The sequence below is a fragment of the Bacillus rossius genome (assembly GCF_032445375.1).
Source record: "Bacillus rossius redtenbacheri isolate Brsri chromosome 9 unlocalized genomic scaffold, Brsri_v3 Brsri_v3_scf9_2, whole genome shotgun sequence".
In the NCBI taxonomy this organism is placed as follows: Eukaryota; Metazoa; Arthropoda; class Insecta; order Phasmatodea; family Bacillidae; genus Bacillus; species Bacillus rossius.
The window spans coordinates 34033007-34177185 of NW_026962013.1; the positions used below are offsets into that span (position 1 = coordinate 34033007).

Genomic DNA, 144179 nt, shown 5'->3' on the forward strand with positions numbered 1-144179 from the left:
AACCCAAGTAAAAACTACTATAAGAAATTACAGTTGATGATAAATACTAATTCTAATCTGTCAGTATTTTAACACAATAAAATGTTACAAAAGAAGGTCCTATACAACTACTATGGGCAAAACAAAAACCTTAAACTAGTGAGCAAAAAATATTTACAAATATTCGTGAAGCTCTATTTTGCAAAATGCTTCATGTCAAAAAATAATTGAGGCACTGACATTGTAAATGAAAATAGGCAAGTGCCATATTTCACCACATTACCATTTCCCCAGGAAAAGAAGTGTTTTTATACTCAATTGGTTTTTCTTATCCTGGAAAATAAATTAAATTAATGGCACTTTGATACTTACCTCCTTTTCATTGTCAACGCCTCAATTGATCGAAAAAGAATTATACACATGTATTAAAATTGCTAATCAACTTTCAAGATACATGACACATGAACAAAAAAGAAAATTACATGTATAAAGAAATATAGCATTTGAATAAAATTTATGCTAGTTGAGAGTAATGAATAGGATCCACTTGATGAAATCATGCTAACAACACTAATATAAATACTCTAACGTTTACTTTGCACACAAAACAAATGATAGTACATGTACTATACCCATCTCGCTTATGGTATAAAAATATAAAAATATGTTTTTCCCACTATGAAAATGTTTGTTTATCTGGGTTCAACAACACTTTTATGTAATACAAAGAAAGTAAAAGCACTGGTAAAATAGTCGACACTTCATGACTTGACACTCATCAAAAACATCGGTTGGTAACGTATCTCCTAAACTCACACATTTTTGGAAGTTTATAAAAAATATAAACGATCAGTCAAGACCTCGGATGTCTCACGTTTGGTATGCTGACCCACCAGCTGGGCCAACTTGTGGGCATACTGTAAAAAATAAAATACATACAACTAAGATGACTGCACACCAAAAATTTAACCATCAATTTTTTTGTCATACATTCAAGTTTCATGCATAAAAAAAATTGTAAATTATTTTAATTTAGACACCAGTAGGTCGATTACGGATCTCATTTTGCCCCGTCAACCAATAAAGTATTATAGTTAGACGTAAACAGCAAAATGTGATTACCCATCTCTTATGATGCCCTAATATTATGACATTTCATCATAACTTAAGATGCTAAATTTCATAAGTTAACACGTTGAGTCATAAGCTAATATGTTGCATCATAATACAGAAACCAAGTTTTTGTGTGAGATTTTTTTTATAAATATTTGAACTTATTTCCTATAAAAAAGTTTTATAAATATGATAAGATATTCCAATCCCATCACACAATCACGAGATGTCTGTGCTCTAAGATTAAAGTGATTTTCACAAGGTAGGTAGTTTCACAGATTATTGTATGAATGTTTAAACACATTAAATTATGATAGCATTTAAATATGAATTTTATCAAAATGTATAACAGGAATAAACAATGTTTGTTTATCAATGAAGTATAAATTAACAGTGAATAATCAGGGATTGATATGTTTACTTAGCGTGAAAACCTCGTATTGTCCTTTGCATCCTAGTACTTTTGTCACTGTAATTCACAAAGTGGGTTAGTACATCATACAAGAGTAACTAAATGATTAAAAATTGTTTATGGATTTTAATCTTTTAACAAAAAAGTTTTAATTCCCTGAGACTGACAAAAATGGCTATTGCTTTTGTGGTTATTTGCAGCAACAAAGTTGTAACATTGCAGACTCCTGCTTTTCCCAGCTTTTATGAGTATTTTTAAGTAACGCAGTACATCAGCTGATTATATGATTCAGTGTCATAGTGCCCTAGTTTTTCATATTCGTATTTAATCATTTTTAATATTTTTGTAAATAAAGTTTATATTTTTAATTATTTTATTTAGAAAAGCTTTTAAATATGTTTGACCAATTATCACAATGTTGGCTAGGTTACTGATAAAATTAAGTCAAGTAAGTTAAATAAAACTTCTTTCAAAGAGCTATGGAAAAGGAGGAAGGGGGGAGGCAGAAGGAAAGAAGTAGGTAAGTGATTATTCTCAGTCAGATAATAGTGAAAACCCTCCCAGTTAGTAAGAGTACAGGTTAGGGAAGTTCCACTGTACAATTTGGAGTGACATAGGTTCAATTATCTACAGTATTTCACGTTCAGTATATTTTTTAATGTTTGCTGCAATATTACTATTTCAATACAAATCAAATATCTAATTTTCTTGTAAACAATAACACATATAATTTATACATGGCCTGCAATACTATGTCTAGGCCCAGTCATGTTTTATTTTATTTTTTATTTTTATGATGTATGGCTTCGTTTAAAATTTATTTTAGCTTGTCTTGGTTTCATTTTCATCAGAATTGTCTGCCCATTTAAATATTGCATTAACATTTCATTACCAATCAGCAACAACAATTATTGTAAACCGTTAATGAATGGTCGGTTTGCATCTCATTGACATGGAAGTTATTAGATGATGAAAGGCGAGAAGATGCTAAAGGAGTATTAGTGGAATGCTTGGAAGTTGTTTTTTTTTTTTTTTTGCTAATTTTTACTTTAAGATCATATCTGCATGGTTGGATATCATTCTATTCTGAACATTTCAACTTACTGAAATATTAATTACATTTTTTTATGTAGGAGACAATTAGATATGATCTTTAAGCAACCTAGTAATTACTAACATAGTCTAATCATAAACCTAATTCCTCTTAAAGCTTAAATATTTGTACTGATAATAAACACTATGTATCAAAGAATGAAAAATTTTATTTCCAAAACAAAATTTCTAATACCTTTCTAAAGTTTCACTGAACATCATAACCACTTCTGTGAAGCATCTAATTCTGATCATTATTATTTTCTTTTCCCCAGTAAGGACACACCCATGAGTAATATATATATATATATATATATATATATATATATATATATATATATATATATATATATATATATATGTTTTATAAACTGACTTTGTCTTATTTTGTTCACCATTTCTCTTCCACAACAATTTACCAATCTTTTCATACTTGTGTATTACCCACAACAGCCATGAACTTATATAGTAGTGTTGCATTCATCCTATATTCTGTATTTTCTGATGCAAAAATATTTTTTTTTGCATCAATCTGCAACAAGAACTTCAAATATATAAACACACACACACACACACACACACACACACACACACACATATATATATATATATATATATATATTCTAACCATCAAGCTAAAATTAGTTCAATACATATATTGTTGTTTTTGACAATTAAACTTATAATTTTTATAGACCACATAAAAGTAATTTAAATTATTATACGAACAATATAACTTGAATTTTGAAAGAGCAGATGCCTTCATTTAGTTACCTACATATATTATTATAATTTTTGGCTATTCATCATGTATAATATTGTTCGACCTTAATATACAGGTACAATTCTTAAAACAAACATGAACATGCGGGAATTATCAGCACACCCGCCAGATTTTACTCTTACCTGACAAGGTGCTGGGACTCGAATTGTACCGGGCCAGTTGTAATACATGTGACACATCTTGTATGTGAAGCGCTGAATGTGATCTGTTTTCAGGCCACATGTGTCGTGCACTATCACATAGTGTGTCGGTGTAACGGTGCCCTGCGAACACAAATCCAAGTTTGTCGTGGGTTTGGTCTGCTATCTTTGTACGTACATTGTAAATCTATAAACAAGATAAACATCTGCAATCATACGTCTATAAATGAAATAAATTTTTCAGATATTGAAAATTACATGTGTATGGACTTAATTAATTTACGAATATGTACATCTTGTAACTTCTGACTGCAAAATTCTGTGTTTACTATTTTTGCCTTTTACTATGGTATTCAGATGCTAATAAATTACAACTTTCAATTTTCAGTTTCATTCACTGTTATACCAATCTTGTAACATATAAACTGTGTAGCAATTCAAGATGGTCTGAGGGGTGTGAAGCAAATTTAAAATCCAATATTTACATTTAAAAGTAAGTACATTGTAAGCTCTAAATTTTATTTTGAAGTACCATGAAAACAAATAAATGCAGAAAATTTTTTTTGGAAGAAGAGTGAATTTTCCTTAATCTGCTAACTATAATCTATGAATGAGATCCTCTAAAGCAGATGAGTTGCTGACAGGAGATATTCTAGGTGCTCATAAGCTTCTCAAACTAGTTGCAGCAAAATAAGTTGAAGTTTGTAAAAATATTTGTTCATGGTCACCAATAATGTAACTGAAACTTCTCCGATTGAGAAATAGGAAATATGCACCTATATAATTACAAATTTAAAAAAAAAAACACTATTATAAAGTCTGTACCAATTTTTGAATTATAATTGAATTTTTAAAGAGAAATCTATTCGTAATTAAAGAGCATAACAAAAAGTGCAACATGAGTGGGATGCTTTATGGTGGTAAGGGGAGAGGAATATTGAGTGCCTCACTCCTCTCACTCAAGCAAGTGTTAGTGAGGTGACGCTGCAGTACTGCATTATTTAACTGGAAGAGTCACAGCTGATATCAATACTGTAACTTGGATAAGTGCATTGTCTGCTTAGTTTTATCATCTACCCACCTGACAAATTCAACTGATCATTTGGCAAACAGTTGCAGTTGTCAGGATGTACAAAATAACTTATCTGTTAAAGTTTCATGATATCCATAACTATTCTGTAACGGTCCAAGACTTTAAAGACAGTTAGGCCCTATCAGAATGAGGCCGTGTCCACATGTTATGAAGGACAAATATTCACACTATGAAAACAGCAGCATTACACACAATGGTGCAGAAAGCATGTGAGCACATTATGAACATAAGGATTTACATAATTGTTTTTTTCGTTCAGCTATCGGCCCTCATTGCCTACCATAATTTAAATTATAAATAAATAAAGTTATATACATTTTTGACAGCATCTAAACTAATCTCCACAGATAATAATGGATAACTTGTGTAGGTTCTTCAAATAGCTACGCATATTTGATTATCTATCACTATCAGTATTTTGAAACAAAATTAAAACATTAATATTTTAAGGTTAGATTATTGTTCTTTCATTTAATGTACAGCATTGTTTTTCAAATTATCAAACAACTTATTTATTAACGTGTAAGGTTAGATTACAATATCGTTGTGGCCACAGTTTTTTAATTTTAATGATCAAATAAGTTATCCAATAGTTGGCCTAAACAAATATTTATCAACCCATTGTTTTAACTTTCACAAGGGTTGTGCAAGTTTTGCTATCCTAATATTTATTCACATTTTGCATTTTTGGATTTTTGACATTTGAAAGTCGCAAGTTTGCTATAAAGTTGTTTTGATTATGCGTAAAAAAAATCTGACCTCAAAACAGTCAATAAATTTTTTTTCCAAGTTTTCTTTAAAAGTAAACTTGAATTTTGTTAATGAAATGCCAAAAAAGAATACTTAAAAATTAGTACACGTGCAACCAGCATGAGTACATGAAAAAAAACAGAATTTCAAGCCTTGATTCTAGTTGATTCTTTTAAGTGTAGGCCTATAGCTGTTTAAGGAATGGAAAGATTTTATGCATGAAAACAATTTGACTTAAAAGCTAGATATACAAATACCATTATATCCTTTGTACATCAAGCCAATGCAAGCAATTTTGCAAATACAATTGGACATTCTGTACGTTCATCAGCTGCCAAATTCAAAACATCTCTATTCTTCAGGACTGGGTCAAAATAAAATAACAATAAAAAAATCTTCAGTCGTAATTTGCAAAATTACTCATTTTGGGAGCAGTTATGTCTAAGTATTGGCTAGAAAGAACTGCATTACTCTACACTATATGTAGAGTCATGGGCGCAAATCTGTAGGATTTCCAGGGGGGGCCCGTGAATTCTGTGGTTTAAAAATTTTGCGCTAGAGGTCAACCGAAACAAGTCTTCTCTGGATGATAAGCTCGTATGTTATACACTTTATTTTTACGTAAGTGATATTAACAATAAAGCAGAGCAACATATGTTTTAGTAATTATTAATTAATGACTATAAGAAATCATCTCTCAAACATGTTTGAATAATTTTCTAACCTAAATACATAAAATATCCATGAAAACATCTATTAAAATAATATACGTGAATATAGCGCTGTCCGTCCGTCTGCCACCAGGCTGTATCTCATGAACCGTGATAGTTAGACACAAATACTAAAAACATAGTAAAATAAATATTTAAGGAGGCTCCCATGCAACCAACGTGATTTTTTTGTTCATTTTTGCTCGATATTGAAAACGGCAACAGGTAGACACTTGAAATATTCACAGAATATTTAGTTATATATTCACTTTAAAATAAATGATTAAATTAAAACAAAACAAATATTTAAGGGGGCTCCCATACAACAAACGTAAAAACAGAATAAAATTTCACAAATGATGTATTTCTGTTGCCGCTATAACAAGAAATTCTAAAACAGAATAAAATAAATATTTAAGTGGGGCTCCCAATCCCATTCAACAGACATGATTTTTTTTTTTGCCGTTTTTATAGATAATGGTACGGAACCCTTCGTGCGCGAGTTCGACTCGCACTTTGTTGGGTTTTTTATGCCACATCACATAATTACTGCGATTCAAATGCTGTTCGTGAAATTCTTTGTTCACAAATTTTTTATGCACCCTAAAAACCCAAAGCTCCAAAGCTAATAAACGGATCAACATCAAATGAACGATCGAATCATATTAAAACCCTTAAAGACTATTTTATTTAGTAAAGGCATCAACCAGGCAAAAAAGAAAAAAACTTAATGACACAAATGAAAAATCTCGGAGATAGAACTATGAAATTTATCCTACAGCTAATTGAACCACATACCTACATTTCTCGGCTTATTTTTAATATAATCAGTATTTTGGCAGTGAATATTATTTATTTAAAATATACCGCTTGATTAGTTATTAAAGAGACGCGTTTGCTTCCTTATTAACTTAAATACGGATGTGTAACGTTTAAATACTTCTTTCTCAATCTTAATTCTGTATACTCGTGCAGTGTTTCAGTTATCAAATAACAAATGTTATAAAGTGATTATCGGCCATGAATTGTGAAAATTATCTTTTGATAATAAAAGGGGAGTGATTTTAAATTCCATATTGACGAGGAAAAAAATTATTCCCTGTATATTCACATGTAACGTACAGAGCAGCTAGCCTTACAGAATGGAGATGAGCTAAAAAAATTCCAGAAAATGGTATATAAGTTTCAGTTCGTAAATAAACTAAATTCTGCTATAATTACTGTTAAAGTATTAAGTTGTTTATTTACTGGAAAAAATAACGTTACATAATCACTCAAATAAAATATATTACCTAAATAATAGTCACTACTTATAAAACAATCAAGCTTACCAGGTGAGAATCAGATTCTGTTTTCCGTTTCTTCCGCGTCACGAAATCATCCATGTTGATGTTTGCCAAGAAAGCAGAAGACTGGCGCCCACGAGAGCATAACCACTTTAAAAACAGACTACCTGAAACCTATAATACTGTCGTTTCAGAGGACAAGGTAGTGTGGGTAACAATGGGGAGGAAATGCTAACGGAACCCTACCCTAGCTTCGTCCTTTGGAATGAACGGTTTCTAGGAATTAAGGGTTTCAAAGTTCACACTGGAAAACTCCATACCATGGCTTTCGCAGAAGGGGTAGGGGAAAATAACTACGGAACTAGAAGGTAGGAATGTAAAGCATGTCAAAGTGTCTGTCGTCGTTGTAAATAATAATCTGATATATATGTTGTGTACATCATTAACTTTAAAATCACGAAGTGGGCCCCCCCAAGGAGGGGCCCATTAATTCCAGGGGGGGCCCGGGCCCCCCTGGCCCCCCCGGGATCTACGCCCATGTGTAGAGTTATTGAAAAAAAAATTGTGGTTACGAATAGCATTTAAGAGCTTGCCTATACAAGTTTAGTTTCATGGTTTTGGTTTTAACATGTATTTGTTTAGACAGTGAAAAAGGCTAAAACAGTTGTTTTCCTGTACTTTTTTAGGTATGAAAATTCTAAACCTAATATTGTAAAATGTACAGGGAAGTACAGGCAGACCTGCCAACATTCAAATTAAAAAAATCATGAGGTCCTCGATAAAAATTTTCAGGCCCACAAATACATGTTAGATATAAAAAACAACAAATGAGAATCTTTAAATTTAAGTGACATACCTGTACATATGTTACATGGTTTCTGCTTCAAAATTTATTTCAACAAATTATAGTTTTTTTATTGGAAGCTTTACACTTCACGTGTTCGTTGTGTTTTTTGTAGCGACATGTTTCACAATGTCTCCTCTTCCACTATGCGAGATAGAAAAATCGGCACGGCACACGCTACAAAACGCGAAATTGCTTCCTTTACGTGACTCGAGTATTGATGGAAACTCGTTACCATAAGCTTTCATAAAACTTGTTTTGTAACTTTTACGAACAGTTCTATCAGACATGTTCACGTTGCTCTAGACGAACAAACACAGCCGCCATTTGCCAAACAACAACGGAAGCAGCGCAAGACGAAAATAAACATTCGACTTCGACAACAACTACTCACTATCGACTATCGAACACGGCGAGAGCATGGTATGTGGCTCGGCTATGCCAAACAGCACGGCCCAGCTCAGCCAAAGAGCATGAGCTCGGCATGGCACGGCCGGAGGCAAAACGTAGCCGTGTAAAATATCATCAACAGGTTCAAATATAACAATATTGTTACAGTTAACACAAATAAATCATAGTATTTACATAGCTGAACCTCAAAATAAATGCAACCTTAACATCTTATTCACAGTTGCGTTGCCACTAATATTCCCCCTTGCTGATGCAAAATAATTATGTAGTTAAAAAAATCTCGGTGCCCCGAAAAATCGTGAGGAAACACTATTTTGGCGTGAGGACGTGAGATGGACTTTAAAATCGTGAGCCTCGTGCCAAAATCGTGAGAGTTGGCAGGTCTGTACAGGGTATCTTTGTCTTTAATATTCCTGCATACAATTATATGGTCACCGCTTGAAGTCCCACAGAGGTGACTAGTAGACGGCACACCAGTTTGGTTTCTAGCATGTATAGGAGACGAGGCATGTGACAAATCAGCCAGAAGCACCCTTAAAGTGCCCCAGCACTTTCAGAGCTCAATGACCCAACCAGGTGGCCTCCTTAAATTCATGGGGAAAAACTGCAACGGAATAGGGAATAGGGATTTTTTTCCAAGTATTGGACATTCAACATATTAAAAAAGAAGGTGCTGTATATTAATTATTATACTGAACTAGTTGACAACGACGTCAATTGAGGGAATACCACAAAAAAACACTTTAATCAGGATGGCATAAACTGGGATTTTAAACAGGGTCCCCAGAATGCAAGTCTAGTATCTCACCACTGTGCCACCTCCCTATACGTGCTCTACTGTACAAAAAAATGATGTACAGATGATGTAGTTTGGACTGCTGCATTTAGAGTTTGGAAGAATTAAATCAACGTCAGTCTGAGCCAACCCACATACAAAGTGAGCAATACAGTATAGTAGAGAGGAAAAACATGGGCCCAGACATTAAAATAGTTTATTTTATACGCTATAAAAAAATAAGTAAACACACTGCTTGAAACAGACACATGAAAAATGGGCTAAAAAGTTCCATATATTGCATAAGGGCAAGTAGTTTGTACACAAATACTACTCGGTTTTAAAAGATTTCAAATATTCACTGTACCTCCAGTGATATTGAGTTCTTCATGTCTCTTGCCATGTTAAAACACAAATTCACATTTAACTCTAATACTTTAACGCAGAACAGACCAGAACATCACAAAAATAGTGGACGTGTCACCCTACCTGTCGTACATTCTGCGACACCAGGAAGAAATCATACCAGTTCCGTCTCGTGACAGTGTGATCCACGATAGTACCAGGTGGTGGGTTCTCCATGTCAGACCCCTGAAAGCATGGAAAACTAGAAAATCTAATGCAAAAGACACAAAAATAATAGTTGTTTTAATAATGAATACAAATAATTTGATAGCAATATAATATTATTTTACAACGCAGTTTTATACTTATTTCCATATTATTTATGACACTAAGAGATAAAGCTGCAAGACGCAAAATGCAAAACAAAAAAAAATAAAGAATAGTGATGGGTAGGGACCCTGAAAAATGGTAAATAAAAACTACCAATAGCGGTGCAAAAAAACTAGTGAAAGCGGTGTAAAAACCCCTGGTAAGAGCGGTATAAAAAAACCAGTAGAAGCGGTGTAAAAAGTCAAAATTTTTAAGCGGTAAATAAAATTTGTTTCACTTAACACGTAGAACATTTATGTAAGGGGGGGGGGGGGGGGGAGGAGAGAATACAGGAAAAGTGAAAATAACTTAACTGTTAAATTTTAACTTTCATTATGAGATAATATTGAAAACATCTTGCTATTTTAAACACTTGAACATTTACACATTTAAAATTGTAATATTAATATAAACCCTTGTTGGGAAGTTGCAAAATTTGCACATCAATATTTGATTCTTTGCATCAAATACATAAAATCAGTCAGTTGCAAATTGATACAATTTTCGGCATGATTTAAACGCTTGTAACACGTTTAGATATGGCGAATTGCAATTGTATAACTGTTGTTTAAATTACATGCTTCATTCGAGGGCAAAGTACTAGCTAAATTACTGTTTCAGATAAATGTATGAATATATAAATTCAAGAGTAACACTTAAATCCACTTTTCAATCTAAAAAAATATATAAAAAGTGTGTATTCAACAATAAGCAGCATCAAAACAAACAAGCCCGGAGTTTCTGAGGTCTGAGCCAAAGATAAATGTTTCTCCGAACGTCTCAGAGAAGACGAGATAAAGTGTGTAAGTTTTCTTCACAATACATCAAGGACGTCATTTTGTATGGAAGGACGCCATGTTGTAAAATTATTGTTTTTTTTTTTTTTTTTGTAAATTACCGTAATTCGGTATTGACTTCAGATATATTGTGAATGTTCTAGAAAATTAAGACTTTTTTCCGTATGAATGGGGTTTGAAAGAAAAAAGTAAAGATTCACAGCGAAAAATTAAAAAATTCAACATGGCGTCGCAATGATAAAGTGTTTATGTACTTTCTTTTCTATGGCTTGTTATGGCCGTTAGGAAACCCGTTGGCCAACGAATGAAAACAAAACAGTTGTGTTATTGTTAGGTTAATAAACGTAATAAACCCGTTTCTTGAACCCGAGGCCGTTAAAATATGAAGTTACTTATATTATCAAATTATAAAGTGAAAAAATGATTTGCCTAGGCGTCGTTCTGTAAAATATTTTCATGTAGTGTGGAGTTTTATCTTTGACTTGTTAACATATTCTTGCGCAAATCTTAAAAATAGTGATTTTAAATGGACTATTTCGTGCGAAATTTTGTGAAATAGAGGAATTTAGCCCTATTTCGCGCAAAGCGAGAAAAATGGCAAATTTCGTGAAATTTCGCGGAATTTCGCGACGCATAAACGGTTTGTAAGACAATAAAAATAACATAAATTGTTGGTATGTTGACCCTATATGCTTGTATAAAAATTTCGTGAATAAACCATTCGCGAAATAAAAGGGTCCCTAGTGATGGGTCGATTCTGATTCCGGAATCGGTCGGTTCCACCGATTCCAGTATAATCGCGGGATTCAGAATACAATGGTTTTGGAATTGACCATGACCGATTCCTGCATTGTTTTTAAGTTTGCAAAATACATCTCCTACACAACTTAAGAAAATTTTAAAATGCATGCAAATATAATTTTTAAACTACATAATACAATCTTTTTTTACGGAACTGATTTACGAATTACGGTAATTAACGTATTTATTTACTTGCACCACCATTTTCCCTACAGTACAAATGCAATATCTACTTTCCCGCTTTAAGCGAAAGCATTTTTCGGAAATTACGTTGCAGCAGCACTGCATTTAATAGTAAACCTTCAAAAATAATTAGACGAAACCATAAATGTTTAAAGAAAATTATGTAAATGTAAACGGCAAGTAAAATAATGTAAACGTTAACTATTTGATCATGGCAGCTACATTTGCCATTGTAAACAACCTAATTTTTTTTTGTACTACCTGCCATGGCAAACCATACGGCCATGAACAAAATCTTTAGTGACATGAACGTGAAAATTAAGATGTTTCACATCTCTGCACTTTAAACTTTAAAGAATTAAAATGAAATAATTTTTGAACGAGATTTTACCCAAATTCACAGTGGATTACTGCGACCATATTAAAATAAGTTTAAAGGCAACATAACCAAATTGCTGTAAAACGGCGTTCTTGTGCGTGTTCAGCGATGCTCGTTTTACGTTAGATGTATTTTGGAAAGGCAGTTGGCTAATCTGAATTTCCAAACATTGCTGCTGAAACATTCGTAAATTTTTATTACCAAACATAAACAATCTTTTGAAAGTAGTTGTGTTAGTTTAACAGAATTGTTTCCGATAGATTTCTGAGATGAATTAAATGTTCACACGCGATTATTTCAAGAGTTTAAATATTTTGTGTAAGAAAATCTCACCATAAAATGTGGAAATTTTGAGATGCTAAAACATGCACAGAACTTTCTTACTCAAGAACCGAAAATTTATTTTCTCTTTACGGTTGTGAAGAACTGCAAGACTGGATGGATTTATTCTTTTCACCAAGTGAGATAATTAAAATCTAGGTAATATATTAAAACGTAAGCATCTCTGACATTTTATTTTAGTGTGGTGCATATTTGTTTCGTGTCATTTCCATCATAATGAGATAATAAATTTTTATTTTTAAATTTCCTTCTTTTTATTTTTTGCCCTGGTCCCTTGAAATATGTATAAACGAGGTTATATTGTCATTTTATTTGGATCATTATTTAGTTGTGCTTGAAAATAAAATTCTTAACCTAACCGTACAAACCTTTTTTTTAACAATTAATTGAGTTGATAATGTAAGGTATCTAAAGTTGGTTAAGTTATAACATTATTTACAATTTACGTCATAAGACATCTTTGATTATTGGCAGTGTTTGAACACGTGTTTCGTCTAACTATATGCAAGGTTATAAGGCCAAATATGTAGTGCTAGAAATTCAAGGTAGCGTAACTTGATGGTAATGAACATACTTTTTAACATTATATAAGCTGTATATAATGTTAATTTCTGCACAAAATGAAACACTACGCAATTACATTTTTAAAATCATAAACAACCTTTTTTTTTCCTTAGTATGTTACTCTGTTGAACATTTTTAGATAAAAATTAAGGAATCGGAATCGGAATCCGATTCGAAGAATCGACCCTTTAATTTAAGAATCTAAAATGGAATCGGAATCGGTATATTTTAGGAATCGACCCAATACTAATAAAGAATGATCTGCAACAGCTTTACCAGCAGTGGCCAAATTTTTATATCATCTTAAATACAAACACAACAACATTATCATTTCAAATTCCCATCAATAGCTAAGCACTATATATATATATATACCGTATTTACTCGCATATAGGTCGCGGCAATTTTACCAGATTTGATGGGGAAAAAATGAAGTGCGACCTACATGTGAAAAAAATATATTTTTTTTAATTTTTGAGGAATTTTTTTTGTTGCAATATTTTGCTTTAAAACGCGAAAAAGAAGTTTATATAGGTATAGGCAAGTTTATTTACAATGTACACATACAGCGAAACCCTTTATTTACTTTACAGTTATTTACGATTTCCCGTTATTTGCACTATATTCTTCAGGTCCCGTTTAGTTCTCATTTAGTCCAATACAATACTTTCACGCAAATTACGACTCAAAAATCGAATCCATCCCGCTATTTACGTCACGTAACAACCATAAACAACCAGAAAATACCGTGGGTACTTTAAGAGTAGATAAGATTAGCTAGTAGGCCTAAAAACATCTTGAAAAACGTAACGTTATTAATCAGCAATGAACATTTTAAATCGCAAAATATACATATTTTATAACATGAAAAGTTGATTTTATTTCTAAACATGTAATAATTTCAGCCTAGGCGTGTAAAAGTCCGAGTTATTATAGCAGGAGACAATCTAAAATGCACAAGGAAAAACGTAAACTCACGAATGTATAAATGTGACTGCTTATAAGTTCTGATACTGTATTTATGTCACAACTTAGCCGAAATACTGGTACGAGACATAAACTTCACTAGATAAAATGAGCGGAGTCTTGGTAACTGTTTTATACGTATTTTATAATTTTGGAAGTATTGTACAGTTGACGCATATTTTTTAAAATAATTTATTTCTGGGGATCTTAATTAATTAATTATTGGTATCAAGACATCAAGATGGACGTAAACTTGAACATGTCACGGCAGCGAGAAAACTGGTGCGTATACCAATAAACTGGTATTAGAACTGGACAAAATTGGTACACGGGAGGTGGAGCTTATATTTTTTTCCGCTAAGCTCGCATCTATTGGCTGGCTGCTGATGCAAGGTCATGAGTCTGGGCGGAGCGTTGAGTGAGTTATACTGCGCATGCGCAGCTCAGTGAACAAAGAGAGCCAGCAGGTGCGCCGTAACAGCAGCTGATCGATTACAATGACGTTTCTCCGCGCACGGCACACGGCGCGGTAATGAATTACCGGTGCGACCTATATGGGGGGAATCTTAAATACCAAATTCAAGACCTCAAATTATGGGTGCGACCTATCTGCGATGGCGACATATGCGAGTAAATACGGTATATATTTTTCCCACATAAATGCTAGCACAATTTCCACACACTGTTCACTGACAACATGCTGTTACCACTCACCCGTGCAGCAAATATCCTCGTGTTAATGCGCTTCTGGCACACAATAAAACAAAGCTTTGGGTTGTAACCCGGAAGTATGGAATTGAAGCACTTGAGGAACTGCGGCACCTCGTATTGGGCTGTCGTGGCCAACTGCCCGTCACCCACGCCGTCACGGTAGATCACAATACGATCAGGAAAGCCATTGTTCACCTGCACACAGTGAAAAAAAAAGTACATATAGTCAATGCAGTATTAATAACAAAACTGCCAACTGGTTAATACAATGCTTTTTTCTCAATGTAAATTTTTATGAAATAATAGTGTAAGACATGGTTGGGTTTTACGATCAACCACGCAGAGTCCACGGTTACCTGGCATTCACGCATAAGTGAAGATGCACTCTTTCCTTACCCACTAAACCCTTAACTTCATAATCTAATATGCTAAATATAACATATCCATAAAGTGTTGCGGTTCTTCAAAATTGTGTTTAAAGTTGAACATAAAATCTTCAGTTCTTGGGCAACAGACATACATAATGAAGTACCCCAAAATATCCTCTTACTTGTTTTGAGATTTTTATACACAATTATTTTTTGGATTGTGTAAATAACATGTTAAATTTTAATTGCTTTCATATTTTTATCACAAAAAACCCTATTAAATGACACAAAAATGTCAAACATTTGTTTATGTTTAGGAATAGAAAAATTTTCAAGTGTTTTTGTTGCAATGTTTGGAAATTCAGAGCTGTCAACCTATAACAAGTCACAATCGTGCCTGGCTAAGATGATAGTTTATTGCACATACATAAACACCTAAAAAAAAAAATTTCATATGAAGTTGCAAGTAGTCTGGTGTAAAGTTCGGTCTATGATTATTTAATTATTCAAAAATTGTATTGGGTGAATGTCAATGAAAGAGTTTAAAATTAATTTTGAATTTTATTCTTCTCCTGACAAAAATACATGTCTTTTACACTATATTCCCAAAAGAATACATGGGAACTATGTCCCAGTAGACCAACGGACCAATCTGGCCTGCGCCGCACATCTAGGGTCTACAGTTCTAAAAAAAAAAATTCTAAAAGATACTGAAAAATGAAGATTGAAGTTTACCACGGCATGGACCCCGGCACTCAGAATTCATGGTGGCCACTCACAGTCACCAAAAATATTCCCTGATTTTTCCCTGATTTCCCTCATTAAAAATTCAAAATTTCCCTGATATTTACAATTACAAAAAAAAACATACTTTTGATGAAAAAATATATTATAGAAAGAGATTACTCATATTTTAGCACCCTGCTGTATTTTCTTCATTATATACATACGGAAGTTCGTTAAATAACAAATACATTTTAAATATGTCACTTTACATTATAGCGTCCCGTTCAATGACATGCAGTCTGTGTTTTGTTTTATGTAATGGGGTATTTCAGTGGCGAGTGCTCAAACATTTTTTTCACACAACTTTTGATAACTGTTCTTTAATTCATTTTTGAAGTGTAACATTTCTAGTTGTGAAACAACTAATGGATAAATCTTCACTGCATTACAATCAGTACTCCCATCTGTAGCTAAAGCAAATGGTCAACTTACTAAAGATTCAACAGTTTCAATTTAGTTTCACCAGCCATATACTCCACTAAGGCAGATGTTTTTGCTCTCGCACAGCTGTATTTCTGTGCAATTTTTGAGTCCGGAAACATAGCTCTATACAAATTACCCGAATGATTGGCTACTGCTATCGGTAAATTGTGTTCTACCAAAAAACTTGTAAACAATAACTCTGCGTTTGTTACTTTCGTTTCTTCAGATGTAGCGAAAAACGACGATATAGATTTATTGCTCGTCACGGCTTTAAAATGTTCTGCATGTTTCTTTGATTCAATATGCCGTCCTCAGTCATCCCTTCCACCATGCGCAATCGAAAAGTCACACGTGCATACATTACAAAAAGCGTGGCGTTCCACAACATTTATGATGACAAGCATGGCCATTCTTTTATATAGTTTGGTCGAAAGTTCTGAAGAATAACGTTCTTTTTTTGACTCAGATACACATTGTTCACGTCTGTACACACGACAAAAACACTTTGTAAAAAAAATGGCTTTCAACAAAGTAAATAACACAAGACAGGTTAGCCAAAGTACCGTACAAAAATTATCGTGATGTAAGTAGCTAACAGACGAAAAGTCCGAGAATATGTACTAGTTGTATCGTACAACGGACGTAATACCGTACCATTTCTATTACAAAACACAACAATTAATCTACTTATTTCGACAGTACATGCGCACATTTATCAGTTCCGTTATCTGCGCAACCACGTGATGTATTCGAACTGCGTTCACGAAACACGCACACCAGAAACGGAATTTTTTTTTCCGTTACCCAGCAGCACAAAGCCTCGTTTCCGTAATAAACCAGCGATGTTCCGTAATTCCGTAATATTGTGTTAAATCCGTAATAATTACGGAAAATCCGTAATGGTTGGCAGGGAAATATACATGACACAAAAAATTCCCGGTTATTAAAAAAATTCCCTGACATTTCCCTGATAATTCCCGATCAACGTGATTTCCCTGATAAATCCCGGTTTTCCCGGTGAGTGGCCACCCTGAGAATTGCAATAGTCCGTTTCTAATCACATAAACTGATTTTTGATGAGCAACCAAAGAGTGTGACCTATCTGCACAGCACTCGGAAGACTGAAAACACAGCTATGCAGCGGCACACACAGAAAAAAGGCAGGTGCATGACCTCACTGACCAAGATCTCAGCAGTGTACAAATTTCCTAACCCTCACCATAAGGCTTTTCCTGCAAAAAAAAATCACAAAAGTTCTTTATGATTGGCTGATGCAAAAATGAAATAATTTTAGTCCCCGTGGGCATCAACAGCTGCCAATTTACCCATCATAAGAAATACATACAGAATGCACCAGAATATTGATGTAATAAAAAGAAATGTCTAAAAAATTGGCGCTGTTGTGGCGTGCACTTGTCCCTCATCCTTCCTTATACCAGTAAAATACACAATGTTCTTGTATCATAATTATAGCTTCTAACTAAATCCCAATGTAAAATATAGGCATAACACACACACAATAGAAAAAAGTGAAAATTAGTAAAAACATAATTCAATGGCTTTTCTAAATAAAAATAACCCAAATATTGGACTATTATCAAAATATTCAACATGACAAAATGCAAGTATGGTAAACTAGGTCAATATGACCTTGGACCATATAATCAGCTGATTTACCAACTTAGGGCCGATATTATGACCTCCCGCTAAATCCTCAGGTTAGCTAGCCTACAAGTTAGGCTAGCCTCCGGTTAACGAACAAGGGGTGTATTATGACCCATACTTAGCCTGCGGTTGGCTAACCGGAACCTGACGATGCGTGTGGTGTAATAATGGGTGTTTTGGTAATGAAATAAACCAGAATTTGGTAACATTTGTTGCAAGACAGTTTTTTTTCTGGTAGAATGTCAGTCAGCTGTTTGTTTGTATTGTGATTCGTAATGTTTACAGCTGCAGTAAAGAAATATGCCGCGAACTTTATCTTGCAACAGATATAATTAAATTAACCAAAAACTACTTCGACGTCAAACCTGCTTTGTATTAAACCATAAAATTACAATTTACGATTCAAAACCGTGTGTTTTCAACTTTACTCTTGTATTGAAACTCATGATTTTGTTAGGTTATATATTAAGCCAAAACTAACGAAGTAATTCTATACAAACAAATAAATACGGATGACATTTTTGCTAGAGAACACTTATTTCTTTCATAAATTTAGTTCATAATCAAATAATATAGACCCTGTTTTGGGAAAATACTTGTAGATTTTCATTTCACTGGTGTAGGTTTAATTTTTGTACTAATAGTTTCGTATCACGTATCCAAATTAATCCGATCCTGATGGAATTAGTTTGTGGTATAGGATGCTTGCTGTTTTAATTTAGTAGGTCGAGAGATCCTAGACATATTCACTGGGGAAATAATTATGATTGTAAAATGTAAACGAAATAAATACATTTTTACAAGACCTGACATATTTTGTTTGTATCGTGATATGTTAGGTATTTTGAGTTATGTACAGGATTTTTCAACATTCTAAATTAAAACAGCAAGTCTAATGTAAAACAAGACCAACATATAAAGGGTCGTGCCGATAGGATCAAGGGATAAACTTGGATACGGGAAACAGAATAATTCCAGTGCTGTTTTCGTTTTGCACTTGCGTGCCAGGTAGATAATAAGAACTTAAAGGTTTGTAAGATAGGGAAGGGATAGTTGGGTAACATTTATTTTCACATTCAATTGTATTCATTGAATTATAACCACGTCTGAAGTCGTATGAAGTGCATTTCATTCCCGGCATATGTCCATTGTATTACGAATAAAAATTCACAGATACAACTTCCACGAAAACACACATTTTATAGGTAATAATAACCCTCGTTTTGCAATTTTAAAATTCACTTATTTACACATATTCTTAAGCAGGAACATTTAAGTTTATATACATTGCATACGTTTATGTACTTCGTGATCAATTAAAGTCAAATAATAATACACGACTCGACGAAAATAGAAAAGCGTGACTACACTTTCATGTCATGTAATTTTTAATAAAACTTTGACGAATATGGCGAAACATTTTATATTTAGAAATAAATTATTCCATCGCATCCTGCAAATATTGAATAGAATTCCTCAAATAGTCATCATCACTATCAACAACTAACCTCGCCTGATACATCGCCATTTTATTTTCTGTTGCTTAGCCTCCGGTTAAGCACCTAGCAGCCGGTTCATCTACCCGCTAGGTTAGCCGGAACTTTAACTGGAAGGTAGACGTTAACAGGGAGTCATAAAACCGAAATAAGAGCTAGCCTGCGGTTAAATTTTAGCCGATACTTTAGCCGGGGGTCATAAAACCGGCCCTTAATGGAAAAAACAATATGATATAAAAATCTTGTCAAATTTGGGGAGGGAAGGCATCTTGCAATGTCACAAACTGCCTAACATTTCCATTGCAGTAAAACGAGAATCGCCGAAAATACATGAAGATGCCATATTTACAAGAATTGGTTACGTTGCTTCATAAACTTATTTAAATCCACTATTTATGTAACAACTGTATTTACAACTGTTTTCATGCATAAAACATCTGCCATGACCACAGACAATAATGTATAACAAAACAACCTTCAACTTAATTTATCCCTCCCAACTTTTTCCTGATGGTCTCCTATTAAACGAAACGGTTTGCAATGTAAATTGTGGGAAATGCTTTGAGTAAAAGTAATGCATTGAGATTTAAAACTATAGCGAAAAAACGATGGTGCAAGAATTAAAATATGTTGATCAATGGAATTAGTGAATCCCAAGCACATAAAAATAAGGTTTCACTGAATCTATCGTAAATGTGCCAGAATTTGATAGATATTTCTTTAAAACATACTAATTTTTTTTTTAAACACGGTTATAACTTTTTACAGACTGTGTCTACCTGAATAGAGGCTGACTTTTGACTGCAAGCGAACCCCAATATTTTTAAATTAACTCCTCAGAAAAAAAAAAACATATTTCTATTCTTCCTCCACATCAGTATCTTATCACTCACTTTAACAGTAGTTATTCCACATACCTTCACCATTTACCTAATTAGTGTTCATATGCTTGCCACAGTATACAAATTTTAGTCTTTTTTTCCTCCAAAAATCTCCTTTTTTTTTTCCTTTCGAAAACTGAGATGCAGATGCACTCCCCCCCCCCCCCCCCCCCCCCACCAAAATCATGCACAACATTTTCTAGCAGCCAGCGAGCAGGGACGCAGGGACGTACCGCGTGGAACTTCCTGATGGCCGCGACGAAGCAGGTGACCAGCGAGTCTATGAGCTCCTGCTGCATGCCCTGCAGCGCCACCTGGCTGTACCACCTGGTCAGGTCCTTGTCGTAGGACGCGACGAAGGCAGCCGCGCTCTTCCTGGTCTTGTCGTGGTACGAGTCGATGCCGCACACCATGAACTTGTCTTTCTGCAAGCAGCAACGCAACAAACAACCATGGCTATAATATACCACAAACTACAACTACAGTGAACACAGTAAAAATTATATTCTTCTGTAACCGACAATGTTTGTGTTGTTTGCGTTAACTCCAGTTGAATGTTTATTCTACAACAAGTTTACATTATATAAATGCTGCCCAGTTTGGAACACTAAAATGATCAACAAATAGCAAATAGCATCGTTATGCATTTTTAAAATAATTTAACTGAATGTTTACACTGTTAAAACCATTATTCAAAACAATGCAAACTCAATGATTTAGGTTTTGGTGCTAAGGAAGGTGAATTAGTACTGATGTATCAAGGCTGAATGCAAACTCCAGAAATTCATACCTGTAAAGCTCAGTAAGGACTTATTAAAAAATAATAAAAATAATAATAATCAGAAAAATGTGTTTTTCTGTTTTAATAAATTAATGAAAATTTTAGGGCTGGGCCGATGCCGATGCCAATTCCGATTCCTAAGTATCGGTCGATATTCAGAGTATCGGCATCGGCAGCATCTGTAAAATATTTTCAGACACTTCGCGCCGATACCTCAGTCCAAGTTCTTAAACTGTGTTACATATATTGTTTTTGATAGAAAAAATCACTAAGGAATAATATTTCACGCAACTGGTTTTTTTAAAGTCAAAACTAATTTTTAAAATAATTGTTTAATATTGTAAATTATGCACTATTACCCTAAGTTTCTTTCCCACAGTGCTACTGTTTTAAAGAAAACCGGTCGTGTTGATTGTTTTAAAAATACAATGGAGCCCGGGAACCATAGAGACGTGGATACTATAAATGTCCTAAAATTGAGTTTATACCATTTCTTATGTACCAATGTACTCTATAATGCTTAATAATTGTACTTATGCAGTATGTATGTTTGTATATATGTATTATCTGTAGGGACCCTTTTATTTCGCGAATGGTTTATTCACGAAATTTTTATACAAGTATATAGGGTCAACATACCAACAATTTATGTTATTTTTATTGTCTTACAAACCGTTTATGCGTTGCGAAATTCCGCGAAATTTCACAAAATTTGCCATTTTTCTCGCTTTGCGCGAAATAGGGCTAAATTCCTCTATTTCACGAAATTTCGCACGAAATAGTCCATTTAAAATCACTATTTTTAAGATTTGCGCAAGAATATGTTAACAAGTCAAAGATAAAACTCCACACTACACGAAAATATTTTACAGAACGACGCCTAGGCAAATCATTTTTTCACTTTATAATTTGATAATATAAGTAACTTCATATTTTAACGGCCTCGGGTTCAAGAAACGGGTTTATTACGTTTATTAACCTAACAATAACACAACTGTTTTGTTTTCATTCGTTGGCCAACGGGTTTCCTAACGGCCATAACAAGCCATAGAAAAGAAAGTACATAAACACTTTATCATTGCGACGCCATGTTGAATTTTTTAATTTTTCGCTGTGAATCTTTACTTTTTTCTTTCAAACCCCATTTATACGGAAAAAAGTCTTAATTTTCTAGAACATTCACAATATATCTGAAGTCAATACCGAATTACGGTAATTTACAAAAAAAAAAAAAAAAAAAAAAACAATAATTTTACCAACATGGCGTCCTTCCATACAAAATGACGTCCTTGATGTTTGTGAAGAAAACTTACACACTTTATCTCGTCTTCTCTGAGACGTTCGGAGAAACATTTATCTTTGGCTCAGACCTCAGAAACTCCGGGCTTGTTTGTTTTGATGCTGCTTATTGTTGAATACACACTTTTTATATATTTTTTTTTAGATTGAAAAGTGGATTTAAGTGTTACTCTTGAATTTATATATTCATACATTTATCTGAAACAGTAATTTAGCTAGTACTTTGCCCTCGAATGAAGCATGTAATTTAAACAACAGTTATACAATTGCAATTCGCCATATCTAAACGTGTTACAAGCGTTTAAATCATGCCGAAAATTGTATCAATTTGCAACTGACGGATTTTATGTATTTGATGCAAAGAATCAAATATTGATGTGCAAATTTTGCAACTTCCCAACAAGGGTTTATATTAATATTACAATTTTAAATGTGTAAATGTTCAAGTGTTTAAAATAGCAAGATGTTTTCAATATTATCTCATAATGAAAGTTAAAATTTAACAGTTAAGTTATTTTCACTTTTCCTGTATTCTCTCCTCCCCCCCCCCCTTACATAAATGTTCTACGTGTTAAGTGAAACAAATTTTATTTACCGCTTAAAAATTTTGACTTTTTACACCGCTTCTACTGGTTTTTTTATACCGCTCTTACCAGGGGTTTTTACACCGCTTTCACTAGTTTTTTTGCACCGCTATTGGTAGTTTTTATTTACCATTTTTCAGGGTCCCTAATTATCTGTATAAAATTGACTTGACTTGTTCTATATCCCGGAGCCCTTAACTCCATATGGGATCCACTGAACAAAAACTGAATAAATAAATAAAAAAATATTCATTGCCAACTGTGGAGCAAAGACTGCCTGACGTTATGTTTACTAGTGCTCGCGATAAAGTAAATTGCACTCGTGATCACATTTACAGCATTCGCGATCATAGAAACAGTTGATGAAAAACGTCTTGAGTAGCTTGCCCCATCTCCATGTTATTTATATATCTATGGCTTTGCTGATGTTATGTTATTGTGTTTGTTTACAATTTAGTATTTACGTTAGCTTGAATTGTTAAAATCTAAACCTAAAGCAATATTTTAAGGATTTTTCTGAAGGTGATGATATGGCTGGGAAGAGAAGTGAAGTTTGGAAATACTTAACTCTTCAATCAAATGAAGATTCCAAGGCTACATGCACTTTCTGCCATGTAAAAATATCACGAGGTGGGGCAATGCTTAACGTGTGGGGTGAAACAAAGGAATTGGTGTGCGTTTTATGATTATTGTAAGATGCAAGTTAGTAAGTGTTTCGACCGTTTGATGGTACTGTCATTATAATATGAAATTAAAAAATACTTTATAAGTAAAATATCCTTTCATAACACAAACATTTCTTTGGTTAGTATCGGCATCGAGTATCGGCCCATAAGAATCGCTATCGGTGGAATCGGTGAAAAGTGGTATCGGCCCAGCCCTAGAAAATTTTGTGTTAAGGGCAGCATTGAAATGTTCAAAGTATTTATTACCAGCAACTAATATAAACAGGTGAATATGTCAGGTACCTACATTTAAATTACTGTAAAATGTTTTGAACTTATTAACGGGGGGGGGGGGGGGAATATCTGAAAAACACATCAAAACAGCTATGCATCTTGAAATGCCTGAAAAATTTATAAATGATAGTAAATGCAGTGGAACTTATAACAAATATTATTGAGTATATTTATAAATGCTATTTTTCATTATCTCTAATTATTACACTTGTGAAACAATAAGTAGTTGATTGTATCTTGATAACATTAATTAGGAGTTAGATATAATGGAGAACTTAATGAGAATTATACCTGATTATTATTATAATTACAAACAAAGACTAAAATCCCACACATTAGAATCAACAGAATATTTTAATTGGCGCAAGACTAATTTTGCTGTAGGAAGTTCAATTACTCACCAAACTGAAAAAAAAAATTCTGATTAAAGTAACTTCTGCAGTAATGCAAAATGTGGAAACAATCCACTAAATGTTATTTAAATGATTCATGTATAAAACTAAGAAATAAGATACGCTTTGCACAATGCAATTAACCACTGACAATTCAAAAATTAACTGGTTGTTTGCTTATATACTTACGAATGGTACATGAATTGCCCACAATGTTCCACCAAGCTTACAGTTTATCTGTAAAGCAATCTTCTGAACCACAGACTTAAGCTTTTTCTCATTAGAAAGTGTGCGGTAGTTGATCACCTATGAAACAGACCAAAATAATTACCAAACTAAATACATTAGAATATTATAAATACTGATACACTGGCTTATAAATAATACATTCAAAAGCTACAACTTAAATCAACTACATCTTTTTATTCTACACGTCATTTTATATTATAGTCAGCCAATTATTACAGTCAAAGACACACACACAAAACTATGGACAGACAGAGAGTAGTACCGAATGATACAGACAACCAAAATGGACATCAGCAAAGAGAACAGATGATAATAAAACATGACTAAGAAGTCAAAATGCAAAGTGCTATTCTTTAATAAAAATGGAAAAGTGTAGGTATACAGTGGAGTCCCGCTAATTCAAATCCCATTAATCCGAAAATTCGGCTAGTCTGAACAAGTTTATGGTATATATATATATATTTAAAAAAAAAAAAAAAAAAAAAAAAAAAAAAATTGCACTTGCATTTTAAATATTATTTTTGATGTTTTAATTTAATTACCAACATATACACTAGAAACCTGATTTTATGAACCCTGGGTTAACTAAAGCAGCAATTTTATGAATACATTCTCAGAAACCGTAAAAAAAATTGGAAAAATCACATTGAAAGCTTATGAATATACATTGTTAAATTTTAAGCATACAGCGGTTATTTTGTGTGGGTTTAAGAACTCTAAATTATGGTCTTATAAGAAGAAGAAAAAAAAATTGGACATTACATTTAAAAATGTGACGTAAGTGGGTACGTGCGAAACTCATCTAGCTAATACCCCCCCCCCCCCCTACCAATCTACAATAAAAGGCACACATTGTTGTATAGTCCATTCCCAGTAAAATTAATATTTTTAAGGCCCACACGAAACCCATTTACTGTTAATAAATACTGTATAAGTTATTCTGGCATAAAAATAAATAATAAATAAATAAATAAATGGGACCCTTTGTTTATAAGTCACACAGCTCCGAATCTCTGCCCCTCTGCGGGCTGTTAATGTTTTTAAATGGTGTGGTGAGTGATGCGGCCATGCCACTACCAATTTTTTTAAGATTCATAGTTTTATTTTGAGATTATTAAGCTACTATAACTGTGTGAGTAGAAGCTGGTAGGTACCTCTTTCAACATCCCAAAATTTCTCGCCTTAGCGGGCCCTAGGAAACGAGAGTTTAAGCCATATTGGTTGAGCCCCGGCTTGGACCCTCCCTTTGTTACATTAAAAAACATTACAGGATTAAAAATCACATTTGAAAGAATGACACTTGAAGATTAAAATGTATGGCAAACAAATATTCTTGATTTAAATACACACTTATTATTTAAAACAACCCAGTTTGTTTGGGATCAGCATTCTCGACATTCCAACTTTTAACTGACAATTGCAGCAAAGTTACAAGTTATTGCTATGCATTAAACCCTACAAAGTTCCCAAATAAATTGAAAATCCTAAACTTTACCAGACTTTAAAACAAAACATAGTTTAAAAAATTATACATACTTTTACACGAAACTCCCCTTAAACCCCATGTTAAGACTGGGCTCCACTACTACTAGCGCCGTTAATTCACAGACCGCCGCGAGCTTCACTAAGCTGACAGAGAATGAAGGTAAGTTGCCAGACCTATCTATATGACTGTGGTTGTGATTCAAAAATATATATTTATATTTTAAAAAAGTAAATAAATCCAGATTAAATGAACAGAAATTGTGTTTATAATGTTGCTGAATCAAAAAAACAATTTGACTGTGTTAACAATGAAAACTCTTGAATAACTAGGGTTTAAATATGTAAATATGACATTTTGTTTGGAAATACACAATTTGTATGTGTATTTTTTTTTTGAGTGTGAAATGGATTGCATTGGATTTCCTTGTATTTTACCATGTTCACAAAAGTTTTCTGGATCAACATGTAGAGTAGCAGGTTCTGGAAAATAAGACAAATAGGAAATGAAATGAAATGAAAGGCTGGTCTGTTATGTTAGGTGAGATTAAGAAAGGTTAGCTGCATAATTAAAAATACAATGTTTTATTTCATAATTTAAATATTTTGAGAAACATAACTTTTTGAGAAAACTAGCCAATCTGTCACTTTATAATACTTGTCTTAATTATCCAGAAGTTTTTATAGTTTTTTTTTTTTTAAGTTTTTTTTAGGGGGAACACCTTTTTACCGAGATTTTATCATTCTTACTATTCGGATTCTCATATTTGTAATCGCGAATAATTTGGTAATCGTATTTGCTTCAAACTAAAAAAAACTTGATATTCGCACAGGTCTACTCACTTGCGAAGCGACCGGCTTCTCGGTGCAACAAACTTTCTTGATGGCGGCATAGCGGTCGTCGCGGGCGGTGCTGCAGATGGTGACCACCACCTGCACGCTGGGCTTGATGTTCTCGCGCAGGCTGCGGATGTAGCTCTCCGTCCGGTCGTCGTCCAGCGTGATGACGGTGGGCTGCGACACCTTGATGCCCAGCTGCGGGCCGAGCCTCATCATGTTGCTCACGAAGTCGCGGGCCGCCTGCCTGTTTCGGTCCACGTGCATCACCAGCCAGTTGACGATGTTCACCTGCGAACAGAGCGCACTCGAGGTTTCAAAAGCAAACATGTCTGTTCCGTGACCACGGGAACGAAAACTTCCAACAAAATTAATTGATAAAATTGAAGCAGCGCCTAGCATCGACATGTGCTTAGGCGACCATCTTGAGTAGACTGTCTTTTGTTTTCTTCAGTGTCTGGAGCACAGCTGTGAGAAAGTCTTCCGCAACGCAGCACACAGCCAGAAAAATAGCCTATATACTTAGATATGTCCAAGCCCAAACAACAACAAATGTCAAGATACACACAATATAAAGTTACCGAACAATGTCTGTGTTTGAATCGAGACTAAGCAGCGAATGGATTCCCCATCCATCCCACATGCTCAAACCTCGCACATTGTGTCGTATTCTTACAACCTACGACTTTCTGATTCTTCTAAAACAGAGTACAGCAAAAAACTGAATTAAAGGCGTGCATATTCAAGCATATTTCATTAATTATTATTTTTTAACTATAGGACCAAGTATGAAATACTTTAATCCTAAAGGGACCTGACTAACTGGGAGCACATACAGTGTGCAGAGCTCCGGAAGAAACTACACGCAATTTAAAAACTGCTCAATACATCAGTGAGATCTGTCTGATTATGAAAAGCATTTAAGAATGTGCTGAGGGCAGATGAGTTAAATGTTTCCATATTTTGTTTTTAAAATGTACTTTTAGTTGAGTGAAAAAAAAATACTTATTCCACTTATCACCCCGCCTCACTAACAAATACACCCCTAACTAGGCGGGTCCCTTAAACACAAAAATGCAAGACTGTTCACTTTTAACTTCTAGGTTGCACATAATTCATATACATATTTATTGTTTTTTTTTATTTGATATACTGACATGTTCTGATTAAAATAATAATCAACTATGCAGCTACTGTTATAAAGTAAATAAAATATACTGAAGAAATTCCAGTACCTTACACAATATATGTGCTAAACAAAGCAGTGTTTTCCTTATTTACAAGAGAAAAAAAAGAGACAAAATTAGTGGTTAGTAATGTAAGTTGTTAAAGAGCTGATGCGGATACAATGAAATCCCAAAAGTGCATTAAGGCTAAGATCCTGAGTTTCTCGCGAGCGGGCAAAGACACGCGTAGTTATCTACGTCCTCAACAGAGCGCACTAGCAGTACGGTTGAACGATGTAGTGACGCGTTGGAAAAGGGAGGGCGGTGGGAAAGACGACGCTGTTCTCAGAATTCTTATCGCCCAGCGGGGTCATGTTTACGACCGGTCAGGGAGAGGGGGGTGGGGGAAGGGTGTACTCTGCCTCGGCGAGTATTAGATTTCCAATCCCTTTGCCACTCTGTCCAGCTTGCCTTTGACGAATCCGGATAGGTTCAATGTTTAGCCAGCCGAAAAAGATTTTTAGATTTTATTTTTAAACGCATGTGAAATTAGTCCTTTTTTAACACTTCATCGCTGTCACGTGAATTTACGGCAACTTACATTATTGTTGTACTTTTGTTTTGTAGTAACGATCGGTAGGCTAAATATGTACATGTGTTTGCTGAAACTTTGTTTTAAACATCCATAATTTAATTTTGTCAATTTATTTATTTATACCAGTCAAATACAAAATAAATTATATTTATTTTACGACCTCTTAAATTATTTAAATGATACATAAAAATTACCAAACATTTTTCAAATGACATCGTATTTTCAACTGGAAGTACGCGAGAATTACACAGATTCATTTACTTGCGTATTGCATAGCATACTTCACGTCCATTTTTGACAGCCTTGCGAAGTCACTTCCAAAGTATCTACAAGTATATTCTTCAGGCGAATTCGGACACGGCATTATAATCTTCCATTATATCTAGAAGACGTGTTCTTACATTTGCTTGGAGTTTTAAATTATTTTTTTGAAATAATAAAGGCAATTTTAAAGTTTAATTCCATTGCAGAAACACTTACGCAATATATTTGTTGGTTCTCTGCAAGTGTATTTTGTGTTTTATTCTAGTTCGATAATGAAGTCAATAGGAATTTATTGCCTTTTTTTTCAGATTTGTTTATACATTAGATGTATATAAATATAAAAAATTATGTAACAGGATGAATCTTAAATGGTTTGAACAGTTATCTATATTGACTTTGTTTGTTCATTAAAAGCCTTTCTTTTTTACTGTTCAAGTTGGATTCCTTTATAACTTAAAAAAAATATCACGTAACTAAAAAAAATTAATGAAAGAGCTTAGTTCTGTTCGTATGTAGGTGTTAATTTTATGAAAATAATGTAATACAATTTGTTCTCTAGCTAAGTAGATTTAGAAGTAAGGCTTCATATTTCAGTTGTTACCATAGTACGACTTCCGGAAAAGTTTTACATATACATATTTGTTTTTACAGAAGGTACCGGAGCTTGCAGGTTGCGCAGAAAGGAATTGTATTGTTTGTGAGAGTTCTCTGTTGGTAGTAACACTTATGATATATGTTTGATGTTCTGTTTCCAACTCATCGTTAACTAAATTTTACAGACTGATAATTATCATTTGATTTAAAATCTAAGTTATTTACAGTGTTTAAAATATGCTTTCTTGCATTTAAGAATATTTCGTTTTGTTTGTATGATGTTTGAGTCACCCGCAAAGATAATGAGATAGTTATTTTATACTGCTTCTTTCGCGGTTTTTTTAATTTTAGTCTTGACAATGGGGAATGAATTATTCAGGCTGTGCTAAATACTAGATAGATTATGCTTCATGTCATTGAGATCAAACTCTTCTATTTTTGTGCATTTGATAGTATTCCTAGTTTAGTTAATTTATCCAACAATATATTTAAACAATCAAGGCCTTAGATGCATTATAAAAAAAACTCAATTGATTCATAATCAGTTGCCGTGTATAGATTTATTTTGTAGAAAATAAGCAGTATGTGTTTTAGTACTAACCATGTATTAAATTTGAAAATATGTTTTACTTTTCATACTTAAAATTATCATACAATGATAAAATATTTTTCGATATAAGTAAGGACACCTGTATTTCGCGAATACATCTCGTGTCAGGCTATTTCACACATAACTGTAGCTTTTTCCTTAGAGGTTTGGCGAATTGCGGGCGTGCAGCAGTACGGTAATAAAGTCCTCATTGGCCCCGTCGAGTGCGGGAAAACAGCCTTCACCGACCACAGCCAATAATTACAAGAAAAATCTACAGTGTTTTTTAAAATACCTTGACACGAAATGTATTCGCGAAATACAGGTGTCCCTAGATATAAGACGTAATTGCTCTCGGACGATAATTTTCTTTACTGGTATTATCACCTTTCTTATGCAGGGGAATAGTTTTTGTTGTCTTATGATACCCATTCTAAACGAATTCCAATAATGTAATATGTGTTTATTATAATAAATGGAGAAGTGTATATACTATTAGCAAATGGATCATTAAAAATATGAAAAGAAATTATAAAAAATTACAAATTACTCTACTGCACATAAATCACAGATTTTAAAAAGCCAAAATTACTATAACATTCAAAATATTACAGAGCGTGCCATGTAGAAAACACGGACGCATGTTGTTGTCTAAATGAAATAAATAAAATACAAGTCTGCGGCTTTGAAAACCAAATAAATAAAATTTTCATAAATATTCAACGCTTATAAGGGTACAACCATTCATTACACTGATAGGTAGGGATGGTGATTTTTAGTTTTTGCTAAATAGATGCTAAAATATGCTAAATTATATTTTTTCCGCTATAAAATGCTAAATCTAGACTATACCGAGATAAATGCGAAATCAAGGTAAAAAACGTAGATTCGTCTTCACTCTACATAATTTATTTACCGATTGTATTTTGTTTCAGTTCAGTATCAAAAGAAACCATCATTTTATGGCGTATTCAGCACAAGTATCTTATTGTCACATCATTCACAACTACTATTGTTCGTAAATATTGAATGTAGAATGGCCATCCGTGCCTCGCAATTGTAAACAAAGCAAAGAACAACTAGCTGGAAGATTGTCCGTCATCTTTCAGAGTACACGTTTTTAGGCCACCATATTGCGACATCTCTGCTTCGTTGCGCTAACGATTGTAAGTCCCATTTTCTGGCTGTGTTTCACGTGAAAGCCGCGTTCTTGTGTAGTCTGTGGAATGTTGCGTGTTTAAAAATACTTGCATACTCATGAATGTGTTGTATAATGTTATTTCTCGTGGTAAAAATGGGACGAAACGTCATTTCCATTCGCAACCGCATAAATGAATACAAAAGTGAACAGTTATAGGAAAGTGATACGAATATTTTAATGCACAATTTATGTAATCGCCATCTGGAATGGAAAAAGAAACGATTTACTTGAAAAGCACATTAAATCTGAGGGACATCAGGCTGCAAAAAAAAAAGATTCACCGAGAAGTCGGTTGAAGGAAAAAAGTCGCTAAAATGGCAAGCAACGGTTTCTTTTTTAAAAATATACTTTTCTTCAGTAATTTAAAATGAGAGAATTGGCTAAACTGTGTTTTTTAAATGCTACAAAATGCTAAATTTCAAATTCAAAATGCTAAATGTCATTATTTTAAATGCTATAAATCACCATCTCTACTGATAGGACATAGTTTTTCAGTACATCATACTGATTCCAAACCAGACACACATATATAAATAATTTGTGTTACAGTTCAATTAATTTGGCCATGATTTAAACCTGATAAATAAACAATGCAAACAAGCGGAACTGTACAGAGTATCTTCAAATAAAATCTGGGCCAAAAGTAAATCAATATTTTAGTACTCAATACAATTCGAAGGAAATGGAAGATTTTTTGTAGTATTATAAATTATCATACAAGGATTGCTGATTTGGTTTTGTATTAATTTTGAGCGTAAAACTACCCCGAAAATATTGCCATCATAAACATTACTATGAGTCTGATTGGCCATGTTGGTGATATGCACGATTTTCAAGGCTGTCTCCCGATATTATATGATGTGTTTTATTTTTATACAAAACGAAGCACGAATATGTTTTATATTTCTTGTGTGAGATACCAGTTGCAAAGACTTTGCAGTTTGATTTTATGGGTAGTGAATCAGTGGTATAAAATAACTTCATTTATTTTTCCCGATAACATATTTTTGACATTAGTATAATTTTATCACTCGCCAAGCAGAGAATCTTATGTTTTTTAGTCACGGAAAAAATTGTTTGTATTCAATATCAGCTAATAACTTATTATTGCTTATGTCATCAAATACATTTACAGTAATGTTCAATTTGTACAAGCATGAGAAGTAAACAATAATTTCTGCAACAACATTCTTCCGAAAGAAGGTATACACCGATTTTAAAGGTGCGTGCCTATTTCTTAATTTTATTTTTTTAATAATTATAAAATAAAAATTGGTACTTTTCCGAATTTCCTCATTGAGGCTGCGACCCAAATTTCAAGTTTCCAGCCCTTTTGGCAGTGGGTTGGAATTTGTATTGGCCAGTATGTGAGCGAGGGAACTACTTTTTGCATATTCGAGCAATTCAAAATTTAGGCCCTAAAGTTTAATTATAACAATTTCACGTAAACTAGATAGCTCAAAGGCTGGTAAAACAATAGAAATTTATTTCATATAATTCTGTATCAATTTCATCGAAGTATTACACACCCATTTCAACACATTTTATATACATAATAATTTTACTTCAGCAAGGTCTTCGGTTTCTTGTAACACAAATAAAATTACCTAAAAAAATTACGGGACATACTTAAAAAAGTTTTTAAATTGTAATATTTGCCAAAGAATTTAAATAAATCTAACTGCAAATGTAAGAACACAGTATAAAGGTTTTAAAATTGTATTTTGGAAAATTACCTGAATGTTTATTTGCTAAAACTCCTCATTTCACTTGTTCAAAAGTATTTATACATGTATACATATGCGTGCGTGGAACTTATGTTTCTATGATCATTTATAGTTGCAAATAATGTAGCGGAAGTTAAATTGAAAAATATATAATTCTTATTGACCAATATTTGTTTTAAAACATAATTTTACATGACCCCAGAAGCAAAAAAAAAAAAAAGAATCGCCACTGCCTTGTAATTGCGCTTCTAACGAACTTGTGTAACTAACGAAAATGCTCAAGGTTAGTGATACAATAAATGCTTGGGTAGTGAAAAATCCATTGTTAAAAACCAAAGGTAATTTTAAACGACCTTTAGTTAACCATACTTGAACGACAGCATCGAGAGATTGTCCCTTATTTTTGTATCGTTATATACATAACTAAATCATTATGGGAGGAAGTTGCCATAGGCGGCTGGTCCTTCAGTTACTAATTTTTTTTAAACATCTATTAATATTTTGATCACAACTCATTTATGTAACATTACACCAAGAGGTATAGCCCATACTACCAGAGCTAAAGTCGAGGTACAAATATAATTAAAGAAACATAATTAAATAAATTATAACTAAAGAAATATAATTAAATAAATTTATACAAAATCATTGTCATTTTGCAAATCAATTTTTTTACAATAATTATTGAAATATTCTAATAAAATCTTAAACATTATATATTTGTCTTCTTGAATAGAAGTATAAATAATTTAAATTGATTTTGGAAGTTATATTATTATATGAAACCATTTTGCTATTATTTTAATACACCGTGATTGCAGGATTCATTCATGTGTTATGGTAAAGAGTCATATCAAAATACATAATGAAGTCACTAAGATAATATGTGAAATAATGTTGTAATAAATGTAATTTGCGAAGTTCACGTAGATGCCCGTAAACGAAACAGGTTAGACGTTAGATATTATATTTAGCACTTTAATATTTCCAAAATAAGTTTTTTTAAGGCGCCCAACTATTATAATAAATATCTACCTACTAAAACAATTCAGTAATTGTAGTTAGATGATTTTAAATCAAAAATATTCTATGAATAAATTTGTCACGACAAGTGAAGCATATTAATTATAATTTACATCACTGAGAAGCTGACAAATATATCTATAGAAATTGTCGACAACGTGAGACGGTTTTCAATTCATTGATTACTATTGATGATACTAGTGTTGTGTTTTGACCGTTTCGAAGCGGTAATATTCCCGCCTGAACTCTTGCGATGTTCGAGGCATCTAGTGAGTAAACTCGGAACTAATCGGAGCTCTAGCGGCAAACTGTTGAACTCGTTCCTTTCATGTGCGGCAAGTGACAGTTAAATCACAATATTTTGTACTCAGATTATTTAAATTCTGTACGTTGTATTAAAAAAATTATACGGCAGAATTGTTCATTGTACTTCCTTTAAGTTGTGTGCAAAGTAACAGGCATGTACCGTTTAAATATATACCTAATATTTAGTTTTGAAAATTTCAAAATTAAAATTAAATAAGAAAGCATTTTTTGAGAAAATTTTAATCATCATATTTACAAAATTTAAAGTTTTGTTTACAATTCTGCTGTTTATATATTTTTTTTATCTACTACGATATTCATGGCAGAAATAATTTTCTTGGTGACTGCAAAACTAAGGATCTTAGCCTTAACGAGTATTCAGCTCAAAAATGTGCTTCAGACAATAGATTGATCCGCTGGTATTAGCCTTTCATATATAAAGGTAGATTAATGTTGCTCATAGTACAGTGAAACCTCTATTTAACAAATCTCAAGGGACCAAAATTTGTTGTGTTTGTTGTAAAGGGGTTTGTTAAATGGAGGTTTTGCACGATATATTTCTAGTCATCATAAACCTTCACATAAATGGCTAGAACTGTCTTTCTGACTGTTTAATACAATATGAGGAATTAAACATGAAAAAATAGCCAACCCTTTGATGCTTGGAAATTATCAATTACCATCCCCAGTGCTTCCTGGCGTGCCTTTTCTTGTAAAATCGGCCCAGAGACGTTGATGTTAGATGCCCTAGCCTCCATTAGCCAGTCAAACAGTATCTTGTCCAAATCATATATTTTTTTTTTTACATACTTTCACACGTTTTCGATTTGTTCCTACCAGAGAAGCGCTGTTTTCGATCTGTTCCCGGTTGGATAATATGCTCGAAAGTGTAGACGCCGGGATGTCGAGACGTTTAGCTATATCACTTTTTTTCCCACCTTCTAAACTGCATTAAAAATTTCTAATTTTATTTTAATGCCAATCTGTCGCCGCTTTATAGGATTAAAATTCATTTAACAGTAGTACCGTGTTGATTTCCGTAACTACGTGTGAAAAATAAATAAACAACAGTGAAAACTGAAAAAAACGGATATTGTACTACACCATAGTTATAAATATTTGCGTGTGCGCATCTTTAACCATAGAAACGCAAAATTTACTAGTTGTTCGTCTTGCCAGAGCGATGGTACAGGTGTTTGTTGTAAAGGGGTTTGTTAAATGGAGGTTTTGCACGATATATTTCTAGTCATCATAAACCTTCACATAAATGGCTAGAACTGTCTTTCTGACTGTTTAATACAATATGAGGAATTAAACATGAAAAAATACATAGAATACACTTGTTTAATAGCCAACCCTTTGATGCTTGGAAATTATCAATTACCATCCCCAGTGCTTCCTGGCGTGCCTTTTCTTGTAAAATCGGCCCAGAGACGTTGATGTTAGATGCCCTAGCCTCCATTAGCCAGTCAAACAGTATCTTGTCCAAATCATATATATTTTTTTTTTTTTACATACTTTCACACGTTTTCGATTTGTTCCTACCAGAGAAGCGTTGTTTTCGATCTGTTCCCGGTTGGATAATATGCTCGAAAGTGTAGACGCCGGGATGTCGAGACGTTTAGCTATATCACTTTTTTTCCCACCTTCTAAACTGCATTAAAAATTTCTAATTTTATTTTAATGCCAATCTGTCGCCGCTTTATAGGATTAAAATTCATTTAACAGTAGTACCGTGTTGATTTCCGTAACTACGTGTGAAAAATAAATAAACAACAGTGAAAACTGAAAAAACGGATATTGTACTACACCATAGTTATAAATATTTGCGTGTGCGCATCTTTAACCATAGAAACGCAAAATTTACTAGTTGTTCGTCTTGCCAGAGCGATGGTACAGGTGTTTGTTGTAAAGGGGTTTGTTAAATGGAGGTTTTGCACGATATACTTCTAGTCATCATAAACCTTCACATAAATGGCTAGAACTGTCTTTCTGACTGTTTAATACAATATGAGGAATTAAACATGAAAAAATACATAGAATACACTTGTTTAATAGCCAACCCTTTGATGCTTGGAAATTATCAATTACCATCCCCAGTGCTTCCTGGCGTGCCTTTTCTTGTAAAATCGGCCCAGAGACGTTGATGTTAGATGCCCTAGCCTCCATTAGCCAGTCAAACAGTATCTTGTCCAAATCATATATATATTTTTTTTTACATACTTTCACACGTTTTCGATTTGTTCCTACCAGAGAAGCGTTGTTTTCGATCTGTTCCCGGTTGGATAATATGCTCGAAAGTGTAGACGCCGGGATGTCGAGACGTTTAGCTATATCACTTTTTTTCCCACCTTCTAAACTGCATTAAAAATTTCTAATTTTATTTTAATGCCAATCTGTCGCCGCTTTATAGGATTAAAATTCATTTTACAGTAGTACCGTGTTGATTTCCGTAACTACGTGTGAAAAATAAATAAACAACAGTGAAAACTGAAAAAACGGATATTGTACTACACCATAGTTATAAATATTTGCGTGTGCGCATCTTTAACCATAGAAACACAAAATTTACTAGTTGTTCGTCTTGCCAGAGCGATGGTACAGGTGGTTTCCGCCACTAGCGCTAAATGTACCCGCCATTTTGAACAAAGTGTGGCATGTATACACGACGTGTGTTATCCATGATGCTTCGTTTATTTATTGTCTTCCGCGATGGTGCATATTATTTTAAGGTTATACGCACGTATTTTTAAGCAGTGAATGAAAAAAAAATTAATGGATTTCTTGTAAGAGATGATTATTTTTGCGTGTTTTTCAAAAGCAGCCGTTCGTTGTAAAGGGAATTTCACTATTTCGGAACAACTAAAATTAGGTATTTAGAGGTTAAAACAGCATTGATCTTATGGCGGTTTGGCGGGACCAAAATTTTATTTTGTTGCAGGTTTTTTTTCGTTAAATAGAATATTCGTTAATGGAGGTTTTACTGTATGTAGGTGTAAAAATTTTTCACTCAAGTTGATTCAACGTAAACTGATAATGATACAAACCTTCCATTGGGTGAAGACAACACGCATGCATTAAGAAGCCTGCCTAGTTAGAAGTGTATTTGTGTTAGTAAGGCAGGATGATATGGGCGAAGCAAGATGGTGCTTCTAGCGTGGTATCACCACCTGACGCACAGTCCTCTTGTCATTAATAGGGCAGCTTTGAAATTTGGGTGGTAACTGTAACATTATATGGTGCAGAAATAAACATAAAGGTGTAATGCAAGTCCCTTGAGTGCTTTCAAGAATCTGTACCACATATTTCATATCTACAAACTATCTCAAAAACGTGTTTTAGCAATTCTCATTCTCCTTAAAAATACAGTTTAAAAACAAAATATGGAACAAAACTACTCATCCGCTTTCAGCATATTCTTATAAGCTTTTGTAAACAGAACCCACTCTGTGACAAGATAAGTTTTCAAGTCACGTAGTATCTTCTGAAGCTCTGCACACCGTTATGTGAGAACAGATAGGCAGGGCTCTTAATAAGTTGCAAAGCATGCCTCAATCGGGCACACACAAGAACGTACTGCATCCAGGACGTTGTTCCTCATCGCAGCACCACTCCACTCTGCGTTGTCTGCACCGGGAACCTCAGCACCCTGGCCAAAGATTATCCTTTCTGGAGGCATTACCCTCGCAGTGATGTCCACAGGACCAGGAGCCAGGGTGAGACCCCAGTCTGAGAGCAGCTTCTTGACTTTGGGAGCTTCTGAAACAACAATACCCAATCATCTGTAGTTAAGCTACAAAAACTTCTTACACATGACACATGAGACATAACATGTGAAGTCCTATATTCTGGATTCTATATCATTTCAAGTTATTCCTAAACATAAAATATAAGGGAAGAGCTAGGACATTGTATTTTAGATTCTATATACACTCATATTATTTCAGTACAGAGTAAATGGTGCTCAATGTTGCCAGATTGATACTACTAGGCCTTTTTAACATTAAAAATCTTATCTTTGTTATAATTTTTTTTATTATTATTTATGAAATATATCTATGTATTTGTTGATTTTTCTAAGACCATAAAATAGTGTCTTTTGATGTATTTTAATGTTGCAATCTATTATTTGTTCTGTTACTACCACTTACTATTTATAACAGAAATACAAAGTTGCCGAAAATATAAATTTTATTTTAAAGACATTTTTAAACGCTATAACCTTTAACTGTTCGTCTTCACCGCTGTGTACAGCATATACAAATGTAGCCAACACTAGCATGATTCCTGTTTGGGTATGTTGATGGCCTTATAGAAAATGTATGCGCACGTAGTCGAATATCTATATCAATAGCTCGCCGATTGCATGTAACACGCGCGCTCTGTCTAGTGCCGAGTAAACTACATTTGACAGCAGCGCACTCTTTCGTGGTTATTGTATACTAAGACAATAGTTATGCATTAGTTCTGGCTCTTGTTCAGGTCACGGTTTCCGTTTTTCTATTTAAAGTTGAATTAAATATGGTTTTGTTGCAGAACTTATTAACTTAAATTGTATGGTGTGCTTTTTTTGTATTCTCTACTTTTTGTTAAACATAATTTCCATGCAATAGGTTTTGTTTTTATGAATAACTTTACCTCAACAAAAATGCTTTTCTCGCATAAAAATCAAACCCCCTTTTTTTCCAAACTTGATTTTAATAAATATGTGCAATGATTATGTGATAAAAACAGTATGTATATAGCATGATATAGCGAAATACAAGCTTTATTTAGCATACAAAAATTTATACACAGAGTCAAATTACAAAATAATGGAGGAATGAACTTATCCTAAAATCAAGAAAGACAATAGTTTTATGGAAAACTTCCAGAAAAATATGAAATGTTGAAATATAATATTGAGGGGACTTATACTCTTCCACTGAAGACAACTGGTTGTCTTGAGTAGATAAAATAGATTACAATTGATGGGGTATGATGCAAAAATGGGTCGATGTGATTAAGCAAAAACCCAAAAACTTAGGTAAATGACACTCACTGTTCACATTATTGATGAACTTCATCATAGCCGATTTCCGTTGATTCGGTGATATTCTTGTGTACATAGCTATGGACTTCATTATCTGGAAGTCGTTTCTCATTTGGTCAGTTAGACCTGTTAGATTTGCCAACTCTGGTATCAATGCGAGAAGCTCTTCTGTACCCTGTGGAACAAATAACTTATGAATGGTTTACCATTATAAAAAAATTAATTGGTAATTTATACAAAACAAAAAAAAAATAGAACATTAGAGAGGTCTGCTTAGCAAGCTAGAGGTATATTAGAGCTAGGAAGATGTAAAGTTTTTTATAGCCTATTAGCTGGTGTATTAAATGATCATGTATTATTAGGGCCACCTGAAAGTGGTGAGTAAAAATGAGGTATTTCGTCATTATAAACAGGTAAAAGCGGTATAAAAATCAGTTAAAAAAACTGAAAAGCGGTGTTAAAAATCGGCAAAAAAAAATTACCGGCAAATAATATTGTTTTTTAAAATTATTTTTCCATTGAATTTCCTATTACAAATATGCACATATATACACTTTATTAACTTTAGAATAGCATATTAAAACTAATCAACTTAGCATATAATATATAATGTATTTATATTCAAGCCACTTAATGCATATACCTTGCAATCAATTTTAAAAATATATACATATATAGGTATATTTAATATGATAATTTATTTAAAATGTACAACAATGTCCCTAGTATGCTTGAAATGGTTGGCTTGAAGTATCAGACTGAAGTATCAGACTGCAGTTACAAGAATCAAGTCTTTTCGCAGCCACTCCACACGACTGTCGCAATACTTGCACATCATAATTTTACTTCCTTCATCAAAAATAAAAAAAAGCCATCACTTTTAAATTCCTTTACACGTTCATGCAAAGTTAAAAATTTTGGCATGTTGAACTAACCACCAATTAATTACTTCCAAGAATTTTTTTTTAATTTCAGGACCTAATGTGTTGCATTCATTGTGAATACTGAACATTTCCAGAACGGCGCCATTTTGGAATAGTGGCGATATTGCCTTTTAAAAACATTGTGCTGTATTGGATGGATAACTTACAGTTCAAATAGAAACCACAAGCACAACCTGAAATCTTCCGAAGTTAAACGTTATCTTAGGTTAGGTTGGTGTTATTTAAAATACTTAATGACCGTAAAATAAAAATATTTTAATCCTTTAATTATGGTGCTTTTTTACTTGCGATCGGAAAACTTCGGAACTGTTCGGGTGAGCGGCTTTCTACATCTGGATAGACACATGTATGCATAGAAAGAGTCTGTGACTCTTTGGTCTAATTTTCAGTATCAACAAAGAAGATGGCGCATCACTTCGTTAATAAAATATATTACCACGATCGTTTCTACGGATGGTTCTATTTAATTTTTTTCCGACAGCTCTATATGTACGACAAGTTATCCGAGGTTAGAAAAAATATATTATAAATTGGTAACGTTGCTACGGGGTAAAAAAATACTGTTTGTTTTCCAATCCACATCCCTTACCGCATGAATTTATGAGAATACAAGTTTAATACTCTACTCACGTCAGATTTTAAAGGATTGTTGAAATTTCTTGCCGTGTTTACAGTTATAAAACGTATTGCATATTATTTTCGTAGTAAGGTGGTACAAGTTGGCACTGTCTCTGTTGTGTAGAACAAAGGAGTTAATAATTTTTTTTGCGTATTTCGCGTTTTATCATGAATTGTCAAAACAAGGCAAATTTCGTGGGAAAATCAGATTTCATGAATATTTCGCGTTTTTCCGCAATCGCGAAAATTGCATGGCCCTATGTATTATGCATACATTTGTGACTTTATGCTTTCTTACACAATGTACACACTAACATTTTTTTTTTGCATTATTAAGTTAAGGATCTAACTGGGAATCATTTATTACATAAAAGAATGATAGGTATGACAGTGCTGCAAATGAAAACAAAAATTCAAATATTGTGTTTGTGAAATACCAATTTATGTACACTACTTGCAACTGTTAAAAATAAATACTGGGACGAAATAAATCAATGAAACGTGTAGAGTTTTCATATGTAAAATCCCTTTACGAAGCTCTGATCATTATTTAATGGGCAAACCAAGCAGGAACTTCCAGAAAAGTAATTTTTAAGCAGGAGTTTTAAAGTTTGCTTTTTTCCAACCCCTATTTGGGAATATACAGTTTATTGTATTAAAACCATATCTCCCATTAGGCCCCAAAAATCAAAAGTATTACCATCAACTATCAAAATTAAAATTTTCTTACAAAAATTATTAGAGTGAATTTTTTTTATAAATTATCCAATAATTAAAAGGAAAAATTACAAAACATTTTATGCTTACTTTATAAAATGTTTTACGTTTTATTTTTAATTTCTTTCACTACTGGAACAAGGTTTTAAATGTGTGTGTTTAAAAAGTTATGAACAGAGAATTATGTCAAATCGAGTAAAATTATTGTCATCCAAATAGTTATGATTTAAATCATAATCTCACAAAAAAATTTTCTCATAATTTATTTGCAAGATAAGTTTATCATTGACCCTTCCTCACTGATCTGCTTCATTTGCACAAAATAGTAATTGTTTAAAAGCTATTAATTCAGGGTGTCCACCCAATCAGTAAAAAATTTTCCCTGCCTTTATGACCAAAATTACAAATTTAGCAGAGTTATATATTTTTAAACAATTTACTTATGTATTATGCATTTTTTTTAAATAAAGAATATCCATATTATCTTTGAAAGATTTGTGCAATGGGAGTGCATGACTTGATGTAAGCATTTGGACATACGCCATTGCTTAGCAAATGTATGTCTGTAGAAGAAAACTACAAAAAAACACAAAATTTGTGTTAATGACAAAAAACACAAATTAAGCAAAAAATTGCTGTTGTCAGGATTTAACACCACACAATACTCCACAACAGGAATATGGTCAACAAACAAAGAAAAACAAAGAAAAATGGACTAACAGAACGAAAAAACCCCCACAAATGATGTCAGCAAAAAAATACTGAACCCAAAAAATTCACCACAACAGTTGAAACGAGACTGTGTCAAGTCGCACCTGTGTCAAGTCGCACCTGTGTTTCTGTACCATGTGCGTCTCTGCCTGAGGACGGGAGCAGATAGCAGTTCCCGAAACGTTGCTTTTTACTGTTTTAGAAAACTGTTGTGTTTGTTTCATCTTTTCGTTTGGTCGTGTTTTTGTCTCGTTTTGACTGTTGTGCTGAACTTTTTTGGGTTCAATATTTTTGTGCTGTCATTTGTGAGTTTTTTCTTTTGTTTTTGGAAAACTATTGTGTATGTTTCGTCTTTTCGTTTTGCTGTGTTTTTGTCTCGTTTCAACTGTTGTGCTGAATTTTTTGGGTTCGGTATTTTTGTGATGTCATCATTTGTGGGTTTTTTTTCGTTCTGTTAGTCCATTTTTCTTTGTTTTTCTTTGTTTGTTGACCATATTCCTGTTGTGTGGTGTTAAATCCTGACAACAGCAATTTTTTTGCTTAATTTGTGTTTTTTGTCATTTATGTTTTTTTGTAGTTTTCTTCTACAGACATACATGTGCTAAGCAATGGCATATGTCCAAAAGCTTACATCAAGTCAAAGAATATCCAGTCCCAACCATACCCATGACTCTAGATTAAATAGAACCTTGCAAATAACAGTTTATGGTGTATATGACTATGCAATAAAACACCATCTGGAAAAAAAAATCCCTTTCAGCACAGCCTACAAGCATAAGTAAATTTCAATTTCTTCTGGAAATGTTTTGGAAACTTCTATAAACACCTGGAACATTTTACACCTTCTTACATCCTGTGTTCTGGGAGAAGATTGTGCAGTGGTGAAGGATGAAGAAAAACTAGAGATGGACAAGTCTGCAAATTTTTGGGTTCAGTCGAACCGAGTTCAGTAGTAATATCTTTGTAAAGTCAAGCTGAGTCCTTAAAAATCACACCGAGCTTGAGTAATTGCGAAAATTTTAGAGAACAATTTGTGTTCCAACTGTTTATGTTAATTCACCACAAGCACCAATTTAAGTCAATACATGTCTTCTATGTGATATTTGTAAATGAATAAGTAATAAATCGTTCTAGTTTAGGATTTCTCTGGAATTGAGCATTTTTCAGCCACCATAGATAATTGAACCAGCAGACCTTAAGTAATCATTACAACATCTTTCTCACAAAAACACACATTTTCTAACCCCGAGCACTATGTCCGTCATGCATTAAGTAACAGCAGTTTAACCAACATTATGCTATGCCGCATTGCCAAACATAACTATACGAAAAATTGTATATGGATTATTTGGGCGAATGCAGTAATATGCCTACACAATTCTGAAACCATTACAGTTAAACCAGCTTTTTTTATATAACAAATGACCATAGAAAAAACCATAACGATGCAGAAACAAGCTTATCTCAAAAATTTCCCAAGTTTTCCCTGATTTGTTTTAAATTTCTCCCTGACTTTTCCTGGTCTGTGGCCAACCTGTATATAAGAAAACTTCAGGAATGTAAATACAAGAATTATACTGTTAATTGTTTTAAAAAATGATGGTAAGTGATTTAAATACACGCTGCACAAGTAAATATAAGACAAACATTGTCAATGTATTGTCCCATCAAGTACTACAAACTCGACATTTGGTTCAAGTCGAGCTTTAGCTATTCCTATTCGTTTAACTTGGCTTGAGTTTTCAAGTCTCAGTCCATCTGTAAGAAAAACGAGTGGATATAGAAAATTAAGTGGGTGAAGGTGATTCTAATGTGAAGAGGAAAAATAAATCGTGCTTTAGGGGACTGACGTCAAAATGTAGGAGTTAGCTTGCTATCAAGGTCAACCTCTATTCACAAAAACATAGTAGAAATATATTCATATATTTATATTTTAAATAATGATAAAATCTAGTAACATACAATACACACCCCATCTTTCTTTGATTTACTCTTGGTGATCAGCAAAGGCTGTTGTGTGTCAGTGATCTGCAAATTGTAGTGCCTCTTGTAGTAATCGACAAAAGTGACCTAAAGAAACAAAGAGTGAAACATAACATAAAGAAGCCTAATCCACACCAAATAATAGAAAAATGAACCCCATCCGCAACACACCTCTTGTCCATTGCTAAGCACGAACGTCGACATGGGATTCTTGGTCCAGTCAATATCATCAATCCTGTAGAGCTTGTTGTTGTAAGTTGTCATGACTGACGAGCCAATTAGCCCTTTACTGATTTCTTCTCTGTAGTTTCCAGGAAACTTGCGAGTAACTTCACCCCTAGAATTAAAAAAATTTATTACTGCAGTAGCGAGGCAAGAAATGGCACTTATTTTCAAATGCATTTGTTTCGTGTAGATGTTTCACAAAAAAAGCAATCATTACACAAATTTTGAAAGGAAAAAAAAATATGGGTAGAGTGGATAAAAGTGACAGCTGCCATAGCGGAAAATACAGTAAATAAAGGGGATGGGGGGACATTAAAAACTGCTGGCGTGTTGCGAGCCGTGCTGACATCAACGGGACATGGCGCCGGGCAGCCTTAAAACGCAGCTGCGAACGTGTATGGAGCGACGGAAAATGGGAGTCTGGACGTGACAAAAGACGCGCAGCGCAGAGCCGTGATAGGTGCGTGAATGTGCAGTGCACAGGATGAAAGCACTGGGTCACAGGAGGCACCGGAAGTGAAGCATGGGAGAGCAGGTAGTGGGTTGCTGGTTGACTGCAGTAAGGAAAGAAAATGTCAGGCCTGAGGTCTGGATAAATTAAAATTGAAGGCCTGCAAAATATTTAAATTCCCTAAAAAAAATATAGCTTCAAATGAACTAATATTAAAATATTAACTCTTAAAAAATATATAAAATGTCTTATGCCATGAAATCTAACCAATAAGTAGCACACTTCGAATTTTGGGAGGGGTGCACAGTTCGGGTGGGGGGGGGGGGGGGGGGGGAAGAAGAAGGTGATGGGGTAGAGCAGATAACCTGAGGGTTTTGGGAGGTAGGTATAGAATATCTCCCTAGTGAATAGGGAGTCAGAAATTTTGAAAAGTAATATCCTCTTAGGCTATTTTAATGCATTTCTGCTGTCTAAAAAACCTCCAGTTATTTTTAGTTAAGAGGGATATCAGGGGTGGGAGGGAAATGATTGCCCCTACCATAAATTTGCCACTAAGAAACAGTAACTAAATTACAAAACTTACCAGTTTGCAGCGGAGATAAAAAATCAGTCTCAGTACGTCTAAAATGTGAGGCACTTGTATCAGGAGGTGCCCAATTCCAATTGTTGAACACAAACTCTAGTCCACAATGACTACATAAACCAACAAAACTTAACAGTAGTTCACTGTTACATATAACACCACAGCTTCAATTTTCTCAGAATCATAAACTAGAAATTTATAATGGGTTCCAGAAACAAAAATTCTATTTCAGGTTTTTCATAACACAAATCGATTGATGCAAACTAAGCATTAGTATCATGAGGCTTCCCACACACTTATTACATGAAATTTCCCTGTATTTTCTCTCATTTCCTTGACCAACCTAATATCTTTTCCTTGTCACATAAAATTTGCAAGATAAACAATATATTAAACTACAAATACTTATCTAAAAACATTTCAACCAATTACTATAACTAGTGATGGGTAGATTCCCATTCCGGAATCGGTCGGTTCCACCGATTCCAGTATAATTGTGGGATTCAGAATACAATGGTTTTGGAATCGACCATGACCGATTCCTGCAGTGTTTTTAAGTTTGCAAAATACATCTCCTACACAAAGTAAGAAAATATTAAAATGCATGGAAATATAATTTTTAAACTACATAATACAATCTTTTTTTACGGAACTGATTTACGAATTACGGTGATTAACGTATTTATTTACTTGCACCGCCATTTTCCCTACAGTACAAATGCAGTATCTACTTTCCCGCTTTAAGCGAAAGCATTTTTCGGAAATTACGTTGCAGCAGCACTGCATTTAATAGTAAACCTTCAAAAATAATTAGAAAAAACCATAAATGTTTAAAGAAAATTATGTAGTAAATGTAAACGGCAAGTAAAATAATGTAAACGTTAACTATTTGATCATGGCAGCTACATTTGCATTGTAAACAACCTAATTTTTTTTTGTTTGTGCTACCTGCCATGGTAAACCATACGGCCATGAACCAAATCTTTGGTGACGTGAACGTGAAAATTAAGATGTTTCACATCTCTGCACTTTAAACATTAAAGAATTAAAATGAAATAATTTTTGAACGAGATTTTACCCAAATTCACAGTGGATTACTGCGACCATATTAAAATAAGTTTAAAGGCAACATAACCAAATTGCTGTAAAACGGCGTTCTTGTGCGTGTTCAGCGATGCTCGTTTTACGTTAGATGTATTTTGGAAAGGCAGTTGGCTAATCTGAATTTCCAAACATTGCTGCTGAAACGTTCGTAAATTTTTATTACCAAACATAAACAATCTTTTGAAAGTAGTTGTGTTAGTTTAACAGAATTGTTTCCGATAAATTTCTGAAATGAATTAAATGTTAACACGCGATTATTTCAAGAGTTTAAATATTTTGTGTAAGAAAATCTCACCATAAAATGTGGAAATTTTGAGATGCTAAAACATGCACAGAACTTTCTTACTCAAGAACCGAAAATTTATTTTCTCTTTACTGTTGTGAAGAACTGCAAGACTGGATGGATTTATTCTTTTCACCAAGTGAGATAATTAAGTTCTAGGTAATATATTAAAACGTAAGCATCTCTGACATTTCATTTTAGTGTGGTGCATTTTGTTTCTTGTCATTTCCATCATAATGAGATAATAAAGTTTTATTTTTAAATTTCTCTCTTTTTATTTTTTTTTGCCCTGCCCTGGTCGCTTGAAATATGTATAAACGAGATTATATTGTCATTTTATTTGGATCATTATTTAGTTGTGCTTGAAAATAAAATTCTTAACCTAACCATACAAACCTATTTTTTTACAATTAATTAATTAATTGAGTTGATAATGTAAGGTATCTAAAGTTGGTAAAGTTATAACAATATTTACAATTAACGTCATAAGACATCTTTGATTATTGGCAGTGTTTAAACACGTGTTTCGTCTAACTACAGTCTGTGCCGTGTATTAGGGATTTAGGCACGTTTTATTTAAAATTTTGTAATCTTAAATAATTTTTGGAAATATTTTTTTTTTTTTATTTTTTTTTTTCTCATCTTATTACCTTAACGGCCAGGCCCTCAGCCTCTGTTCTCAGAGGCGAGCTGATTCTCTTTCCCAGCCTAATGCTAGGCTAGCATTCTGGCTAACATTTCTCCCGCCTCCAGGCACGTCGGGGCCGGTAACTTTATTTCTTTGCGTGACTTCTTTTGCCTACAGCAGCTTGTGAAGCAGTGCTGAGCCCTGCTAACTCTGTCACAAATCGGTTTAGGGTTCACTAGCAGCAAGACACGACAGGATCCCGTGGGCCTTGTGTCCCACAGACCATGCATTTTTTGAAGCCATCCTCCTCCTCCTGCTCACCCACCACTTTCTTCTCAGAAGTGTGGCTAGGAGCGACGACCGCACGGGGACGTTAACCGAAGTCAAGGCCATCTCAGGCTTGACAGCCGCAGTAACGATTCTGGACTTTAGCGACACCTAGCGACGGCTGTGGTAACTAATGCCACTTGTGAGGCGTCGGCAGCGCCGACACTACCGCGCTCGCGCGGAGGTAACGACAACCTCTCTCCCCTCCTTATGTCTCAGGCCGCTAGGTGGCACCACTGGTTACTCCATTACCCCCTAGCTTGACACTCTCGTCGGTCACTAGTCGATTTATTAGTACTTCTTCTCGCCACCCAAAGATAGCGCCTCAGTCGCGCAGTCACTCCAGTAAGATCTAATTTTTTTATGCCAGACACCTTCGGGTGGACTCGGTAATTTTCGGCTCAGAGCCTAACCCCCCTCCCATTCTCTAGAGACCCCGCGCTTATGATATTCTGGTGATATCCCGCTCTGAACTTACTTCGGTGCGCGCCTCCTGACTGACTGGTACCGTTTGTATCTGCGATCTTCGGCGAATCATCGACATCGTATATTATGTAGTCTTCTCAGACTAGAGGGATGGAGTCCCTAGCTAAAATTATTAACCAGTCAGTAGTTTATTTGAAAGTAGAGAAACTTAGTATTTTTATATAAATTATTTTCTAATTATTCGTGATGACTTCCGTGGCTACCGCGAATCGTGGTTCGAGTTTGCGGAGACGAGACACCCTCTCCTGAGCGCCAGGACCAACACTCTGTTTCAGACAGGGTTCCAAGTTTGGGGCAACCAAAATCCTCTGCCAGAACCTCTGGAGTCGGTTCCTGCGCAGAATCCAACATCATTAGGCCTACTACCTCGATCACCGTCTACCTACAGCCCCGGGTGATACCCGCATAATTCTATCTTTTTATTCACGAACTCAGAAATAGTGTAACCCAGTTAAGACAGCGGACAGTAAAAAGCAGTTCGAGGAGAAGAAATTTATATTATGTTTTGGAAGGACTATATGTACAACCTTTAAAGTTACCAATTTTAATTTCATTCTTGTTTTTAAATATTTTAATTTTTGTTATACATTCAGGGCCGGCCCTATCGTATATAACGTTAAGGAATATCATATAATAAGTGTAATTGTGAGTTATGTAAATAAGATCACTTATCAATGAAAAACAGACTTTACTAAGGAAAATTTAATCTATAAAAAAGAAAGAACAATGATTAATAAAATAAGGAAGTCTATAGACGTAACAGTTGTTTTTATTTATTTAATATATAATAACGATCCTTTTACTCCCAAGTATTTGTAGGGAGTCCCTAAATTTTCTTTGTTTACTCCTAGTGTCGCCTCTGTTGTTGACTTTTATAGTTATTAATTGAAGGCCCCAGTAATCGAAGCTTCCAAATCTTTTAACCTTATTATTTAATTAGTCTTTAAGACACTTGGGGTATTACAAAATGGTAGCAGAGCATGGTTACGTCTATAGGCATACCTAATTTGAAAGGTCATACCTAAAATTAAAATTTAAAAAAAAAAATTGAATAAATTTTTTTTTTATATTTTTTTGTCACTTAGAATGTTTTTGTAGTAAGTAATTTGTGAACTGTCCCGCTGATACACGTAGTAGCTAAATTGACCCTTGAATTTTAAAATTATCATAAGTTTTGCTGCACTTCAGTCTCTGTGTTTACATCTGAGCGCGAGCCGAGAGGCAGCTGGCTGCCCACCCACGCGACTCAGCCCGCGCGCGTGGCTTATCAACAGAGACGTGTCTGCTGGACAAGATACTCCCCCCCCACACTCCCCTTGTTAAAGGTGCTACGCGCCAAGGTCAGTCCTGCCGGCTGACGTGACGTTCATTGTAGGTACCGTGTTGTGCAAGCTAACCTGACAGCTTGTTACACCCGAGTACACTGTTCATTTCCCGACGCGCGTAGTAATAATAATAATAAATTATGAAGGCACATACTTCCCACGCAATAAAGCAATTGTTTTAATCATAAGCTATATTTAAGTGTATTTATAAGTTTAAAGTAAGAGATAATTTTAAGAGGGTAGTGTTTTGTTTTGTGTAATACTATGAATCCGGACAGGATGATTACTCCGGAGCTATTACTAGTAGATGAATTAAGTTACGAGTTGCAGTTGCGTAATTTACCAACTACTGGAAATGCGCAAGAGCTGCGAAAAAGGCTTCGAGCCGCAGTACGTGATAAGTTACCTACCTCAGTACATAATCTAAATTTAGAAATACTCGAGGAATTCAACATAGCTTGCTCCAAATTTTACGACATAGCTGCTTTCGTAAGTTATTCAGATGTGGAAGAGAATTTGCCCAATGTAAAGCGACACATTATGCGATTAGAGCATGTCACCAGACAACTGGAAAATCTTGTGGTACTTTCCGCAGATGTGCTCAATGGTGTTTATCGAACAGAGCTAGATCGTTGTCTGCAACAGACAAACGCCTTCCAAATTAAATTGAAAGCTAGGGCAGCCCAATTAGAAACTCAACAGAACCTCCGGGCCAACAATGCCCAGGCAGAAAACCTAGGAATGGAAACACTAGGAAATGTAGAGTGAAAATCCGGAATTTCCTCAGGAAATAAGGCAACCCGACACACAAGTATCTTTGTGTCAAACAAGGCAGGTTCCGCCCATTTCATCAACATCAACATCTCAATCACTCATCACGGTTTCAACCCCTCCCATCCCAGCAGCCACCATTCAAATTCCCTCAGGCATACATGCTTCTACAGCTCCCATCACCAGTGTCACATTTTCCGGTAACTTGCCTGCAAATCCGCATCCTTTAACACAGCAAAATTTGTTTTTCCCATTCGCCACAAACCAGTCATATTTTAATCCATATTCCCAGTTTCATTCTTTATTGACATCCGGGCAAGGAACTCCGATCCCTACCATCCCCACCGCGCAAATTACACATCATTCACCCCCACCTCCGCCATCAACGTAGAATCAACCAGAAACAACATTACCAGTTACGCCAAGGGCGGCTGAGTATAGCTGTTATGGGAAAATTGCCCATCCAGTCGAGAGATTACTTGTTGGTTTTCCAGAAACAAGTGGTCTTGACCCAGATAAATTAATCGAATTCATAAGGCACTTACTTAAAATCAGACAGAAAGGGGGCATTCCTGACAAACAGTATTGGATATAGTTTTTCCCTACACCCAACCACCACTGAGTGAAAGAACGAGTCAAGCAATAGAAAATAGTTACTCTTTTGACAAATACCACGAAGAAATTTTGAATTTTTTTATACCTGCCAGACTTTTGACAAATTACCGTTTGGAATGGTACAACAGGCTACAGCGAAGTAATGAAGCATTGCCGCACTATGTAGCATCAATCAGAGAAGCCGCGGCGGTTCTCAGATTGGGCGTATCAGAGAGCGAAATAGTTAGTTGCATAGTAGACGGACTAAATCAGGCAGAGCGCTCACGCGCTGTTTTCCAGGCTAGGCCACGGAGTTTTGTAGAACTAGATCAACTCTGTAAACAGGCCATGAGTTACGAATATGCAGACACTCAGAGAAACAGGTCAGCGAAGTCCGTGGATAAGCATGATTCTCAGGCAGAAACTGCAAATAGTTTTCCATACACGAAACAACAGAATAGCCACCCACAACAGAAAACAAACTACTACAGAAATAATAAGTATGGTTCAAACAAGAACATACAACAACAAACACCTTTCTGTAATTATTGCAAGCAAACAGGACATTACATTGAGCAATGTAACCACAAAAATTTCAAACCAAATTTCAACAAGGCAAAAAACGCGTAAGGCGGTGGCCAGGCAAATTTCTACCTGGTCCACCTAAAACTTCATCCGAGAGGAAATTTTCTGTTCATAATGTGCATACTAACGAATCACAAAAACAAGATGAAAATCAAAAAAGGCATAACACAGGAAAACAAAAACACAAGAAAAATAAACGAAAGAAATACACAGAAAAAGACAGAAAACACAAACAGAAGATTATAACACAGCAAATTAATCATAAAGAAAATTCTGAGAAATTAACAAGAATTTGCAAAACATGTGTTAGCCTGACTAACAAAGGAAAACGTAAGTGTCACAACATTTTCGGTCACGTCCGAACTGTATTACCATACACTAAAGCAATGTTTGGCAAAAATCAAATTATTGGTCTGATAGATACAGGAGCTACTCGTAATTTTATTTCAGGCGATTTGTTTAGGGAATTACAGAAGAACAAGCAGGTTCTGAAAACAGAAGTCACGGATGTGCGCTGTTTTACTGCAGCGGACGAACCAATTAGTATATCCAAAGTGGCTATAGTGAAAATCAGGATAGAATTATTCACTTGGAATTTCCCTTTTCTTGTGGCAGAAAACTTAGCCACGCAGCTTATTCTAGGCTCCGACTTCATCGCTAAAACAGGTATTTTAATTGATCTACAAGCAGGAAGTTTTGTATTTAAATTTAATAAAAATTTTGTCATATCATTCGTAGAACCTGAAAATAAAACGTCAGGACAAGTTACTAATGTTTCTACCAACACTGACGAGAGAAATTCTTTGTCCCTGGATCATCTCGAGCCCAGTAAACAAGTTGCTATTCGAGATTTGTGTAATGAATTTTCAGATGTGCTAACTAAGAAATTAGGTCGAACTAACCTTATTGAATATCAAATTGAATTGACTGATACCACGCCAGTCAAAAGTCACCCTTATCAACTTTTAGGTCCTAAAATGGAAATTATTAGAAAACACGTACAGAAACTGTTAGATAATAAGGTAATAGAACCTTCTAATTCTCCTTTCAGTTCACCTGCATTTCTAGTGCCCAAGGGCACGAAACAACGTTTCGTCACTGATTATCGAAAACTGAACAAACAGATTAAAATACCGCAAACACCCCTCCCAGATTTGAACTCGGCCTTTCATTGGTTTAGTAAGGCCAGGTATTTCAGTGTGTTCGATCTCAATTCGGTGTACCATCAGATCCCACTCACGCAAGACTCGAAACCTATTACCGCATTTTGCGTACCTTGGAATCTTTACCAGTATAATGTGGTACCTTTCGGCTTGGCCACAGGTGCTCAAGTACTCACACGACTTCTTGAACAAGTAGTAGGAGATTTTAAATTTAAATTTGTTTACAATTATTTAGATGATCTTGTAATTTATTCAGATAGTTTTGAGGAACACATCCAGCATCTGACGCTTGTCCTTGAAAGACTGCGCAAGGCAGGCCTCACTGTAAATACAAAAAAGGTAAAATTTGCTGCTTCCGAAATTTCTTTTCTTGGACATTTGGTATCACACAAGGGTGTTACAATTGATCCAGAACGAACACAGGCGATCAGGGAATTCAAACCACCTAAAGACACAAAGGGCATAGCTCGTTTTATTGGCATGGCTAATTTTTATGCCAAATACATACCAAATTTCGCCGAGCATGCGGCACCTTTGAATGCATTACGTAAGAAAAATACACAATATATTTGGGGTCCTGAACAAGACAAGGCATTTAATTTCTTGAAAGAAGCTATAGCGAATCCACCTGTTCTGCGCATGGCAGATTTTAGTAAACCCTTTATTTTACAAACAGACGCCTCAAGTGTTGCTATAGGGGCGGTATTGTCTCAGGAAATAGATGGCGCCAGGCAACCCATTGCCTTCGCCTCACGTACATTAACTTTTCAGGAAAGGAAAGCATCTTCAGTGTATGAGTTGGAATGTTTAGCAGTAGTTTTTGGTATTGATAAATTCCGACAGTTTCTGGAACATAGGGAATTTATATTGGAAACTGATAATCAGGCACTCGCTTGGCTGTTAGCTCACCCTAAACAATTAGGAAAACTTGGAAGGTGGATCACCAAAATTTCTTCTCTCAAATTTAATATTCAACATATTCGCGGTACTCAAAACATTGTGGCTGACACACTTTCTCGAATGTTCGAGAACCCCTCCGAAACAATATCTCAGGAGGAACCTCAGATTTCGTGTCAGGCACTCCTAACCGATTTCCCCTTAGCTTTTCAGGACATACAAACACATCAACAAGCCGACCCATATTTGGCAAAAATAATTGAACAAGTTAAAACTGGTACAGCTCCGAAATTTTATAAGTTAGCTAAAGGTCTTCTACAAAAACGTACACAACAGTCAAGGCACCTTAAAATTGTTCTTCCACAAAATCTGCGTGATATGATTTTCACATACAGTAGAATCTCAGTACTAAGTACTTACAGGGACCTCAAGTTTTTGTACTTAGTACTGAAAGTACTAAGTACTGAAACATACATACATATCATCTTTACAGAGAGAGAAAAAAAATATTAAAAAAAAATAGCTACAGGAGAGCCGCAAGGCCATATGTCTTTGCAACTATGACTTGCTTTTCCCCCTTGTCTAGTTCTCTGAATATTTCCACTTTTTCCTTAAGCGTGAATTGCTTTCGTTTCTTTTTATCTCCAGGATCACTCATATTGTAGTACAAATACAATGCGATATCTAAATAACGTAACCTGAAAATAAACTCAACAATAACAATCCCGGCACAGACATCAACAGTATTTTTAGCGTAGCGTAACACTTTTGTCTAAATAATTAATACTTCTCTCAAACTTCCGTGTTTCGATGTATCGAATGGTGTTGTGTTGCTCACGTTGCATACTACGTACGGTATAATGCATGGTAGTGCGCGCAACTGTTTGTTAACTTTGTTTTGAGAATTTAGAGGTTAGAAAATACGTTGCGGTGGTATTTGTGTATGTTTGTTCTACAACATTAATCATTTAGCTGGAAATTTATTTACCAGTTGAAGTAAATTATGGTGTAGTAATGCCACGCTTCTAGTAGAATTTATACGTTATAGTGAAAACATGATACTTTAAACTGAAACCGTTTTGTATGGTGAAGATACGATTTTTGGCGGGGACTTAAAAAAAATACGTTAAAGTGAAATATACGTTATAATGAGGTACGTTGTACCGGTATTCTACTGTATTACTATAGTTCACCTCTCGGTGCTCATTTAGGTATTTATAAAACCATTCAAGGTATCCGACGCCATTTTATTTGGGAAGGAATGCACCGGGACATTACACAGCGAGTTAAGTTATGTAAGCTATGTGCACTAAGTAAACCTGCACAAAATACACAGTACGGTTTTCTTGCCTCAGAAGTAGCCGAAAGACCTATGCAAAAACTTTTTATTGATTTTGTAGGGCCATTTCCTCGATCCAATTCCGGACACTCTATGCTTCTTGTGGGCATAGATGCCTATTCGAAGTTTGTTTGGCTTATCCCACTCCGTAAGGCTACAGCTGACACCACTGTGCGTGCATTACAAAATCACATTTTTAAAACTTCAGGATTACCGAACATAATTGTATCCGACAACGGAACACAGTTTACATCCAGAACTTTCAAGAACATGTGTTTCTCGCATGGTATACAACATGTGACGACATCGCCATATTACCCTAAACCCTCGCACGCGGAGAGATTTAATAGAAATCTTTGTTCAGCGCTCATAGCGTTCCACGCGAATGCGCAGGAAAAATGGGACAGTAATTTGGTGTGGTTACAGATGGCATTTAATTATGCCCGACATGAAGGACACAAATCCACCCCATTTGAGATTATGTTTACTTATAAGCCCAACACACCCCTTTCCAATCTTTGGTCTCTCGAAGATCTACTGCCGGATGATCCCAAGGACATCACGGAGATTTGGAGAAAGGCGCGCAGGAATTTAAATTTGGCTCACCAAACAAGTCAGAGAATGTACAATAAGTACCGCTCCCCTAACTCCTACAGGGTAGGTGACACGGTAATGTGCAAAGCACACCCGCAGAGTAAGGCCATCGATAAGCGATCGGCCAAGTTATCGTATCGCTGGACTGGACCATTACAGATCCAACGATTTCTAACCCCAGTGACTGTGAGTCTAGCCGACCCCAGTTCCGGAGAGTATGTGACACGAGCGCACATCTCCCACCTTAAGAAAGCGCATCCGAATTTAAAATAGGAGCGATTACTTTCTCTAAGCCTTGGCATGCCATACAGTTATATATATTTAAGACTCAATAAGGAGTTTAACCGAAGAATACAAAACCTAGGTAGTAACATTAAGTAACAATAAAAATCCATGGTACTAGTTTGTAAGAAAACTTAATATAAGGTGTTAGTTTAAGTGGCCACTTAAGTTAATAATTTTATTTAAGATACTGAATTTAATCATGTTAGTCATTAAGAATGTGCACATTAGTTCATAAGAGTGTTTAATCTTTTTTTTGTGTGTTAGCATGTAAGTAGTAGGATACAGGCGAACCTGGTAACTCGTCCTACTGAAGTTTTTTGTTTCTGTTTTTGCTTTCCCCTAAGCTCCGCTTTAACGCGGGGGAGTATGTGCCATGTATTAGGGATTTAGGCACGTTTTATTTAAAATTTTGTAATCTTAAATATTTTTTGGAAATATTATTTTTTTTTCTCATCTTATTACCTTTACGGCCAGGTCTCAGCCTCTGTTCTCAGAGGCGAGCTGATTCTCTTTCCCAGCCTAATGCTAGGCTAGCATTCTGGCTAATATTTCTCCCGCCTCCAGGCACGTCGGGGCCGGTAACTTTATTTCTTCGCGTGACTTCTTTTGCCTACAGCAGCTTGTGAAGCAGTGCTGAGCCCTGCTAACTCTGTCACGAATCGGTTTAGGGTTCACTAGCAGCAAGACACGACAGGATCCCGTGGGCCTTGTGTCCCACAGACCATGCATTTTTTGAAGCCATCCTCCTCCTCCTGCTCACCCACCACTTTCTTCTCAGAAGTGTGGCTAGGAGCGACGACCGCACGGGGACGTTAACCGAAGTCAAGGCCATCTCAGGCTTGACAGCCGCAGTAACGATTCTGGACTTTAGCGACATCTAGCGACGGCTGTGATAACTAATGCCACTTGTGAGGCGTCGGCAGCACCGACACTACCGCGCTCGCGCGGAGGTAACGACAACCTCTCTCCCCTCCTTATGTCTCAGGCCGCTAGGTGGCACCACTGGTTACTCCATTACCCCCTAGCTTGACACTCTCGTCGGTCACTAGTCGATTTATTAGTACTTCTTCTCGCCACCCAAAGATAGCGCCTCAGTCGCGCAGTCACTCCAGTAAGATCTAATTTTTTTATGCCAGACACCTTCGGGTGGACTCGGTAATTTTCGGCTAAGAGCCTAACCCCCCTCCCATTCTCTAGAGACCCCGCGCTTATGATATTCTGGTGATATCCCGCTCTGAACTTACTTCGGTGCGCGCCTCCTGACTGACTGGTACAGTTTGTATCTGCGATCTTCGGCGAATCATCGACATCGTATATTATGTAGTCTTCTCAGACTAGAGGGATGGAGTCCCTAGCTAAAATTATTAACCAGTCAGTAGTTTATTTGAAAGTAGAGAAACTTAGTATTTTTATATAAATTATTTTCTAATTATTCGTGATGACTTCCGTGGCTACCGCGAATCGTGGTTCGAGTTTGCGGAGACGAGACACCCTCTCCTGAGCGCCAGGACCAACACTCTGTTTCAGACAGGGTTCCAAGTTTGGGGCAACCAAAATCCTCTGCCAGAACCTCTGGAGTCGGTTCCTGCGCAGAATCCAACATCATTAGGCCTACTACCTCGATCACCGTCTACCTACAGCCCCGGGTGATACCCGCATAATTCTATCTTTTTATTCACGAACTCAGAAATAGTGTAACCCAGTTAAGACAGCGGACAGTAAAAAGCAGTTCGAGGAGAAGAAATTTATATTATGTTTTGGAAGGACTATATGTACAACCTTTAAAGTTACCAATTTTAATTTCATTCTTGTTTTTAAATATTTTAATTTTTGTTATACATTCAGGGCCGGCCCTATCGTATATAACGTTAAGGAATATCATATAATAAGTGTAATTGTGAGTTATGTAAATAAGATCACTTATCAATGAAAAACAGACTTTACTAAGGAAAATTTAATCTATAAAAAAGAAAGAACAATGATTAATAAAATAAGGAAGTCTATAGACGTAACAGTTGTTTTTATTTATTTAATATATAATAACGATCCTTTTACTCCCAAGTATTTGTAGGGAGTCCCTAAATTTTCTTTGTTTACTCCTAGTGTCGCCTCTGTTGTTGACTTTTATAGTTATTAATTGAGGGCCCCAGTAATCAAAGCTTCCAAATCTTTTAACCTTTTTTAATTAGTCTTTAAGACACTTGGGGTATTACAAGTCTAACCTCTATCTATCGTTTTTCAGGGGACCAACAAAAAAATTTAGTAGATGCGGACATTAAATAGATGTGGACTTCACTCTAAGAATTTTTAAAAAATATTTCAACCTCAAATTTAGTGTCAGAAATATATCAGTTACTTGTCATTAAAGTTAAATCAGTTGAAAAATAAATAAAAATGTAAGTATTTTACTTAATTCAATTTACACTCGCAAAAAAAACAACATACGCACAATAAATCTACATGGAAATTAAAGTCTTTTTCAATATCCTGAAGTCTGAATTATGTTTACTCATGTCATCAAATGTAGAGCTGTACTGAAGAAGCCGATTTTGCCAATATTTAGTTGAATTGGCATTTCTGCCGACTTCCGATACGCTTGTTAATTTCGGCCGATATTACTGAAAAACGAGAGAGACTGCCATAACCTAAAAATCCACGATTACCCTTTTCGCTTTTCGTAGTAGTACTGCATTTTTTTTAGATCACATTATTTCTTCGCAACATGTGCCAAACGTACATATAAAAATTTAACATCCTATTTTTCAATAATGTTCTTTATTTTTAATATGTCATAAAAAAATACATTACAGTCACGGTAAATATACATCTCGGTTGTTACGGTAACTGTAGTGCAAATGTGCTTCTGTAGTAATTATGGTATCGACAAAGAATCTTTAGTTATTTTTATGGTAATTATCTTAGGATAACCATTGGGTTTGTACTGTAGTTATGGTACATCATCCATATTTCTTCGTAAGTTGTTGTTCATTTGTCTTTTCTTCATATTTACGTGCTCCATTACTTGGCTGCAGATTTAAGTTGATTTTTACTACTGTATACTATCGTTACTGTTTTTATGACTGTTTATTTCTAAGAAATGGTTATTTCTGCAAAATCTGTATGGTTAAACGAATATCTATTATAATTTATAGTGACGGGACCACATATTTTGTACGATCAATGCGGACAAAACGATAATTTGAACATCGGTACAAGCTGACTTTTTAAACCTTAGTTGTATGGCAATTTTGCCGGGACCGTAGAAAGTATACGATAAACATGGACAATCGATACATGCGAGTTCGATAGATAGAGGTTTGACTGTATATGCAAGGTTAAAAGGCCAAATTGTGCTAGAAATTCAAGGTAGCGTAACTTGATGGTAATGAACATACTTTTTAACATTATATAAGCTGTATATAATGTTAATTTCTGCACAAAAATGAACCACAATGCAACTACATTTTTAAAATCATAAACAACCTCTTTTTTCTTAGTATATTACTCTGTTGAACATTGTCACATAAAATTTAAGGAATCGGAATCGGATTCGAAGAATCGACCCTTTAATTTAAGAATCGAAAATGGAATCGGAATCAGTATATTTTAGTAATCGGCCCAACACTAACTATAACATGTCAAATTGTGAAAATAAACATAAAATTTTATCAACACAATACACAGTTTACACTGTTATTTCCATAAATGGTATGCAACCAAACCAACACTACCAATCTGTAACATAAAACCACTGTGATTGATCATTCTTTGAAACAATGCATTTTTATTGTGACCGTGTTAACAACTACTGTTTCTACATTTGATGGTATTAAAGTCACTAAATCAAAAGACAGTTGACTTCACCGATTGGTTCTCTTACGTTTAGTTAATGATGATAACTATGAGTTTACAAATATTTAATGAATTATTGATTAAAATACAAACTATTTTTATGACATAAAAGGAACACACAAGTAGTGAAGGATACTAATCCAGGCCTGCCGTTTTTACGGATTTGATCCGTTTTCACGGATATTTGAAGCTTAAAACGGACTAACGGATAAACAGCGACATTCACGGATATTTACGACGCTTCGCCGATATTTTCATTTTTGAATATCATTCGTGTAAATATTTACATTCAACTTCCTATTTGAAGTTGTCAAGCATCCAACAGTAAAGCAAACACTCACATTACGTGTAGCGCCATGGAACTTCCAATCGTTTAACCACAAACCAAAAACATTTACTCCCAAATAGCGTTTCATGAAGTACAATATCTATGGTTTCGGGGTAAATGTTTTTTGTTTGTTGAGTTAAACGCTAGAAGTGTCATGGCGTCAGTAAACATGGGTATTTTTTGCAGTTACAATGTTTTAGGTGCGGCATTTGTTTACAAACTTCTTATGTGATTTAAGTAGTAGTTTTGGTCTTAGCTGATTGTGATGGAGAAAAAACGAAAGGCTATGCCGGACAGGTCACTTTATAAACAGCGTTAAAGTAAAGAATGGGAGCAAGAATTGAAATGGTTGAGGCGTGGCAAAACAGAATTTTCCGCCGTTTGTTTGACTTGCAACTCAGAACTGAACGTGACAAAGGGCGGCTTGAAGACGCAAGTTCATGCGAAAAACCAACGAGCTGCTGATCAGAGTTGTTCTTTGACGAGTTTTGTAACCAAACCAAATAAAATAATTGATGCGGAACTGTTATGGGCGAACTTCGTTTGTGAAGACAATTTATCTGTGAAACTCAGTGATAATTTCACGAAACTTGTCCCTCAAATGTTTCCAGATAGTGAAATTGCAAGAAACTTTCCTTGTCTCGCACTAAAACTAGCCAGATAATTATTCAATCTTTGGGTACATCAGCTGCAGATTATGTTACCTATGCAAAGAAAACACAATTTTTCACACTGATGATTGATGAATCAACTGATGTTACATTCACTAGGCAGGTTGTAGTGTTAGCAAGGTTCTTTCCATCTGAGATTGTTGAAACTCATCTGTACAAAGTAATGGCTTTGAGTGGTGTTGCAACTGGAGAAAATCTGCTGTGGAAAGGGTTTTACCAGCAATCTCAAGATGGTTAAAACTGTTCACAGATCGTCAAGGAATCACCAATGTTAAATGCGCTGTTGCATTGCAGAATGAGAACATCTGCAGGTCTGGCTTTCAAGCCCACTGATGAGATGCGGAAAAGAGCACAGAACATGAAAAAGTAGCTAGTTATGATGTGAAATACATTAGTTTTTTTTACTTGTAAATAACTTCAGTTGTATGGATGTATTAATAGTTTGTAAATGAGAAAAGCACCAAAGCCTATACTGAAGAGAAATTTTCAAATTACTTTTCATTTTATTGTGATACCAACAATTAGTTTTGTAATGTAAGTGGCAAATCTTAAAAATGTTTTACATTCATTTGATTTTTTTAAAATTATGTTTTGAAATGCAATGTATATTTAAAATTACAGCGAAAAATAAATTATGTCAATTACGGCTATACATTTTACAGGATTTTTAAATGCTGTAATGAGGATTTAGGAACCTAATTTGGTAGGCTTGGCATAAAGTGTCACAGTATGAAATTAATGGGAAAACATGTTTTCCACTGCTTTGTAAACTTGCAAAGGCAATGCTTATTCTTCCACACAGCAATGCAGGGGTGGAAAGGATTAGTAAGCTCAACATTATCAAGACAGCGCACAGGTCATGTCTTGAATCGCCAATGCTAAATACTTTGTTGCATATCTCTTCTAGGAAGAATATGGCAGAATTCCAGCCAACAGAAGAAATGAGGAATAGGGCAAAACATCTGAAAAAGTGATATTTAAATACTGCCAGTGGTGAAGTGTAGGCTACGTGTGTGTGGTAAATACAGCGAAACCCCTTATTTACGTTTTCCCGTTATTTGCACTATATTCTTCAGGTCCCGTTTAGTTCCCATTTAGTCCAATACAATACTTTCACGCAAATTACGTCTCAAAAATCGAATCCTTCCCGCTATTTACGTCACGTAACAACCATATTAGGACTAAAAACATTGTGAAAAACGTAACGTTTATAGTTCGGCAATGAACATCTTAAATCGCAAAATATTCATATTTTATAACATGAAAAGTTGCTTTTATTTCTAAACATGTAATAATTTAAGCCTAGGCGTGTAAAAGTACTAGTAATTATAGCAGGAGACAATCTAAAATGCATGAGGGAAAAACGTAAACACAAACATGGCTGCTTGTAAGTTCTGATACTGTATTTATGTCACAACTTAGCCGAAATACTGGTACGAGACATAAACTTCACAAGATAAAATGAGTGGAGTCTTGGTAACTGCTTTATACGTCTTTTATAATTTCGGAAGTATTGTACAGTTGACGCATATTTTTTAAACTAACCATTTATTTATGGGGATAGTAAATAATTAATTATTGGTATCAAGACATCATGATAAACGTACACTTGAACACGTCACGGCAGCGAGAAAACTGGTGCGTATACCAATAAACTGGTATTAGAACTGGCAAAAATTGGTACATGAGAGGTGGAGCTTATATTTTTTTCCGCTAAGCTCGCATCTATTGGCTGGCTGCTGATGGCAGGTCATGAGTCTGGGCGGAGCATAGAGTGCGCATGCGCCGCCGCGCCGTCACAGCAGCTGACCGAGTACAATGACCTTTCTCCGCGTACGGCACGCTATTGACGGTAAATTTTAATCAAATTGCAGCCTTTTTTAAAAAAAAAAATTTTTACTGTGAGCAATGTGTATGTAGCCCGTATTTGTTATAAACCCTGCCGGTTGCAACTGTATTTATAATTTGGAGAGGCAAATAATCTCCTTAAACAGTCAAACAAGCAAGCAGAAGAAAATTTCAGATTTTTTTGTTAGGAAGTAATCAGAAAAACATTTTGGCTTTCATTCTTTTTTTATTTTTGTCAAATATGGTAAATTAATAATTGATTAAATACTAAAGTAAAATTTGTTGTTAGTGTGTTTGTACCTGCATTATAGTATGTGCTATTAAACAAAAGGAAAAAAATTCTAAATAAGGTAAACTGTACTCCTTTTTATACTTTTCCCTTTATTTACACTTTCCTGCTTTTTACACTTTTTTACTTTGTCCCCATGAAAAGTGCAAATAAGGGGTTTTGCTGTACTTGTATAAAGTGTTAAAAATTGAATTGTTTTGATATAAGTATAGTTACGTACACTATGATCAAGTAATTTTCATAAAAATTGCATATTTTTTTTGTATTTTTTAATGTACAGGATTTTACAGGATATTTTATATTCAAAACAAGGATATTACAGGATATTTCACATTTCAAACAAGGATATTGTTTTCAAAGTGGTGGCAGCCCTGTACTAATTCAGTTTGGTAACTAAAAGTTTGTGAATTTTCTGTGTTTTTTTACTAGTTTTGAAGACACCTTTTCAACTCCTTGAGTTTTTTGGATTTCCAGATTTGACCAACATCTGCCGGAAACAATGACTAAACATATTTAATCCCAAGTACAAACAGCACTATTATTAAGGGTTAGACCGCGAAGTTTGAACGTGCAGCCCGGCGGCCAGACGACACTCACATGAACTCCTTGACGGACTGCTTCCTGAGCACGCGGTGGGACGCGTCGAAGCACAGCTGGATGCCGCCCTCGTACTCGTCGACGGCGGTGATGCAGCCCGGCCACACCTCCAGCTTGTACTGCGGGATGACCTGCGCGTCCTCGGGGTTGAAGTGGTGGCGGCCGTGGCGGGACATCTGCAGCTCCTTCATGATCCGCTTGAACAGCACGTTGTACAGGTGGATGCACTCCCCGAGCCGCTTCTGCCGCTTGAACTGCACCGAGATGGTCACCGGCGTCCCGGACGCCGGGTGCAGCGACTCCAAGTACGTCAACTGGAACCCGAGCACAGACGTACAGTAGAACCCCCATCGCTTTTGAGAAGTTCATATCATTTGCAAATTTCATTCGGGTCCCGTTTCAACCCCATTTGACGCAAAGCGGTAAATTCCCATCGATTACAATGCACCTACAATCTGCTTCCTGCAATTTACGTTGCTTGTTTATGCTATAGACATAAATTAATTATTCCTGTGTTCGTCACATACACCATATATATGAAGATAAAACTTTTGTGAGAAATACCAAATCCAAAATGCTTTTGGGAACACTAGAGCTATGGCTTCTGGTTTCTTCGATGTACTCTTTCATTAATAAACCGAATTTTTAAGCTGTCAACACTGGCCTAAAAATGGCAAACTTTGAGAAAATGTTAGCACGCGATGCTAGCGCTACAGTTTATAGAATGTACGGCTGTCTATCAGTAACTTATACATACAGTATTACATAGTTCATATTTATGGTATACATCTTCGTCAACGTCAGTTAAAATAACGTGGTCGGTAAACAATTTAAATGTCAATAAGCGTAAAGTTTTGTCTATTACTGTGAATAATCAACTGAATTTTTATCTGTACGCATTTTATCAAGATGGCAGCTAGTAAAAGATGAAAAACATTTTAAACTGATGAAAAATTAAACATTTTAAAGTGTGTGGATGAGCACAAAGGTACCCGTGTTTCACTCGTTGAGAGGTTAGGCATGCCTATTTAAACTCTGAACACAATTGCGAAAATTCACGAAATCAACTATGGAAATGCAGCTCAGTGTGATGATAAAGTACTGTGTATTGCTTCTGTGTATTGTTTTATTTTTTTTTCATTCAAAACCAATTTTGAATCAAATATAAAAATATTTATGAATGTTGAATATTTTTCAGATCAAATTAGTATAGTGAAAATATTTTTCTTTTCAAAATTTCACAGGAACCAAAGAAAAATAAATGAAAACCATGCAAAATACAGTAAAATATATATATATAATATATTAGAGCTGGGCCGATGCCGATCCCCGATCGTAATAATCGGCCGATTTTGTTAATTTTGCCGATCATAATGATCGGCAAAACGCAGCCGATTATTTGAGCCGATCATTGGTCTCCTACTGCAAACTTATAACATTGAATAATTACCTATATCTAACAAATTTCCTGTTTGTTTACGGTACTTTTCGGGAAGAAAATTCAATTATTCATCGAAAAATAATAGGATTTAATAATTTAAAACTAACCGCACACGGAAAAAATATACCAATAAAGTAAACAAATAGCGTATGTTTTATAAACATTGAACAGTTACATACCTAAGTATCAATTTCCACGTATATTTACGGTACTTTCGGTAAAATAATTTTCCATTATACTATTTGCAAAGTTATTTATCATTTACGAACCGAAAACTATGTATTTGTTTACCATTTACGGTTAATATTACCGGAATGGCGAATGGCGACTGTTGTTTAGGTTGGTTATGTGACGCCAGAGATTAGAGTGACGCGTGTCGCGCGACGGAAATCGTACAGATTAATAGCGCTAGTAGTTTTGTGGTTAGTCTACCTCTTCGGGAATTCATCTATTTAGTTTTTTCTCGCTAAATATAGCTTATTGAAAGTTTTGTTTAGCGAAATTAATATTCTTACCCTGTTTAGCGGGAAATAGAGCTTATTTTTCTTTTGTATAAAAACCTGGTTGATGAAGAGTTTTGTTCCCCATTTAGTGGTACAGTAGAACCTTGTTAATCCGTGACGCGCTAATTCGGGAATCGGATAATCCGGGACGATTTAAAAGTGCAGAAAAAAAGAGAATCTAAAATTGACAGAGCTTAAAATTTACGTCACGCGGGCCGGTGGCCGGCAAACACTGCAAGCCATCGCGTGGGCCGTCAAACTCTGCTACGCTGTTTGTACCGACCCTTTGTGTCGCCCCCCTTTCAGCTGTCACATTTGTTACTCTTTAAACTTGAGGGGATGTCCTGACTTCTGCTTCCCGTCTCCCGTTTGTTTGAATGTTGTTTCACGTGCTGCCGAGTTACTTTCCGCCCGCCAACGCACAGCAGGCGCCTGGCGAGTGACGTGTCTGGCTGGCATTCGGCTGGTCCAATGATGGGAGGGGGGTGGGGGGCTACCCAATATTTGTGTGTGCAAGGTCAGCACGATCTTATCTTTCTCTCTTCGGCTGTTGTAAATGACCGTGAACTAATGGCTAGGCAGTGCCGTATTTTTTTAAGCCGAGACACTAATTCGAAGACGACCCTTACCGTGAACGGATTATCCGGGTTTATTATTGGTATTATTTTTTTTTACAGAATTTCAATTATCCGGGCATCGGCGGGTCCCAATTAACATGAATAATGGGGAGTTTACTATTTTTATCCATCTGCTGCCAAGGCGCAGTAAGCCTCGGGAGATGTTACATCACATGACCTTGGCCTTAACCCAGCTGCACGCTGGTGTCTGAGAAGCTTGACAAGACCTTCCGGGCTTATAATCGCTAGTCCGTGAAATTCGGTAATCTGTGATTATCTTGGTCCCGACCATTACGAATTAACGAGGTTCTACTGTATTTCGTATTCACAAATTAACTTACAATCGGGAATTATTGAAAGTTTGTTGGCAGCACTGGGGGGAATAAAATTATCATCGCTGACGTCTACCGGCACACACGGATCACAGAATGACGGAGTTGTGATTAGGTTGAAGATTTGGTTTGACCTTATTACATTTTAACGCAGTTAATTGTGTGTACGTGTGTGTGGTGATTTATAAGTAATCATGTCAATGAAAAGTAGTTTTGTCTGGGAATATTTCACCGTTTATAGTGATCCGTCAAAAGCAACGTGTAATCAGAGGTACTTGAAAGGCTCTAATCGGCTCAGAAGATCGGCAAGATCGGCAGCAGATGATCGGCATCGGCATGATCGGCAAAATAGGTGATCGGCCCAGATCTATAATATATGGAATCATTATAGTGTTGAGTAATATGCAAGCACATAAAAAAAACATTTACTAAAAGCCTTTTCCTCAATCAGTAAATTTTAAATTATTTTTTATTGTTTTTGAACTGATTTTAGTGATTATATTGTACATAAAAATAGAATAAAAAAAAATAGTGACCAAAATCACATTATATCTATTGCATATGAAAAGTATGTATGTACCATTTAAACGAAAAAAAACACCTCAATAAAATTACCAACTTCATTTCTTTAAAATTAAGAACTGAGTCCCACTTGTCCTATTTATTGGTAACAAATAATAAAAAAAAAATATTTGATTTGAAACATTGGCTTGATATAAATTTTTTTTTAAAATATAGAATATTTTTTGCAAACCCCTACAAAATTTATCATGACAGAATTTTTGCATATAAGTTTTCATCTCAACTGTTCTTAACAGATATGTAGTACATATTATCTCATAGTAATACAAATTCTCATAAGTATTCATAATTATAATCAGTTGCATGATCTTATACAGCTCAAAAATAAGTTAGTACTAGTTATCTTGTGAGAAAATTTATGACCCAACAACAAATGCAAGAGTGCTATTAGGATAAATTTACAGTAAAATCCCTTAGTTAAATTAATAAAAAGAAAATGAATAAACCAACCACCATTATGAATTTTAATGTTTTTTTTTGCCAACTTCTAGTGAGTGACCACTATATAATTAATCAGGCCAAAATTTTATTTTTGAATATTTGCCTGAAATTTTATAGAAAGCAAAAATAGCAAATCCAAATAATTACAACACAAAACATAATGCAAATTTAGTGCAGTAAAACAACCAAAGTAATCATCACAGATTTTTTTTAAAAAAAAAAAAAAAAGGGGGGGGGGGGGGGGGGGGGGGCAGGGAATTCAATATTTGTGCCAACATGACGGGTGAAGCTAGAGAGACTTAACATGTTAAAGAAGTTAAGCCCTAGGAAAGACCACAAATAAGAACAGATGCAATAACATAAAAAAAATAGAAGAGGAAATTGAAATTGCATTAACTTGACACTTATAACTTTGGTTCAAAACTTTGATGGAAGTTAAAAGCTATAAGATGTATTAAAAAAAGAAGTGGTGGGGAGATGTAATAAAGGGATACAAAAATGCATAGCGCACTAACGAAGTCCGAGTTTCCACAAGTAACCTATTCCTCTAATTTGCATACAATCTGTATTTTTTCTTTTCATTTCCACAGCCACAAAAATTAATAATAATAATAACAACAACATTAACAACAATAATAATAATAATAAACGGGTAAAAGGGTACAACCTCGTTTGGCAGTTTCAGCGGCAAATATAAAGTCACACCATCAAACGTTTTCACACCACCAATGGCAAGAATATGCTCATTCAGCATCTTAAAGCGAAAGTCCTTTGCATCACACTCGGGGTTGAACCGCACTTCGTACTCGTACACGCCCTTGCCGGGCTCCAAGTTCAAAGCTATATAGTTAGCCGCAGCAGAGATCCTGCCAAATAAAAACAGACACTTCACATGTGATATCAAAAACAAACAACCTAATGATACAAATAAAAGTATTACATTGCTATTTGTTCCAACATCAACTGAAAATCATTAGAGAAAATGTCACAATATAATATATTTAGTACAATAATTATGGACCTTAGAAAATAAAAAAATAAAGTTGAATAAAGAAGCAATAAAAGGCTGTGCAAATTTATAATTTATATATTTAAACATATACAGCTGTGGAAATAGTTAATGCAAATTTTTTTTTTTAATTTTAAAATCTGGTACCAAATGTTTTATTGCATTTTATACCTTAACCTTTTTGTTCTATAACATAAGCATTAAAACTAGAGTTTATCTATTTTGTAAAGGTAATATCCAAGAATAGGTGCTCGTCTAAACAATGGGGAATAAAATAATTAAATAATAAAACTTAAAAAAAAAAAAAAAGTGTTTTTGAGTACTACTTATGCTGGAATATACTGTTAAGTATTTAAAAAAGATGATTCTAAAAGCAAGATACACCACATACAGCGAGAAAAGAAAAGATTTGATGAGCGTTATTGGTAATATGGATTTCCTAAACAGTTTTTCTAGTATGCATGTGACTTCAAGCCATATTTCCTATGTTCCTGTCAGCAACAAAAACCTTGACACAATTCTATCCCTACTATTTCTAATAGCCGTGTTCTCTGGGGTATTAATGACCTAAAATTGTCAATGTTAACAGGTCCTAATGGCATTCCTAATTTTATTTTAAAAGGTTGCTGTAGCTTACTTATACCGCTCTTGAAACATTTATATAACTCAAGTTTAAAATCCCAAGTTTTTCCGAATAAATATAAAATAGCCAAAGTTATTTCTATACATAAGTTATTCCTATACATGGAGGTATGACCAATTTTCATGAAGAATTCAGAACAGGTAGGCCATTTTTGATCTCTGAAACCTTTCTTCAAAGAACACGGAAGCAATTTGAGCCAATAGGCATCTCAAATGAAAAGAATAGCATGAAATCATACCGGAAGTGTTTATGACAACTCTCTGTGAAGATGTGACGGTGACATTACGGTATTTCAGAAATTGTGTGCACGCTGGATGCTGAAAATGTTATCTGAAGAACACAAAAAAAAAAACAATGGTTACGTGCATACTGCTTAACTACTCATACATAGGAAAAAGATTTTATGGTTTTATTTCAGACCAATTTTGTTTTTAAAACAGGAGACTTCGGTGTTATCAACTGATTACATTGATTCTTCTGGAATCAAAGGATCCAGATTTCAATGATTTTGGAATTGGAAGCAGTTCAATTCTTCCTCTATAGAAAAACCTATAAAATTAAGAGTAAGTAGCCTTTCATTTTAATAAGACCATCAATGTTAATACCTTCAATTCTTTGATTTAGATCTTCAGCAGATTAAATGGGAGTTTTCCAATCAATCTAGTTCGCTAAGCACTGACTTAAAAATGTGTAATTTAATATAGACGGAACTGAAATTAACGAATCAAATCTGAAACATGAGAATCAAAATGGGAATTAAAATTGGAATATTTTATGAATTAACAATATTTGCCGAAACAGTGAATGTTGTCGTTGGAGACGCCACACATCAAAATACTGTTCAAATTTAATCATCAGAGGTCGTACTTCCAGCCACTCACTTGGTGCCACACTCCCCGGTACGGGAAACTGGAGGCTGCTCCTGCAGCGACACTTGCTCCAGTTTCTTTTCCAGCGCTGCCACTCCCGCAGGCTGTGGCTTCAGTGGCTCAGGCGCAACGGGCGGAGGAGCTTGTGCCGGAACTTTCTGAGGCGCCGGAGACCCCGACACCACTGACAAGAGGGCGCTCGATCTCCCTATGCCGGCCCTAAATTACAAATGCACACTTGCACATGATCACATCACACCGACTACTCAAATCCTACCTACATGACCAGGGAGGATGAAATTTTATTTTAAATTAAATTAAACAAGACTATTTAGGCAAGTTTTTTCTTATCTGTGGTTTTATACGAATTGACAAAATAAAGATTGTAAAATATACATAATTAATATGTTATTTGGTTCACAGCAACAAATTTGTTACCTGAACTACAATAAATAAATTAAACCACTTTAACAATATAAACCATTTGACATAAGGCACAAATGTTGCTAACCTATACCAACCAACCCAATTTACAATATCACATATTTATACCTAACTTAACCATCTGATAAAATGATAAACTACTTGAAGTATCACAATGCCATCTTGCAGAATGATTATAAAACATGCCAAGAAATTAGGAAAAAATCTTTTCAAGGTCCCCCCCCCCCCCCCCCCAACTGAAACAAGGCTTTTTCTTCAAAATAACTGATTGTTTTTACAAAGTAAAAAAAAAATTTGGATTTAAGAAACTATCTCACAAAAAATAAAGAATATCCCCATAACTTTCTGTAATTAAACAAAAAAAATTAATATAACTTACTGTTGAATCATTAAAACATGTGGTAGGTACTAAATGAAGCAGTACACAAACTCTATCTTTTGGCATAAACAGGGTAGAACCTACAGAATGTGTACATTTCTAGATGTTGTAGTAACTACAGTAAATGAAAACATGGGGACAGTGCTAAACGTAAGTTAAACACATTGTAACATGTCTTCACATACCATTAATAGTTATTTCTTGGCCTAACCTATAAGATTTTTAAAACTTTTGTGTAAACAAATGATAAGATAGGTTAATACAATATTATTTCTGAATTTTGTTCTGACATTTACTAGGAAACCACAATTTTCTCCATTTGAAAAAAAAATTTTTTTGTGTCACAAAAAAGGTATAAACAAAATATACGATGCAGCTTTACCTGTAAACAAAACCATTCTTTCTTCTTCTCCCCCTTACTAAATAACTTAAGATAATAAGATATAAGACGTTTAAACACAGCACAAAGAGCAACTTATTGTGTTTGTGGTGTTTATAAATAAAATTGATTGGCTCTGTAGTAAAAAATACTACGTTCGAGATATATTGAAATACTTTGCTATTGAAATTAGTTTTCTGTGTTAAAAATCTACGACCTTCCGCGTGAAGTTTTCAGAATGGCGTCATCAACTCACTTAAACAGCCATGCCAAACTTTGGTTTTTAAGAAAATGTAAGGTTTCGAGGAAAAAGATTCTAAGAAAAATATTGGAGTAAAAATATTAAATTTAAAAAAAAATCCACACCAGCAGACTTAAGTTTATTGGGCATCAAAATTTGGGGAAAATATTCTCACACGAAAGTCGCAAATTTTTTTTTTGTTGGTCCTGCTGTTAGATTCCAAGCACTTTTGTGTAGGTAGTAAACAGGACCCTGCCAAAGATCACATGACAGGTTTCAAGTTACAGTCAGGAAGTGTGGTCATTGTAATGAGAAACTACAGTAATTACAGTAAAACTCTTTTAAGATGTTCCCGCACAAATGTTTCCATCCTGCCATTTTCTCCATAAGATATACATAATTTTTTTTCATGCAAGACGTTGCCCAAAATCTTTGTTTCCCACATCAAACAACATTTTTATTTAAGTTGAAATCCACTGTTCGTTAGAATATTACCATTTACTTATTAAGTTATTTCAGATTTCAGATTATTAATAACAGAAGTAAGAAGTTACCAATGTTTAAATTCACTTTTAAACACTATTTAAAATTTTATGTTTTATCTGTTCTATCGCTGCTGTGTAGCACGTATGAAAATGAAAATATAGTCAAGCTATATATCATGATATACATTATGGCATCATACATGTTCGGTTATGTTGATACCCGTATAGAGTGTGTGCACTAAGTCCAATATCAAAAGCTCACAGATTGCATACAACACATGCACTTTGTCTTGTGCCACATAAACTACATTTGACAGTTTGCATTCTTTCGTGGTGAGTGTGTATTATGACTGGGTATGCTACATTAGTTCTGCCTCACGTTTAGGTCATGGTTTTTAATAATCTTTTTAATTAAACCTAATTTCCATGCATAGATTTGTTGTTATGAAAAAATGAATTCCAACAAAAAATGCTTTTCTCACATAAAAATTGCACCTCTACTTTTGAACTAAATTTTAGCAGAAACTGTAGGGAAATTATGTGATAAAACACAGAATGTATATAGATGCTTTTTAAATACCACATGATCTGTGGTTAGGATTAAAAATTATTTAAAATGTTATATTTATGTGTGTACAACACTTGGATGAACAATTAATTATCACACTTTAAAAAATACTGGTTTAAGAAAATGTTGTGCCTAGTTTTATATTGTCATGCATTTTGAACCACTCTATTGTTTCCACATATATAGTTTTTTTCCTTCATGTTTTTGAATTGTGTGAGGGGAAAAATATTTGCCACTATGTGTTTGAATTTCATTAGAAAAATAACAGATATTTGATTCGGATGCAAACAAGAAGCCTGGCACACTGTGTTCACCTGGGCGGGGGAAGTGAGGCTGGGGCGGCCCCCGGCTGCTGCTCCAGCAGCCGTGCGCCACGGCCGGCCGACACAGGCGGCTGCGCTGCTGCCTGCTCCGCAGCGGCCGCCGCGGCCTGCTGCTGCAGTAGCTCCACTATGCGTGCCTGCCCACGACCGCGTCCCAGCACCGGCAAGGGAGCTGGTGTCTCGGCCTGCAGGCAGGACACAGCCCTTTGCCACACCTCTGGATGCTTGCACTATCACGTGAAAGAGTTGACATAAGCCACACAAAAGAATTGACACAAGCCACACTTTCATGTTCATGTTCATACACATTTTCAGAAATTTCACCATAGATTTACCTATATATTTAACATCCAGGATCTTCATATGACGAAAACTGGGGGTGTAACCCTACTGAATTAAGTCCTTCAATTAAAATACATGATTTGAAATTTAAAAAAAAAAAAATGATAAATAATAATAAAAATAAACTTTCAGCCAACAAAATTTAAATAGTTTTACTAATAATGAGTACAAAAAGGCTGAGTTAAAAAAAAAAAAAATGACACATGAATATATGTATTTAGGCTCAAGCCAATGTTAACTATGTAAGGTGTCTACAAATTTCTGGCCAACCAATTTAAGGACTTAGCCAGGATACTGTTATAAAAATTTTTTTCTCAACTTTTTACATCAAAAGATTGTTTTCATGTATAATAGGCAGAATTAAACACAATACTACCTAACTATCCCTGAGAAGCAGGAGATAATTTTTCCACATGATTTTTTGTGGACAGTCACCAAACATTCATATATCAAATATGTTGCTATAAACTAAACTGAGGCATTAAAAAAATGTAAACTACCAAGATGCTGTTGGAAATTAATATTATGTTCCTTCTAGAACCATTAGGTACTGTTTATTAAAATATATATATTTTTTGTGACCCGTCATTCAGTTTCCTCATTTCTTTTGTGACTTTCGTGACACTGCAGACACCCTGTTGCGCATGACACGTGGCAGTTGAAAGGACATCTCAGGTGACGTCCCACTGACCTGTGGCGGTGCCGCGTCTGGAAGCACCGGAGCGTCTCCCTGACCCAGCTGGAGCCCCACCTGTGCTAGGATGCTGGCTCGCCCTCTCCCACGCCCCAGCGGGACGTTGTTATCCGCCATCCTTGTGTCTGCAAAAATAAACAATCATCTCTATTATTTTCTGTGGGTTTGAGTTTCTTTTCACACCAAATTCAGAGTTTCACTCTGAGCTTTATGAAATTATGCACACACTTGACCTTCAAAACAACACAGGAAGTTCACCATAGATTGGAGATTTTGAAAAACCAAACCCCCATCACCCTTTCAAACCCCTTAAAGAAGATATTTTGGTCATGTGATGAAATTTTGCACACTTGACGTTCGAGAAAAGAAGCAAATAGTGCCTGCATCTTCAGATGCTCCAAACAGACATTTTAAAACCATTGTGTAACTTTAAATTTTGGAGTAAAAGGTTCAAAATGTATAAAAAAGAATATTTGGGTTATCTAAAAAAAAATCCAGATTTATTGTACAGCTTGGTAAAGTTATGCAAAATTGATTTTTGACTATTCTTAAAAATATTTCATTAAAACTTTGCTCCGTATAAAGCCTGGCCAACGCCAATTATTTCAGCTAGGGTAACATAATCATGGCCACCACTATATCCCCAGCAAAATGTCATAATGCACCTTGCTGCACATGCACTGACACTCTGTAGTATACAAGACGATCTACACAGTGTGCAATATAGACAATCTAGCAGGACAAAATTCTGACCACTTAGCGAGTGAAAAATTTTACCTCTCTTTAAATGCAACATCATTTTACGGTATAAAATGCACTGAGTACAAGTACTGAATAAAAATCTAAGTTCACTTAAAATATTACTTAATATAAAAGGATTGAACATTAGGTAATTTAAACACAATTTTCATATGAGACAATGATATTTTGATGCACTGTGTTTATAAGAACAAATCCAGGAATGGAAAGAAGAAATACCAAATGCATGTGTGTCAAAGTATCTTTGTGTTGGGTTCTCATTGTTAATTTGTTTTGGTGTGGTTCCACATAGATTGCCATTCAATGTTGACACATTTTCTGCAATTAAAAATATAGTTTTCCATAAACCATTGTCATCAAAAGTTTTGTGCAAACAGATATTTCTAAGGCCCTCAAAAGAAACTCAAGATACTTTTGTATTATCTCATTTATTTTTGTTTCTGCTTCACTGAGCCAGTGGACTCTTTTTCAAAGATTAATTTGATTGGACAGCAGTATCTCGTAGATGGTCTCCAATCTGACTTATAATGTGTTTGATTTCTTCATTTGTGTCAAGCTGGAGTGGAACCATTGAAACAACAAAAATAAATTAATAATTGCAAAGTTTACCTGAATGCTAAGCAAACCTTTGCTTGCAAGTGCTATGGTTTAAACCCCCACCACATCCACACATTAAGTGGGAAATAAAGTTCGAAAAAAGTCTGATTGATTACTTCATTTTATATCCTCACTATATGTTCAACTACGAATGTTAGAAGGATATTCTGAATTAATTTTGCTTATGGAAAATAAACTATTTGGTTTTTAAATTAGATGATAGGGGATTTGGCTTGATCATATATAAGTTTATTGATTTGTCGTTTCCGCAATAAGGAAAAAGGCTAACGCCTCTTAATTTGAAAATGGAACATGCTATTATTTTCATTAGTGTTGCTCTTTGTGGGATGTCTTATTCAGCTCTTTGGCAATATTCAAAGCTTCTCGTTTATCTACAACTCGTAAACATGTCTCTGCTGTGAATGAATTTTTTTCTGGCAACCAAGTTTTTTTTCTTCTCACCACTGCTACCACTACCACTGAATATTTTTGAACGATATAAGTGACTTGGCCTGGCATGTTGATATTTCGTTTACTAGATGAACGTATAAACATTTATATAAAATAGTCTCAGGAAATCTAAAATTTTCCTCAGGCTACTCACCATTGTTTCTCAAAAATCGGTCTAAATGTCTATTATATTTGTTCCACCATGTGTTTAACTTATTTAAGCAGAAATATTTTTGATGCAGCACTTCAGTTCATTGAGAACATAAACAGACTATCATTCAAGCAAGAACAAAACTGAAAAATTCTTCTTTTATAGTGTTTTTGGTACGTTTTAAACTAACTAAAAAAATGAGTTTTCATAAAGTTTCTGGTACACAATCTGAAAAAAATTCATTGCGTTAAGGTGCACAAGTCTGCGCAAATAGGGCTGGAGAATATTTACTATTGCTGCGACAATCATATCACATGTAGCGGTCGTGACTTTAACTCTTAAGGTGCACAGCCAAACAGCAAACCGTGACAGCAGAATGTCACATCCAGTCACATCGCTCTCTACTAGAAAAAGCCAATTGTGAAAAAATGAAATACACAAAATTAGCTCAAAACCCCCATATTCCCATGCTTATCCTAAAAGAAAGTAAGAGTAGAAATGATGTATGCAGCATCATCTTGTGGTAACCTCATTAATAATGTTATGGTTTCACCAACTACAATAGTCCCTAAGAAACTTGGTAGGAAAACAGCCCTGAAGTCTGAAGAAATTGTGTATTAGCATGTTAAAAAAATGTATATTTTGATGTAAAATTATCACTTTCACTGTAATATAAATGTTACAGCAATTATTGTAATAATATTCCAATCACTATATTTCTTATTTTAAATAGCTCTTTTAGCATAATTTCCCTCAACTTCATGATCCTGTCGCCCAACAGTAGTAGAATAATTTTGAAAATGCTGTTTTTGAGGAAAATAATGGAACAGCTGTAATGCTTTAAACCCAAAGTTTGGAAATTGTTTTTATTACAAACAGCCACTTTAGGTCATTAGCAAATTCATATTTTTCCGTTAAAATACAAAAAGGATATAATTTCTTCTCAGGTGATGAAATTGGTTGACATTTTACAAAATAACTAGGGTAGGTGGGGGCAATTTTCCGCAGGGGGCAAGTGTCCGCATCGATGTAATATCGATTTTAACAATTGATTACTCAGTCAGTCTCGCCTCAGTAGGTTGTTAGTGCAACTTCCAGTTGTATCTCGAGAACTCGTGGTTAATGGTCATTCAGGAACAGAAAAAATGAGTTAAGTCAGATATTTATATGTTTATTACAATATTTTCGTGACTTCTCTTTAAAGTTCTAGAAGAATAGAGCTACTTATTAAAACTGTAGAATTTTCTATCAAAAAGTGTTATTGATTATCTTTGAAATTAATGCTTAGTTTTTATTCTTTCTTTTGTTTACAAAAAAAAAAGTAGCTCATCATTTGGACATTACAAAATGGGGCAAGTCTCCTCACTTTATTTGGGGCAATTCTCCGCACTCTTCCGATTACGGACATTTGCCCCTTGTCTGCTCCATTTTTACAAAACCTTTTTACTTTCCTTTTTTTCTAACAGAGTTATAAATAGTGAAAATAAATGTAGTATTTCTACTAACTTAAAGGTTTACTTATACCCATCAAGTCTTTCACTTTAACATTAATATCTACCTGCACATGTAACATTTGTGTACTGACTTTAGTTAGATACATACCTATTCTAAAGATTTGTTTTGTTCCAGGAACTATGTGAGGAAGAAAACTTACAAACCCATGACAGCAGAGCAATTCAAAGTCGCTTGTTCATTAGTTCAAAGAGGGTTCTCGGTTCGTAGAGCTGCTAAAGAAGTTGGATTCGATGAAAAAACACTACGAAATTGACTGAAGGCAAATAAAGCAAGTGGGCAATTTGGGAGGAAGAAGACATTCACCAAGGAGAAGGAGGATGATTTGGTTAAACATTGCATTCAACTTGACAAAAGGTACTTTGGTTTGACCCTTAAATCATTACGTTTTCTCCTTTATCAATATGCTGAGGAAAATGAAATTCTCCACCAATTTTCAATCGAGGCAAAATTAGCTGGTAGACACTTCACTCGGGATTTCATGAAAAGGAACAACCTGTCACTACGAGTGCCACGTAAGAAAAGTGTGGCTAGAACTATGGGCTTTAATCGGGTCCAATTATCAATGTATTTTAATAATTTGGAGGCCACATTGACAAAATTTCAATTTGGTCCAAATCAAATTTACAACATGGACGAAAGTGGGGTACAAACGGTGCCAAATAAACTTCCAAAACATGTAGCACCAACAGGGAAAAGGGATGTTTCCAAAACAGTCGTAGCTGAACAAGGTCAGACAGTTACACAGGGTGTCTACCAAATCTAGTAAATGAAATTCCCTGATTTTTCCAGGTTTTCCAGGTCTAAAACGGAAATTTTTCCATGTTTTCTTTAACACAATTACGACATTCCACGAAACTGAAAAAACTGCATAACAATACATTGACGGGTTTCAAAGTATTTCAACTTACTTAAATTAGTAAAAAAATTACCTTCTTCCAGACGTGGCCAAAGTGACTCAATTGATGGCAAATAAAACATGCTGCTACAAATATTTCAAACAATTACTTTTGCAAAAAACATTAGTAAAAGGAAGCTTCCGACAATTTCGCAGTGACTGAACTTTTGCATCTATTGCACTTGCTTCAGAACGAGCCAAATCCAAAACTCGAGCCTTCTTCAACTGCAATGCCTTGAACTCCTCTTCAACTCTTTTTTCTGCCTTCTTCTTGTCTGCAGCTTCCTTTTCTTTTTGTTTTGTTTGCAGGGCTTCCTTACGCCTACAACTAGCATTTCTTACATACTGTAACATGGACTTGTTGATATCAACATGCTCTACACCTCCAGAACGTTGAACAAAGTCGTACACTTGTCTTTGTGCAATCAGTGTTTCTTCCTGCAAGTTTTCAGTCAGCAGATTAGAATTCACTGAAAATCCTCTTTCCAATGATGCATTTCCATTGAAAGTACCAACATCATCCTCACAAACTTTAGAAGGCCTGTTTTAGCAGCTACTGTATGTGCCTTAAGAATGAGCATCCACAGTGCTTCAGAATCTTGCGAGGAACATACCAACTGATATGATCACTCAATATTATCAGCTTCTTGACCTGATAGCCACCTGTTTCGAAGACGACATAAACTGTACATCACACGCTGTTTCCTCACACCCGAATTTAAAGCCATAGACGGACATAAGCAGGAAATTCCCTTGGTATGTTTGTACTTCAGGGGAATTTTGTCTTTAAGTTTTTTTACCATAACCTTTGGACAAGTCCTAACATCATTTTTCAGTAACAGGACAGACTTTTCTGGTACTTTCTCTTTCTTGATGGCATGGCGTACTGCATAACCCAACTTGATATTGTTAGCAGTCAATAGATTTTCCTGGTTATCTACATCCAATCGAGATACATTGCGTTTGTCCCTAAAGCTCTTCAGTACTTCTGGTTTCACAAACTTTCCTGCCAAAGTTAATAAAATGTCTACCAGTGAATCATAGAGAAAAAGTGCCATGGGTGCTTCACTTTGGAACATTGTAAGAAACAATTCCAGCGCTGATGCTAAAGAGTGGAAGAATGTCAATTTTACTTCTAGAAGACTATCTTCAAGAGCACTTTTCACTACATTGAAAAAGACAGATGAAATAGAAACTTCACAAACAAATTTCTTTGGGTGGGGTAACGTTTTCATGGCACGCTCAGCAACTGCAGTATTTTATAACCATCTGATTGCACAAAATTTCTTGGGAAAAAGCTCTGATCCAGATATTCTAATGTAATCTGCCCTCCATGCAGGTACATGCTTAAACAAAAAGTAACTGTGCCTCAAAAAACTAACAACGTCCCATTGTGTAGCAGAAATTCCAGTTTTGAAAGCACCATGGACCGTATGAAGCCCACAGCTACCAATTTCTAGCAATTATGGCGAATCTTCACCAAAAGTGTCTGTGATACGTATTTTCAAAGCTAACAAAAATACCCAGTTTACGATGGGAGCATCCATAGATACTTAAAATTAAATGCACCTGTCCGTATAATCCGAACATGGGAAGCATATGCCACAGCACGTACGTCAGTAGGATAACAGACCAGCTTGAACCAGTTTGTATCACGTGATTTGACGCCACTTCCGAATCCGAAAATGGACGTGGGAACTGTTCATTATTTGCCATTCAAAAATAAAAAATGGGAGGGGATACACTTGATGCTACGTTAATGCAACCTGATCAATAAACAAAAAAAAATTGCCAACTACAACCTACCAAACAAAAATTCCCTGATTTTTGGAAAAATTCTTTGATTTTTCCCTGATTACAATATTCCCTGATTTTTCCAGGTTTTCCAGGTTTTCCAGGGTCAGTAGACACCCTGGTTACAGCTGTCTGCGCTATGAATGCCACTGGTCATTATGTACCTCCTTTTTTCATATATGCACGTAAAAGAATAAATCATTTGCTAATCAAAGGAGGGCCTACTGGATGTGTCATGGGTACAACTGACAAAGGATATATGACGACAGTCACATTTATCACATGGCTTGAGCACTTCAAAAAACATGCAAACCCAAGTGAGAACAATCCTATATTGCTGATATTGGATAACCATGTGTCTCACACAACTCTTGAGGCTGTGATTTACGCAAAAACAAACAATACTCACCTCCTGACTTTGCCACCACACAGCAGTCACAAGATACAACCACATGATCGTAATTTCTTTGGTCCCTTGAAAAAATATTATGATGCTGCTGTTGACACTTGGGATGTCAACCACCCAGGGGAAGTTTTCAACATATCCTGTGTTGCCGAAGCTTTCAAGATAGATTTCGAGAAGGCAGGCACTATCGAAAATGCCGTACAAGGTTTTAGAGCTACAGGAATTTACCCCTTGGATGTAAATAAATTCACAGATTATGACTTTCTTCCTGCTGAAATAACAAACCAGGAACTACCACATGAAGAAGAAGAAGAAGAAGACTTACAGGACCCAGATAACAATAGATTGATTGCATTCAATCAACCTGATCAAAATCTCGGAAGCTGCTGCTGATCCAACATCCTCTGCTTCCTTAGAACATTCATCAGTTGTTGCAAGCCAAGAATAATTTGTTGCCCAACCTCCTGCTGTTATTGATAACACTTCAGCCAAAGACAATGCTGAACAATGTCAGCATCAAGCCAAGAGCCCAGAAGAAATAATTCCTCTTCCGAAAATACTTATAAGAAGGAAACTGTCAAGAAAAGGGTTAATATCTGTGTTGCTCACGTCAACTCCTCATAAAGAAAACATGGAAAAAGAATTAAATGCAAAGAAAAAAGAATTAAATGCAAAGAAAAAAGAAGCAACTGAAAAGGAGAAACGTTTGATGTCAAGGAAGCAGGGTAGACAGCTCTTTCCTCCTGATAAAAGGTATAAAATAAAACAAAAAATAAAAAGACTGACACTGAGTTCTCAAGCACTTCAGAATCTGAAGGTGAAATGTCTCATCATTACACTGACACTGACCCTGATGCGAGGTCTCTGTTTTCTGGAAGTGAGGTTGATGAAGATGAAACAGAAAACTTTGAAGAGAACAAGAACAACTCTGGTTCGCTATCATCGAATGACTATGCTATAGTTAAAGTTCATGGAAAAACTAAGGACTCTTTCCGACTTTATGTGGCTAAAATCCTTTCTCATAGCCACGGAGGATACAAATGTATGTTTTTCAAGCAGTATCCTAATACCTACAAATTCTCAGAAACTCCAGAAGCGTTCGTTGACAAAAAAGATATCATCCTGAAACTGTCAAAACCAAATGAGAGCCACAATGCTAGATTTCATAAAATGTTAACTTTCCCAGACGATTTGACTGATTTGACTGTCTACTAGCCGATAAATCAAAAGATTCCTAGTCTTTAAGTTGGAAGGTAGTTCCTCTTGCAAACATTGTTTTTATTATTTTTTATGTTAAGTAAACTACACTTTTTGGCGTAGGTGATTTTCAATAAGTTTAAGTTCTTGTAATATTAGCCTATTGTTTTATCACAATGTTATGTTCAGAGATGGTAGTTAGATATTTAAAAAAAATAAGCCTTCCACAATTCCTATTCTTTCTAGTGACTTTTATAACTACTAAAATAAAGTTTTTATGATGAGTTTTAATAGAATTCTTATTTTTACCTCCCGTTTTCCATTATTGGGGCAAATCTCCGCAGTGCGGAACTTTGCCCCACAAAATGGGGCAAATCTCTGCACAATCATTTGTTCGAATAAAAATTAATATTTCACAAAATAATAACTATATTTGGCTGGAATTGTTATACAATGGTTAGTTACATCCTAATCTTTTAATTATATACAAGAAACCTAATAAAATCATATAACTGCTGTCCACAAATATTTAAAACCAAAAATCACGGAAAATTGCCCCCAACCTACCCTATTAGGAAAAAAAGGTAAATATTTACAATCGCGGTAGATGCCAAAAAAAATGCTAAAAATCAGAAAATACTTTTATTCTGTGCTCTTTCACTTCCTCTTTTCAAATCAACCGGCGGAGATAAGAAATTCCAAATACTTTAGTAGATATCAAATTTTTTAATTTCATGATATGTAGAGTCGCGGTAGATGCCAAAAAAATGCTAAAAATCCGAAAATACTTTTATTCTATGCTCTTTCACTTCTTATTTTCAAATCAACCGGCGGAGATAAGAAATTCCAAATACTTTAGGAGATATCAAATTTTTTAATTTAGCAATACAACGCTCGTTTAACCCTTCGAACGTCGCCATTATTTATTTTGACGTGTGTTAGTGAATGCGTAATAAATAAAATGGTCGATTAGGTCAGGTCAGTTACATTATAAATACTTTCAAACTAAGCGAACATTAAAAATAATGTGAATTTAATTTAATGGTTCTTTAGTTTTAAATTATTTATAATGTAACTGACCTGACCTAACAAAACCCGGACAAATAATGAACATCAACAACTCACGTAATTTTTTTTTTACTTATTACTTGCGCAACAATATCCAAAAAAAAAAATAATACTTTAAAATTAGAAACGTTAAAAACTCACCTAAGTTGGAGGCGGGTACATTTCCTTTGTCACTATAAGGAAATGATGTAGTCGTTCACGGCAGAAGTTGACCGATTAATTAAACATCGTATTGAACAATAAATGAATAAATAATCACGTATTGGTTCATTTCAATACTGACCAATCACGGAATAAATAATCACATATTGGTTCATTTGAATACTGGCCAATCACGGAACAGTCACGTGACAAAATTGTCCAATAAGAAACATGATACTCGTAAACAAGAAACCTTATTATCTATGACAAGAAACAATGGTCATCGCCGCATACTACGCAGGTATTGTGATGAAAATTAAAAAATTCGATATCTCCTAAAGTATTTGGAATTTCTTACCTCCGCCGGTTGATTTGAAAAGAGGAAGTGAAAGAGCACAGAATAAAAGTATTTTCAGATTTTTAGCATTTTTTTTGGCATCTACTGTGACTCTACATATAATGAAATTAAAAAATTCGATATCTCCTAAAGTATTTGGAATTTCTTACCTCCGCCGGTTGTTTTGAAAAGAGGAAGTGAAAGGGCACAGAATAAAAGTATTTTCAGATTTTTAGCATTTTTTTTTGGCATCTACCGCGATTGTAAATATTTACCGAAAAAAATATAAGAAATTAAAATTTTTCAAATTTTAATTTTCTTCTTTCAATGAGCTCCTCGCCCTGATAAACAATTTTTAATTTTATGGAAAAGCCTCTCTGCTTAGTTACCTAACCCATTCTGCCCATAAACAAACTTAAGATATTGTCTTATTTATTTATGGTATTTTATTTACTTTCTTAGCACCCAATAGACTCAGTTGATGAGCAGTGGCTCTGTGAATATAGGGCTTGTCAACATGGTTACACAATTTATGAAATACATGTAGGTTATTATTACATACACTATTTCTATTATATGTACAATATATACATTAGCTAGCATTACAGTTGTATTACAAATTTTTAATAATGGATATATTGTTAAACAATTAAAAATAAGTATTAATGAGCAGAGTTTGTTGAACATTAAAATAATTATATCAATCTACCTAAAACCACATGTAGGTATTAAAAAAAAAAATTCTCTAATGTAAATACAATCGTTTGTAATAAACTCCCAATATTTATAACTAAAACATGAAGTGTACGCTGGACTAAATAATTCAAAATCTGTCAAAGTTGAATTGAATTGAACTAACTATTAAGCTTGCAATTGGGCTTTCACCCGGTGTCAAAGAATCCTCTTTTTTTTTTTTTTTTTTATTCCTTCCCCCCAACCCGAACAGAAACCAAAACAATCAAACTGAAAAAACCATGCTGCATTCTCCTCAGAACCTTTGCATCTCAAGTTAATAAATCATACTCCTGGCAATTTTCTCACCTTAATTAATCAGTATAGAAAGCACTCATCTAATGCATTTTGAAAAACAAAAACAAACAATCATCGATTTTCTTTTCTTTACTGAAATTATAAAATAAACTTACACAAAAGTGGAACAGGATATTCCCTTAGACAGCAACAAAGACTATATAAGAGAAGACCGTTAAGTCAATGCTTTATCCATGTACCCAGATTAAAACGTGCGACTTTACTGCCACCTACTGGATGTCCAAACAATCTCTGAAATGCGAGCGCATTCTAGCGGTACTTAACATAAAACTTTAAGCAATATACTAAAGCTGGGTTTACGATTGATTTCCTTAAGAATTATAACTAAACATCGAGCACATGATTAAGTCAAAACTACATTTTCCAGTTTATGATTGACATAGAAGTCGTTAATTCTAACCAATCACAGCACAAAACACATGGTCGGCCATTGTTCGAAATGGAGAAGCAGTTTTGAAATAGGTTATTGACAAATGGGATATCTATTTTTCGAAACGGATGATGATTACAAATGACAAATATACGAATTCTAACCCAAAATACTGCCTCGCTCGGTCCAATAATAAGACATAAACTTCTGGTTGAAAGGTTCCGGTTTGTTGTGATTGGTCGCTTCCCTTAAGTCTTAACGAAAAATTAAAATATAACCATTTCTGTTGCCGTCCGCCGCGGTCTCGTGTTCGAGGTCGGGCGCAGGTCCTAGCGGGGTGGCTGGCTTTCTTAGAGATTTCTGTTCCGGGAGGGCGCCAGGCTAGCTCGGTGTCTAACCGTGTGATGGTCGTGGGTTCGTTGCCCCAGCGTGGCCCCCTAGAACCGTCGGCGGTGATGGAATTTGTTTCCTGATTAGGTTGGGTTGTTTAGGTTAATTTACATACACTGTTCTGGTTGTTCTACGCGTCGCACGTCGCGCACGGAGGTGCGGGGTGGACGTTTTATTGTTCACGATTTACACTGGTTCATTACATTGGGCGCGAGGTCTACTCGGCGGTACATGACTGTCAGTGAGGCGTCGGAACACGTAGAAGTTTTGATTACACTATTATTACAATTACACTTGACAAAACGGCACCCTGTGGTGCTCTTACGTACACGATTACACTCCACACGTCATCTGAAAGTCTGAGAGGGACACCTGCGTGCCTCTACGTGTGTTTACTTATTAAGCCCTCACGCCAGTCGCAGTTGAGGGAGAGTGTTCGATTAGCGTCGGCTAATCTCGTAATCGGTAAATTGCGACGCGCGGGCCCACCTGTGTGGACTGCGGCTCGCTACTAAATTAAAAACACGTTTAAGCTTGGATGAAGCCTGTGCCTGTGTACTGGGCGATTAACTAAAGTTCTGGGGTGGCGGGAGACGGCCCGTACCGTATACTGCACGGCCCCACGTAATGCTTTGTGTGGGGCGTGTTAAATTGACGCGGCTGGGTTAGGCCCTACTCCGGAAAAGGACCGGGCGCACATGGGTAGTATTTAAAAAAAGGTTTTGGTTGTGACTATAATTACCAGATGGACGTGACGCCGTCCCTGCTACCTCTGACTATTTAGACGTGATTTTTGCTCGGGTTCGTGATCTCAGGGAAGGTTCGGCCTTGTGGCTAGAGGTAGGGGTTAACGCAGTAGGGCCCCCCGAGCTGTTATGGCCACTCGGGACGCCTGAAGAATAACACAAAGTTTAGTTGGTGAATTTAATACAGCACAGCCCAATACATGGTGCTGCCCATTCTGGCCGTAACGGTTTGCCCGACGCGACTAGTCACACGCGCAGCTCACTTCCTCAGTGGCGGCTCACGATTTTCATGCGCGTGAGGGGCAGACTTGTACACGTGATGCGATAGTTACAAAAATACACTCTGACATGGTGCACGATATCTTGACGAACAATACACTTCACTATTACATAACACTTAATAAACTGGGCTAGCAGCACGTAGGCCCGTGTCTCCGGCGACTCTACGTGATGTCTAGATGTGTCCCAGGGACTGAATCGCTATTATGTTTGGCGGCTCAATGCCGTACAACGGTGATACATAAACTCTAACATGACAGATAACACTTGGACGAACAACTATTTCACTAATACATTACACTTAATAAACTGGGCTAGCGGCACGTAGGCCCGTGTCTCCGGCGACTCTACGTGATGTCTATATGTGTCCCAGGGACTGAATCGTTATTATGTTCGATGGCACGCGTCGCCTGCTGGCTGCCCCGTGCGGGCCAAAACTATGTAGCCTGTAGGCTAGGTTGGGGCGTGAAGCGCCGACGTAAATTCACATAAACTCCCCACAGTACTTACGTATTACGTAGAACATTCATCTTGGAGCACTGATTTAATTAAGTTAAATACCTCATGGTAAATTTAGGCCGACCGCGGAACTGTACGTAAAAGGTTGAAAAGATATTACACTATTGAAAACTACATGTCGGTGAAAGCAAAGGTTGAAGGTTCCGCGTTGCGCGCAGGCTGCCGGCCTGGTTGAGCTCTCGAAGGACACTGCCGGTAACGCCGCGCGCGACCCCCCTCCCCTGCCAGCCCTCCCTCGGAAATGTGTGAATTTCGCGGGAAACTGAACCGGCCAGGTTCGGGACAAATCGCACAGTGAAACATGATTTTGCAAGGACTGAATTATTAATTAATGAAAAATAATGTTTAATAAAAACCTGTGGAAAACATAATTATAATAATTTGTTGTAGTGCGGCGGAAGGATATGCCACACCCGGCCGGATCCTTCCGCCGGCGCAGCACTCGTTGCATGGCGTTCGCCTCGTCGCAAACACTACCCTTTTCTGCGCGCACGGGCACGTTCGGTGCACACGCTTTTGCGAGACGCTGATGAGGCATAGCGGTCTATGCGACAGAGGAGCATTGGCGGTCGGCGTCAGACGTTCGGTGAAACAAAGAAATGCTGGCTCCCCGTGGGACGTGCGTCCGTCCCGGTCCACGAGTCGCGCTGTACTGGCGTCTGGCCCTGGCGCGAGGGGAGGGGTGAGCTTCCTGTCACGCCAGAGTTTCTAAAGTTCCGTTATTCGTAAAAAATTACATTAATAATAAAAAGCAAGTGGCTCTAAATTCATACAATAAAACTTAATGATTAACTTAATATCTATATATGTTTTAGAATTGACATTTAATAAGTTTGTCTAAAATAAGTTTGAATATTAGAGTCAAGCTGGAGACTGTCTGTTTCTTGATAACTACTCCAGTGGCGAATGATAATGCTAATTTGGGGCGGTTTGCGTTACGTCACACGTTTCACTACTGAATTTAGGCTGAAGGCCGCAAGGGTTGCACTCACAGCTGTTTTAGTAGAAAGTTACACGTGAGTGACCCGGGCACTCCTATGTCGCACTCTATTAATTAGGGGCTTTTGTTTGTTTCTGATTAATTTATTTTTGTGTGGGGAATTTTGTAGGCACGGGGAGTGCGTTGCATGTGTAGGTAATTAAAATGGTTCGCTATTCTCTACCTTGGGCTGCGGTCCGCTCACTTGACTCAGGTGGGCCATGGCTAGGGGTGCTTTCCGTTAGCGGAGCCGAGTACTGGCGGGTGCAGGTCGGGCTTTGGGGTGGCCTTCGGCCGTACGATGTCACTGTTAAGTCTTAAGTCATCATATGGTTCGCACACGACCCGTCAAAATTCACACACGACAATCATAAACCATTCCACTAGTTTACATTGAGTCATATCAGGGCCAGTGCAAGGTAAATTGGCGCCCTAGGCAAAAAACCTTAATACCCCCCCCCCCCCTCACTCTCGACAGGGCACACCAAAAAATATTGTCATTGACTCAAAATACATCACGTAAGCCTAATATTTTTAATATTTTGTCAACAATCAAATGTAAGCAGGCTTGTGTTTTTTTTCTTTTTTACATATTACAAATCATAAACAGGTCACCGTGGACTTTAAATAATTACTTATATCAATATAAACATTCCAAACTTTTACAAAAATCCATTTTCATCTAGTTTCAATAATCGTTAAACATACCTACCTATTATATCAGCTGTTAAATGTTGTGCTGCGCCGCCCCCAGCTACTTGGCGCCCTAGGCAGTTGCCTAAGTCGCCTATATGGACGCGCCGGCTCTGAGTCATATGGTAAGTATCCGACTAAGATTTAAGTCATAATTCTTAATTTTCAATCGTAAACCCACCTTTACAGGCAGGAATAAGTAATTCATAGATTACAACATGGTTACTGCCTAAAGCCACAAATTTGTTTAGCTAACGATCTGCGCATCTGCACAGAACGTCGAAAACATTGGAATAAACATATTTTTCAAAAATTAAAAACAGTTTAAAATAAGATATTTTATTTTAAAAACCTGTTTAAACAAACGTAAATATTTAAACTACAGCACTATCATCATGTGTGGTCAAGCAACATTTCAGAAATGTGTTGTATGTCACAATATGGCAATTGTGAACTAAGAAATTACTAGGCCACATTATGCCATCTCTTAAAATTTCCTGATGGCCCTGTCACTCTGCAATTCTTTTCTTCAATAGGTATATATTTAAAAAATTGAGAGGGTAATAATAGAGAGAAAATACATCCAATTTACTCTATCAACTAAAGTTGAACATATAACATCAAATATATGTAAAATCTTATCACACTATCAAAACTTATTTTTGATAATAACAATTATTTTGAAATAAAATAATGCAGCACAAAGATGGTTGGAATTTGTTTTTCTTTAATTCATACACTTTTCATGTCTTTTTTCTTCATTTTAAAATGTATTTCAATTAAATTCATAACAATACTCATTACATAATGTACTATCTTGGCCCTCAAATAAGATCTGAGTCCCAGCCACGTCCGCTGTCAGAGTGTGCCAAACAAAGCATGTCCTGTTGACGTCGACCCAGGTGTCTCCCCGGCTCCTTCAAGCCGTTATGCCTCGCCAGCGCCATCTCTTGAGTGTGTTGTGCGGCGCAAGTGACGGTGACGTGCGACGTTTGTTTTCTTTACAGGATTTGACATATTATTTATTGTAAATATATTTTTGTTTTACGTTTTTGTACATATTTTTTGCTTATATTTTATTTTAATTAATTTTGTATTGAAAGGTTTTGTATTTTGTAAGTTTAAATTGTTCACCGGGCGCCAAGGCCGCGGCTTCCGCCTGTGACCAATCAGCGTGTTCCGCGGGCTTGTGGAGAAGGGGGGAGACGCGAGCGCTCAGGCGCGATAGGGGTGTGGGATAGAGGTGGGTTGTTACAGCAATTTTCGGTATCTGTTCCAACCTGATACTGATACAGTAATGTACCTAGTAACAAGTTTCTGATACTTCTGTATCAGACGGTCCCAGGAAGCAACAAAGCTCCGCGTACGCAGACCGTGCGACCGGAAGGAGAATCTGATACATTATTTATCACGCCCGGTAATTCTCTACCTCTGTTACTCTCATGCCCGCCTGATACAGCCAGTATCAATCAGTTCAACATTCACTGCAGTTCGTCCTGGCCGTGTATCACCATGTACATTGTTGCGGGCTGTCATGCTTTGTAGTTAGTATCTTTATAGTGAAATAAGGAATGGATAAGTGCACGAAAAAGACTTCATTTGTGTGGAATTTTTTTACGGAAAATAATGAGCTTGCTAATTGTAATTTGTGTAAACAAAAACTGAGTTATAAATCATCATCGACTAATCTGAAGAAACATTTGAAACGTAAACATTGATATAGTATGCTCACTAATGTACGTATCTGTTTTTTTTTTAATTTTTAATTTTTTATAAAATCGTAATCTTTTAATGTATGAAAACACTAGTTACTAATTGTTTTCGGAAAAAAAAAATCCTAATGTTGATTACATCTGTTATTAGTGTCAACTGAGAATTTATTTGCATTTTCATAGCTGTTAGGTGCACAAATATAAATATTATATCTTGTATTAATGTACTTTTTAATATTAAAATTTCATTAGTTTTATTATTGAACGAGTCTGTGCACGCACTGCGCTCTGAGCGTACTTTGTTGTGGGACAATAACCAAACGACTCGTAACAATTTCGCTTTGCGCCTCTCCTTCAACGCCTTCCCCTGCGCTTCCTCCCCTACATTATTTCCCTTCTTTATCCCTTATTCGTCGTTCCTGCTCCCTCTCCTTAACAAGCTCCGCCCAAGTGACCGTCATCTGCGATCGGGTTCTGCGCACATTGGCCGTGGTGTTGTTCCAGGCGAATTCTGAACTGATACTAAAGTACCTGATACTTTTCAAGTGTACTCGTTTGCCGTTCCTGATACAGGCGCGTATCAGTGCCAAAGTATCAGGTTAATACTTTTCGACCCACCTCTAGTGTGGGAGGGCAGTCGTGGACCCGGCACGAGAGGCGACGGACGTCTTGGTGACGCCGCTCCGGGACGGTGAGGCAAGCGGGCGCGGTATTAGCACAGGTTCTAGACTTTTGCCGTGCGGAGACGTTTTCTCAACTTTGCAGTCGAGCTTGTTGATTTGCAGTTACGGTCGCGAGTTTTCCTTTTATTATTCGCACACGCGTGTTCTGCTTTCAATTCGGGCGAGTCGCGATTCATTTTTTCAAACTGGTCATTCGCAGTCATAGGTTCTGTGTTTTTTCATTTCTTTCTGGCCAGTGCGGAGTACAGTCAGACAGACATCCTATCACGCGCGGGTCATAAGAATTATATTCCTTACCGTGGGAGTGATAGTCATCACGGGCGGGACGTCCCGTAATTTTCTTAACCAGAACAGTGCGCGGAACCGGGTTTCGAGTGTTTCGACCCACCTAGAAATAGTCACAGGCGGAAACGTGGCAGCCCCATGTAAAGTGTTCGGAGTCTTGAGCATAAAGGACCATCAAACTTTATTAGAGTTGTTCTCATTTAATCTCTGGAGACTAAGTTCCTCGGCCATGCGGCCTGAACCCCCTCTCTACCGAACCCTGAGTAGCCGGCAGTACAGCAGCATTGTCAGGAACTAGTCGACCAGACCTCGACACTGTGTTTAATATTTTGACATAGTGTGTTTTTCCATGTTTGGTTTTATATTTCATTCTAGGTTTATTCTTAAGATCTGTAGAATATTTTGGCAGTTACTTGGAGTTTTGGTAAAAATTTGCGTTAGAGCAGTTGCATTCCGGCGATAGCTCTGCAGGAGTAGATCGCACTGTGTATTCCACAAAATGTTTCACTCGCCTATCGCATAAAAAGAGTGTCCAGCTGGCTCAGACTGGTTAACACTAGACCGTGTGTTTTGAGGCTTGCAGTGAGCATCCGGTCAAGCAGTAGTGTGGCAGCGGCGGTTGCTGCATTAATGTAGATGGTTGGTAGTCGAGGGGAGCAGGTGAGAGCATGGACTGCTGCTGCAGCATGTCCTCATAGAATGGGTTCTAGCCAGGCCGCAATGCGTTTTGTCCTTCTGATTTTGGTTCTTGACCTGCACGGATGTGATAGATGGATTGTCTTCAATTTTAAGTTAAGGGCAGTGTACTTTTACTTAGGTACATATGCTTAATACAATTTTACTTGTAAAATTTTATTTCAACTGCTTAGAGAAAAGGAAAATATTTCCACTCTACATACTTGTAATACCTACCTCTTTCGAATTGTATATCAATGCATTTTATTTTAGTGTCATGTATAGCAATCTTTTACATGTATATTTTATTAACTTGTATGTGATCATTTTTATAATCAAAATTGCAATTATATGTATATTAGAGATGAAATTGTCCTAGCTGTGATATGAAAAACCTTTTTAGCCTCCAGTTAGTTTAAACAACCTGATTGGTTGTCAGTTTGTTTGGCGCAATATTCAAATTGTATGTTAACTCATGTTATTGGCTGGAATGGTTTTAAAATTATGTGATCGTAAGCCAGGAGGTTGAAATAAATAAAAGGCAGTTCTACCATCATGAAGGATGTATATTTTTTGGCTTGGCCTGTTTTATGGCCTAAAGGACATACTTGGCATATATCTGAGTTGAATACTGTTTAAATTTAAAGCCAAAAACATATAAAAGTGTTTCTGATATTAAGTTTGAGCGGTAGAAGTATTACTTCAAAGAAATCAAGTATATAAAAAATCAGTGGTTGATTTTGTAAATGGCAATAGCTGCATCGGCTGCCACGAGGGCTGCCAGGATAGGCGATTGCATCGCGATACCTTCAATGGTGGGTTTGTACGTTGATTTGATTGCCAGCATGGCTATCGAGAGGGACGGCGGCGACACCATTGAGATGCCTGGGCGAGCCGCATCTGCAGTCATAGTCAAAAAAATTAAATCATAGTTTTTTCGACACCCCTTCGTAAACATAACTTTGCAATAGTGGTGAGCAAAGCAAGGTCATTAGGAAACAGGCACGACTGACTCTGGAGAATGAGTTTTTAGATGGTAGCTACATTTCAAATGTTTGAGAAGACTTCTTTATAATTTATTGTGGTGCTGTTTTGTTGGAGGGAAATGGATTTAAGAAGAGTGTTCACATGAATAAAAGAGGGCTACATCGCACATGTGATTCTTTTACCGATACAAAAGTATGCACAAGCATGACTGTCCTCGTAGGTGCATGGCTCATACGACACTAGGGAAAACGGTGTGCTGTAAAACCTAAAACACATGGAGCAGAACTTCTGCTTAGCACATGCGTGCTTTATGTGCTCTCTCACGGTCCCCATGGGCGAGCGCTCCACGACTACACCTCATGCTAGTAGGGTTACTATTAGACTAAGCTGGCACCGGCAACAACAATGCGAATTCACTAATTGCTGTAGCATCAACATTTTGACAACCTCATAATTATGCCAGTGATAGAAGATAATAAACAATTTTAAAAATTAAAACTTGAACATGGCCATATGATTTAAAGCATTAAATATTTCAACGGACCATAGCTAGATCACACAATTTTATTCTCCAACTTCTCCAGTCGGAAATAAATTATCAACATCTATTTTACAATAAATTAAAAATAATTGTTTAAGATGTTATCAAACCTCTGCAGCCACATACAGTAAGAAAATATATAAAAAAGCTTTAAGTCATGGATAAAATATTTTTTTTTTAAAAATATTATTTAAGTTAAGGCAGATGCCTACGCAGAGACCAGTGGGTAAATGTATACAACATAACAAGCCAAAACATTGTTACCATTAAATGGGCGTAACTTATTTTACATGGTATGATTTTACATTGTGTTATAGTTGGTTGTATTGTATACTGTATAATTAATTATGTGGTATTATTTTTAATGATTTTATTATTGGAATTCTCTCTCCATCTGCTGGTAACCGAAGCTGTTGTGTTTTGTTACCCATAAACACCATTTAGCGAAGGATACTGAAACGCTATCGTACTTCAAGGTAAACAAGGAATTCAACATTTATTTATTTTGCATAAAACTAACTTTACAGCAAATAACTAAACAATTTTAATGCTCTGAGAAGGCCTGCAGTATGTGCAGTTGCAGTACATAGTGTTGTAGCCACTAGGTGACTCATTGTTCACTATATCCTCTTGGCCATGAGAATGGCACACTTGCTGGTTATTCCCGGGAACACCTCTTTGCCGTCCACCTTGTAGTCCTTGTAGTCGATGCGCGCCAACTCCTCGAAGCCCTCCCTGGTGGCCAGCACCTGAGACTCTATGGCGGTGAATGCAGTCACCGTCAGCTTCACCCCCACGGCCCGGCCCACGTCGAACCTGGCCTTCAGAAGCTCCTTGCCCAGCCCTTGGCCTTGGAACTCCTTGGCCACCGACAGTCCCATGGCCGCGATGTACTCTTCCACGCCGTACTTCTCGAAAGGATCTGCCAGGGAGTCCAAGTAGTCCAGAAGCTTCATGATCTTTGATGCGGTTTCTCCTTTAAACTGCCAAAAAATAATTAATATCTATCGGAAATCTAATCTCTTTATTTATTTAATATTCTCTAGTTTAAGATGCAGCTATGACCACTAGGTTGTCACCTCTTAATATATAGATATTCTAAGTTTGACTCAGATTGAAGACACTCGTGCATATGCGGGTATTAATTTAAGCTCGATTATATATATATATATGTGTGTGTGTGTGTTTTGTGTGTGTGTTTTTGTGTGTTTGTTTGTGTATAAAGCATTAATAAATTTGAAGCCATAGGAAGGAAATTATGCTAAATTTGCAGTTTCTACCACTCAATGTATCTTAAATAATATATTTTTTTGATCAGTCAGTTGACTAAAATCCTAGCGCATTTTTCCATTTCATTGATATTAAAGTTAAATATATTACATTAACTCAGTTAAATTACTGCAGAAATTTCAAAATTCCCAGATTTGGTTTATATAAGAAATTTCAAGTATGATAGGTATGTAATAATACATTAAATATAATGGATAATTTAATATATTTTCTGTATGTTACATATAGTTAGATTATTATGAGAACAATAACTACAAATCCTTATAAAGTGTACTTGCCATACATTAAAAACTTACTCCTTGACAAGGCACACAAGGGATTTCGGTCCATGAAAAGAATAATATTATAGTGTTAAATTTGGATTTTTCTGTTTCACTAGTGTCCTACATATGATAAGGATACATAATTCTCTGGACATTTTTGAGTGTAGATAAAGAACGTTAGTTTACAGCTCAGACTGAAAGCTACGATATCTTTCCCCAAATATATCTTTATGCAATTAATCGCGTAGGCCGACTGGATTGACTTCAGTGTAATTTAGCGTACATGGGAGTGAATTTTGGCAAGGACTGAGATTCCTAGGTGAAGAAACGACTACTCGGCTAGCATTGAAGATTTTGCGATCGAATAGTTGAAAGACCAAAGGCGACGTTAGCGATGTAGCGTGCAACAAGGTATTGGTAAGATAGCTTTAGGGGACAGCAGTGAAACAAATGACGCACTGCCGAGTTAGACTTCAACAATATGTGGGAAAATATAATTAGGTTAATGTTCCTACCTGGGAATACTTTAGGCTGATTAATGTAATAATTGAATAAATAAAATTGACAAATATTACTTCAAAATATATTTGTCATGTTTAAGAATTTTAAAAGGGAAGTTAATACCAAAAACCATCAAACAAGTAGTAAGTGCCCAGCCTAGTAGTGACTTTAAAAATAAGACAATTATCCCCTTTTAATTCTAAATAATTCAGTTCAAGATTTAGTGAGTAATGTAGTAAGGTTGCATAAAAAAAATATTTTAAAATAAACAGACACAGATAAAATCTATGGGCTGATCTTGAAACCAAATAAAAGCTTCCTGCAACAATAATAAAATTAAGTAGCATGTAAAAAAGTACTTCATTTTTGATGTTCTTGTCTGCTCTGGTGACGACTCCGATCAAATTACATCCCACGAGCCTGGGCCGAGGACCGTCTTCCTTGAGGAAGGCGGCGATGGTTATCTTCTGCGCCACCACCTCCACCCACTGCTCTCGAAGCTCCTTAATGCTTACAGGGTCGTTGCTTGAGTTCAGGCACCTGGAGAGCGGTTCGTTCCTCACGAAGTTCTCCACCATGAATTGCACTAGCTCCTCCTCGCGGTCCTCAGGAACGTCCTGGATGACGAAGGACGGCACCTTGCCATCCACCGGCTTCCTGCCGACCGCTCGCCGCCACACCTTGGGGTGCGGCACTGAGTCGGGTCTCTTCCAGCTGGTCATCGTCCTCCTGGGCTGCTGCTTCTACCTGCACACAGGGAGCAGTTATACAAGGACACGTCATCACGGGCCACTATCTCTAACTGCACACAGAGAGCAGTTATACTAGAACACGACTTCATGGGCCACTCTCTCTTTGTGCACACAGGAAGCAGTTATACAAGGACACGACTTAATGGGCCACTCTCTCTACCTGCACACAGGGAGCAGTTATACAAGGACACGTAATCACGGGCCACTCTCTCTACCTGCACACAGGGAGCAGTTATACAAGGTCACGTCATCACGGGCCACTCTCTCTACCTGCACACAGGGAGCAGTTATACAAGGACACGTCGTCATGGGCCACTCTCTCTACCTGCACACAGAGAGCAGTTATACAAGGACACGTCGTCATGGGCCACTCTCTCTACCTGCACACAGGGAGCAGTTATACAAGGACACGTAATCACGGGCCACTCTCTCTACCTGCACACAGGGAGCAGTTATACAAGGACACGTCGTCATGGGCCACTCTCTCTACCTGCACACAGAGAGCAGTTATACAAGGACACGTCGTCATGGGCCACTCTCTCTACCTGCACACAGGGAGCAGTTATACAAGGACACGTCGTCATGGGCCACTCTCTCTACCTGCACACAGAGAGCAGTTATACAAGGACATGTCTTCATGGGCCACTCTCTCTACCTGCACACAGAGAGCAGTTATACAAGGACATGTCTTCATGGGCCACTCTCTCTACCTGCACACAGACAGCAGTTATACAAGGACATGTCTTCATGGGCCACTCTCTCTACCTGCACACAGAGAGCAGTTAAACAAGGACACGTCATCACGGGCCACTCTCTCTACCTGCACACAGGGAGCAGTTATACAAGGACACGTCGTCATGGGCCACTCTCTCTACCTGCACACAGAGAGCAGTTATACAAGGACACGTCTTCATGGGCCTCTCTCTCTACCTGCATACAGAGAGCAGTTATACTAGGACACGACTTCATGGGCCACTCTCTCAACCTGCACGCAGGGAGCAGTTATACAAGGACACATCTTCATGGGCCACTCTCTCTACCTGCACACAGAGAGCAGTTATTTTAAGACACGTCTTCATGGGTCACTCTCTCTCTACCTGCACACAGAGAGCAGTTATACTAGGATACGACTTCATGGGCCACTCTCTCTACCTGCACACAGGGAGCAGTTATACAAGGACAATACTTCATGGGCCACTCTCTCTACCTGCACACAGGGAGCAGTTATACAAGGACACGTCTTCATGGGCCACTCTCTCTACCTGCACACAGAGAGCAGTTATACAAGGACACGTCTTCATGGGTCACTCTCTCTCTCTCTCTCTCTACCTGCACACAGAGAGCAGTTATACTAGGACACGACTTCATTGGCCACTCAATCTACCTGCACACAGGGATCATTTATACAAGGACACGACTTCATGGGCCACTGTCTCTACCTGCAGACAGGGAGCAGTTAGTTAAGGACACGTCTTCATGGGCCACTCTCTCTACCTGCACACTGGGAGTAGTTATACAAGGACACATCTTCATGGGCCCTCTCTCTCTCTACCTGCACACAGAGAGCAGTTATACTATGACACATCTTCATGAGCCACTCTCTCTGCTTGCACACAGAGAGCTGTTATACTAGGACACGACTTCATGGTACACTCTCTCTACCTGCACACAGAGAGCAGTTATACAAGGACACGACTTCATGGGCCACTCTCTCTACCTGCACACAGAGAGCAGTTATACAAGGACACGTCTTCATGGGTCACTCTCTCTCTCTACCTGCACACAGAGAGCAGTTATACTAAGACACGTCTTCATGGGTCACTCTCTCTCTACCTGCACACAGAGAGCAGTTATACTAGGATACGACTTCATGGGCCACTCTCTCTACCTGCACACAGGGAGCAGTTATACAAGGACAATACTTCATGGGCCACTCTCTCTACCTGCACACAGGGAGCAGTTATACAAGGACACGTCTTCATGGGCCACTCTTTCTACCTGCACACAGAGAGCAGTTATACTAGGACACGACTTCATTGGCCTCTTAATCTACCTGCACACAGGGATCAGTTATACAAGGACACGACTTCATGGGCCACTGTCTCTACCTTAAGACAGGGAGCAGTTATTTAAGGACACGTCTTCATGGGCCACTCTCTCTACCTGCACACTGGGAGTAGTTATACAAGGACACATCTTCATGGGCCCTCTCTCTCTCTACCTGCACACAGAGAGCAGTTATACTATGACACGTCTTCATGGGCCACTCTCTCTACCTGCACACAGAGAGCAGTTATACTAGGACACGACTTCATGGGCCACTCTCTCTACCTGCACACAGAGAGCAGTTATACAAGGACACGACTTCATGGGCCACTCTCTCTACCTGCACACAGAGAGCAGTTATACTAGAACACGACTTCATGGGCCACTCTCTCTTTGTGCACACAGGAAGCAGTTATACTAGGACACGACTTCATGGGACACTCTCTCTACCTGCACACAGGGAGCAGTTATTCAAGGACACGTCTTCATGGGCCACTCTTTCTTCCTGCACACAGGGAACAGTTATACAAGGACACGTCTTTATGGGCCACTCTCTCTACCTGCACACAGGGAGAAGTTATACAAGGACACGTCTTCTTGGGCCTTTCTCTCTACCTGCACACAGGGAGCAGTTATATAAGGATACATAATCCACTTTGTCCATAGCCGAGACACGAGTGCCACTGCTATAATCTGCATGAAGATAAGAAGCAATATGTTGTCTAACAGGTAGATAACTGCTAGGGAACTGCTAGATTTTCTTGTGTATCAAAATGAATTGCAGACATAACAGCATAATGCAAGGCAAATCCAAATTTGTTCTAGAGTTATTAAACGTTTAGACAATCCATTTTACTAATTTTTTACTTATTTAGAGGTACCTATAATTTGGAAAATTATTTCTTATGGTATGCATAAATAGTCCACTTTGTCCATAGCCGAGTCACGAGTGCCACTGCTCTAATCTGCATGAAGATAAGATGCAATATTTTGGCTAACAGGTAGATAACTGCTAGGGAACTGCTATATTTTTTTGGGTTTCAAATTGAAATGCAGAGATATAAACATAATGCAAGGCAAATCCAAATTTGTTCTAGAGTTATTAAAAGTTTAGACAATGCTTTTTACTAATTTTTTACTTATTTAGAGGTACCTATAATTTGGAAAATTATTTCTTATGGTATGCATAAATATTAACAGTAATCTTTCTCAAATGCTGCCTTTTGTTATTTTAATTTAGTGGTTTGAGGATTGAGCCACACGTATTGAGTTACTCAGAATCTCTCCCTATCTCTATCTCTCTCTCTCTCTCTCTCTCTCTCGTATCTCTCTCTCTCAAGGCTAAAAACAAAAGGAAGCGAGCAACTCTTTGTTCAATGTCCAGCGAAAAAATATTAGCTTTTTAAGTATGTACTTTCTTTGCCTGTTGCTAGAATTCGTTTTTTCAATTGCAAACTTTGATTGCCACCAAAATTTGCTGACAGCAGCACAAACCAGCACGAAACAGAAGGAAATTCTGAACCATGTAATGAAACGTCTTCGTTTAAAAGAAAAAGAATTGAAAAAATACTAAACACCGAATTCGTATCTGATTTTCAACAAGGAATGTTATTAAAATACTGCTAATACTATAAAGTTTCCGCACTCGTTGGATGAATATAAATTATAACAAAGAATTAAAGGGTAATTGTACTATTATAACTTAAAGTTTTAATTTTTAATACATATGCGAATTCATGGACAATCATTTTTTAATAAAATTAATTCATTAAATTTTATTTTTAGTAAAACTTAAGGATAAGCTTGCATATTACGAAATAATCAATCCAATGGACTGAGCTGTATATTTAATAATAACATAGCTATAATATAAACAAATGAAAAAATTCGTATATATTTGTTTAAAGCACAAATTATATAATCAAGAAAACTTTTTTTTTAAAGAAAATTTATCTACCACGCACTTTACCCCTGTACTATCTGGACATTCGGTGTTAAGGATGGAGACTAAGTACCGGTAGGTATTATCAATAGTATTGTGCCAAATTTTTTTTTGGTTTTTTTAAAACTTGGGATTACTTTTTACTATAACTATTTTAGTTTACCAAATATATTTCAGGGTAATTTTACTATCATTAAGTTTCATTTGGTACACCAATATGTTTGGTATGTACCCTAATGTTTGCGAAAAGTAACTATATACGGATTATGTTATTACTCGTGGGTCCGCCATCTTTGTGTCACGTTTCCATTCATCAACTTCCGTTCCATTTTTACGAAATTACTCTTACCAAATGCCGTATATTGAGAGCTAAGACGTTTACAAAAAAAAAAAAAGTTTGGAAAAGCATTTTAGATTACTATATCAAAAACCACTTTATTAACAGCAATAAACAGTTTTAGCGTTTCTTGAAGGAATATATTAATGAATTAAATTTTTTGAGTGATATTCTTTATTTAAAAAAATTAGGTCTTTCTTATTTTTCCACTAATGTGTGTAATTGTTGCCTATGGTAAATTTGTTCTAATTAAAAATGATGTATTAATTGACACTAAACGTTGCTTTGTTGTCACACTGTGAAGCCAAGTGATCTTCATGAAACAGCGCATATTGTTTAAAATGTATACCTGATTGCCATGCAACCTGCTTAGCTGACCGGGCTGACTACACTGGGAAGCCTTCTTTTCACAGACGAGAGAGCCAAACGCCCGATTGTGCATCTTCGGTTTTTTTTTGGTTCATTGTAAATAAACATGGCGGTGTTGATAAAAGGAAAGACCATAAACAAGGCAACAGTATTTATTTGTAATTGTTTTTAGAGGAAAATACCTAATTGAAGAAACGTACTTCGTGGATTTGTATATTTTTCATACCGTATAAAATCTAGGAAGTCTTTATTCTCGGGACGCCCCATATTCCCTTTCCAACACGTTTACGATAAATCGCCGTTTATTCATTAATATACATCTGTACATTGGTGCGGCCGTCGCCATATTTTTCTATTGCCGTGTGTTCGTGAATGTTTATTTTGGACAACGCATGATAACTAATGGTCAATTAGGTTAGGTCAGCTACGTTATAAGTACTTTAAAACATTGTGGACGGTTGATTTGGTTTGGATAGCTACATTAAAGATACTGTGAAATCATGTAAATGGTTTCCTAGCGCTGGATAGCTACCTACATATTATAAAGTTATTTGCTAAGCAACCATAAAATGATTTTACAGTATTTTTAATGTAGCTATACTTACCTAATATAACCAACCATCCACGATATTTTCAAGTATTTATAATTACTTCTTGCTAATTTTAAGAATGACATCTTATAAGTTAAACCCGCGAAATTGGAGAATAAATGCCAGCGAATTATTTTTCACCCCAAATAAATACCTGCACCTGTTGTAGTACGAAAAAAAACCGAGCATGAACTTCGGGGAACTTCGGGTGTGGCTCTCTCGTCTGTGAAATGAAGGCTTCCCGACTAAACTGCTCATCGACAGGGGGATATCATACCATTTTACCAATGCGGAATATAAACATAATTAAAGTGTCGTGGACCTGCTGAGAAGCCGGCGTGTGCCAGACAGGATACTGGTAGCGTACGCAACATTTCTATGTGGAGGGAAATGGAACCACACTTCATGAACGCTCCATAACCTCTCAACCTGACAGTGCGCCTTGTGATTCCCAGAGGATGGAATGGGTTCCATAATTATTTTTTATTTCTCTTAAATAATTTCTTTCTTTTTTCAATAATTTGTATTGAATTCAAAATATAGCTTTGGGTAGATGTTCGCACATTATTTTATCAAGACATTGGATATTTTTGGTTTTATTATACTTGTAAAAGCTATTTATATTTGAAAAATACCATGAACTGAGATTATGAAATCACATGGTTAAAAGATAAGGATTAACCGTTTCTATTTCTCATATTATGTCTTAAAACTATTTGCTTTTAGATTACCATTTTTGAATAACCAAAAATTTTGTTTTTTATTCATGAGGATGGTTTTTTGAAATTACCTGGGTTCTGGTGGGATTTCTGAAAATTGTTATTTTTTAAACAATAAATTTGTTACTATTAAGCCTATTGAAAACTTTTTGTTGATTATTTTCTTAGATTTTCTGGATGAAATATTACTTATCTATTTACTGTATGAGTTTCTGAGGTATTAGTGATGTTTTTTTATCTTAGCTCTCGGTAAATGGCATTTGGCAGGAGAAATTTCGTGAATGGAATGGAAGTCACATGAAATGAAAATGTGTAACAACCACGGTGCTGCCTTCCGTGGCGAATGGCGCGAACCAAAGTTCAAAGCCCAAGGGAAACTTTATAGTATCAACTGTTTAATGAATTGTTACAATATGCGCATTATTTGAATAAAATTCCTTGTTGAAAATCAGGTCCAAACGGGGTTTGTATTGTTTCGAGTCTTTTTTTTTTTTTTTTTTTTTTTTAGCTTTTATCGGAGCCGTTTCATTATATAATATAAAATTTCGGTCTGCAAATGGAATGACTCGTTATTTGACGTAGTTGTCCCTGCAGCGAATTCTAGCGGCTGGTGCAGAAACTACAAGTGATTCGCGTCCAGAAATTTAGTTGAAAACTCAATCTGCGTATATTTATTACGCTCAGCATTATTTTAGAGAATTCTACGATAAATTTCGTGTCCGAGTTTCGTATTATAAGTGTATTTTCAACTTGAGAACACATGAATTGGCTCGTTACCGAGGTTAGATGTTACACATCTATGGCGAGTGCTGAAAGACTGGCTAATAATTTTTAATCTTGAAAACTTAGTTTTTTTTTTTTTTAATATTTTGAGAAAACCAAATTTTTAGATCTTTATGACTGGTATTCTTAAAGTAAAGTGTTTCACTATAAACCCTAAATACAATCGTCAATCCAAAATTGTAAACCACAATATTAAATGCTATCAGTTTATGCTAGTGTTGAAATACAAATTGTACTTGAATATTCTTAAAGCAATTAAATAAACACATTTAATGATTTGATAACAAACTATTTCCGAGTAATTAAATGTAATTATATTATGAATTTGATATGAAAATTTACCAAATACATAGTAACAAAACCATAAAAATGTTGTTTCTCTCCAAACATCACGCTTTTTCTCTAGCAGTTTGGATGCGGGATGATTAAGAGACTGGAAGACGAGAGAGACAGTCTTTATGAACAACTTTTATAAATAGGTATAACAGAAAAACTTCGTAGTGTGCTCAAGATCCATTTAGGAAATGGGCATTTTAATAATGAGATCGTCTGCAAGAGGAAAGTGTGGACGTTAATGTAATCAAAACTGAATAATTATTTTATTATACAGACCTCTAAAAGTCTGTCTCGAACTATGGCGTTAATTCTCTTCGCGTAGGAGGAAATATCTGCCACGCCATTTTAAGAAATGCCCATGAATGTTACTGAGAAGTGTTGATAGGTACATTCAGGCCAAGGTCAGGTTAAAAAGTGCTTGTTGAGATGTTGAACTGATAAGATACGAACGTAAAGCCTAGGGGCAACGTGTGTAGTCTATTGTACCATATGTATTTGTGTTAAAGCAATTTAAGTTGCAAATTTCCGTTTCAAAATTGAATTTTCGTGACGAACTTGTCTCTATCCGGTTGAATTGAACAGCAATAACACCACCACCACCACCTTTAAAAACAACTACTTGGTTTTGATTTTAGCTTTAATATTTTATTGCGAAACAAAGTTATTTTATTATAACTGTATACAGTCATTAACAGAATAATAATCCTCAGGATTTCTTCGTGATTACATTACAACAAAAGTTTTATACCACTTAAATTATTTTTTGTGTACGTACTGTTATAAATTAAAGAGTTTTTCACAATTGTGAATGTTGATGTGATGCATCATGTACAACATCATACGTCAGCTTAAACCGAAGAATTTATCCTATGTCTCCGATGGGTATTATTTTTTTTTTTACATATCCAAATAACCAAACTAAGTTTTTCAAGAAATTCAGCAGTGACAAAATCAAGCTTGTGCGTAAGTGCTACTAGTCTCATTACGCTATGTGCTGTATTTTAGCTATATTATCCACGAAAGGAAAAATACAAACAATTCAAAAACACAAATAAAATTGACCAAAAATCATATAATTAGTATACTTTCCCACAGTTATTTTCTTTTGTTGTAAAATCACTCAATGGGAGGGCATCTTATTTGTGTTTGGAGGCATGGTGTAATAATATAGAAGTGGGCTTGTGTAGGAGGAGTTGAATATTTAATATTGAAAACTGGTCTCAATTTGGGCAGCTATGAAACAGTAAGATATTTTCATAGAACATAACATAATTTATTTTGGAAACATTTTTATAATTTTAGGTAGACATTCCTAAAAATGAATTCAATACGCCAATGCCTTCACAGAGAAAACTATTTGTAGCAGCTAGTCACTATTTAATTCAAGCATCCAGTTAAATATGAATTATGATTCAATAAAATCAAACATTTAAACCAAAGTAATATAAAATTATTTCCCAGCAACAGTTGAAACTAAAATGGCGTCTTTCTGTTCCAGTCACACTCCTGAAATAAAATAATTAAAAATTGCTTGAAACATCAGTTTGTAATAATTATTGTAGTTTTATCTCTAAAATGACTGGGTGGTTGCACCCTCTAGAAGATTCAACACGATTTCTTTCAATCCTTCAAGAAATTCGAATGTCACAGTAATGCCATAGGCATTTTCAGGCAACGTCAGTTGTAACCAGAATGTGAACAAGCCGGGAGAAAACCAACTCATACAAGGGCGTACGCGGGAAACTCCTAAAAAATCTATCATCCCCACAAACAAATGGATAGAATTTGAGAGCAAACAGCGTGCAAAGTGGTTATATCTGCACTCTCCTTAAATAAAAATTCTGCTTGCGCTCCTGTACACATAGCAACTGAAGTGACTGGGCTGAACTCTCAACGCCGAAGAAATTTCAAATGACCTCCAAATAACACTATCCTGATTCGCAGAAAAGTTATGTATGTGACGCTGCAAAAATAATTGGACAAAATTCTCATGTACACCTGTATTACTCACCTACACTTCCCTGCCAACTGGTGACTTCCAAGGGCTTCTCCTACACTGAATAATCATTTCTTTTGTATCATCTGTTATCTACGAGCTGTTGATATCTTGTTTGACCTTTTAACTTCAGATAGGAAACAATAATGAGATTTTACAATGTCTTTTACTGGCTAATTTTACTGCACAGAATAATGCAGAGAATGTCATGAGCGAATATTTTATCAAAAGTAGTATAGTACCTAGTCTAACGGCGTAAACTACGTGCGTGCGCAAACACCCTCCCCCCCCCCCCTTTTTGAGAGCGAGTTTTTCAATACTCGCCAGAGATAGGTAACACCTAACCTCGGTAACGAGCAAAATCATGTGTTCTCATGTATAAATACATTAATAATACAGAAGACCGGCCAAATTCGTTCTCCTAATTTTGGTGGAATTTTTAACTAAAATATTTATCCTTCGTAAGTTTGTTGTTTTATTGATGTACATAGAGCATGTGTAAGTTTAAACTGTAAGTAAATCAGTCACCACGAATAGTGAGTATTAATTCACACCCTGGGTCTTGTGTAATTAAGGCATGGGTGGAGCCTGAATATCATCCTAGCGGGTGGGAGCAACGGGGTCATCAATAAGCCAAGCCCTGGAAATGACCATGCGGAATGATCACACTGCTCTAATGGCAGTTGGTGCCCAAGACAATATCTCTTCAAAAATTATAACATTTCATTTTAGCCCGAGGTTCAGAGTAAGGGTCACCCAGCCAGCATAAGACTGTGTATTAAAATACTACCTTTTCAATAAAGTACATAATTTTATTAAATTACATAATTTCTGTTTTAAATGTGTAAGCAATGCATGTACAAAGAATTTTATATATCATCGCAGACGCTGGAAGACTCGTTAACCTATCCTCTTGGCCATGAGAATGACACACTTGCTGGTTATTCCCGGGAACACCTCTTTGCCGTCCACCTTGTAGTCCTTGTAGTCGATGCGCGCCAACTCCTCGAAGCCCTCCCTGGTGGCCAGCACCTGAGACTCTATGGCGGTGAATGCAGTCACCGTCAGCTTCACCCCCACGGCCCGGCCCACGTCGAACCTGGCCTTCAGAAGCTCCTTGCCCAGCCCTTGGCCTTGGAACTCCTTGGCCACCGACAGTCCCATGGCCGCGATGTACTCTTCCACGCCGTACTTCTCGAAAGGGTCTGCCAGGGAGTCCAAGTCGTCCAGAAGCTTCTCGACCGACTTCATTACAACTCCTTCGTACTACGAGAAACAGGAAAATTTTCAGTTGAAGTCACAACTGTATCGAAATATCAGGTATTAACATGTAGATTATATATACTTTTGAAAAAGTCATCTCGCATGAATAACCTTAGGATCCAGTAGTGGCCCTAGACTTTGTGGGGCCCTGTGCCATTTAATTTTAAGGGGCGATAATATTTTTGATAGTGACTTCATAGGCGTGCGCACGGTAGGTGCCATAGGTGCCTTGGCACCACCATTAGGGTTAACGTTATTTTGTTGCCGCCGTCCGCCAGGGTTTATTTAAAAAAAGAGAGAGAGTTTAGTTAGTTAAAAGGATAGGCTTACTCGATGACTTATTTGCAGTCGCCGACAAAACATTTTTGTTGTATTCCAAAAGTTAACACTTTTGCCCACTCTTATTTGTGTATTTTTATTATTTTAATATTTTACATATTTAAGGTATGTTACAAAAACTCCCTTGATTTGTTGATTTTAAAACTTAACATTTGAGAATGTTTTTTCTAGCATTTATTTGGCGTCTTCAGAAAACATGTAAGTACGGTTTTTCAAAGCCACCAGCATGAATTCCGTGCAAACAATTTGTGCAATTTACATTATGGCTCAACAAAGCTTAAAACTGTAAATAGTTTAGTAGTTTTCCTGGTGATTATAACGTTCAAAGCCATAATTTGTCATAAAAAATGTTAAAATTTTTACATCTGTGTATTTAATGTTTTTGTTCGGAAACACCTTAAATAGCACCATTTTGCGCTTTCAAATCCAAATTTTTCCGGGGGAGGACCCCCGGACCCCCCGCTTTAGGCTCGGGGTCCATGAATGACAGGGCTGTTGTGTAATCTGGCACCACCAATACTGAAGTCCTGCGCACGCCTATGATGACTTTACCGGGGAAAAGGGGGGCACTGTTGGGCGTGGAGGATTTTTAAATCGGCAAAAGTCTTTCTTTTTCCTGTACTATGAACATTTATGCCTCTATATGAATGCACCACACACAGTTAGGTACAAATCAATATGCATGAATATATAATGTAAATGAGTGTAATGTCTGAGCCAATAATTACCATAAAAGCTTAAGAAAGTTATCATGAATTTGTTTTTACCGTTCTAATGATAGCTTGCAGCAGTTGGAAATAAAATAACTATTAGACTGAAATCTAAAAAAAAAAAAATTAACACACATCACTATAAAAATACAGTTAGTGTACATCGACTAGTGATAAAATTATTACCAGACGAGGAAATGAGTAAAATATAATATTTATACTCTATTTAAAAAGAGAAATAGTTTTAGGAAACCACCTCGTGTTTCACGCTCTTCTCGGCTCGGGTGACGACGCCCAGCATGTTGGCGCCCGCGATCCTGGGCCGGGGTCCGTCGTCCTCGAGGAAGGCGACGACGGCTATCCTCTGGGCCAGCATCTCCTCCCAGAGGCCGCGCAGATCCTTCAAGCTCGCCGAGTCACTGTTTATGTTGAGGCACTTGCAGAGAGGCTCATTATGCATGAAATGCTCCTCCATGAAGTCCACTAGCTCCTCCTCGCGGTCCTCGGGAACGTCCTGGATGACGAAGGACGGCACCTTGCCATCCACCGGCTTCCTGCCGACCGCTCGACGCCACACCTTGGGGTGCGGCACTGAGTCGGGTCTCTTCCAGCTGGTCATCGTCCTCCTGGGCTGCTGCTTCTACCTGCACACAGAGAGCAGTTATACAAGGACATGTCTTCATGGGCCACTCTCTCTACCTGCACTGAGTCGGGTCTCTTCCAGCTGGTCATCGTCCTCCTGGGCTGCTGCTTCTACCTGCACACAGAGAGCAGTTATACAAGGACACAATGTCCTTCTGGGCGGTTACCGCTACCTGCACAACCTTGCTCACAGAGAACAGTTATACAATAACACTGTGTCCTCCTGGGATGCTGTTTTTTTTCCCCTGCACAACATGACACGCAAATAACAGCTATACACTGACTCATTGCCCACTTTGCCTATAGAAGGATGCCGCTATTTGAAGAAGTGTTAATGGGCCCGCCAATGTAGGTAGCACAAGTTTATTTTTACTGTAAAAGTAATGGAGGCGGCAACCGGAAAAAACAGCACATAGACCTTTGTGCCCTTTTTCCGACCATAATTTTTGTTCTTCTATCAAGCCATAGTGGTGAGAAAACTCTGTGAAAATTTCAGTTCAATATCTCAACATTAGAGTACAGTAACACAGATTTTGTAAACTCGTGTTTCATAGTCGTGGGCATGTTGAAACATAACGTACATTGATAAAGTGTTCTTTTAGTTTAATTGTTTTTATTAATTAACTACAGTGATGTATATAAATTATCCGGTTGAAAAAAACAGACGAATGATGCATAGGTATGTAAATAAGGAACAAGAAAGTACAAAAATGAGTAAAGTTCGAGGTGACGATTATGTTAGGCAAAAATGTGAAGTAGTTCCATCAAGATGTTTTACATTGGTTGTGAATTTTGTTTAAATAGATGTTAATAACATTTTCCACTTCAAGACCAGTGTAACGTACGTATTTGACTCATTCTACAATGGGCAAAATAAGTCACTTCAAGATGCCTACCTATCAGTTTGTATGACCCTGTCTACTATTATCAACATTAGTAACAACCAAAAGAAAACTGTCCTCTTTCCCACTGTTAGTGCTTGTAAAATAGATTATGTAAGAAGTTTGCATACACAATTCGTCCAAGGAGACTGTGAATTAATTGAATAAATATTGGACGAGCCTAATCAGTAACATTATGTCACCTAACTTTTATGTTATCAGCATATTTGATTTTGTAGGCCTCTTTAAACACCTATAGCTATTTTTCTTCCACGTAGGTACTTATTTATAAAACCAATATATTTTATACTTTTTTATTGTACAATAAATGAAAATTAAATTTTTGATATCTTACAATACACATTATTTTAAACCTAACCCCTGGTTGGAAAATGGCACATAATATACTTATTTTATTTAACTGTTTAATTTAAACTAGAATTTTTAAGATCAAACACACAATACAAATTAAACTTAAGAAGTTATAAAAACACTTATGATACAAAATGAAATAAATAATTTATATATTAAGAGTTGTAAGTGTTTAAATCATTAAGGCTCAATATCTCAAAATAATTTTTTGACATACATGACTCTTTTCCGGATGCTGCCTCAATTGTGGTTCGGAAGGGGGCGCGGAAGACTGCCATATCGAAACTCTACCATAATGTGAATATTCCGCTTGGCCTCTTCGAAAAAGGCGGAAAAGTACCAAACGGAAAAGTTCCATACATCCCAAGGACGAAACGGAATTTTGCCATATTTTCTTACACCCTCCATAGAATGAGTACAACAGCATTGCCCTCGAAGTAGTGTATAGAATACTCGGTAGGCATCGCTGTCAACACTCCAGCTGTTTCTTAGGTTAACTTAAATTCTACAGATAGCGCTTATGACGGTTACTTTCTGTAGTTCCAATCTTAAATCAACGCAACAGATTGCGCACTAATAGAATGTTTCCAAAAATGGGTTATAGGAAGCAGCATTGTATACGTATAACCGCGATATGAAAAAATAAAAATATGGTAGTTTTCAATTATGTCACTTTTCCTCATGTTTTGACCAGGGGGGACGGGGGGATGGAAGACTGCCATACTGAAACAATTCCACCTGGGAGCGACGGAAAACTACCATAAGATAAAACGTGACCATACAGTCCTAATACTCGAACGACATGAGTAAATTATGTCTATTATCTTAGAAAGAATTTGTATAAATAAGCAGCATACAAAGTCTTGTGATTCTAATTAATGTTTTAACTCCAGGCCACTAGTTGAAATGAAATGCAATCTAGTGACCGAAAATCACAATTCCCTGACAACCGACGGTTAAGTAAGTAAAATATTGCATTATTTATATCATATGTCTAAAATGTTACGACAGATTATCACCATCAGGTGTATTGTCATCTATACTACTGAGTTTATATTATGCAATGTCTATCAAAAGAACAATAAAATAAACTTAAGCAGTAATGATTTCACAAAAAAAAAATATTTTTTACGTTACTACATCATTAATAACACCCACATTGGGGTTCACTTTCCGTAGGCTGATTTCACTACTACCTTACTTCTCAATGGCTGTGGTGTTGTTTTTGTCATGTTGGGGATGTTACTGTATGTTATTGTGATTCCAGCATTATGTTTTTAGCATGTGCTGTGAAAACCATTAGAAGAGTATTTTAACAATAGATGTACAGAAAAAAAAAAAACAATCACAGCATTTCCAACCTGTGAACTGTGAATACAGAATATTTGTTATACGTTACTTGAGAACGATTTACGTTTGCTGTTTAAGTTTTATTGATTAAGCAGTTGTGAAATTAGACCTATATTTTAACTGCCTCAATGACTAAGAAATCATTTAGAAATACTGTAATGTGCTGGTTAAGTGAAAACATTTCAGAACATTAATTTATGAAAGCCTTGAAATCATTTTTATGTATGTTTTTACCAGGGGAATAGCCTATTTACGATATTATTCTGCTTATTATGAAATGCTTGCTTGTCCGTAAAAATATTAATAGCGAGGTCAATGCAGACGGCAAAACACAACGCCACAATATGTGAGAGGAATTAGCCATGATCTACAGTACGGAACCGTCCTATCGAGACTCATGGCCGTTGGTTTCACGTGAAACTTATACGTCAGCGAGTCGCTTTTAGTGTAATGGTTTAAAATAAAAACAATAAAAACTAGAAATTGACTACTTACTAAAAATTTGAATTCAAAACAGACACTAAATTGTAGCTTACTATTCATTTCAATTAACATGTTTAACATTGGCCTGTAATATGATAAATGCGATACCGAAGGCATAATATAAAAATTAATGTTTTTTGGTGAACGTACAATCTGTATTTCCCAGTGTTGTCAGTTCTCTATACACAATCACACGAATCAACGCGCTATTATATCTGAGTCGTGAGCTACACTGAACAGAAATTTTTTTCCGAACCTAAATTAAAACTAAGTGTATTTGGGAGGTCTAGGTAAGGAAGACTTAAGTGCGTCTCAGGCCGAAGCCTATATAGTTAGGAAAATGTTAAAGCAAGATGATACTGACCTTTTCGTCAGACGTTTTCTGGTACCCATATGTTTATGTTTCGCTGTGATTTTTAAGACGTTTCAGTCAAAATGATATGACAATTACGAGTCGGGATTTGAACCTATGTTCTCTGGAATAAGAAAATAGTGTCTTACGACTCGGTCCATATTCTTCGATAGTGTATCTTTTCTCATCTTGTGATTACCTTGTAGTGATTCCTTATGCTACAGGCGTGAGTGTACGATTATTGCATAACAGTACAAATACATAGTTTCATACTATAGTACTCCATGTAGGCTATCATCACATGTCTTGAAAAATTATTGACATCTAATATTATAAGTACAACTATCAAAACTTACGGTCTCCAAAATTTTAACTCATGTTTGAGTATATCGTGTACTAGTGCGCGTAACTACATGCGATTTACCATTGGTGTAGACAGTATTTGTGGAAGGGGAGGGCAGAAGCCAGTCCCTCCTCCGGAAACTCTTTTACAAAGATAATGCTTGAAAATAACTTTTTAGTTTAGTTGACGATCCCTTAAGTTTTTTTTTTAAATTCCTGCCATTGTAATTTTTGTAAAATAAAATTCTTTGTCTAAATAAATCTGGCAACCCTACGCTCTTGACACTTATTGTTACAGAAAAAGGTTCAACTTTTGAATAAGCTTCTCTACACTCATACCTGTGCCTTGTGAACAGAAGTGTAAACAAATATACACATAAAACAAACAAAACACAAATATTTTTAAATAAAGTCAGTATCTATGTGAATATCAACAAATTCAGTGTACTTCATTGAATAAAATTTCCACTGACAAACAACATTTTAAATAACTGGTAAATTAATTCAAGTTGTAGTTTCAGACATACGCCATAATCTACTAGTTAAACTGTATGTCATTACAAATCTCAGTCTGTTTGTGCTTTAAGAAGGGAATATATATCTTACCCGAAACGCCGCAACTGTTCTCTTAGGAATCATATACTGTGTTAGTCTGCGCTACCATCGTTGTGGTTTTAAAAATATCTGTTTTTTCTCTCAACTGTGTTCGTCTTCTTCACTGTCATCACTGTTTATTTACATCGCTGGGTTCACCCGTGCGTCTCTGTATAGCAGTTTTTTTTTTCTTTTTTCAATTTGTATCTGTTAGTTTCACCTTTGAGTTATTCTGTTTGCCGTTGTACATCGTAAATTTTCTTTGTAAATAGAACATAAATATTCATGTAAACCTACATATTTGTTAATTTGTACATTTACATGAAAGTAACTGTATCACTACAAAATAGTGTTACCATTTATGCTTCGTGTTTCCCCAGTACCTCTCATATTTAGTTATTTTTAAACAGTTGTTTGAATAGCTTTCCAGTATTAACTGCGCATGGTAAAACAATAGAAAGCCAAAAGTAATAATAAAAAAAAGTTAACTTTTCTGTGGCTTTAAAACCAAATGAATAAAATGTTTATACAATAACTTAATGCTTATAAGCACACACATATTTCAACTAAACACACTCTTTTAATATCTAACATTTAATCAAAATAACTTTACCATCGACAGTCAAGCTCTTACATAATATGTTTTCACTAGTATATATTTCTATATAATTATTGTTCAGCGGGACTGTAATTTTGTTTGCAGGAAATCAACTAAAAAGTTGCTGAACAAACAACATAAGAACACATAAATTTGTTCGTTACCTTGGTTAGATATAACTGCACGTACTGCACGTGTTAATGACATACGAAACTACAGTTAAACTCTTGGAATAACATCATGTTAGTGTTAAGAAGACTGCTAGCATCCGCTCTACCACTCTGGTTTTGGGGTAGAGCGCCTGCCTTGTGACTTGAAGGACCCGGGTTCGCGCCCCGGCTCCTCCAAGGCGGATGGCATTTTCTCTGGTAGGTATACAATCCCTTGTAACAAATCAGGCTACCAAAGAAACGGTGGGTGGAACAGAAAAAAACCTTCCAGGTGGCTTCCGAATGGGGAGACCGTTTATTCTCTTGGGCTCCCCATGAGGTGGCCATTCCTGGGGTTTCTCCGGGGAACGGAGTTTTGCAAAAATATATATATATTTTTAGTTTTGTAGCGTTTTATTTTTTAGTAACTGTAGCATTATCATTCCAACATGTTATAAATAAAGCTCAAACAAACATTTAAAACATTAAAAAAAATTATTTTGCAAAAAATTATTTTAATTAAGTGTGCATCAGTCAGTGAGTGGTTGTGTGTTCAAACATTTATCAGCATATATTTTCTTGAAGTATTATTGACGGTTAAATTCTAGTCAGAAACCTTTGTTTTGTAGTATTTGAGCAGTTTTTGATGAAAAAATATTATTTCTGTAAAACCACATAGTTTTCAATCAGGAATATCGTCTTTAACACACACAGTATTATATGTATGTATATATGTTTTAATTATCTTACAAATAGACGCTTTGCAGTCAAATTTGCAATTTAAATTTCATGATATTAGGTAATCCGCAAAGTAGTATATCTGTGTGTGTGCGTACGAGCCAGTATAACATCCAGATATAAATAAAATATTCTATTTATTTCAACATGAGCTAAGCATTTTATACTTTCCTAATCATTAAGTTCGAAAGAGAATGCCAAATTTTCCAAATATTTATATTATATGCTCATAGTTTCCACCCTATAATTGACGCTATCTTTATGACACTAACTTTACTGTAAAAAGTTTTTCCTAAAGCTAGTTTAAAAAAAATCGCAATTAAAAGGTATCCCTCTCCCTCCCCTTTCCTCCCCCCCAACCAAGAAAAACACACAACAATCTAACTACATGGATACTAAAATTTTTAATTTTATATATTTATTTAATCCCGCTTATATTCTTACTGTAATGTATCATTTCAGCGTGCTTCAAGCTTAGAGATGTAGCTAACTTGCGTCCCCTAAAATATAGATTGTTGTGTAGTGCTGTAGCTTCTCACTAAATTGAATCAAGGTTCCATTACCTTATTCGTGTGCAGAGAAAGCACTCCTGTAACTTCAGCAGCCTGCTTCCCCCAAATCTCGCTCACCAACTACCCACGGACCGTTGCTGGAGTGAAGTCACGTGGCTTCGGTAGCTTCACGTCGCGTTAGCGGGATCGTGTGAAAATTTTCTGTTAGCGGTCTCGTCTACCACGTTGGTTATTTCAATTCACTAGTCATTAAGAAAACTTAAAGGCTACCCATTATCGTATATTTAACACGACAGCAGTCCGTGGTTCGTCACAAATCAAGTCACTGGATATGTAACTTTATCTTTCTAATAGCAGTAAAAATGATACACAAGTTTTTGACGCGAAAACGTCTAATAAATCAATGAACGTCGGTTGCACGCACGAAAAAGTGTCCCGTTACGCACATTGTTACGTTACGCTCATTGTTACGCTGTGTTCCGTTACGCTGTCGGCGAGTGCAGTAGGTAATAATAGGTTATGTTACAATTGACTAAAAAAATATGTTGATTCATATAATTTATGATAGAGATTTGATAACAGTTGTTTGTATGAAAACTTGTTCATAATTAGGGGAAAGTCGTCCAAAACGGGGACTGCGGGTGATATGGGGACAGTCCTTTTCTCGGAGTTTAGTGCTGCTATCTGTGTATAAGAGCCGTACTATGAAGCTTCGCTGTCCATAGATCAGTGTGAAGCGAGACGTTGCGGGAGGCGGTTGTTTTTGTTAGTTACTGAGTTGTTTGAAAAATTGTCTGGAATTGGTTTGTTGTGTTGAATTTTAAGAAGCAACACCTGAACATTGATTTTCGGTAAGTACAGCATTGATTCTTACAGGTTAGAGTAATGTTTTGATATGCCATTCAGTAACTTACCTTTCATGTGAGTGAAAATACGCCATGTTTGTTAGACTGTGTGAGGGTCTGATAAAACGGGGACGTCTAGGGTAGGACAAAATGGGGACGTCCCCGTTTTGAACGACACAAAATATTTTTGAAGAAAAATGTTTTTAGCTGTTAATTTTTATACAACTCAATGATATTATGTTTATTAAGTGCCTAAATATTAGATTTGACAAAAATTAGTGTAGCTGTAATTATGTTTGTTGTTAACTATGCAAATATTTTTATTTCCAGATGTCACCATGGGACGCTATCAAAGAACGACTGAAAGGCAGAGCTGGTCTAATGAAAGCATGGTTGGAGCAATTCAAGAAGTTTTAGATGGGAAAATGGGCTACAGAAAAGCATCTAAAGCCTACAGAGTGCCACAAACTACCTTGGAGAGAAAGGTAAAACAGGCTCGCCAAAAGGGGTTGTCTTCCGAAGCAGCTGCTGAAAAAAGGTTAGGTAGGTATAAAACAGTTTTCTCAGATATTCAAGAACGAGAATTAGTGGATCACATATTATTTTTGGAGCAGAGATTGTTTGGCCTAACTCTCACAGATTTACGAACGCTCGCATTTGAGTTAGCTGAAAAAAACAACCTCCCCCATGTATTTAATACAGAAAAGAAAATAGCTGGGAAGGACTGGTTGTATGCTTTTCTAAAACGCCATCCTGCACTAGCTTTACGTGACCCTGAGAAAACTTCAATGGCAAGAGCAAAGGGCTTCAATCGTATATCAGTCGGCAAATTCTTTGATTTGTTGGAATACCTGTTTAACAAATATAAATTCTCACCCAACGATGTTTACAATGTTGATGAAGGAGGTGTGTTGACAGCACCAAACAAGCCATCCAAAATTCTTGCTTTATGTGGTAAAAAACAGGTAGGATGTCTGACATCAGCAGAACGAGGGGTGCTTGTGACAGCAGAAATATGTATGAATGCTGCAGGTAATTTCATGCCCCCTATGTTTGTGTTTCCTAGAAAGAGAGAAAACCCCCTTTTGATGGATGATGCCCCCCCTGGATCATTCGCTGTGTACCACGAGACTGGCTGGATTACCAAGGAAACATTCCTTGCTTGGTTCAGGAGGTTTCTAAAGTTTTCTAACCCAGGACCTCAGAAACCAGTGTTGTTAATCCTTGATGGCCACAGTTCCCATACAAAGAGTTTGGAACTGATAAATCTTGCTCGAGAAAATAATGTTGTGCTGTTGACCTTTCCTCCACACACAACACATCCTATGCAGCCCCTCGATGTGTCATTCATGGCACCACTTTCTGCCTTTTATGAACAAGAGGTTAGAAAATGGCTGATAAATCACCCTGGGCGTTGTGTTACAATTTATCAAATAGGAAAACTGTTCAACTGCAATAAAAGGATTCTAAAAAACAGGGATTTATCCCTTGAACCAAGATATTTTCCCTGAACATCTATTTGCACCATCAGAAACTACAGAACAGCCACTTGGTAGAACTGACAGTTATGAACAGCAGGAAATGACAGATGTTAGGAGCAGTGGTCCTACAGTACTAACAACGGGACTCCAGACATCAACATCTTCATGCAATTCTATGATGGTGGAGGCTCAGCCATCTAGGCCTACTTCCAGTTCTATGATGTTGAAGTCCCAGCCATCTACTTCTAGTTCTATGATGTTGAAGTCCCAGCCATCTATTTCCAGGCCTTATATGGTGGAGTCTCTGCAATCATCTTCCAGACCTACTATGGTGGAGCCTCAGCCATCTTCTCCCAAGCCTAACACAATGAAGGAGTCCCAGCCATCTACTTCCAGTCCTACACCAATGGAGGTGTTCCAGGTATCAACGTCCAAACCTACAACATTGGAGGAGTCCCAGCCATCAACTTCCACATCTACAACATTGGAAGAGTCCCAGCCATCAACATCTAGGTCATGTGGCTCAGCTTTTATAATTTCACCAAAAGTGCTTATGCCACCTCCCCAGGAAAAAGAACGCATTAAAAAAGCAAAGAATGACAAGAGGAGAGGAAAAACACTCATACTCACTTCATCCCCTTACAAAGCAGAACTGGAAGTAGAAGAACGGGAAAGGAACACACAAAAATGTGTTAAACAAAAAACAAATCTTCTTAAAATACTTAATAAATTTACTAATCCTAAGATCAAAAAAAGTAAGCAAAGGAAGGTAGAAAACTCAGCATCATCTGAAGAAGAGGAGGAAGAGAAAGAAACAAACGAGGCTTGCATATTCTGTAATGAACTATACATACATTCAAAGAATAGAGAGACATGGATTCAGTGTTGTAGTTGTCAAGGATGGGCGCATGAAGCCTGTTCGAGTGCTGAAGAAGAAAATGACACATTTATATGCGACTTTTGTGCCTAATAGCTTAAGTAAAGTAAGTGTCTGACTATCTACAGTGTGAATATTCTTTGAAAAACTAAAAATGACTGAAATGCATTTCATTGCTGAAATTAGTGTGTCTAATAAAAATGTTGTGCAACATTCTAATTATTTGTTGTAGGTACCCCGTTTTGTCCGACTGGTTGTTCAAAATGGGGTAGAAGATCATTTTGGAACAAAAGTTATTTCTTCTCCATATTATTATTTTTTTGCACTAACATATAATTCTTATGATAATACATGAACTCACCTACAAACTGAATTAAAGAGATTTTTTCATTCATTAGTAATTTCTTTTCTATGACACAAAATATGTTAGCGTCCCCATTTTGGGCAACTTTCCCCTATATTTAAACTTTATAGCTAAACGCCAGTTTTTAAAATTAATTACAAGTCATCTACACGTGAACTGTTTCGTCGACTGTTTATAAAGTGAAGTGAAAAGTTAATGTGATTTTCATTGCTTATTACAACAACAATTTCGGCAATAAAGGTTAATTATTCTTGCATTTTAAAAATCTGATTACTAGTATAATTTCAAGTATTTATTATTTTATTATTAAAATAAAAATGATTCAATTTTATTCATAAAAGTATGCAATCATTTCATCAATGTTTTGTTATGACGTTGTCACGTTAAACTATCGTCCGTAAACCGACTTAACAGACAACCAATTTTATTTATTTGTTATTTTAATCACTTTAATAACATTTTTATCTGGTGACGGAATGTTTAGCAAAAAATAAAATGAGAACTATCGCGGTAAAATTACAGTAATGGATGGCAGTAATAAGAAGGGGGAAAAAAAGTGCGAGGCAGAGTCTTGCGTGAACGTACAATATTTCATGCGGAGGAGCAAACATTATTTCAGTCAAGGACGTGTCAATTTGGGAATTTGCCTTCTCAACTTTTCGAAGTGGAAAAACAAAGCATAAAAAACTTTAGTTATAAAATTCTTAAATGATCCTCAAAAACTGTTGTTCTATATATATATATATATATATATAATGTTCTTCCTTTTGTTGTTTATTATTGTACGGCACCATGGACCCTTCTACCTCATGAAACTGTTTACGCCCTTGTTTCAAGCGACGCACCAAGAAGCAGGGAGAACGACAATATTGTCGATAGTTGATATAAAATAATGCAATATTTTGAAGAGCGTGTGCGTCCCATGGCTCGTTAAAAACCGCCAAAGCCAGTGAACTCTACCCTCTTAAATATAACGCCAAGTGAATACACCAGTAGGAAGCAACGAAACATTATCATGTCAACTTACTGTAACCGTTAAATGTTTAGGGCCATTACAAATTTGTACAAACCGTTCGTTCCTGTCCTCAGGAACATTTGGTGCAATCTTTTAAAATACAATTTTTTTTATCGTTTTTGCCATAATATATATTTTATTACAATTTAAATTATTTGAATCGGCTTATCTTGGTTTTAAGTTATACAATTTTACAGGTTACAATTAAAAAAGTAGTATTTTTTATATATTTTGCTAAGTTAAAAAATATGTAGACACAATACATTTTCTGGTATCTTAGTGAGATTACTTCTTGATATGTATTTTAAAGTAACATTTGCGTAGAGCTTTTTTTTTTAATGATCTTGAAAACAACTTCTGAAGAAAAATCAGCCTTAAATTTGAACTAATTAAAAAACAAAATATGTATATTTATGCAACTTGAACCAGCAAGACATGGTTGGTACACTCTTTTAAGCAGGAAAGAAACAAAGACACTAACGAACCCTGAAAACCTAATCTTACTGACTTAGTTTGTATGGAATATATATTTTTCAACTTTGGAAAGTTCAAAGTGTATTTTTCTTAAAATGTTAATTTTTAAATTACTAAAATAAATTGCAATTATTCATTTTTTCATTTATGTGTCATTTTTTTTAAAAAAATACATATCAATATAACTCTGATATACCAGGAGATTTATAGTAGCTAACATGTTTTTTTTCCCCATAATATATGTACAAAAATTCTGCTATTATTAAACCTGTAAACATTCATAACCGGCAAACGCATAAGCCGATTCAGTTATTTACATTTCTTAAAAATGCTTAATGACAGCTCCAGTGGTGGAAAAATATATTACAGAAGATTGCGCCAATTTTTTAAGAACAGAAACGCATTTGTACAAACTTCGTTATGGTACTTAACTATTGCTGGGTACTGTTTACTACCTACCTGGAAAGTTTCCCCGTTAACAGTTCGTTAGTAACAGCTCGAAAGTGTGGATGGTATCTCTGCCTGAGAGACTTCTCCTTATCACCCGAAGTCTTGAGAACGCTTATCTTCAGTTACGCAATTCTGCAGCAGAAGTGTTTTGCAAGAATAAAACAGCAAAACATATTTAGAAAACCTATTAGCGATAACAACATCTAGAGAGAAAGATATCTCATTTAACAGTTTTTGGACATCATTGTTCTAAAGTTGAGTATTTACACAAGGAAATTATTATCTTTGAAAGATTTGTGTAATGGGAGTGCATGACTTGATGTAAGTTTTTGGACATACGCCATTGCTAAAAACTTTTTCTGTTGAAGAAAAACTAAAAACTAAAAATAAAGAAATATATAAAAAAAAAGAGACAAAAACACTAAATTCAGCAAAAAATTGCTGTTGTCAACAAGGATATAAACACCACAAAATATTCCGTGACAGGAATATGGTCAACAAAACAAAGAAAAACAAACTAAAATGTACTAAGAGAACGAAAAAAAAAAACCCCTCATTTTCCAGCCCCTACTCAGTCGCACCTGTGTTTCCGTACCATGTGCGTCTCTGCCTGAGGACGGGAGAAGATTGCAGTTCCCGAAACGTCGCTTGTTTCTGTTTTTGGTTAAACTATTGTATTCGTTTCATCTTTTTCGTTTTGTCGTGTTTTTTGTCTCGTCTCAACTGTTGTGCTGAATTCTTTGGGGTTCAATATTTTTGTGCTGTCATCATTTGTGGTTTTTTTTTTATCGTTCTATTCTGTTTTAGAAAACTATTGTGTTTGTTTCGTCTTTTCGTTTTGTCGTGTTTTGTTTCGTTTCAACCGTTGTGCTGAATTTTTTTGGGTTCAATATTTCTGTGTCGTCATCATTTGTGGGTTTTTTTCGTTCTCTTAGTACATTTTATTTTGTTTTTCTTTGTTTTGTTGACCATATTCCTGTCACGGAATATTTTGTGGTGTTTATATCCTTGTTGACAACAGCAATTTTTTGCTTAATTTTGTGTTTTTTGTCTTTTTTTTGTTTTATTTATATATTTCTTTATTTTTATTTTTTAGTTTTTCTTCAACAGAAAAAGTTTTTAGCAATGGCGTATGTCCAAAAACTTACATCAAGTCACAAGGAAATTAGAAAACAACACATAAATAAAGCCTTTGAAGTTGATTATGTAGACAATTTATTTTTAAAGTTTTAATTAATTTTTTTTTAATTTTGAGCTTAAAATGTATGTACAAGTAAGAAGTTATATAATTGTTACAAATGGGAAATGTAGGTTTCGAATGATAGCTCATATGGTTTTTGTTAAGTATATATTTGTCCATTAATGTTTACACCAGTCTTCGTCACTCTCTAACCTAACCACACACTCACGGCCATATTCAGAGACCTCCCTTCATCTTTTAGGCTCCTTTAAATGGAAAAGGTAGCCTAAATTACCCCGCAGGAACCTTATTCCTTCAACCTCACTTCATAAAGGCGACCGAAATTTCAAGTAAAAGAAGCTGTCAGACTTTAGGCCTTAATCTCTGATTGAATACCAGACTCTAAGTCTGTCCGAACGGGAGCTTTAACACGACGACGCTGATGCTGAACTGGAGAATGACTCGCTTGATGGCCATATTCTGCGCGCCGTGGTCTCCAGACACGCTCGCCACCTGCCCACTCGCGCAGTCTCCCTCTCCAGCCGAACAGTCCTGTCTTCGCCGCGGGACGGCAGTAGTCGCCAGTACCCACTCGCGGGTGTCGTCGGAACCCAGAACCGCCGCGCTCCCTCACACACGAAATGAACGTAAAAAAAAAAAAAATTGTCTGTAAAGTCGGTTTACGGACGATAGTTTAACGTGACAACGTCATAACAAAACATTGATGAAATGATTGCATAGTTTTATGAATAAAATTGAATCATTTTTATTGAATTATCACTATTTTGTATGGATGCAAAGAAGGAGTGAAATGAAATCTACAATTTAATTGATACATTTACTTTTATTTGCACTCATTAATTCAAATATGTTTATTACTTTAACGAAGATATTATTTTAACCATAACTTTTATACATGTTTGCTATTTAACTTCTTCCAATCTGTGTTATTCTGTTAAGGATAGGACGATGATAGGAAAAGTAGGAAAAGAATGGGAGTGTTTCAAGTTTAATGTGTCCCGAAAATGTCAAATCGATGGTTGTTCCAATCGAGTGGAAGAGAGATAGATGCGGCGCAAGCGTACAATAAGAGTAGTATAGGAATGGGGTTCCGAGCGCAGGGTCCAGGGTGAGGATTGAGGAGTTTGCCGACCGCCATCTTGGATTGTGACGTCATGGCGGCCATCTTGGATGTTTGTGACCTTGACCTTTGACTTTGACCTTGACCCCGGCGGCCATTTTGGATCCGCCATCTTGGATCCGCCATTTTGGATGACGTCATAGTGTTCTCAAAAATTCCGGTGATGTGTTTTCCGCCATATTGGATGATGACGTCACCGTTGCAATTTTAGTTACGGCCGCCATCTTTAACTTTTTTATTTATTATCCGATTTTAATGAAATTTTTTTTAAAATTTATAAAAAAATTCATTTAATAAAATTTTAATAAAATACTTATAAAAATATACATTAACGACACGGAGTTTGGAGTCCTCGGTTCGAACCCGGTGAGGGCAAAAAAATTAAAAATGGCGACCGATCCTTCCCCCCGTGGTGGGTGCTAGCAGACTGACTCCCACCACTTTTTTTCAAAGCATATATATCGTCATCTAGTATGATGTCATGTCCGCCATCTTGTCTTTGATGCTGTATCGTCGGCGAGAGTGCGCTGACGCCATGTTAGTTTAGTTCTTATCCGCTAGAGTGCAGTAATCATTTATTACTGTAACACCCGCCATCTTGAAATTTGGATGCCATCTTGAAAATCCGTAATTATTTAGCTAGAAATTCGGGAAAAGTTCCAAAATTCATTAAATAAATCACTCATTAATTTACATATTGATTCGATCGATTCCCGTCCTCGGTTCGATACCCGATCGATGCAATAATGTTTAATTTTATGAAAAAATAATAATTTCAATAAACCATGTTAAACTTTCGTAAAGAGACTTTAAATCCTCTACTACCATCATCCTGTCAGACGTCAAGACTACCATATTGGAAATTCGTAATTTTAATGCTAGAGATTCGGGAAAAAGTTCAAAATTCATTAAATAAATTTGTAATCTATATACTGATTGATTGGATTGACTAAGGTCCTTGGTTCGATCCCATGTCGATACAAAACAACATTAATATTTTAAAAAAGTACCACTAAAGTGTAAGGTTTGAGAAAATAAAAAACACTGCAAGTTCTTTTAAAAAAACTTTTATTACATACATACTACATTACTACAAGTACAAAAAAAATACACAGACAAATTACTAAAGTTTTTTGGATTCCTCGATTGAAACAGTCTTCTTATTGTACGGACTAAGCCTTTTACATGACTTTAAATGTCTATCCGATCCAGTCATCACCGCAGCCAGAGACGGACTGAAGTCCATATCACTTATATAGTCTCATTAGCCGGTACAACACATGAGTCGAAACAATAACCATGTTTATTAAACGTGAACTAAACTTTCTCGGAGCATTTTTTATAATGATGATGTAAGCTGTCGAGACGTGAAATTAGTTTATTACAGTTTATACACTGAAACAGTATTCTTTGAGCATTATTCTGACAGCTGCTCCTTTCATGTCTGCGCGCATTTGAAGTTCTAGTAAATGATGCGTCACAATATTTGCATTGATGCGATGCACGCTCTTCATGAATTGAAGTCTGGAATGCAGATGGTGAAACTTGAGCTGATGATGGAACAGCACGTATCGTTGTCTCCTCTGCAGTCGGTATCGGGATCTCCACCGCTGTCGTGGTCTCCTCTGCAGTCGGTATCGGGATCTCCGACTCCATCATCGTTGCTGTCATCGAGGTCCCCGCTGCTGTCGGTAAACAGTCTATTCCGGTCGACATAACTAAATCTCACGAAACTTAATGGAGAGAGCACGTCCGTACTGCACCGCGGCCAGAGGTGAACTGCGGGTCCAGTCGTCTGAACCTCGCTTATATACCCGTGGTCTTCTGGTATACTACATGAGTCAAAATATTGTCTGTATTTAAATTTTTTTTATTAGGTACCTAAAAATTGTAGAAATAAAAACACACGAGTTCAAGTTTTACACATTTATTTATAAAGAGTACACAAATACATATTAGGTTAAGGAATCAAGCATATTCACAAGCAAAGTTTTTAATGCCGCACGAACTGACACGTCGACTCCGGTTCCAACTGGTTCGTTGACTCCGGTTCCAACTGGTTCGCAGGCCACAGGATCAGGAACACAGGTTTCCAGCTGGTCATCTTCTGCGACGTTGACAACTCCGACAAGACATGGTCGATGACGTCTGTGACCACGTCTACGCCTGGGCTTTGGCTCAGTGCTAGTTGGGACAGATTCACTGCCTGAACTGCGATGACGAGACGCACACCGTTTGGACGTCTGCGTAGATGCATCACAGGTCGCAACAGGTTGCAACACGTCCATGTTTGGTGTTGCACATGCAGACGAGGCGACTACCTCAGCGATGCTAGCAGGAAGGATTGTGTGTGGTCTCATGTGATAGACGACACAGTTTCCAGGTTCGCAACAAGCTACCAGCTGCTGAGCCGGTTCGTAGGACACAGGAAAGTGCGCAAACCGCCAATGCTGAGCACCTCCATCACAGGTTTCTGTATATGTACGTAGATACCCGGAATCCTAGTAGCTGTACTCGACACTGCTGAAGCTAGGTCTTGCGCTCACGTACACGTTAGCAGGATGAAACGTAAACATCTTCTTGCAGGTCGAACGTCAACTGAAGGCACGTACGTATGTACGCCATTTATATATGCAGGCTCCTACTAACATTGTGTGTGCCATTTCTGCATTAACTGCGAGTTTGTGCAGGCACAGACACGTTCAAACTTGTCACGTAGCTGCACGTCGTATATTGCACTAAGCTTGCGCAGGGAAGGACAGCCGTAGTCGGTCTGTAGGTCTACAATTACAACTGACGCATCACACAACTTGCTCAGCCATTTCTTCTGTTCCGGTCCGGCAACGTAGATTATTTCGTTTTGAACTAGTAAATCTTCAATAGTGTTTTTCACTTGGTGGTACGGAATTTTTCCTTCGTCCCACTCCAGGCCATGGTAGTATTTACATAGCCATTCGTTCGATTGTTTACTTTTTTCGTCTAGTAGTTTCCACGGATACGGAGGTCGGAAAGTGCGTGTTCGAGTCTTGTCTCCGGAGGTGACGCTAATTTCCTTGAGCACGAATCCATTTTGACTCTGGAAACCTTGCAGGTTGCAGTACATGTTGTCGCTAGCAATGCTCGGTCGTAACTAAATTATTATCGAAAACGAAACAGTATTTATGTCAGGATTTTCACAAGTTTGTCTCGACAATTGTACGATGCAAGCCGATCGTGAAGTATCAGACAAAAAGCATAGGTGTTTGGCGGAATATTTCCGCTAGTCGTTATCTCGATCCTACAGTCGATGATGTTTGAATTTATTCGATCATCCTGTTTGGAAACGTCAAACACCATTAACGGTGCCTTGTTCTTGAAACTGTCAGGACTCAGTATCGGTGACTGTCTCTGCCCATAGTAAGCTTGCTGAAACTTGGCATACATTTGATATGCTAGAAGAAATCTTCCACTTTCAAAGTCCATGTTCATGTCAACGTACGGATAACTTTCGCTGTTTAAAAATATTTTTACATTGCGTATTTGACAGTTATCGAATACGGAGCGACTTACTCCTGCATTGAGCTGTCTTCCGGTCTGAAGCCCGACGATGATGTATCTTGGTTTTTCCGTAGCGAAGCTGGACTTTACTATCCAATTGATACGCTGACTATGGGGCAAGCCAGGATGTTTCCAGGCTCCAGGATCGGAATGGTACATCGAAGTTCTTGCCATTTTCTATGTTCTTCAACATCTTGACTCGTTCAACGGTGCTCACTTGGATGTGGGGCAGCATCCACTCGATAGACTGTAGTGTTAGCGAGACATCTTGAGGGTTTTCTGCAGCGGCGACAATTGCATTAATGTGCGTGTTGGCTAGAAGCAGTACGAGCTCTTGTTTCGAATTAATGATTATATGCTTGTAGTCCTCAGCGAATCCAAGAAGCATGGACAGAGGAACACAAACTTCGAACTTCCCTTCGGCATAAACCGGAAGCTTATATTCATCCTCGAGAGCCCAACCGGCCATCTTTGCAGCAGACAGTTCATTTGGCGTGAGCGAAAGGTAATTTTTCATAGCAGATGTTATGCCTACATCTCTCGTCTGGTCTACCTCGACACCATTGAGTACATATGTAATGCGCTCGATTAGGTGTAGATTACCATTGCAGGATATTGATGTCGTTGTCGGGTGCGTACCATCCGCTTTTGTAAGCGTGCCTCTTATACGTAGAAATGACTGCGAAGGTAAAGTACAAATATCTTGGTGTTGTACTGCAATGCGTACTTCCGATGGTAGTGCGTACGGTCCGAGCAGGAAAGGCTGGTACTCGTGCAATTCCATTTTCGTAATGCTGTCTTCAAAAATGACCGGATCTTCCACGTTGAGGATTTCGTCTTCCATATTTATTCGGCACTTGTCCAATACTGAGAAGATACTTTATGTTGTCAGGTGTTAATGCACCGATGTCTGGTAGAGAACTGTTCTTATTCAAGGCAATACGATTTCTTTTATAACTGTTCGGTGTTACGAACTTTATGCCCATCGCTTCAAGTGCAGACGTAATGTAATTTCTTCGTCTTGAAAATTCACCAATCGTCCTCGCTGGTCAACGATTCGGACGACGACTTCGTGTGCGCACTTCACGACAACTGGAACGTAAATGATACTTTGCGGTACTTCTACCAGTTTATATCCTGGCGGGACCATCGGCGAAAACTCGTGCAGCATGTTGCTTAGTCTTCCGTTGAGATACGTTCCACTTGCCAAATTACAGTTTATTCTTATGACATTCACAGGCAAAATGTTTACTGCGCGCGTAGATTCGTACGTTCTTCCTGTATCATACACCTTTGATTCGAATCCGAGCATGGTACCTATGGTGCCAGGTTTCGTAAAGTCGACATTTTCACTGCATGTTAGAATACTTTTTTGAGTGTTTGGATTTCCACGCAGTTGAAAGTCTACATCCTGTGGTAACATATCCCTGATGTAATTTGCAATGTCGTCAATTTCGTAAGAGCCAACAGGTAACTGTATTTCATGAGCGGTCCCATCGCTTTTCAGGAAGCAGATCTTGCAGTTTTCCTCGTCGATATTAGGTATGGCATTATACGTTTGAAAGTCTACGAGTCCGATACACCATTCTCCGTCTAAATCCAGAGGCGGGAAATGAACCGCCCGCAGTTCAGATGCGTGACCTGTCAAGGTAAGTGTTATCGACATGACTAATAAATTAACATCACTGCACAACCTTTAAATAGCAATTTATATTTCCCAGCTAATTTTTGTTTGTTAAAAAGCGAAGACACAAGTGTCCGCAGTTTGTTTGATTAGGCCTCTGTTCCGTTTCGTAATTGTAAAACAACGTAGTGGACCGGCCCAGGTACTGTCGCAGTTCTGGCGGAGGCCTCAAATTACCGAAACTGTCGTAGTACTCGGCCATGTTTCCAGTCTTTACATAGGCCACCCAGTGCGTGCCTCGACCCGACGACGTGTCTAAATTAATTATGGCGCGCTCACGTGTCTTTGGCTTGCTGGGCAAAGTATCTCGCATAAACACGCCACGGAAATTTGGTATTTTCAGTTTGCGTGCGTATTTTATTAAATCTACGTTGGTGAGCGGTCGTTTCGGTAGGGAACTTAGGATTTTTTCATTCGTTTCTTCCTCATGCCTCATCCTGTCTTGTGAGGTTGCAAGTAGAGTCCTGCGCCGTTTTTTTTTACCGATGGCAATGGCTTCCATGTTGGCGTTGAGTCGCTGTGCTTCTTTTAACTGCTTGCGCTCATTCTTCGAAGTGTTGACTGCCCGCACTATACCGCTCGTTGCACCGATGAGGCCGCCGAGAGCACCCAATGCAGGCAAAAGCAAAGGAAGAAATCCTCCTATAATCTTCTTGTCGAGAGTCTGTAATTTTTGCTTGGCTTTTTGCACGCCTGCACCAGTCTTGCGTTTGGTCTTGCGTGAGTTAGTCTTTGACTTGATGGAGCTGGCTCGACGAGCGCCCAGTCCTAATTTCTTCTTTGCCTTCATGATTTTAGATACGCCCCACGCTGCGATTTTCTCTCCTAGTCCCGCGTCCGACGATTTGCTTATATCTTCGGTTTGTTGTGCCAGTATCTGATCTGCTCTGTGCCTAGATTCCAGATCCTTGCTTAATGAATATGCGATATCGTGCTGCTTGCACTTTTCGTCGAGAGAATTAATGCCCACGTCACCGCGAGCTAACCTTTTCGCTAGTTTCGTGCCGGGGCCGCAGAATCTGTAGCCGGGAATGTGTAGCTCGAATGGTAGGTTGTTTATCAGCGAGTTTACGAGTCCCGCGCCGATGTGTTTTTTGTTCTTACCTCTTCGAGTCATTACGCACAACTGACCAGAAAGTATAAATACGCTTCTTTTATACAAATACTTTAGTACAATGCAGGTCGTCAAGCAAGACGTGTGTTTGCCCGTACGCATTACGCAAGACGATGTATTTAGTGCACGTGAATCACGACATGGCTTACTGTTGCCTTCCGCCGTACGATGCATAATGGCGGGCCCGTCAAACTGTGGCAAGACGTGTGTTTTACTGAGTTTACTGGAGGAACCAAACGGTCTTCGGTTCGAGAACGTTTACTTGTATTCCAAGTCGTTGCAACAGCCAAAGTACCAGCGCCTAGCAACTGTTCTACGCTCGGTGGATGGTCTGGAGTATTTTCCGTTTAGCGATAATACCGATGTTGTACCTCCAAGCGAAGCAAAAGCCAATTCCGTGTTTGTTTTCGACGATGTAATGTGCGAGAAACAAGGCATAATACAAGAGTACTTTTCCATGGGCAGACACGCCAAGGTAGACTGCGTTTACCTGTGTCAGACGTACAGTAGAATACCAAAACATCTCCTACGAGACAACGCGAATGTCATAGTTTTGTTTCGCATGGACGAACTTAATTTACGCCACGCTTACGACGATCACGTAAACACCGACATGACGTTCCAGGAATTTAAAGACATGTGCTCCTTGTGTTGGAAAGAAGAACACGGATTCCTAGTTATAGTCAAAGACTGGCCTCTATATAAGGGCAGGTACAGACGAGGTTTCGATCAGTTTATCACTAAACATGAGTCATAGCATTTCGAAATTCGGTCGTAGCAGTCGAGACTTACGTACTGCTCTCAAGTCTCATGACAGCGATATCCGCAAATACATTTCGCTACTGGCTCAAAAGGTGGAAAGTGTGAAAAACGAATTACTAGAGTATCTCGTTGCCATCGACCAACGTGTGGAAGCCTCGGATTCTCGCATTCGCGACATGATCGAAGTATCGAATGCACAAAGACGGGACGATCTGAGGACTTTTCAAAGTGGTCTGAAAGCATCACTATCTCACTTGTCAACAAATTCAGATTCAGCCAAACACAAGAAAGAAGTTTCTGCGAACGAATAAAAAAGTATAAAAGGAGGTCTTGCAATAAGTTTTCAGCCAGTACAATGTCGGACCTGGCTAGTGACCTTCATCGAGCTATACAGTCTGTTCGTGAAAAATATTTACTTGCTAGACGAACCAGACTTGCACGTGAGATGGAAAATGAGGAGATATTTAAACCAATCACTAGTCGCCTCGACGAACTTAAAAACAACGAAGAACCAGCCATCATTGTGAAGACAGAAGTTGAAGATGAAATGCCGACTGTAAAGAAGAGAAAGTATGAACCAGATCGAGAAGAAGAGTACTTAACAAGTACAGAGTCCATGCACAAGAAGAAAATACCGAAAAAGGGACATCAAGTTAATGCAATGGTCCGACCATACCTGATATCGTTTACGAGCCGGAATAATGACACGACCTACGGAGTGTACAGAAAACATAATAAGTGGTTCCTCGGTGCTAAAGAAATAGACTTTCTACCAGGAAATATCGTGCGCGTAGAAGCGTTCAAAACGCGCGGGACTCCGGGTCTGTACGAATTGCTGTTTCGCAGGGAGCCTAAAGGATATTCTCACAACGACTTACAAGAGTACAAAAAACTGCTAGAGCTAACCAATGCATATTTTCGCGATAAAGATCCAGATAGTGGTGTATATAAAGACGTAGATCATGAAAAAATCGACATTCTCGCTAATCTCTTCAGTGAACTAACAATACACGGAGAAGGTTTAAAAAAGCTAGAAAGTGGTCAGATATTTGACTATGTATATTGGGACGACCCTAATGAATTAGTTGATCGCCTTAGAATTCTACATGCTTCGCTTAGTGTAGGTAACTATTCGCACATCAACGAAATAGTCTCCATACTTGAAGAACTGAGGGAAGCCGGCTACATACAATGAGTCGAACCGGAATCGCTCGCGAACTTCATGCTCCTGCTAGACGAAAATACCTTCGTCGCAAAGTCATAGTTCGTGGAATTGACGATTTATTCCAGGCAGACCTTGTTGAGATGATACCGTATTCCCGATTGAATAAAGGTTTCAAGTACATGTTGACAGTCATCGATGTTTATAGCAAGTTCGCTTGGGCTAGACCTGTAAAATCAAAGACTGCAACTGACGTAGCCAAGGCAATGAACAATATTTTGCGTGATGGACGTGTACCGTCGCACCTGCAAACGGACCTCTAGAAAGAATTCTACAATGCGACCTTCAAGGCTTTGATGAAGAAGTATGGCATCAAACACTACTCTACATTTAGTAACGTCAAGGCCTCCGTTGTCGAAAGGTTTAACAGAACTTTGCGTTCCAAGATGTGGCGACAGTTCACGGCTAACGGAAATTACAAGTGGCTTGACATCTTGCCGAAACTAATAAGCGAGTATAATTCCACGGTGCATTCAACCACGAAAATGAAGCCAAAGGACGTAAAGGACAATCGCCTGCTTCAAACAGTGTTTTCCAACACGAAGAAGAAAGATCCACGAAAGCGTAAAGCTAACGTCGGCGACATTGTGCGAATCTCCAAGCAGAAAGGTATCTTCGAGAAAGGTTTCACTGCAAACTGGAGTCCCGAACTTTTCCGTGTGACACATGTTCGTGAATCAGAGCCTAGGACCTACTACCTCGAAGATTTGGACCACAAACCTATCCATGGCGGCTTCTATGCCGAAGAGATTCAGCCTACGTTGTATCCCGATATGTACTTGGTGGAGAAGATTATAAAACGAAGAAATGGACGGTCTTACGTCAAGTGGTGGGGCTTTCCACCTCGCTTTAATTCGTGGGTGGCTGATGCGGAAATCGAGGAATCCAAAAAACTTTAGTAATTTGTCTGTGTATTTTTTTTGTACTTGTAGTAATGTAGTATGTATGTAATAAAAGTTTTTTTAAAAGAACTTGCAGTGTTTTTTATTTTCTCAAACCTTACACTTTAGTGGTACTTTTTTAAAATATTAATGTTGTTTTGTATCGACAAGGGATCGAACCAAGGACCTTAGTCGATCCAATCAATCAGTATATAGATTACAAATTTATTTAATGAATTTTGAACTTTTTCCCGAATCTCTAGCATTAAAATTACGAATTTCCAATAAGGTAGTCTTGACGTCTGATAGGATGATGGTAGTAGAGGATTTAAAGTCTCTTTACGAAAGTTTAACATGGTTTATTGAAATTATTATTTTTTCATAAAATTAAACATTATTGCATCGATCGGGTATCGAACCGAGGACGGGAATCGATCGAATCAATATGTAAATTAATGAGTGATTTATTTAATGAATTTTGGAACTTTTCCCGAATTTCTAGCTAAATAATTACGGATTTTCAAGATGGCATCCAAATTTCAAGATGGCGGGTGTTACAGTAATAAATGATTACTGCACTCTAGCGGATAAGAACTAAACTAACATGGCGTCAGCGCACTCTCGCCGACGATACAGCATCAAAGACAAGATGGCAGACATGACATCATACTAGATGACGATATATATGCTTTGAAAAAAAGTGGTGGGAGTCAGTCTGCTAGCACCCACCACGGGGGGAAGGATCGGTCGCCATTTTTAATTTTTTTGCCCTCACCGGGTTCGAACCGAGGACTCCAAACTCCGTGTCGTTAATGTATATTTTTATAAGTATTTTATTAAAATTTTATTAAATGAATTTTTTTATAAATTTTAAAAAAAATTTCATTAAAATCGGATAATAAATAAAAAAGTTAAAGATGGCGGCCGTAACTAAAATTGCAACGGTGACGTCATCATCCAATATGGCGGAAAACACATCACCGGAATTTTTGAGAACACTATGACGTCATCCAAAATGGCGGATCCAAGATGGCGGATCCAAAATGGCCGCCGGGGTCAAGGTCAAGGTCAAAGGTCAAGGTCACAAACATCCAAGATGGCCGCCATGACGTCACAATCCAAGATGGCGGTCGGCACACTCCTCAATCCTCACCCTGGACCCTGCGCTCGGAACCCCATTCCTATACTACTAATAAGCGTAATGGGACACAGCGTAACGGGACAATGTGTGTAACGGGACAATGTGTGTAACGGGACAATGTGCGTAACGAGCAATGTGCGTAACGGTCACTTTTTCGTGCGTGCAGCCGGCGTTCATAGATTTATTAGACGTCACGTCAAAAACAAGTTAATTCCCCTCGAAATTAAATTAAATTTAACTCGGGCCATTTTTAATCACCAAGCTTCGCAGCGAATTTTCGAAGTCAGTTATTTCGCAATCCCCGTCAATACTTATTATTTATAGGAGGTTTGGGGGCCGCATGCCGCAATCAGCGGCCTGGGACTCCTCGCGGGCCTCGAAGTTCGATGCCAAGTTCGGGTGCTCGACCCCTGGGTCCGCCACTGGCGATTGTGACATCCCTGTTAGTCAGTCAGCAGTGGCTGTGACTTGTCCCGGGCTTCTGAGAGGGGCACAGGGAGGAGCGGGAGCGGTCCCCGAGCAGGGGTCGCTGCCCAAGAGCAGGGAGTGGTAGGAGCGGTCCCCCAGAGAGGTCGCTGCCTACCAGAGGAGGAGGGAAGGAGGAGGAGCGGTCCTGCAGAGAGGTCGCTGCCTACCAGAGAAGGAAGGAAGGAGGAGGAGCGGTCCTGCAGAGAGGTCGCTGCCTACCAGAGGAAGGAAGGGGGAGGAGCGGTCCTCCAGAGAGGTCGCTGCCTAAAACAATACTGCTCAAGTATTCAGTCACTTTTATTGGCCCAGAAATACTGGGAAGAGCTTTCTGCCTGGCTTAGCTCAGCCAGGGTAAATATACAAAATATGTACATATTCAGTAGGGAGGGCACATCTGTACCCTTCCTGTGCATACATATTCGACTTACAAAACTCTTTACATTCACTTGTATCATTAACAGTTTCATGTCACAACACCATATATTTACATATTTGCCCTGAGTTAGACGGGGCAGGTAGACAAAGTCACCTTACTTTACATTCCCCTTTGTCTGCCATCTAGGGGCGGGTGGCGAACTAAATGTCCTGCCCATAGAGTGTGTAGGAGGGGTGGCGCACCTGGGGCTTGTGCTATTATACCAGCCGAGGCCAAAATGGTGGACATGACAATTCGCCCCCCTCCCTCTGTGGCCTTGACTGGGATCGTTGCACATGCCAGGAGTCAGCACGCTGGGCTTCAGTCCCAGGGCTGGCTCCTCTACACTGGCCACTACACTATGTGGAGGATAGACGGTAGCGGGCTGGTCTGCCCAGCCGTTCCCATGGTCGTAGGGTACTGGAGGTAGTTCTCCTGGTGCAGAGGGGCTAGTAGGTTCCTGGGGTTCGGGGTTTTTGGACAGATCTGTTTTCCGTCTCCATGGCTGCAGGTGAATCCTGTTCTGGGGAAACCATATTCCTCGGTCTGGAAAAGGCTCTTTCTTCCAGTGGCATCTTGCCTTTGAGAGGGCGTCGCTCAGCGGCTGTCTCCATGACTGCATGGTCGATTTCCCCTTTGGGGTTCCTCCTTTCTGGCACCACTGAAAACCACTGCCCGAGTTATTTAGGCTTAGCTTGGTTGTGGCAGAGCGAAGGGAAGGAGTTTCTTGAGGTCTCTGGTCCCCTTGCGTCAACACAACCATAAGTTGGTCTCTGTGTTGTTCAGTGCATATTCCAGGATTAGGGTTACCACCACTTTGATTAGGGGCATTCAGGTCACCCATTCCTTTGGTTCCCCAGTCAAGAGTCCGGCGGGACGTTCGTCCGAAGTGTACAGTTTGATCTTCAAAGTCCAATATCGCCTGCTGCTGCGTGAGCCAATCTCGGCCCAGCACAAGTTCTTCTCGAAGGTCCTTTGCGACTAAACATGGGATCTCCATCTCCATATCGGCTATGCAGCATTGTACCACAGCATTGCCCAGTAAGGTCATGGTGGATCCCTGGGTGGCAAGCTGTGCCATTTGGGGTTGGGAATTAATAGGGGTCCCTATTATCTGCACCACACTCTCGCGCACATAATTAGTGGTGGCGGCTGAGTCGATAAGAGCCTGAATGGGCTGTGAGTCTAGTTGCACCTTGACTCTTGGCAGTTCTTGTTGTGGGTGGTGCTGTATGCACATAAGGCTCGGGGTCGGTCTACCTTCGAGCCGAGCTTGGGAGTTGAGGTCTTCTACCTTCGGTGTAGGGGTAGGGCTCGTTGGCACCACTCTTTCCCTCCAGGGGTCTACTGTGTTGAGGCTGTTCCTTTCAGACTGTTGGCAGCGGAGCAGTGGGCAGTCTTTGTGAAAGTGTTGTTCAGGGCAGTGCCAACACTTCGGCGACCTTTTGTTGGGGGTAGAATATTCTTGTACCAGGGTTGGTGGTGAACAAGGTTTACTTGTTACAGTGCCCCTAGTTTCGAGACAGTCTCGCTGCACGGCAGTGGCTCGAACCATAAGTTCGGATAAATTCTCGGGAGGCGGATGCCGTAGAAATGGCCGTAGGTTGGGCCGCACCAGCTCCAACAAGGTAGGAAGAAATTCATTTGGGTCTCTCCCTGAGTGTAGCCTCTTATAAAGTTTCCTTTTCTGTAGTAAGAAACTTTCAACATCCTCTCCTTCCTTTTGTTTGGTACCATATAATTGGGCAGTAAGCTTTGCCAGTCTTGATTGGCTTCCAAAATGGTTCAGGAAGCCCCCTGTGAACTCTTCCCAGGTGTCATACAGCCCTTCATGGTTATTCCACCATCTAGAGGCTTCCCCAAGTAGTAATGGACCTATCTGGTCCACCCATTCGGTGCGGTGGATTGCATGTGCCCGTAGGGCTTGCTCCCATTGGTGTACAGCTTGCACAGGGTCCTCATGATCCTGACCTCTAAAGGGCCGAGGTACACTTGCAGATCTTGTACTTGAAGGTAAAGTGGGATTCACTCTACACTGGGCGCAGGTAAACGACATCCCAGCAAGGTCCAGTGGGGTATCTTCCCAGCCTAGACAGGCGAGATGGTAGTCGCGCTGACAGGCCTGGCAGGTGACAAGGACTAGGGCTGTCCCAGGGCAGTTCGGCGCAAAGCAGCGCCGGGGAGCTGGAACTGTTGGCTTCTTCTCTACCAGAAGTTGTCTGCAGGGCTGGCATATGTGGATATACGCCTGTTCAATGACTTGTTCCACGATACCAAGGCATTGTAGGTGAAACTGGGCATTGCAGCATACACAGGGAATGCTGGGTCCATCCGGTGCACTGCAGCGAGGTGCGGCACAGGATCCAGAAGACATCCTTCAGTTGGGTTGGGCGCCACCAGGTGTTTTCTGCACTCCTGGAAGTGGATGTGGCTCCGGCTGTGCTGATAGCTCTCGTAGAGGCAGGGCATGGTCCTCAGGTTATCCAAGCTGACTGGCCCCACGTTGGGCGCCAAATTGACTTGTCCCGGGCTTCTGAGAGGGGCACAGGGAGGAGCGGGAGCGGTCCCCGAGCAGGGGTCGCTGCCCAAGAGCAGGGAGTGGTAGGAGCGGTCCCCCAGAGAGGTCGCTGCCTACCAGAGGAGGAGGGAAGGAGGAGGAGCGGTCCTGCAGAGAGGTCGCTGCCTACCAGAGAAGGAAGGAAGGAGGAGGAGCGGTCCTGCAGAGAGGTCGCTGCCTACCAGAGGAAGGAAGGGGGAGGAGCGGTCCTCCAGAGAGGTCGCTGCCTAAAACAATACTGCTCAAGTATTCAGTCACTTTTATTGGCCCAGAAATACTGGGAAGAGCTTTCTGCCTGGCTTAGCTCAGCCAGGGTAAATATACAAAATATGTACATATTCAGTAGGGAGGGCACATCTGTACCCTTCCTGTGCATACATATTCGACTTACAAAACTCTTTACATTCACTTGTATCATTAACAGTTTCTTGTCACAACACCATATATTTACATATTTGCCCTGAGTTAGACGGGGCAGGTAGACAAAGTCACCTTACTTTACATTCCCCTTTGTCTGCCATCTAGGGGCGGGTGGCGAACTAAATGTCCTGCCCATAGAGTGTGTAGGAGGGGTGGCGCACCTGGGGCTTGTGCTATTATACCAGCCGAGGCCAAAATGGTGGACATGACAGCTGCTTGGGGTCGCTTCACTAAGCGATTGATCTGAGCCCCTCACATTGCGCGCGGGGCTGGCTGGACGAACATCCTCGTAGGTTTCTGATCGTGCTGTGAGCCAAGGTTCCTTTATCCGAGCCCTGGCAGACGCCAGAGACTCACGTCCGAGGTTTTGTTTTCGTGGCTATAGCGTGTTTCATGCTTTGATTGCAGTACAGAGTAAAAATAGCGAACTCTGTTGCTGGATTAAAAATGTTATTTTGTGTACCACCGTTAATCACAATAAGTTTTAATAAAAATATATTTAATTATATTTCTTGATTTTTTTCTAAGACCCTAAAATAGTGTGTACCTATGGTGTCATTGCAATTGTAGTAATTCTGACAGAAAAAAAATAATTAAATGTTAAATTACAGTTATCATTTTACAGGAGAAATTATTTTAAACTGTCAGTCACTATTGATAACAAGGCATTCAATGAAAGTATGTGTAATGCTGGAAAAAAAGGGTAAACTTCAATTAAATTAAAATATTAACAAAATGTTAACAAAAACGGTTGAAACCAAGATGGCGTCCTTCATTGAGATCTACTCATATATATATATATATATATATATATATATATATATATATATAAATTATCAAATGATGCTCTTGATTAAATTCACCAGGAATATGTATTTCCACAATCGTAATTCCAAAAAGATAACTTACAAAATACAAATATTTCGATAAATTAAACAAACTTTCATTACATTGCAAAGTTGTGTGTGAAACGTTTGCGCTCTATGGGGTGCATCTGGCAACGGAGCACGCCGAAACGAGGACAGCGCTAATGGCAGATCGGAAAGAGAAAGTATTTAAATGCCTATTTAAATGCACACACTGCAAACTAACAATGAAATGCGGTATAGATACGCACGCGGCGGCGGGAGTTACCGCCGAGGATACAGTATCACGGAGACCGCCGACGTCTGGCGGCGCGCCGCAAAGGAAATCCTAGTCGCTAAGGCGAGCACCTGAAACGACGCGTCTCTCTCGTGCCGAGAAGACTGGCAGTCTCTGGCAATTTGTTCTCGTAACCATATTACATAGATGAACCTCCACATTGCTGTACACTGTTTCCACCGCACTGTCGAAAATGGCATGTTCCCAGAGTTGTGTGTTGTTGCCATGCCGCCCGGATACCGCTACAGGAGCAGTGTGACCTAGTGACATACCTCGTGTGACGGTGTTGGCTCGCAGTATCGAATTGGGTCGCAGCTTCTGTCTCGTTCCGAATGACGTTTATTTGTTAGTAGGTATATATAGTTCGTTCTGGGACAGGGGTGGAGGGTGGGGGAGCCATGGAGCCACGACAGCCATCTTGGATTGCGTCACTTCCGGCGGCCATCTTGGATTATGTCACTTCCGGCGGCCATCTTGGATTACGTCACTTCCGGCGGCCATCTTGGATTACGTCAAGTCCGGCGGCCATTTTGTTTTCTAGAACATTCCACCATTTTGAGTTTCGTCCGCCATCTTGAAAATCTTTATTATCCGATTTTAATAAAAAAAATTAAAATTAAAAAAAATTAAATAATCAAAATTTTAAGATAAAATTAAAAAATATTATTTAATAAAATTTTAATTAAAAACCTATGCATCGAACACCCCACTTCTCTAAATTACAAATACATCATCTAGCACCCCCACCCCTCTGTTACAATAACATCGTCATCGAACACCCCACTCATTCCTGTTACAATTTTTCGTTACTTCCACCATCTTGTAAAATCATAATTATTAACTTAGAAAATCAGGAAAAAAAATATATACCATCATTGTATGATGGAGGCAGCCATCTTATTTAGTGGAGACTGCCATCTTGATTTCATCTGATGGGTGTCATCATCGGTTGTAGGTTTATAAAGTATGTTAGTGTATGTAAGGTCGAGTTACAATTCTCTACCAACATTGTTATGAACCTTATAGACCATAATCCACAGAATCCACATAATCCACAAATCCACAGTCATTTTGTTGTTGTAACCGACATTTTTTCTTATTTATTACTCCATCTTAGCTGACCAGAAATTTTTCATAGTCCTAACTCACAAGTAATAATCTCTTCTCATGTTTGCGTACACGTGTTTAAAAGCTGCATGGAAGCAGATATTTTTAATGTCTGCGTTTAATTTCACTTTTATAATGAACCTTATAGACCAAAATCCACAAAATCCACAGTCATTTTGTTGTTGTAAGCGACATTTTTTCTTAAAGTCTTATCATTTATAGGTTTTAACTAAAATATATGTTATCAATACTATCGTTGTGTATGTGATAGTTAAAGTAATAATAATTTAAAAAAAAAAACAATATATATTACACCATCTTAGCGGACCAGAAATTTTTCAGAGTCCTAACTCACAAGTATTATTCTCTTCTCATGTTTGCGTACTCGTGTTTTAAAAGCTGCATGGAAGCAGATATTTTTAATGTCTACGTATAATTACATTCCTAATCAAGTCCATGTTTGCGTGCTCGTGTTTAAAAGCTGCATGGAAGCAGATTTTTTTAATGTCTGTGTATAATTTCACTTTTATAAACAAGTTCATGTTTGCGTACTCGTGTTTTAGAAGCTGCAAGGAAGCAGATATTTTTAATATCTGCGTATAATTACATTTTACCATTCTCTAAGGCATTTATAAGTATTAGTACCTTGGATGATATAGGTGTTATGTTAAAATATTAAACAATTTGACAGAAGCACATTTATAGAAAGGGACGCACAATCGGAAGCACAATCAACAAAAAAGGAAGCACATTTGGAAGCACAATCAACAAAAAGGAAGCACAATCGAACATTTTATGTTTCAACTTAATGTCTGATCACTATAGTGTATATGATGCAGTTACAACACTCACCTCAGCCATTACCCACTGTCGCTAAGAGCAAAGCCATTACCTACTGCCACTACGAGATGCACTTCATATCAAATGAAAATAGTATTTTTTTAAGTCGTGGCAAGAAGTCGAACTAAATAAAATATTTAAAAAAAATTAACACTCTTTAATAAAAAAACACACACACTCCTTCACACCATCTTCTCCCCCCTTGTTAACACAATACCATTCAGAAGGCGTTACCGACCCCCTTCACAACACCCCGCTCCCCAGTAGGTACTTTCCATACTAGCCATCAATTACTCTGCCTACACAAGTATAGAAGCATCACGCAGCTCCAAAGTCGATATCCCCCCTTCCCTTCACAGCAGCAATATCCTCCACAGTCAGAGTGGAAGTGTTCACAGGTACATCTGCGATGTCTTCCCTGGACTCTTCGTCTTCATCCATCGCAAGAGTTTCTTCCTGGCCGCTAGCCTCCTGACAGCACGCATAGAACTCATCCTCAACAATCTTCTCATAGGTGGCCCGACACATCTTACTAGCTCTGTTGATAACTACGAATGATACATCCTGAGGCTGTAATTGTTCAACTGTCCCCACCCCTCTACCCTTTCTATTGCAGTCCTGTTCGTGCGTGCCAAGCAAACACGTCACTGACGCACGCCTTTGACGTCAGCAGACCTACCCCCTCCCCCCTCCCCCTGAACTATCCACACCCCAAATAGCTGCGTCATTTATACCTGTCGCCACGCGTCCCCAGCCTCTTAATACCATTTTAAGCACCTTCGACGAGCATCCCAAACTCTGGTAACTAGTGAAAAGTTTCAAACAGCACATTAATAAATACATTTTTTTATATATTTTAGACTTGCATTTATTAATATAAAAATTTACAACATTTAAAAACATTATAATTTATATGGCATTAGTCAATTTTATTCAACTGATTTTCACATTTATCGAATCCTAGCCATTTCACAAACAAGACATCATCTTTCTAATCCATAAATTTTTCTACTTAATAATCGCTTGGGTACTTGGTAGGCTGAATTTCTTCCCCATAGATTCCGCCACATATCACCGAACCTCGTAAATCTTCCAAGTAGTAACATCTCGGATGGTAATTACGTATTTTAACAACACGGAATATTTATGTCAATCATTTATAAATACACAAAATATTCCATTTTAGCTCTAAGTTTTATTACGCCTAGTTTATTCGCATCAAAATAAACAGTGTCCAGGAGTGAGTTATATTTTACATTAACAGGCACCATGCCAGTTTTTCTGTATTTTCTGTAACATATAAATCCACATATAACTCCCTTTTGATGCGAACTCCCTTCACATGACTTCCTTCAGAGCAGGATTAAATCATTCATCCACCCATCCTTTATCTCGGTGAACATAGTTGAATTATTTATTTCTAACAAGGCTACAAGACTTCTTGGCTACAAAGTTACAAGCTACAAGGTTCCAATCGGCTATGTGTCTACAATACTACCAGGCTACAAGACCACGAGGCTACAAGGATACATCAAACACATAGAAAAAAATCTGGGTATAAAAATACCAACTCAGCAAATTTAAAGCTTACTGTAGAGCCGAAACATCCCTGAAATATGTATTTTATGCTTCCTACAAGACCAAGGGGTTTTGAACCATTAAATATTCAGTCCTGGCTACAGACTTGACAACAAACATTCAATGAAACGGACACACATTTGTATAAAACATTCAACTCAGTAGGATACGATATCTAGGATACATTAGTTAAAATACTAAACGAAACGATAGAATCCGGCTCAAGCCGGCTACAATGCCTCCATCCACATTTGGCTCCAAATGATTTTAGCTACAATGTAGCACGTACCCGCCAAAATTGCCGGAAAGACGTTATTATGACTCTCCATTTTGTTAGTCATTTATTACGAATTTTACATCTTTAAGTTAGAAGTTGTACTACGAGAACCCAACCTTAGCTAGAAATTAAATTACAATAAATAAAACAAACTTTTTTTATCCAAAGAATAATTTGGTTTCTCACTTTTATACACATGCAGACAAAACAAGTTATTATTGTATGAAGCATGCATTTCTTATTTCACGAAGTATAGAGCATATTTGTTTGGTATTGGGTAAATTTTCTCCATTTTTCCGAGGCAAGTAGAAGTCTTAACCTATCTACCAATAGGTTAGAATATTTCCATGTGGCATAATAAATATCTTCGACTTCTAACATCTTACGTAAATTTTCATTACTAATACTTTTAAGACCTCTAAAGTTCCGTTTTTAATACCAGCCTCAAAGCCATTAAAATTGTAATCACCCCACTGACCATCATAGGCCTAATCTGAATAATTTAGTTTAATAAGTCGTTTCCATCATTTTGGTCTCAACACTTTATCACAGTATTCGATCTTGTGAGCTTCAAGTTCTTAATCATAGTCTTAGTTCTTGTAAGCTTCAGGTGAATCATAGCAGTCTTCTACCTTTTCAGCTTTAGGCTGTTCTAAAGTGCTCTCAATTTCATGGAGGCGACTAGAACTTGGAGTAAATTTTTTTAATTACCCATGAAAATGCTACTTTCTTCGTTAACTTTTAGTTCCAAATAATTAACAAGACCTGGGATAGTACTATTAGAATCATCATCTTCACATTTCTCGTGATCATTATAGTCGTCTAATATTTTGCTACCATTTCACTTCCTTGCTTTTATAGTCACACAATTCTTAACATTAACCAGCCTTGTTTAACCAGACCTCAAGGAGGGAAAGAATCATGTTACAAACGAGTGTTTCTCGGCTGTTCTTAGCCTATTTAACGAATGAGTAATGGATATTTTTATTCAAGTACCACCTGATTAAAATGCGGAAATTTCTTATTTGGTGTCAGGAATTCACAATACAAACGGAGATCTCTCAATATATTCCAAGATCCACACAATTCACAAAAACCGCATATTTCAACACCAAGAACAGAAGTTTGAAAGATGTTCTTTTCTCTTCTAAAGCGACTCGTGATGTTACAATCATCTGGTTTTCGTCGATGCTATAGATGTTTATGCAGGCGCGAGGATTCTGTTTCTCGAACAGAGGTATCTGGCGAAGTGGATTGGGAAACTCGTTAGTGAAGTTGAACTTCCCCTCCAAGTCATTGTAGCACTGATTAACATGCTCAGATGCTCACCCGCGTCTAACTTGACCAGAATTGCACACTTAAAACATATGTGCTCATCTAAGTATTTACAGATTGACCACCGCATATTTTTCTTTGATGCAAGTAGGTATTTCGATGTAGGAGCTAGCTCGAAGTGGATCAAGCTTGTTAATGTGTAGTTGTAGTCACTTAACACCAGACAAAGACCATCCGAACCCCTTTCATAATTAGTATTCTTCCTCTTTACATATCTTAAAGATGTATTCAGTAATCACATCCTCCACTTCACGAACTGCAAAGAGTGGAACATTCGTGGTTTTGAAGGCCCTCTTTTCTTCACACGTACCCATTGGCTTTTCACAATTGCACTCAAGCACGATGTAATACTTGAGTGGACCATCCTCTTCAATTTCCTCTAGAAGTTGGCTTATTAGTTTAACCTTGATAGAGTCCAAGTATGTACATGTGTCCTTGACAGAACTGGTATTATTTTCTACCACACAAGTCTTCAAGTTACCCCAGATCCCCACTTCTGCAATGATGAAGTAGTGGATGTTGACCAAAACCCGCCTCTGTCACCAGCAATGTTCGGCTGGTGCTTGGCTTAGGTATGACTACAGGCTTAAGCGCGACCATTCTCTGCTTCTTAGTTGATAGTGGACCAGGACCCTTGCACGCTTTGGTATGTGCTTTCAACTTACCAGCCCTGGCGAACACTTTAGCATAGTTCCCACACGAATACATTTTATGGCTAGGGTTGAGACCGCAAGCCGTCTTCTCATGATGTGTGAAATGGCTGGAGTTTTCGAAGGTTTTGAAGCAGAAGCTACACCAGGTGACTGAAGTCGTGAGGGCAGCACCAGTACATGTTGTAAGATATTACCGTAATTTATCACTGCGAGCAACCATCTTTCCACAAAGATGACAATGCTTGAGGTCATGCTGCTGGTTGCCAGCACACTGACGTTCATAACGGTAGCAGTTATTAGCTGCCGTATAGGTAGCAGGGCAGAAACGTCATTTGTGCATGGTTGATGTCATCACAACAATCGGTAGTCTGTGCTCAATGCACGGAACACACGAAGAAGCCTGACGTACGGAGAACTATAACAGAAGTCTTAAGAAAAAAATGTAGCTACCCATTACATGAAAATGTTTGCATACATAACTTCAAACCTACAAAATACAGCTTTAACAAACCAATCCATAAGTTAGCACTACCTTACCCCGAAAAAAATCTAAAAAATCACTAAAATGTTAAAGTACTGTAACTGACAAGTTACACAGAAGTAGTCAAAAAATATTCAAAGTCCTGGTAACTGGTAACTTTTACAAATTTTTAAGTACAGAGAAGCATTTAGTTCAAAAATATTCAAAGTCCACACAACAAATGTTTAAGTACAG

The 144179-nt window shown here is 37.0% G+C and overlaps 2 protein-coding genes and 1 long non-coding RNA gene across 8 annotated transcripts; 1 reads left to right on the forward strand and 2 right to left on the reverse strand.

Annotated features, from left to right (window-relative positions):
* Positions 1 to 555: 555 nt before the first annotated feature.
* On the reverse strand, positions 556 to 84568 carry LOC134543003 (piwi-like protein Ago3). 2 transcript variants are annotated; one of them, XM_063387663.1, is made up of 17 exons: positions 84491 to 84568; positions 74033 to 74160; positions 72991 to 73184; positions 70193 to 70399; positions 68327 to 68525; positions 63744 to 64057; positions 44690 to 44855; positions 44507 to 44605; positions 39555 to 39720; positions 38091 to 38272; positions 27055 to 27339; positions 24670 to 24786; positions 20699 to 20890; positions 14850 to 15041; positions 9879 to 9980; positions 3503 to 3643; positions 556 to 896 (listed from the first exon to the last, which is right to left on the reverse strand). In XM_063387663.1, the coding sequence occupies exons 2-17, from the start codon at positions 74150 to 74152 to the stop codon at positions 810 to 812; spliced, it is 2763 nt and encodes a 920-aa protein (XP_063243733.1). In that variant the 5' UTR covers positions 74153 to 74160; positions 84491 to 84568; the 3' UTR covers positions 556 to 809. The 2 variants fall into 2 exon arrangements, with proteins under 2 accessions (XP_063243733.1, XP_063243736.1); XM_063387666.1 differs by having other exon boundaries at positions 84387 to 84520.
* Positions 84569 to 93724: 9156 nt separating this feature from the next.
* On the reverse strand, positions 93725 to 120098 carry LOC134543028 (uncharacterized). Of its 5 annotated transcripts, none has more exons than XM_063387721.1 (4): positions 120015 to 120098; positions 107747 to 108243; positions 106151 to 106444; positions 95668 to 96055 (listed from the first exon to the last, which is right to left on the reverse strand). In XM_063387721.1, exons 2-4 carry the CDS (start codon positions 108107 to 108109, stop codon positions 95915 to 95917), a joined length of 798 nt encoding a protein of 265 aa, XP_063243791.1. In that variant the 5' UTR covers positions 108110 to 108243; positions 120015 to 120098; the 3' UTR covers positions 95668 to 95914. The 5 variants fall into 5 exon arrangements, with proteins under 5 accessions (XP_063243794.1, XP_063243795.1, XP_063243793.1 ...); XM_063387722.1 differs by having other exon boundaries at positions 107747 to 108130; positions 120015 to 120064; XM_063387724.1 differs by lacking the exons at positions 107747 to 108243; positions 120015 to 120098 and adding an exon at positions 93725 to 94237 and having other exon boundaries at positions 106151 to 106236.
* LOC134543188 (uncharacterized) lies at positions 115225 to 117925 on the forward strand. Its single transcript, XR_010076897.1, has 2 exons — positions 115225 to 115354; positions 115679 to 117925. It is a non-coding gene; the product is annotated as an uncharacterized LOC134543188 (long non-coding RNA).
* Positions 120099 to 144179: the final 24081 nt, after the last annotated feature.

What these genes read in the sequence shown, in the direction of transcription:
- LOC134543003 (XM_063387663.1), bottom strand. Translation starts at nt 74,152, where the DNA reads ATGGCGGATAACAACGTCCCGCTGGGGCGTGGGAGAGGGCGAGCCAGC. An exon ending in GTAAATCAAAGAAAGATGGG is followed by an intron (nt 39,721 to 44,506) that starts GTGTGTATTGTA and finishes TTTGTTCCACAG; the next exon opens with GGTACAGAAGAGCTTCTCGC. An exon ending in CCATCAGGAAGTTCCACGCG is followed by an intron (nt 15,042 to 20,698) that starts GTACGTCCCTGC and finishes CACTGTGTGCAG; the next exon opens with GTGAACAATGGCTTTCCTGA.
- LOC134543028 (XM_063387721.1), bottom strand. Translation starts at nt 108,109, where the DNA reads ATGACCAGCTGGAAGAGACCCGACTCAGTGCCGCACCCCAAGGTGTGG. An exon ending in AGAAGAGCGTGAAACACGAG is followed by an intron (nt 106,445 to 107,746) that starts GTGGTTTCCTAA and finishes TGTTTCTCGTAG; the next exon opens with TACGAAGGAGTTGTAATGAA. An exon ending in TCGACTACAAGGACTACAAG is followed by an intron (nt 96,056 to 106,150) that starts GTGGACGGCAAA and finishes CCCTGTGTGCAG; the next exon opens with GTAGAAGCAGCAGCCCAGGA.